The 144,179-nt window shown below is 29.1% G+C and overlaps 1 protein-coding gene across 1 annotated transcript; it reads right to left on the bottom strand.

The window, feature by feature from the left end:
• Positions 1–66,338: 66,338 nt before the first annotated feature.
• Positions 66,339–130,915, bottom strand: LOC121125558 (protein amalgam). Its single transcript, XM_040720755.2, has 7 exons — positions 130,763–130,915; positions 94,371–94,572; positions 80,859–81,023; positions 78,153–78,386; positions 77,235–77,510; positions 76,017–76,285; positions 66,339–67,985 (listed from the first exon to the last, which is right to left on the bottom strand). Exons 2-7 carry the CDS (start codon positions 94,432–94,434, stop codon positions 67,968–67,970), a joined length of 1,026 nt encoding a protein of 341 aa, XP_040576689.1. The 5' UTR covers positions 94,435–94,572; positions 130,763–130,915; the 3' UTR covers positions 66,339–67,967.
• Positions 130,916–144,179: the final 13,264 nt, after the last annotated feature.

Here is a 144,179-nt window from a genome sequence, read left to right as displayed (position 1 = left end):
ATTGACGGTCCTACGATGCTCAAGTGGAACAGTCACAACATGACCAGTTTTGCCGAAGAAACAGATGACCATTTACTTTGAAGTGCTTCTTCCACGAACAACTTTCGTTGGATTACGATTGTATTCATTAAACCAGTTTTTCACAGTGCTATAGGAAGGTGCTTCATCGCCATACAAATATTTAAGTTTATCAAGGCATTCTGAGTACGATTATGCTACAAAAATGTCAAACTTACAAAGGAAATGTCAAATTGTACCAGGCAACACTTAGTGTAGCGTGGGTCAGAAATATATATAGCAGCCTACGTAAGCAATTAGGCACAAAAGAAAATAAGCCTGAGCTGTCTTGCTTACTAACAACTCCAGAAAATGACACTTGTACGTGATCAACGAATTTCTATTCGTGTATTCCAATCACTTGTACGTCTCCAGGACCACTGTCCACACTGTCCACCAGTCTGAAAATCCGGAAATGAAGAATGGCTCTGTAAAAAGGCATAATTAGAATAAAGTCAATTTGTTTAAAGATTCGAGACTGACTCAATGACGTCACCCATTACCTATTCAAAGGAATAGAAAGTTAGTTAGTATCATTTTAGCTCTGGTTCTCGCTTTGTGGTTTACATGTGACGTTCTATTATGAATAGGAATAAAGAATGCCTTCCACTCTAAAATTGCTTTAGGGAAAGAAGAACTTGCTTTATTCTATGATTTTTCTGTTTTGGAATATACCCCCAAAGAGAAGAGCAGTTTTTAGTTATATATTTATGATTAATTCATTGTTATTATAATAATTAATAGTTTAAAAATAAATGAATAATTTAAGAAACAATTGTGAACTATTGTCAGAGGTTGAGCTTGGACTCCAGTTACACTTGACCGCTTATTTTGAAGACGATCTCAAAATCGAGACTTGACTTGAGCTCTCTAGTATTGCGAATCTACTTGGACTCATATTTTTTTGTTGATGGCTTTAGTAACACAATGCACTGTTACCCAAATATATCCCTTCATCTTTCGGTCTGACCATATTTCAATTTTGATAGAAATAGCTTAGAGTTGACTCAAATAAATCATTAACTCCAATCGTTTTTCTTCAGCCAATTAAACAAAATTTATGTTTATTCGCTTTTTTATAAATATCTTTCGCACTAACGTTTAGTAGCTCCTGACATCTGAAATTTATAGTAATATTTAATGTGTTCGATATTTAGTAGTGTTATTAACTAAAAGTCATATAGTTTTAGAAAACACATTTTTTAAATTCTATTTTTTAATATTTGGTTGGAAATTCATTTTATTTTTTCTAACCCTAATATTTTTTATTGTTTATTCTGGCTTTCTCATCATAATATAATTATATATTTAATATTTTTTAATAAATGTTTTAAATTAAAAAAACAAATTTATAAAACAAGGTTGTTTCAAAAAGTTATTCAAAAAATAAAAAAGTAAAGGTATTAAAAATAGTGCAGAAGTTCCCTTTATAAACTAAAAAAAAACATTTTAATTTATAACAGTTGAAAAGTTCATTGATTCTATATATCTCACGATTGTTTTGATCAGATCTGCAACACTCCTTTTAAATTTGCAAAATTATGTTTAATAGTCTCTGCTATTAAAGCCTCTTCATTAAACTGACTTTCTTCTCTCATTTTAAGAGTAATATACCAATCTGACGCCTTAAAACTTATGCCAAACTTATCGGTAATGATACTTTCGACCAAAGATAAAGAGTTCTCGTTCCCTCACAAAAATAAAAAAATGTAACAAATATTGCTTCTTTGCAGAAAAAAAACAACATACTAAGTCCATTTTATTCATTTTCCGGCGTATATCGCCAACTTGTACCTAAATCACTTCTGTGACCATTTCATAAAGTTGTTTGATTGTGTTATTCTTAGTTTGATTTATTCTTCTTCCCTATTTAGGTTCTTCTAGCGCTTTGCCACAAACAAGCATAGTGTTGATTTTGTTTTTTTGGTAATGTTGTTTTTGGGGTTTTTTTTTTCCTTTCACTGAACCCATTCCTAGAAAGACATGAATTGGCGGGCCTTGTTGTAGGAAGTTAGGAGCACGAGTCTTGTAAGGGACTTCTGTAATGTTTCCTGATAATCTTTTCCGTCGGTTAAAGTTAGGCCATGTTCTATATAGTTCTGATCGACAGTTCATTGGCATGGTTTGAAGGTGAGTTGTTGATCACGAAATACAGCAATGAAAATACCAAGGAAACCTAAAATACATAAAATAAATTATACATAATTCTTAAATTATTCAACAATCCTTCAACTAATCAAAATGTATATATAATCACCATTTAAAAAAACTTTAACAAAATATAAAAAGTTCAATATAAAGAAATTTCAACACTGTAGTTATTTTTAAATATTTAAGCAGGATCCCAATTTCATCAAAACTTTCCATCATTGGTATTGATGTCTTGACCATCTTCTCCATTACTTGAGGTATTTCATTTTTATTAATCCTTGTTGCGTACATGACCGACTGTTTTATTTCTACCAATGGTAATATTTTGAATTTTTTGAGTGATTTGATGACATAGCTTTGTTACATATTTGAAAAATGAATATTTTTTATATCAGTGTGAGTTAACTGGGTAAAAAAGAGACTCTAAAAACAAAAATGATATATTATCATGAATAACAGTGGAACCATTATTTTCATTACCTCGTTTAAGTTAAGTATCATTTTTTAAGAATTCCATCCAGTTGGTTCTCGCAAATATCAATTATAAGGCTATAATTACTTGTTAAAAAAAAATAATCTAAGGAATATGAATTTTGGGACCACTAGAAATTAATAATAATTTTATACTGTAAAACTTTAAATTTATAATTTTTAATGAACTTTTTTTTGAAGTATACATTTACTTATGCAAATAAGTGCCCATAAGTTTTTATTGTATGCCTTAGTCCTCACATTGAACTATTAGTTTTCTAAGAAATCAATAGGTAAATCAACAGGATCACTTAAAAGCAAAATAGTTAATTAAATTTGTTAAACCTGGATTCATAATGGCTAACTATATGCATAAATATGTTATTAACATTTTTAAGATCGATAAATAATTAAATATAATAGGATTTAATGCTTAAGGAGCATACTAAAAACTAACGGCGGCAAAACTAAGATTCAAAGGAGTGAGAAGCATTTTTATAAATATTCATGTATATAATATCCCAATTTTATTAAGGGAGTGGTTGGGGGTAAGTGATGAGTCACTAAGTTTTAATTCCTATCTAAAATCGCAAGATGAATTGTTTAGTGAGACGGGGTAGACAACAGTGTAAAGCATCATTTGGATGTAGAAATTATTTAATCAAAATTTTCATTCTCTATTTCAAAATGAAATTGAATAAATGTAAGAATGGCTTAATATTCATTTTTTTAGCCAACTCAATTTTCTTGCCATTAAAATACTGATTAAAAAAAAAAAAAAAAAAATGAGATACATGGAAGATGACAAAACTCAAACGTTGAATAGTGGTGTATTAACTCTTAAAAGTTATAATTGGCTAGTATCAACGGTATCAAGTCATACGGATAAGTTCAAAATATAAATTTTGGTAGTAAACAGGCAAGTTTATGGCGAGAACTATTAAATAGGAAAGGCCTCAATTGATGGAGAAAATGAACAAAAGGTCAATACCAAGGATGGAGAGTTTTAATAAGATTTGAATATTTAATCAATATATAGAAAGAAGTAGAAGGAAACGCATATGTTGAAAGAAAGGAAGGGTAAAAGAAAGGAAAAAAAAGATTAACCAATATACGGGGGGGGGGGTTGAAGAACCACTTTTAAGTTACAAAATTATTTAAATTCACTAAAACCCTATTAAAAAATGATTTAGTTTGCTACTAAATCCTTAATAACGCCTTATTAAGATAAAATAATAATGCATATAATCATATTTATGTTCATGAGAGCTTTTTGAATAAGGATTATTATGTATCTCAAGATGTACCCTCGAATTAACGAAGGATATTTACTCATAACTAAGCTTTATGGACATTTTTGTTGGTAAAGTACAAGACTTTTCAGTTTTATTGATATATATAGCTATTATATAATTTGAATAAAAGCTTTTAAGTAATTTATAATTTCAATAAATGGCCTTCAGTTTTTATATCTATTAGTTCCAAAATATTTAACTACGTTACACTCTGTCAATATTTTTCTTTTATATATACTATTTAAAAACAATGGCTGAAGTTCACAAAAACTAAGAGAAAATCTGTTTTTTTGCGTAAAGTTACATTGTCACTGCTTTTAAAACAGTATTATGTGGGTATATATAATTTGCAGTAGTAAAACTTTTATATATTACTGCATTTTTGAACATGTAGATATTTTACAAGTTTCATATTTATTTATTGAAAGATTTCTTTAATTAAAATAATTTAATTAATATGGAACTTTGTTTTTTTTTATTTATTTACTTAGATAGGAAAAAAAGTTTTTCCCTAATATTTTATTTTAACCTTTTTTTTCATTCAATATATGAAAAGATTTAGTAAAAAATATTGTTGAAGTAATTTAATCCTTTCTATTATAACATTGTCAAGAAGCAACCTTTCAGAAAATAGTATCTATTATCAAAAAATATCAAAAAAAGGATAAACTAAAAGAATTATTTGGTTAATATGTGTTTAAGGATAAATATTCATGCATTTTAGCATTGAAAATACCAGAGTTTACATGTTTTTTACAATTGTTTAAAATCCTTTCAGTTTTAATAGTCTTTATATAATTCTGTCTAGGAAATTGTAAATAAATCATTTATTAGTTGAATAATAATAAAAATTGAATTTATCAATAAAAATTTTGGTTGCACTCTTAATTAAAAAAGAAAATAAATTTCTCAAAAGAGAGAAGAACATTGTTTCTGTCCAAGCCGGTCACGCCAATATTAACATCATGAACATGCTGTCAGTCATCATCCCGACTGTACCTTGGGTCAGTATGTAGTTTCCTTAGAAACCTCAAACAGAAACTCAATTGTGAACATGCAGAGTGCTAATTTATTCACGACTCTAAGATGAATTATAAAGAATATCAGAGCTTTGTTTAAAAAAATATTTTAAGTGAATAAATCAAAAATAAGAGGGAATTCAGGAAAAGGTAAGTCTATTGCTATAGATATAATCCATTTAAGATAAAAGATTTAATAAAAAGGAATTCATTATTTTTAAATGAATTTGGTATTTACGAATATTTTCATTATTTTATTCCCATTTCAACTATTGACCTTCTAGAACGTGGTGCATCTATAAAATTAAAATTATAGAAATGGATTCAAAGAAACCAAAATATTGCAGAATGGGCTGTTACAGTGCGTATAAGGGTCATAATTACTAATATTTTCAGCCCTCTGGATTGCATTTTTGACTTTATTGAAGAAAAACTGTAAATTATGGCGTAATTAACTGTGCTGACGTCAATCTTTGATGCACCCACAAACACACTGAGTCAACCAAATACCAAATTGTCTATGCAAAAAAAATAAAATAATATTAAGGTGTAAAAGTAATGCAATATTTGGTAAAAAATACGTTAATACAATTTGAAACTTTCTTCTAGGATTTCCAAATTTTTAATTATGATTATAGATAATTGAAAATATTGTCTTTTGGTAACTGAACCTATAAGCTTCTTATAAAAATGTAGTTTTCATTATTTAATCTTAAAATAAAGAAGTAGGAAGGCTATCGGCGAAGAAACATTGATTTACTCAAGGTCCCTCTGACCATTTTGCAAATCCAGTTTGTAATCTCCAAGCATATATAAAAGATCTTGGATCAACTCTAGGAGGTGGAAGCAGATGAACTCACTCATAAGCGGTGATTTTGATTACAAATGGCTGAACTGTTAGATTGGGCGAAAACTGAACTGTAACTGTTACATAAAGTTTAAATTGGAAGTTGTTTAACCCTAGATTAACTTTTCTTTAGTGGACTGTTTAGTTTCTGTACCACAAGTTTTAACAGAATAACTTTAAATTTGTTTTGAATAGATTTAATTGTTTGGGAATTCTAGTATACTCTTAAAAAATCCTTCAGAATATGTTGTTACGCTATGCCGTTGTAAAAATGTACTTTTATATGATTATTTGTTAATTTTACATTTTTTAATTTTGGAGTATTTTTTTTAATTTATTTCCTTCTAAGTCGTTCATTTGGTTTTTCGTTTTTCAAGTTCTATACATGGCAATTAATGTAATGTCAGCTGTTATTCTATACCCCATACTCAACTTCATAAGAAAAAAATGTACAATTGGGATATTTAAACCTTGTTAAAATTTATTAATATTTTTATTAAATTATAATGTATTTACTATAATAATCACAAATGATATATTGTTTTCAATATCGATTTAATTACTTATGTTTTAATGACATTTTTATTGAGTTTTACGAGTTCAAAATGTACGAAATATTTAAACGCATAATATAATTAACTTTATTTTGAATCTATGTCGACTCGGAACAAAAGTTTAATTAATTAAATTCTTTAACTAATTTCTCAATTGTTTAATTTTTTTTTGAACTAGTCCAGGTTTGAACAAGTTATCTACCAAAAAAAATTACTAATAAAATGACTGCTTTTGATCAAGAGAATGTCCCAAAGTGGTGGCTTAAATAGCTTACACTCCCAGTATATACATTATCCATTCCAAGTTATATATATACTGTAATGCTTAACCTATTTTGTGGACAAATATTTTTTTGCAATATATATATATATATATGGGAGGAAAAAGCCTTCACAAATCATTCAAAAACTTATAAACGTATACCTTTGATTTATAGCTCTATTTTTCCTTTGTATATAAATCATATCCAACAATACATATACAATGTTGTTGTTTCTTTGTTCAAAACATAAGAATGTATTTATACCCATGAGAAGGAAATGGGAGAAAAATTAGAATGCAAAAATTATAGGATTACCATTTATTATTGAATATCTTCCATATTTGCCCTAATCTCTCTCCATACTTACAAATGAACAAAGTAAAAGGTTTACCATAAATAAAGAAGTTATTTGGATAATATTCTATAATAAAAATCATATATTGAATGCACAAATTTTTTTTTCCCGAGAAATTCAATTAAATTCTGATCACTTTGAATATTAAACTTCAATAAGATATAATTAACAATATAATTTCTACAAAATTAATACTATCAATAAATGTGTAACAGAGGTCTCTTAATAATTAATGTAGCCTCATGAGCAGCAATGATGGCTTCCAGGAGGCAAAACTGGGCAGTTGCAGATGTAGTACTTTGTTATGGCATATTAGTTTGGCTGACTGTGGCTTTAAGGGCCTCGGTGTTTGGATGACAAACACTGCATGAATCCTCCTGTACATGCACTTAAAAAGTGTAGTTGAGGGGGTTGGCATTGGGTTGTAAAGAGAGCTGAAAGTGTCAAAAAGAGTATAAAAGAAAGGGACTTACTCCTTCATAATTTTAGAAAGATGTTACCAAGTAAAAGGCCCCTCCAGTTTGACTTAGACTATAATGAATGGGTGACTTACTCATCTACCGTTGGAAGAAGAAGAACAAAATATTAACCTTACGTTTGTGAACATTCTTATTGCAACTTTGTTAGTGAATTGGACAAAAATTTCGTCCAAATATTTAGCGAATTTTATAATATGAAATATAAATTCAAATTTCTAATATTTTTCTAACTATTTCATTCATTTCTAAAAAATACTTACTTGAGTTCAAGACAAGGAGAAAAAATACATTATCCTTAAAATTAATCGTAATATTATTAGATTTGGCCATTAAAAAGACATAATTTGAAATTATTATAGTGTAAACATTATAATTTCATGTTTATTAAACATTTTTGGTATATTAATTACGTTATTTTAGGTAGAAAAAATGTACTTATTAACTTTGATGTGGTATAGAGGCATTTATAGCTGATAATACTTTAGTAGCAACCTGTAAACCCTAAATTGAAAATAAGAGGGAAAAGAAAAAAATAATTTTAAAATGAACAAATTCACAAAAACTTTATTAAAAATTGAAGGGTTTATGCATAATTAAAAGAAAATACGTTTGTTTAACACCAAAATTTAGTCTATGTTTGGAGTATACAAGAATTTCCAGCGATAAGATCTATTTTTAACAGATTTGACACAATTTTATAAAATTAGGCGTACTAAAATCCCAGTTCCCTAACCACAGGATAGTTATGTATACGCGTTAATTTTTTATTTAATTTAATGACGAATTTATAATTCTGTGCTGTCATTCCGATTTTGCTAATAAATATCACAATTCTACTATTGTTCTCTTAGTAGATGAAGATATATCCAAGTTTTTGGATATATGTTGCACTTTAAATGTTGAATCTGTTAGCTTCCGTGGGAGATGTGGCTACTTATGTGTGTATTAATGAAAATCCTAATAATCCTCCAACCTCAAAAAATATCCGTGTCAAAATAAAGAAGCTATTTAGTATAAAATGATTCTTATTTGGGAAGAGTGAAAATACAAAGTTGATATTTTTTGTGTTTCCCTAAATAAATTTATCATGATAATTACACGTAGAAACATAAAATCAAAGATCAGCAATTCTCTTATTCTTTTAGAAATTAAACAATCTATGAAAATAATATCAGCAATTTACATTTTTTTTGTTTAAAAAAATATAATATTTAAAGATATATGTATATTCAAATAAAGCTATGGAAATATTATACCTAATAAACTAAAATATATAGTCAATAAATAACTTTTACTAAATGTGCAATGCTTTCAAGTTCTATTATGATGACATAAGAGAGAATAATGGTTTTTTTTTTTTTGTGCATTTATCATATTTATTCTGATTAATCGAACATTATAAAATATTTTTTAAATAAAATAGATATTAATATGTTTATTATACAACTATCTATTTAGGATTTTTAAAAATAATTAATTTTGTAAATAGTAAACTCCTTACAAGAAGTATCAATTTTAATTATTTTTTCCTTCTGTTTGTCTGTTGTTCACTAGGATTACGGAAACAGATTGATTTTGATCCAAGTTGATACGATGATTATTAATAAATAAACAAAGTAATAAGATATTAAATTTACTTATGCTCTGTTTCTAAAAAAACCAAAACAGGAATACAATTTTTTGTTGATCTCTAATTGTTTATATATTATATATATTGGTTAGTTGATTATTTATTTAGAGAAATTTTGACTATCCTGTCAAAATAAAAATTTATAGCAACCCTACTAATATAATATTACAAATTAATATCATAAACGGTATCGAATAAACTACTATGAAGATTTTATTATTACAAAATATTAAAATCTTCTGTGTAATTAATATACAAAAAGCAGAGAATATCACTATCTTCCTAAGTTATTTAAAAAAATATATATATATTCGACTCCCTATCTTACAAGTTCCTAATAAATCAACTTAAATAATACAAAACTCCTAGGGATTTGATTAAATATATAGCAGGAACATGAATAAATTCCATGTCAAAATGTAACATTCATTGTGTACAAAGAGAATCTGATACCTCATGGGATTGTAAACAAGGATAATTGATTTCACAATCCTTGTTTATCTAGGCAATATATGCGTTTTGGATTGGAGCCAGGAAGATAAAAATGATAGAGGCAGTAAAATCGATGGGGGCAAGATTTTGAAGGCTCTATTTTACACTGACGACCTTTCCATTACCTGCTGAGGCAATGAACTCCGAATAAAAAAGACTATGGTGATAATTTCATTGGATTCCATGGTAAAAAAAAAACTTTCCACAGATGATGATAAAACCACTTACAACTCTTTTTAGGCTTTTTATTTAAAAAAAGACGAAAAATCAGCTGTAAATCTATTTTAAAAAAGATTTGAAATAAAAACTGATTTTTTTGGACACTTTTTAATTAAAAATACTTGAAAGGTTCATTGAATGGAATCAAAACGTACTTCCTAAAACTAGCCATCAGATGAGGTATACTCCATCCTCGGATGCTACTACATCAGCGGTTTACTGAATAATTGAGGAATTCTTGATACATTCAAGAGGTCCTATATTTCAAATACCAGAATGGAGGCCCCATGCGAAACTGGCGTTTGGGACAAACAAATATTAAAATCAGGTTTGTAAAAGCTTTAATCTGATTGGCTAAAAAGAATAAGAGTAAGAATCGATTTCAGGGGCAGGAGAACATGAGACAAATTCAATCTCATGAATGGAAACTTCTCGCAAAACGAACTATTAATATGTCTGATAACACTGAACATTTATTAAGCACAGATGACCAGCTCATGGACTTATACTATAAAACTACTACTTCCTTTACTAGGACCAGATGATACAATAAATTTTAACTCCATATTATTTTCCGGGGATATCCTTTTTAAAGAGCATCAACTAACAAAAATTGGACAAAATTTCATTTATCGGAAAATAATAAATTGTCAGTAAAAATCAAAATCATTGATTTAGTTTATGGAACGCCAACTTAAGTTTACCTGCGTTTAGAAGCGTTAAACTCCCAATTTGTACTTCGTCCCTATTTGGGAATAAATAAAAAGAAAGCCTAAGGAAAGACTCTGTTTTTTTCTGTAAAAATATTTATTTATACATAGGTTGATGTATCATTTAAAAATCATTAATCAATATCATTGAAAAAGACGACTCTCCACCAGATTATTTCATAATAAACATTCGTATTTTGCGTAACTAATATAACCAAACAATATTATCTTATGTTTTCTTATATCTTTTGACATAGATGACGTTCACTGTTGCAGAAATTAAATTTAAATCTACCACAACTTTACAATGCCAAAATTCCCATGTCGTTTAAATATTCTTTCTCTTTGGATATATGTATTTAAGGAATATAAAGTAAACTCATTTCATTTGACTAGTGCAGCAACAGAGATACTATTCTGAAATAATTCACCTATTCCCTTGAGGATTTTATTTTACTTTAAGACAGCAAAAAAAAAAACCTATCATGGTTTCAAATGAATTGTATATTTAACGATAGATATTTTTGCATGAACCTCAGATGATTGATTGATGTAAAACTAGACCCATTAGCATAATGGAAAAATATAACAGGATCATACATTTCAAACTACGCAGTGTAAAAAAATAAATATATATTACGTTAAGTAATAAGTTATAGGGGTTTTTCGTTATATGTCTTTTGTGATTTATATATTTCAATTAATACAAAGCATGAAAAAGCTTAAAGTATGGTTAAAAAACAATTTTGAACTATTTAAATCGAATAATCGTAACAATGTTTATTTTATTATGAGAAATGAAGAATAAGACATTGAGATCTTTTTAATTCACTTATTATAACATAAGGAAATTTGAAAAAAATATATTTCTAATTTCTAATATTGACGTGTTTTTACCTTTGAATCTTCATAACTATATATAGAGTTGTAAATGGGGCTAAGATCTAGACTCAAAGGGATAATTGACTTGTCCCAAAAATGAGCTTTTACTTAAGCCACTCTTGGCATTGAATACTGTTATGTATTTGAGCACTGTCTTGTTGAAACGTAACCTTTTTGGGTTAAATGAGTTGGTAAGAAGCCAAGAAAGACCTACATACCCTAAAACTTATGAAAAATCTGTCATCATGCATAGACCCTTCTGAATAAAATCCATAAAAAGTCTACTATTGAACCTGTTTGGAGGTATAAGGATTAACTTTTTGATAAAGAGGCCAATATATGGTAGTTTTATCGTTTTAATTTCTGATCTGGGTATAATTTGTTATCATCTAAAAAGTTAATAGAACTTTCTTCGTGAAAAATTCTATAGTAAATTTTAACTTTTTTTAACACACTTCATCCTTGCATTATCTGTGACATTCTAAACTTATCTAAGTGTAGGCAATACATCCTTAGATCTTTAATTTATCAGAGTACTTGCCAAATTGAAATCATTGCATTTTAACCACTGATCTATAAGGATAGTTATCTGACCTCCGGCTTCCACTTGTTGGCTTATCATCCAGCTCTTAGATCTCCTTGATGTCATATTTTACAGAACTGACACAAATTACAGGTGTCAGAATCTTAAATCTTTGGTAAAGCGATTTACTTCCACGATAAAGATTTTCTATTGTTTATCTGAGATGATTTATCTTAAATAAAAAAATTAACTTTAACCTCATTCGTTTTATAACAACTCAGATTGCGTTACAAAAAATCGCATCGGAGCTGGGACACATTTCTTACCAATTATTAAGTACCAAATTTGAGATATTTAAGACTTTTGGACGACCCTGTATATCTATCTTTTTTTTTATAACTCAAAATCTTTGGATTTTTAAACGTACTCGTATCATGGACAACGGGGAAATCAACTCATGAATCAAAAGGTTTTAATACAATCTTAATTATTTTCTTTAATGGGAAATTTTAATATAATTTACAATTTTTTATTATAGTAGGACTATTATGATGATTCAAGTTACATATTTCATTTTTTATTATTATTCTAAGAATAGTTTACCATTTAATCTCTTAATATATGTATATACATACAAACGGTATAAAGTCAAAAATAGGGAAATAAACCATTATTATTCTCAGTCCTTTTAGTTTGAATTATTATGCATATAATATTTTTCTTTATATTAATAAATGAAAAAAATGATGACAAAATTAAATTTATATTTATAAATTATTTGTTCTTAGAACAAGCACTTCTTCATTTTCTTCTTCCACTACTTGATATATTTCATATGAAATTGGAACACGACTTCAGGGAGTGCCTAAGACTAGAAAAATCATTGTGAGTTCGGTTAAACTAAAAGTTATCTTCATTTTTGAACATTCCATAAGTTTTAGAGCACGCACTTCCTCATTTTCTTCACGCAATACTTGATATATCCCCTAAATAAGTGCAAGATATATGTTTGTAAGATTATCGTTATGATTGATTTGTTAACTTTTTTTCCTCAGTTCTAACACAGCAAAATTCTACGATGTACTGTTTTAGCACCGATAACCAAAGAGATATTCAATTTTTCCTATTATATATATTTTTTTTAAATAGCCAAAACTGCCCAGATCTAAAAGTAGTACCCAAAATAACCAGATTACCCAGTACCAGCATAGCTCATTTTTTGAATTTTATTCAAGCTGGTTTTCGTTTAGTAACTACGATAAAATATACAAATAAATTATTAGAATTTTTGTGAAATCAAATACGAATAACTTCAAATATAAAAAAATAGTTTGGCATAACATTTCGTGTCAGAAGAAAGGGGAAATGAAATGATCGAGTCTTTCAATCTGACACTTGGTAAATAAAATCTCAATTGTAAAACTCTAACTTTATGTCTTCATACATCACTCGTATAAAGATAGTATATTTTGGTTCGTTCTTCTCACTCTATCAGTACTAAAGTATCAGTATACTGAAGGGTACTTGCTTCTACCTAAACCTGCTGTAAATAAATAATGAATATTCTTAAATCTGTCTCAAATCGTACAAAAACTTTATACCAGAAGACAAGCTCTTCTTAACAGACACAATTTGGGGTTATAAATAAAATATTATCCAATTGTCAAACACAAACAATTCCAAACGTGTGTATTTACTAATACACATAGGATCATTTTTTTTTTTTTTTTTATTTTGGGGGTAGGAGGGTGAATTTTGTGCAAATAAATTGAAGACAATAAGAACATTTATCTATGAGTGCAAAATCCAAAACTGATATCTATCAGTTTTGTTGTCAGTCATTTGAATACGGAAATATCTGGGGTTGTTAGTTATTTGGGACTATTATCATTCGAATCCATTTTGAACCCTTAAAACAGTTACACAACTTAAAGTAGGAAAAATAAAACCCTTCAAACAATTGCAAAACTTAAAGTAGGAAAAATAAAACCCTTCAAACAATTACAAAACTTAAAGTATGAAAAATAAAACTTAAGTAAAACTTTTTTTATGAATAATAATTGCTTATATTAATTCTGTATCTTTGGAGATGCCTATTTTTTAAATGGATATATTTTTAAAATATATATTGAACGGTATTCATCATCTCCTTTTCATCCTAAAAATGGAAATATATTGAGGTCAAAACAAGTTACATAATCAATTAAAACACATTTTAATATTCCCATAGTTATATTTTTCCCATTTTTAGTTTGGGGATTGTTTGAACGGTAAAAATGACTCTGATAGATTATAATCCCGAATTATTATACCCCAGATATTTCACAATTTAGATGACTGAGAGATTTAGGGGTCAAAGATAAATGCCTTTTTCTTTTTTGCTTGAATTCATTTGCACAATATGAGTAATTTATTAAATAAATTTCCTCATTTACATGGCTTAAAAACATGTGATATCCCTCTTGATACTTTGAGTCCGTAATATGAAAGTGCAATACCACTGGTAATGAAAATCTTGTTTGATTTTTAGTTTGTCTGTCTCTTTGTTTGGAGTTTACAAACTGAAGAATGAATTATCTTTTTCTCAGCTGTTGCCATTATTATTTCGTTCCGGAGGAGTAAACTTCATTTTTTACTACATTAAATAATATATAAAACCTGATTGAACATTTGTGTTTGATCTTAAAAGACAGAGAGTAACTTTGAGAACATGTTGCGGAGTTATAATTGTAATTCTTTGTTGAGCTCAGAGTAGAATTGAGGATCAATGTCGGAGTCATTCTTATTTACTTGTTTATTTCATTCTACCCTCACAGCTGCTGGTAGCGTATCTAATAAAACATCGTGAAATATAAGCTGCTCTTCTTCAAATTGTATATTGTTAATTTTTTTTTAAATGTGTCTTAAATGCTCCAGAGTTGCATCAATATAATGGTACATTTAATACATTAAATAGTTCTTTTTAGCTTTCTACAAAATTAAAAATGGGCATGCATTGATAAAAATATTTAGAAAACATTTTGATTAAAATTCTTTTGAAATTTTTTCTTATAATTATCATTGCTATTACAATCTTAATAGATTTTTCTCATTTTATTACTCCTCATAAATAACCTCCTAGATAATTTAAGGCAATAGCCATTAATTATTGTTCTTATATATTCGAAGGGAGTAATAAAATGAAGGGATCCATTCAAAAATAAATAAGGATAATTATATTCCTTTATTATTTTGCTTCTTTTTTTAAACCAAGTGGTACCAATATTCAGTTTGAGCATTGATGTTTGGAGGAGTTGTCTTCAAAAAGAAAGAAGTAGAAAATACATATAACAAAATTGACAATACAAAATGTCAATTTCAAAATCGTTGTTATGTTTGAAATAATCCTTAGTAAATAACTTTCCTTTTCATAAGGTAGTTAGTGAACTGGGTAATAAAAAAACTCCAAAATCCAACGAACTTCATTACCTGAGGAGGAGTTTTACTTTGATAATGAATATGTCATTTACATTTTGTATTATTTTTCTAACCATTTCATAAATTTATAACTCGTAAATATTAATTAAAGTACTACCAATATTTGTATGAATATATATGAAGGAGAAAACACAGATTTTTATGTAAAAAATTCCTTAACTACATGAGTATTGGGTGTCAATAAAATAAAATTTGTTATTATTTTTGTTAAACATTAAAAATTTTTATATCAAATAGACACAACTTTATGCAAAATTTATAAATCAAATTAATACTCTATCAGTTTTTGATGAGGTTGAAGGGATTATAAAAAATTAAAGATACAATATTATAATTTTGTAGCTACCGTTTGCACATCAGTTCTCAAATTGCGAAAATAAATCAAAATATCAAAAGGAAAAACCATTGAACGACTTTTTTGCAAAACAATTAATTAAATTAACTAGCCTACCATTTATAATTACTAAATACATGAACTGTCCATAAAAAATAATTACTAAGGCAAAAACATAACTAAATTTAACTGATTTAATTAAAAGTATTGGGAATAGCATTTAGACTCAAGGGGATAAGACACATTTATAAAATTCTTCTTTGGGTTTATAACACCTATGTTCAATAATGAAGGGTAAAATGGCATCCTTACATATTTGTAATTTAGCATCAAAAACTATTGTTAATTACCAACTTTACATCATTAAGTGATGAAACAAACTATTTGCCCAGCTAATAACATTAAAAAAAGTGATAAACAAAATTGAACCCCCTTTTCTCAAAATTCAGTTATGAGTATTGTTAATACTTGAATATTAAAACATGTTAAATAATTCTTTATAATGTTTCAAATAGGTATAGGAGTTCTTTTTCCTGTAGAAGATAGTAAATTGCTTGTAATTGATGCTTGTTGTAGCAAGCAGACCGTAGTTATCATTTAATACTCCTAAATAATGCTGATTATATAAAGAAAAAAAAAGGTAAATAAATTTAAAAGCCTACCATTCAAAATTTTTAAATAAAAGAGTTAATCAAAAACAATCATTATGAAGGTAAAAACATAATTGAATATAATTTATTTAATTTTAAAGAACGAAATGGAAAGGTTTGGCTGTGAAATTCGGATTCAAAGCGGGGAAAAAACAAGCAATTATTTAAATCGATGGCGTATAAAAATCTACATTCTATTTAGGATTGCTATTATTGCATTTATTGTTCAACATAGATCAAAGGTTTTTTTAAAATTATATATTAATCTATTTCTGTCTTGTAACGCAAATCGTAATTTATCTTCGTTAAATGATGCATTTAAAATACAATATATTAACCCTTTTACTAGTTAACTGATTCACTTAACACCTTGAGATTGATAAAAATACTTATTTTTTTCATTTAATCTAGGCTTATTTTATAGACAATACTTTTCTGTATGATCCTTAAACAATAAATATGGTAATATTCAACTATTAATTTATCTGCATAATCCATTGTATTTGATTTATTTGTATATTTAGTTATTTCAAATAAAGTCTGAGTAAATTTATAAACTGTTTTGCTAGATTTCTTGAATTTTTCATTTTTTTGAATGCGAGAACTAAGGGTGAAAAAATATTTTTATCTATAATAGAAACACCCTCATCAAAATAAGTGTTTATATTAATAGTTTACCTATTTATATATTAAGAAACTAATGAAATATCATCTCTAAAAAATTGAATACATAGAGTATATGGTAAATTCAGAAATACATAGAAAGGGTATCAAAAATATACAACAAAATCAATATACTAAGGGCATTGATGTCTATGGGGTTGATTAACACCCCATGAAAATAGATCAGGGCTAAAATACCTTTTTATACAGTAACTCCCTATTTAAATACATTTTATGAATGCGTTATTGTCAAATAAATAGTTGATACTTTTTTTTCAATTTGTAGAAGAATGCATTGCTCTTTTTAAAACATATGTTTTATTTAACATCATCCATTAAAAGATAAAAAGAAATACATTACTCTACATGCAGACTCTTATAATTATATGTATTAAAAAGTTTTAATGGACGAAAAAAAAGTTTTTGTAAAAAGCCTTAGTTTTAAAGGGTAAAAACAAAAATTAATATTATATATATAAAAATAATATAAAATTTGTTTAAATAGTTATGTATATACATACCTAACACAACTACTAATTTGGCTATAGTTTCAAAACATAACCATAACCTTTATTGTCCAAAATTTCATTTTTTGTGGTCTAGCGAGTAGAGATTCAAAATTATCATTCACTTTATCTTTCAACCGATTTTATTAAAACATTTACATATATCAACATTTTAACGAAAATTTGACATTCAATAAATAAAATTGCCGTTAGCTCAAACCACACATTCACAATGTCTCGGAAACGTACCACTGCCTTTTTTACCGTCCCACTGAGTAAAGTACCAAATGCTCTACTTATCCCAGTTTCAGGAACTGCTATGGGACCATCAATAGAAACTTTTTCAATATTGTCCAGAAAAAAATAGTCTACTGTGTCTACTAAGAAGGCCAAGAACTCAGCAATACCTACATCCCATTCTGTGAATCAAGAAAATTGAGTGTTCTTCTTCTGGTGTGAAAGTGTGTCCCTTCTTGCTTCCAAAGTCAGTCTTCCATGATGCTCCTGTTTTTTGAAATACTTTTTGGTACAGAATGTTGATGTGGACCTTGGCATTAACGTTCAGCCCCTATTTGAAGATAAAGGGTGTCAAAACGTGACTCTGGATGCTGTCGACGCCAAGAACCATAACTTGCTATGGGTACTTGGTCTTCATAATCCAAATGACGTTATAAGGACTTATTGCCAACCATCTTGTAATCTTTGAGTAATGCTTCTGGTTTTAGCAGGAATTGTTATAAGCTAAGAAGAACTAGAAAAAATCTTTCACAGGATACTTTTGTTTTAGATTGATCAAATTCTAGATCCGGATGGCATTTATGTCCCTGTTTCAGGGATTAAAAGTTGTAGATTGTTGTGCTATCATAAGTGTGCATTGATGCCACGATGTAGAGTTGAACGTGATGCTACGTCGATGCTGTCAGCGATAGAGTATATTTTTGTTTATTTTGAAAGTCCTAAGCAGAACTTTCGACAATTTTCCTCTTTGCAAAAACCAACATCCAGTAAGTCTTTGTCACCGTCGTGATTGATACGATTTTTGAATGATTTTTTTTTCCATTTTTACTTATTAAAATATACAAAAGTCAACAACGGTTTTGATCTCGATGAAAATATAACAGGATGATTCTGTTGTAAGGAGACATAATGAGCAACTGAAGTTGTAGTGTGATATTTATACTGGAATTACTCTCCATTAGAGTGTGTTTGTATTACAACCGATTGGTAAAGGAATGGGATGAGGACATAATAAATGTGGTACATTGAAAATAACAAAACTTTATTTTGTATTCAAGAAGCCTTCGTTCATAAGCAATAACAATCTCAAAACAAGAAGGAGCAAATAGGTAGCTATTTATAATAAAGTCCTTTTTATAACTTATCGTGGCATAATCCATAACAAAGTTGATTTAATATAAATGCACTAATTAACTTATGTCAGAAAGAAGAAATAAATTGTATTTTAATAAAGTATTCATTGTTTCCTGTTTTTATTTTAATTAATTTTATTTTGTTGAAACAGCAATTAAATTAATTGTAATGATCCTTAAGAGTAATAATCAAGCACCTTAGTCTATTTCAACCAATAACCATTGCAGTTTGCTTAAAAATTTCTACTATATGGTGTTTTAAATGTTTTGATTATGGACTTCTCTTAAGGAGGGACATTTGTCAATATCCATTGACTTGATCAAATTTGGTAAACTATATTGATTTTGAGTTAATTTCTAAAACAACCTCTATAGGTGTTTTCGTAGGGTAAACTAATCTCCTTAATTGAGAAGTTTATTTTGTGAGATTTGTTGTTATGCGTATGCTTCCATTAGGTTTAGAACAACAAAAATTTGATTCTACAATTCATTTCCTCTTCATCGATCTTTTTTATTATATATTTATTGACCTTGTCTTTGAAAGTTTTTTTAACTTCACCTTTTTAGCAAAATAGGATTTTTTTATGCATGAACGGCAAATAGCTTGGAATTTTCCAAAAGTTTAATTTTCATAAAATGAAAACTCATTGTTTTTAGTTTTTCAGGACAGGTGAATACATCCAAAAATTCAAATATCAAGTTTTTTTAAATATCAATTTTGACTGTTTCTGATATTTTAAAATCCAAAGTTTTATAACATTAAACACTTGCATTCAGCAATGATTGACTAATTTATTTTTATTTTAATCGTCAAAGAAAATCTGGGCGTATAATTCCCAATCCCACCCATAAATACTGTGATAAAAGCATATTCTCCTGAATAGATGAAAAAAGATTTACTTCGCAATTTCAAATATATTAAAGATTTATATTGTTCATTTCTCCTTGCAAAGACTTTGGAAGATTTTTTAACACAGTTATTCATACCTTTTCGGATTGCCCTTCAGTACATATACTGAAAAGATCCATATTGTTTAACATAACAGGAATAAGTGATAAATGTGGGACTGTTAATCTTTTATTTGGACTTAATTCAAATATTTAGAGTGCTCCTACAAAAACTTGAATTAAAATATTAGCTCTCTCGAGTTGTAAAAGTAGGATAGCAGAGATGTTGACAGAAGGCGACCCTACCCAAAATGAAGAAATTAGAGCTATTCTTATTTCGACAGCTGCAAGATACTTTGTTTTTGCTATAAAAATTCTGGATTTTTTTAATTTAACGTGGAAGTACATCGGAGATTTGATACGCTACTACACATATGGTTAGAGCGATAATATGACGTTTCTTCGCCGTCTAATACATATCCACAGAAAGTTTAAAGATCCATGCTTAAATGTTGTATTTTTGTGACCATCCTACTTTTTTTAGTGGTATAATTTTAATAATTTTTATTGATTTGTTTTCTACCAGATCATTTTATTAATTCTATTGAAGATTTTTATGAAATGTGATAAACTACTACAGAGTATTTTATTATCTTTTAATTCAAAATCCTATAAGTTATTGTATTGACTTTTGTTAAGGGATTTAATTATAAACTAAAATGTTCATCTACATATTTAACTTCTCCAAACTAATAAGTCTTTTTATGATTTTTTTTTTTTTTGAGAAACATCATTTTTGAGCATGCTGTTATTAATGTAGCTATAAAATTTAATATTGAAAGTATTTTATAAAAATATATAAATTTTGGTATTTTCTTGAATGGGTTTTAACTAATATAACTTTTTAATTTTATATTCTTTAAATGTGCTTTTTCTATTTACGAAAAACTATAGATTGGGTCATTGTGATCCAAAATAAAAAAACCTATAAGATTTTCAAAAAATTGTTTTAATTTTCTTAATTTTATTGTACATTTCTAAATTACAGAAATAAACCAAAAAAAAAGTTTAATCTAGAAATATCTATTAAATAAATATAGTTTTTTTTTTTTTATTGAGAACTTTCAAACCTGCTGTCCCAGAGTTGTTTGAGAATTTCAAGAATCAAATAGGAATTTTGTTTCTAGAGGTGGTAAATTGAGCCATTCAGTGTTAACAAAAAAATTAACCTCTTCTGTTGTTTTTGTTTCCCAGCTACTCCGAAAAGCCGAAAAGAATGGAGAAAGAGATCGATAAAGTGGGTTTGACATCAGTCATAAGAAATCCATTCACCGATTCAAGAGATTGATGGCTATAAAAATTGTCTTGCTACATCAGCAGTCTTCACTAAAAAGTCAAAAAGATAAAACAGAGAAGTTTTACTTTTTCTGCAAAGATTTCACAGAATCCTCCTTCCCTCTTTTTTTTTAAATGTGAGAGAGTAGTACCTTTCAGGGAAATTGTGGAAAATATAATTATTGATACACGAACGACTTTGGCTGACCTAAAAATACATGCAGTAATCAGTAAATTTATGTGTTTATTATACCTTACCAACCCTTATTGTTAACTCATTTCTATTATACAAATTTTGATAAATTAAAATTAATTTTTTTACCATTTTGTTAATAAGTAATGTTGTAGACAATATCGCTTTCTAAGAAACCCATGAGGTGAAGAGGATTGATATAGAAACACTCCTCTGCGCGGGATAGTCCTGGAAGGCTATTGGGGAACATACTGGGGCCTTGAGGAAGACGATTAATAAAAATACCCATGCATGGAGACATTTTAAATGGTGTTCCTCGGCTCCCTTAGACTAGGACAATGTTTTTCATATCAATTGACAGCTAATTATGTATTCTACAACATTGGTATTAAAAATTTGCAAAAAATGACTCTCTAAATGAATAAAATTAACAGTTTCCTCAATATTTCAGCCCGAGTAAGGGCTCAATAATACAAGAAAATACACTATAAATTTTTGTATGAGCAAGGTAACGCGTTGTTTGGGTTCATTCCATATGGAATCACCTCACTAATACAAAAGCTCACACTGTATTTTCTTTTTAGCTGTCAATGTTTGTTTATTTGATTTTTCTATAATTAGTCACCTTAATATTAATTGATTCAATTTAAATTAGTTCTTATGAAATTGTGAACAATTTTAAACTATTATTGAATAAAAACTCTGTGGATGGAAGAATGGGCAAACTACCAACAGATTCTGAACTTTTTTTCTGTTTCTTTTTAGAGCAAAGATTTGAAGACACACTTTACATATTGATGTGTTCAATTTTAATATAATAATAATTAATTATTTTGTTCCAATAGTATTAACTAGATAATTTTGACAACGAGCTTTATTCATCTATTAGTAAATTTATTTTTATGAGATTATTTGGTAGGTATATACGAATATGAACTTCCTAGAAAGATTACTGAGTAAAAGCTTTCAAATAAAATAAAAAAATGTTGTTAATAATTAATGAAATGTTTTTTTTCTCTGGCGGTGACATATATATATCAATTTATAATTCATTTGAAAAGTATATAACTGCCTAAAAAGTTGAAAAATGCATTTTTATATTAGGAAAAAAAAAAATTCCTAATCTTTACAAAAATAAGAGTAGCTCTATTGTATACAATTATTCTCGAAAACTCTTACTGACAAGTGAAACAAAAAGACTAAATAATGATGTACAAACAAAATAAAAATATGCTAATAGGATTTTACGCGTATATTAAAGTGTCAAAGTACATTGTATAAGTTGCCCGTACGTTTTAGTTTCTATTTGTATCTCGAAATTGGAGACATTGACAGCAAATAGTTAATATTCAAGTATCTGAACCTGGCGATAGAACGGAAATAGCTTTGCAAAGCGAAGGATATATTTATAATTGTATACAAGTTCATAAAATTGGTCTTTCTTTTGCCTTTTAATTTTATACAAATGGATTCGAATATATTTGTCAATATTATAAAAATTTACTTCGTATAGACGTAAACCCAACATTAATGGCAAATAAATAATATGGATGCACATGATCAAAAATAAATCATGAAATTAAATTCATCGCACTGTTATTTACTATATTTACGGATATACTTGAGTTCACTCTCAAAATAAGAATAATCAAGCCATAATTTTATCTTCTTTTTCATCAAATTCTCCTTTGTTTTCAGCTGTAGCTTTTGGATATTACTGTTATCCCAAGACCAAATCTTTCATTTTACTTGCAGTTTCAGAAAACTTCATCTCATCCATACCTTTAGTAGTATACAAATGTAAAAACTTTTATCTGTTGAACATGGCAGTAAATTGGTTGCTAAAATAGTTTTTGAATTGTAGTTGAATTTTCATTGCACTTAGCTGCATTTTGAGGCGATGAGGTGGAATACCACAAACGGCTGTTTTAACATTATTGGGAATCACTTCAACAAGGTCAGATGAATTCTTATTTTGAATATTTAACATTTTTTCATCCACTTCATTCATTAATGTATCGATCATGCTTAGGATCGCATGCTGTCAGCTAAAGATATATTTTTGAAGTAAGACAAGTGGGATCTATATCCATTTTTATTGCTCGAATACGTTTGCATGTAGGATGAGAATATCCATATAGTATTTACTGCATTTTTATATTCATTGATGTATATTGTAATTTTCTGTTTTAGGAGTTAATGGATTTGATGCCATAGGACTTCATCCCCATGATACAAATGCCGTTTATAGAGGGGGACAATTAGAGATTGTCGGGTTGTAAAAAGTAGTGTATTTCATTGACACCAAAGTATAGAAAGGTGGTACATCAACCAATGCATCCTCCTTTCTTCTTTCGAAATCCTTCCATCTCCTGTGCATATCTGTAGCAAGATTCTCCAGGACTCTAGGATACAATGTTTCCATAAATATTTTACTTGTTTGATTAGCTTCTCCTTTGATGTGCAAGGAGGCAGGCTGTTATCCTTCATGATGCCCCACATATTTTTGACTCATGTCCGGACTGTTCTCAGGCCATTCGTCTTTCTGTCTAAAGCCAGGCAGATGCTCTGAACACCACCTGTGAGTAGATTTTAAAACATGAATTAGAGCATTGTCTTGCACGAAGATAGCCACTGAAGGCAATGCAACAATTTGTCAAGTGAGAGCTGGAACAAGTCATGATAGGTAAAACAAACTTATCAAGAATCTTTGTATGATAGTAGACACTATCAATCTTCTTGCAGGCCACTGTATCCTAAGTACCATCACATTTCTTTAAGTATTTTCTCACAGTCTCTTTAGACATCTTGTAACCCTTTGCAGTCAGCTTAGCTGACATTTTTCATGTGAATTGGTGTATTTTCCCAAGCCTTAATGAGATTATATACTTCTGCTATTGAGGAAATTGAAGGTTGAAAACCTGGATTTGCCTATTTGGCTTCATGTCTCTCTTCTCACACGTGAGCTGCTCACTGTCCCTGAAAAGACCTTAAATTGCCCCCAAGTTCAGTAGGAACAGCTTGCTGGGTCGAACGGCGAATTAGCTTGGCTAAAGCAGCCATCCTGGCCTCCGAAAGTGGAGACATGGCTATGGAAGGAGGTAAGTATGGGAGGAAATTATCACCTTTTTCAGCAGCAAGTAACAGCAATTGACACATTGTTTTTAAAAATTGACGTGAATTTAATGTAAATAGTACTGCAACAACAATTTCTTGCAATCATTTTGGATTAACAAGAACAGATCAAGCAGTAAATGAAAAAGAGTAGAAAATTGTAACCCTACATTGTTTAATTGCCACCCTCTATTGTAATTAATCTGTAATGATAAATAAAAGAAAAAGTCATAGTTATTAACTTACTGTGATTTGATCTCCTCTGGCCTCATTCCTCAGGCCATGGATCAAGGCTAAGCCCTCCTTTCTCCCTCCCCGGAATATTTAATTAGATACAAACTCAAAACCTCCTCTTTATCAGGATCTTCCAAAGTATCAAATTATCTTAATAATTTTAAAAATTCAAAATACTTCTCCTCCAACTCCAATAATATATACTTCCATTTGCAAAATTATTTTCGTATTATATAAAGTTTTGGATAATTGAATATCCAATACCCAGATTTGTTGTATAAAAGAGATAGAAACAAAGAGAGATAAGAATAAAAGAGATAGAAACAAAGTGAGAGAATAAGAAAATATATATTATGCAATTTGTTATTACATTAAACCTAATGTATTAATATGTTTAAATAAATTATTTCAAGATCTATGGACACAAAAAACTTGTTGCATACCCATAGTGAGAGAGAGGAATTCCAAAAGGCAGAGCAAATACTTTTTCTTTCTCTTTGTTTCTATCTCTTCCAGCTCTAGCTTTCCAATATAAATGCACTTTTAATATGATATGTATTCAAAAGTTAGCTTTATCCAAAAATATTTTTGTGGCCTGATCTCTGGTTGACAATGATATAAAGTGTTTTCGATGAGGCTCTTTTAAAAAAATTTAAGTCCATACTTTCAGCTATTTAATGAGATACTTTAAACTTTTTGAATCTATTTGTCTTGAAGCTATGAGCCTCGTAATAAAAAGCACCTATTTTTCACTTTAAAGCATGATAACTTGTATTACAAGTATGATGCAGACATTTTAAAAATGATTTAAGAATTTCTTAACATTCGGCTTCAAAATATATTTACATAATGTATCCCTATCTTCAACAGCTTTGAACTTTAAAAAGAGCCAAAAATAACGAAAAATGTATGGTTTTTTTCTGAAGGCCACAAGAGTCTAAGAGAAAAAATATGATCATATTTTGAATTCTGGTATCAAACTCCATTAGATTGAACATATATATACTGTTTTGTACCATTTTTGCTGTTGGAAAGATTTATTTTCAAAATGATTCGAGTGAATGAATTTTCTTCATGCAGCCTTGATGATCAATGGTCTAATAATGTTTTAAGTACTTCCTTCATTGGTTTTGACAGATATCATGCACCAGTTATTTTGATTTAGAAAGTGTGTTGTATTGATCTAAATAAAAAATATTACTCATCTTAAAGACCATAGAAATACATAATTTTGAAATTTTTTTATTGATCGGTAAAACATTGATTAGTTTTCAAAGTAGTAGACACTGAAATATCTCTCCCTCTCTTTAGCCTATTTTTTTTTAAATCTGGACGTCATAGATTTGAGAATCGACAACGTAGTAATTTCTCGTTATTTATGTGATTTATAAGGAGTAGGGTGTTCTGTTTATCTCATAGCAGGCTGCATCAACTCTAATGAAACGTCATGCCAGATCATCGAATATTCATCGTCCATTGAAAATCTTAAATTGCAATCAAAGTAATCAGTCATGAAATTGTGGATCTTCATGCAAAGGTTATCTCAGAATTTTTTTTTTTTTTCAAGGCCCTTTATTTCACAAAAATATAAATCAAACATACATAAACATCATGAAAAAATATATCAAGTGGGAATGAGGAAATGAAAATTATACATATATGTAAATATTCTACTTAGAAATTCTTCACCTCAATATCTCATTTGTATTCCTTTGAAACATAAAACACCTAAAATCAATTTTTATAAAATATGCAAACATTGAGAGAGTTAAAACAAACACCTAATAGTTAAAAGTTCTTTCAAAAATACACATATAACCAAGTAAAATACACAACTCAGCAGCAACTAAAAAACTTCATTTAAAGATTGTTAATAATGATAATAAAAATAAAAGATACAAAAAGACGTTTCTCATCTCATTCTTTACACCTATCTACATCAGTCTATAATAAATAATTTACTGCACGTATTTCAGGGCTGGAATTCCTTTGACGAGGAATCCCGAACAAAATATTGGTTGTTGTGTTATTTGAAGGCAAAAACACAAAGCCCAACAACTCAGCATTATGCTTTAATAAATATAACACTCTCCCCTACTGCTTCAGACTCCACAAAAGCATGTAAGACTAAATTGTATATCTTCTCACAATACTTACAAGGTGTAAAAAATAAAATATAGCCTGTTGAAACTTGGAACAGGGCCGTAAAATTATTTTTTTTGTCTGACAATTTCAGTCGACTACATGATTATTTTGTTACATATTAATAAAAGATCTATTACATTTCCCATATTTTTTTATGTTAATGCAGCGTCATAAACAACTTTATGTTTATAAGTCATTTTTAAAGGCTATAGTATTGAAAATAAATGCAGTTTGGTATACTCAAGTAGATTTTTTCATATATTAGACTAGCTATTATATTAGTTTTCATACCCGTAGGATTTTTTTTACTAATAGCTTCTCATTCAAGTTCTGAGGGTTTTCTTTCACTTTAAAGAAATCTTTTTTCTTAATATCTTGCCTTTTCACGTCTACTGTTTGTAGAGCTCGAGTCAAACGTTGGAAATGTCGCCATGTTATTCTATGAGAAGCCCCCAAGAAGGAACAATGTACACTAGTTAGGATTGGATCAACCTGTTCCAATCATAATGTATTTTGATAGTCAGCTATTGTGTATCATTCATTGCCACTTCTTTTCTGGCTTGTAGAACAGATCCATAATAACCTTCTTTTATTTTTGTAAATGGTGCTTGAAGGAATAATCATAAAGCAATGATTAAGTACAACTTAATTTTTTCTATCCCTTTCAGATCCAACTTCTATTCGCAGGTCGTCTTTACTACTGAGTTTGAAAGAAGGCTTCATATTAACCCATTAATTTACCACTAAATATAAGTATATTTTTTTATTATACATACAACATTTATTAATTAATTTGCTTTTATCGTTCATTCAGTGAAGTTTTATTTAATATGGTTATATATAAAATAGAGTTTGTGTGTCTTTTATAAGTGCTGTTAGTTATGGTGGAAATTTTGTATGGGTGCCTCTTTTTAACCTAGTCAAGCTAAGATCGCAGTGTGATTTTCAGGGTTGTGGGGTCATGAAGGGAGGGGGGGGGGGGTTTATTCTTTACTCAAAACACAAGAACTGCTCAAAAAGACCAGATACGTGGCTGAATTATAACTCAAACTTTGGAAATACAACTTATTATTGACAAAACATTGATAGGAATTACAAAACTTGAATATACATATTTTTAGTTTTACTTATTGAGATAAAAAAAAGGCATTCAATATTAAATTTTTGATACTTTTGATTTGAGACAAGTATAAATATCTTGCATTATAAATGTTATGATATTAAATTTGAGTGGAATTTCCCTACTTTAAAAAAATACTTCTACCTCTTTAAATTGGTTCTTAAACAATATCTTGAAGAAAACTTGACAATTTAAAATATACAATTATAAATAAATAATAAAAACTGTATTTAATTTGGTATCTTCTTTGATATTTCAGAAAAAGACTTATTAGATCTGATTTATGTTTATCAAACTTGGCATTTTAATTATTAATTAATTAATTTTTCTTACAGAGCCACTATTTGCATTAATATTTGTAAATAATTAAGAACAAATGTTTTTGGTATTGTTTTTATTAAATTAATATATGAAAAACCATTATTCATTTGTATGTATAAACCTTCTTACACAGCAAAATAATAATAAAAAAACGGAGGAATTAAAAATGAATGTGTAATTTTTTGTAGAGCATTTACTAAGAAAACAAAATTATTTCTATAGAATACATTAATTAAATTATGTTTTGATGCATTCAATGCCTTTTAATTACTTTACATCATCTTTAAATACTGTAAACCATTAGTTGTCAAATTATAAATGTATTTATTTATAATTATATATGAATAAACAGTTGTTTACAAATATTTATATTTATCGTTGGACTTTTAACTTATGCTTAACATAAATGTAAATCTTGGGAAAGGGGGTATTTATTCCAAAAAAATTGTTTGCGTAAAAATGAAAAATTATAATATTTTGACCCTGATACATCACTGTTTAACAGTTGAACAGAGGCATTGAAATATAAAAAGCGTAATAATTTGAAGAAAGAAAATAGTTTTCTTACCATTTCAATAGTCAGTATAAGCCCAAATAAAACCATTCATAATCAATAACTATTTTAGTTTAATGGGCACTTCGACTTCTAAGAGTGAATGACAAATTAAATTTATATACTCTCTTCAAGAATTTAAAAAAACTATTCAAATACACGCAAATCATTTCTGAAGGAAACTTAGGTACGTTCTTGGATTTACATTGCGATAATTTTATCACTGCAAGCCGAATCTTTCTAATGAGATAAATAAGAAGGCTAAAACGAGCATGGATCCACATTCTTCCTTCGACTTCGCTCTAGATTAGGGATTGGCAACCTATGACACGCGTGTCACAGCTAGCACGTGGAGGCTTAGTCATTGGCATGCGCTAATTAGAACATATTCCCTTAGTTTCTGTGTGTTTTTTATTATTATTGTTGATAGTAGCACACTCATTGATTAGAAATTTGAAGTTGGCACTCCATGTCTCAATAGTTGCCTACCCCTGATCTAAAGACTCTCAAGGTGCAACTGATTAGGAAATAAATTGAGGAAAAGCAGAGCTTCAACTCAGGTCTTCCAATAACAGGCGGTTACTTGGTCCCAGCACACTTCTCTAAAACCCCAAGTTCTAGCATACTGACATTCCGATTTACGGTACATCGGTATACCAGATTGATCCAGTAAAAGCCCATGTCCGACGGAATGCTGTATTGAAGTTTAAGCTCGGCAATGACATACATTGTTCACAAGCTTAAGGTCCTCTTAGTCTTCAAATATCTCCTGAAGCTGTGTCGGTCTAATTCTGACATGGAGTAATTAGGATGGAAAACAGTTTTGAGAAACCTTTTCACCAAGTCCAAAGAGAAATGGATGAGACATAGTCTTGCGATCTTCACCAACAAATAAAAAGAAAATGAGGCTAATAAGTTATATTCATTCTGCAGAGAGAACATCGAATCCTTTTTCCATTTGTTTTATTAATGTGGCAATGTTGAACCTAAAAAAAAATTGATGTTGAAAATAGAAAGTATATATTCAACCTCAGATATAAAAAAGTTCTGGCCTTAATGACTTTATAAATAGATAACGTAAAATTTTAGAGTCGTTTTAAATCGTATATTCTTATTTTGTGGATTAATTATGATTAGTATATTTAAGTGTTACTGTGTTAATTTTTTTTTTTTTCTAAAAATGATTTTTATTTAAAATATTGAAAGGTTAGTCTCTCAATTTAAAGTCTAATCATTTAAATTCATATTCTCTATTCATTTTACAAAATGGCAGAAAGTTGATTTTGAAGTCAAGGCGTCACCGGGACCGTTCAAGTTGCCATTCGAATACGTAATTTGATTCCTAAATAGATAAAAAGCCAAACAGGAGATCAAGTGGCTGAGTTAGGGTGATATGAATTGTTCTGATGACAAGAATAAATCGTTCAATCAGTTTTATCATGCTTATTCTCAGATTGATGACATTTTCTCCAAAATTTGCATCATTAATATTGATTCTCCTTTTTGTTTATTTAATGCTTCAAATTTTACCTATGGAGAAAAGTCTTTAGGTAAGGCTCATGTGATGATGAAGGATGAGGACAATGGCTGAGTCATTGCTGGAGCCATTGATCAAATCTTTGCCTTCATCAAATAGGCACAAAATATAAAGTTTTGTCTTCAGGTCTTTTATTTCAAGATTTATAACGGGAATATTATAGATCTTCTTGCCTATTATGGATAGAGCCAAACACATATCCAACTTAAAGAAGACACCAAAGAAAACGTTTTGGTTGACATAACCACAGATTAGATGGTTAAAGCTCCGGTAGAAGTGATCCAATATTTTCTCTTCGGAAACAACAATGACACATAGGAACATCTAACATAAATGAGAGGAGTTATTGTTATCAAGCCATATTTGGGCTCAAAATAAAGTCTTATCATGATGGAAATGAAGAGCCCAATGGAGTACTCCGTGGTTCACAATGACTTGACTTAATTGGTTCTAATAGAGTTTGTCAAACTGGCTCAACTGGAGAAAGCATAGGGGAAGTAGGTAAAAAAACACTACTAAAAAGTAAAAATCCGTGATTTATGAATATTTCTCCTTTGCACAATATTATTTTATAAAGTTTTTCCTTCGTTATTTTTTGCATTAAATCAGTATTGTTAATTGTAAACATTTCAATTCATTTCAAGGAACATTTTACATCTAAACATAAAAGGCTGTAACAAATTTAAGGGAGGTAAGATCTTCAGGAGTCAAGTTAGTAGGATACATCTCATCATCAATAGGTTTAACCTTTTAAATGGATGATGAAGATTCCTTTTAATGAAAAAAAAAGAAGATATAAAACATATTTTCTTAGAAATATTTCTCTTTTTTTTCCAGAAATTGTTTTTAAAACCTTTTTTTCGTCTTAAGAAAGTATATTCAGAGAAAAAACAGTAATTATACAAATTACTATTTCAAGATTAGTAACAGCTTCCTATAAAAATGACGAATGAACTTCGATGAAGTACAGCTAGTTTGTTCGGGCTGGATATTCCCAAACCAGCTAAAAAGTTTAAATGCAATGGGAATCTTTTTTTTATTCAATTCACATACAATTATTTTTATCCCTTCAAAATAGTTTGTGGAGTACTTGACAGCCTTGAAAAATGAGACCTAATATAAAAATAACAGCACGTATTAAAATGATAATGGCAATATAACCTTTTAGTATCAAAAAAGGTTATAGTTACGATTAGTTTATTAAAAAGATTGTGGCGTTGTTGTATGTCTATGATATACGTGGATATGAGATATATGAGGATATGGTGTTTATACATATACTTTTTACGAGGAGAATACAGAATGAATCTCATATTAATATATTATTATCCACAAAATACACACGGAACATTTATACATAGGTCATTAAACTTATAGCTATGAAGATATATAACATCCCCTCTTTCCCTCAGGACAACGATTACAAAATATAAATCTAAGGTATATGGAATGAAATTTGCTTGTTCCTTTCTGTGGAATCCAAACGGTTGAATCTCCTACTACGATGCGAAAGACGACCATTTTTCATACGTATGAGATATCACCTTTGAGATTACTGTGTTTCAATTGTATCTAGATGGGTCCATCTTTTGGTTATATGATCTTGTATCCGAACCGATTCACTGATCTTCAATACGGATAACTTCTTCCCATCTCCTTTTTTAAATTGGGGTTGAAACCTTACAAAGTTCTTGGCTTCTTTTTTGATGGAATTCAGGTAGCATAGGTATAATAGATCTAGTACTACGACCAAAGACGATTTTAGTTGGACTCAATCCATCTTCTATTCTCGGAGTATTTCTCATTTCTAAAATTCCAAGATTGATTTTTGACGGATCTATCTAATTTCCATTCATAGTTTTCTTTACTAAATATTGTAACTTCTTCACACAAACTTCAGCCAATCCATTAGATTGAGGGTTATGTGGAGAAGAACATCGCCATTCAACTCCCCTTAAGGATAGAAATTCTTGAAATTCCCTGGACGAGAAGTTTGTTCCACCATCTGATTCTAAAACTTCAGGTATACCATAATCAATGAAGAATCTCCCATAACTTTATTAATCATTCTTGATGTGCATCCAGTATGCTCAAAATAATGCAAAGCAGGATATCCAGAAAGTCTATCAACATAAACCAAGAAATTCTTTTCACTTACAGAAAATATATCCACAGCTACTGCTTGAAATGGTCTCGTTATTTTTGGTCCTTTAATTTGAGTCTCCATTAATAAACTAGGTAATAACTTCTGGCATTTCTCACACTTTCTCACCATATCTTCGATGTCCCTATCTATTCCCGGCCAATACATTATCTCTCTGGCACACTGCTTAGTCTTCACAATACCTTGATGAGATACATGCAGATTTTCTGATATTTCTTTCCGAGCTACTCTTGGTAAAACAATATTTTTATTATGGACGATGATCAAACCTTCATAAATCGATAGACTATCTCTCAAATTCCAGTATAGTTTTAATTCTTTTAGGGAGATTTTTGATATTATTTCCAAAACTGTCTTTAATAAAATGTATCAATTTTAGATAATTAACATCTTCTTGTGCTTGGTTTATCAATTTTCTTAATCTTCGATCCTTGATCTCATTCATCTGAACTTTTTTTACCAAAAACAGCTCTTATTATTATTCATCGTGCAATCTCATTCGTATGCACATCCTCCATTATGTCGTCCTTCCTCGGACTCCAGTATGGATTTCTTGACAAATTAGCTGTTAATATTTTTCTTCTTGGTTTCCAAGCAACAGTGAAGTTATAACACATTTGCGTCCTTTCTTTGATTTCTTTTTGTCTTGGATTCTCAATTTCGTCCAAAGTTTTCTTGTTGAAGATATTTACAATTGCCTAATGAACTGTTTCAATATGAAAATGGGTTAATCCTTGAAAATAAACCTTTAATTTTTTTGTTGCCCAATATATGGCCATTATCTCAAGCGTTGGCATTCCATAATTCTCTTCTGCTGCACTCAACCATCTAGAATTTGCTTCAATAAGATGCCATTTTCCTTCATTGTCTTCTGTCTTAAGACCTAAGACCTTTTTTCTTAGAAGCATCAGTCTCTAAAACAGTTTTTCTATTCGGCATGAAGTGACTATTTTGAGGTAGTTTAACCAAAGACTTCTTGACATCTTCAAATATGTCATCTTGTTTTGTTCTTTAGTCCATATGTACTCATTCTTGTTGGATAATAAAGGTCTCAATGTGACAGATAAGTTGGCTATTTCCTTTGAAAATCCGCTCATTTGGTTGACCATTCCCATGAAAGATCTCAACTCAGTTCTGTTTTGAGGAGCTTGTATTTTTGAAAGGGCTTCTGTTTTTCTGGGATCGATATTAATTCCATTTTCTCTTACGATGTAACAAATATACTCAACCTTTGGCTTAGCAAATTGAAAATTTTCTTTAATGAGTGATATTCCAAACTTCCTACTTCGATCAAGAAATTCTTTGACTCTTTTAACATGATGTTCAAATGTCTCAATATATTTTAAAATATCATCAACCAACTTCTTTGTATTTTGCAATTCCCCATAAGCTTGGTCCTTTATAAGATTGAATACGTCACTGGTTGCATTTAATCTCATTAGCCATCTTTTAAACTTGAATCTTCCCCACGGAGTTATGAACGTTGTTAGGTCTTGGCTCTCATGAGGTAAAGGGATCTGCCCATATCTTTTAACTGCATCAAACGTGGAAAAGTACTTATTTCCAGGTGTAATGTTATAAATGATCTCCTTAAGATTAGTCATAGGATGTATAGGTATTTTCAAAAACTTATTTAATTTTGTTAGATCCACTGTTAGTCTAACCTTACCATTTTTCTTTTCCACCACAACCATAGGGTGACACCATTCCGTAGGTTTATTTCCCAGCAGCTCAATTATTCCTTTTGTCAAAAATTCTTCCAATTCCTTCTTCGTATCTTCTCTATAAGCAAAGGGAATCGCCTTTGCTGTCCAAGTTTCTGCTCTTTCCATTAAAGATATTTTTATCAGTGCGCATTTCATCTTTCTTAATGGTTACAATTAATACATGATGATACTCCTCCACAAGCTTGTCTCTCATGGCTTTAATTTCTTCATCGGAAATATATTTCATTTCCTTGATTCCACGAGCACTAGGTTCTCTGGCTCTTTTCCATCTACCTCGCTCAATTTGACTTGGATCATCTTTGGGTAAAATTCTTGTTTTCTTTACACAATACCCACGACATTAGAAATTTAACATTTTCCTTTACAATTATAATCTCTTCTTTAATTTCCTCATTTCCAAAACCTACATTTAAAATTATGGATCCTAGTTGATTAAAAGTAGCTTCGGTAGCTCCATTCAAACGAGAATTTGAAGGTCTATTTAAATGTCTAAGTGGTATTCCAATTTCTTGTAAAAAAATTTCATCCTCAATAGATACCTCACTACCAGAATCCGGAATCGATTTACTATAATTACATAAGTATGTTCCATCTAGAGAGTTTAATCGAACTTGTATTGTAGGTGAGGGACTAATTGTGGTCACGTTTCTTATCATGACTCTTCTGTTTCTTGCCATTCCATTTTTACAGGCCTTTGAATCTTTAAAATGACCAATTCTTTTATAATTTCTAAATCCCTGTTTCCAAGCAGGACATTCATTTAAAATATGGTCTCTTGAGTAGAATATACAATCCATTATTTTTCTTTCAGGAGGATTTTTCCTAAAACTATTTTTCTTTCGACTAAGGCTTTGATCCCTGAATTTTCCTCTTGTTATTTTGTTGACGTTTACAGAATTTAACTTTCCGTCATCCCTCTTCGACATTTCCTCAGCTCTACATCTATCAATAACTTTTTGAAGTGTGCATTCTTTTTCTTCTATGGCCATATGTTTTATCCTCGTTTCTTCATCCCAAAGTCCCATAATTAATTTAACTTTGATATTTTCTTCAAAACAGTTTTTATTAGCTCATCGTTCATTTAATTCGGCACGATTTGCAGTTCGAGTTACCTCTACATAGAAGTCCTCGAATGATTGACCTTCTTTTTGAATTAAGGAATGGAATTTAACTTTATCAAGAATGATGTTATATTAAGAGCAAAAATATTTCCTCAATTCTTCTAAAATTTCAAGAATGGATAACACTGTGTTTTCTTTACTTGAGATTCTTAATTTCTCCCTCATTTCTATATCCATGAATGATCTTAAATTCGCTAGCTGTTTTGCGTGAGAGTAGCTATCAACTCCTGCTAGTTGCCTGTAGTCTTCAAAACTGGATTTCCATGCAATAAACTCATTCAAATCCATGCTTCCTCTCAACAGTTCTGGTTCCTTTAATGCCATTTTTCCGTATACTTTACACGCTCCATCCTTTGAAGGCAGATTCTGAAGCTCCTTGCCTGCAAGTTCCTCCATTTTTTTCGTGAGTTCCTTCATAATTTCTTCGTCCATGCGATCTCTCTCTTCCATGAACATAAAATTATCCTCTTGTTGCTCTTTTGTTTCAGACTTGAACTCCATTTATTCTAAAATATCCTCTAAGACGTGTAATCTTCCACGGGTCCTTTGATGAGCAATTTTACTAATTCCATTCTGTTTGAACGCTTCAGTTCATTAATGCTCCTTGTGGCATGCCCTTTGTATGCCTTAACTTTTGAATTTATAAAGTCAAACTTCTTACTTTTAAGTTCTTCCATTATGTTTTTTAAGATTGGTTCTGGTTTATCGACTGTGCCATATGATATACGTGGATATGAGATATATGAGGATATAGAGTTTAAATATATACTTTATTCTAGACGAAAGGAACACAGAATGAATCTCATATTAATATATTATTATATACAAAATACACACGGAGCATTTATACATAGGTCACTAAACTTATAGCTATTAAGATATATAACAATGTCCAGTAATAAATCTTTGATTATGTTGTTATTCCATATTGGTTTAAAAACTATTAATGGAGTGAGTTTTCAGGTGTTGAAAACAGACAAACATAGATTTTATAATATCAGGTGTTAAAAAAGGAAATATAAAATATTAATGCATTTTTTAGGGTAATTTGTTTTTCATTTATGCTTACACTAAGGTGGGACTCGATTATTTCAATGATTTAATCCACATTTTTGACAATTATCCTTCATGAATGTTGTCCCAATTCTAACGCCATCTAGTGTAAACCAATTTTACATATATAAACGTCAGATATACAATAGTAAACCTTATGTAGGAAAAAATAATGGATTCCTTTATATTACACCTATTTTATATATATTTACGATTGTAAATCGAAAGTATATTCCGAATATAAACAAACCTTTTAACAATTTTAATAATACTTTGGCTTAGTGTTTGTCATAGTATTTATTTGATTATCTGCTAGAATTTTCTATATGACTCCTATGTCGATCTTCAATTATATTGCCACTATAACAGGGGCTCACTTTTTATAACTCCCATCAAATCCTCAGTACTACTCTTTGTCATTTAAGAGAACACGAAGCAAATCAAAATTTAGAAGGAAAGTGGCGCAGACTTTTGTCTTTATGACTTTTTTTTAAAATTATAAATTAAATTTCTTTCTCTGCGAATCGCCTGAGCGCAAGCGCACATTGAATTCAAGAGAATAACTCCTCTTCAGCACGTTGTCCTTGAGCTACGGGCGATTCCCTAAACTTCAAACTCCATGATTTTATGTTAAGGGCTGGAGGAGGGCCACAAAGAGGGCATATGTTTATATTAAATGTATGGGGCTGCAATGGACTTCTTTATGTTGAAGGCAGTCCGGAAGAAGATACCAATAGTATCTGGAGTCTTCTTGGAACTTACTCAAGCAAGGAGGAGATTCCAAACAGGTTGCCCTTTTTATTGTGTTTCCCACATTATTACAATTAGAGACATTGGATGGAAGCAAACTCTTTTATTTTTATTATAGCTGTTGTTTAGTTGTGTAATGAAACCTGATACTACAAATAACACGTACAAAATTATTATAAAATGCTGTTGCAATTTTGGGTTACCACTCGGTATAATATTTTTACTTTATCTTATTTGTGAGTTCATTATTTATCTTATATTTTTTTGATCCAATTATTGAATTAGTTTCTGAGTTATTAATGAATTTTGGAATTCGTCCCTTTATAGAATATTTTGGATACATCTTTATTATTTAACTTCTTCAACGCTGAATATGAACTACATCAGATGTAGTCAGATGTCTTACTCTATAAAAGTAAGTCTTAATTGAGAATGATAAGAATTATTTAAGAAATAATCTATATTCTACAAAGTCCAAAATTAACAAATTCTTTCCACCAAGTATTGTCTTGTTGTTCCCTGAATCTTAGAGTAGGTTTCATATGTAACCACTACGAGGAGCAAATTAAGAGATGTCTTAACACCCAAAGTAAGTACAACTCACAGTCCCAATCAGAAATTATGGAACTTGAAAAAACTACATAATGCGTGTCCTTTGCAATCCTAAACAAAGGTAACTCTTTTCAACTAACAAAGACTGTGACCCCCCACTTTAGACTTATGTACACTCTCTTGGCGAGTTAATAAATAAAATATGTATGTACGCATATATATATTAATAGTGATGTTAATCGCTAGCATTTTGGGCATGTTAAAATAAGAAACCTAAAATTAATATGGTAACTCTGACAATTTGAAAAATAGAGGAGATCAACTTATCTGCTTTGAGTTATGACGTTTCATTAGATCTGCTATAATAATAACTTGTATGTCCATCCTCCACTTCACTCCTTGTGGACAATATAGGAACTACATATTTTATAGAAAAGAAAAGTAAATTAATTAGTTAAGTTTAATCATTCAAATGCATTTCTTCGGGCATAACGAACCCATTGGGCTGTATGTTTGACACCATTGGTATAAATATTTACAAGCAGAAGGACTTAATAAATGTTTCAATGGCCAGATGCTCATTTTCCTACAGTTTTATACATACTCTTTATCTTTCTTGAGTACAAATAAATGTCCAAACGGGTTTCGAATATATCAATGATATATTCGAATGGTGTAGAAAATTAAGCTTACTCTTTACTACTAAAAATATGATTTTAATAGATGTGAAAAAATATTTCTTGTCAGGTTGTCAACTCCATAAGAAAGTCTACCTACAAAATTCGACTTATGAGCATCACTTTAAATGATTTTATCCAACATTTCTGTATTACCCTTCCTCTCCATCTAAAAATAAATGTTATCTTATAAATACTGCCAAGGTATAAATTATACAGTTTATTGTATTTTCTTATAAGTTGATTTCAATCACCTATTATATTTCTTCAAAATATCGACCCTAGGTTGAGAAGTAACTTGGACTAAGCAGTTAATGTGTTCAGTTTTTTAGCTTGACCGGTTAGTTTTATTTTAACTGTAAATCATCTTTTGTAAATTACGAATATTAAATTTTTTTTTTAAAATCAACTGCTGAAGATAAACTTTTAAAATATGATACAAATCTATATTATTTGGATTATACAAACTTTTAAGGTACATAAATTCTTGACATTAAGTTATGTTTACGCATCTTACATTTTTCCCACCATAACTCCTAGTCTATAAATTAAAATATTTCAAAAGGAAGCTAATACTAGAATTTACACTGAGCTTACTATAAACCTACCATAAATTCTAAAAAAATATTCTTTTTTCTTATTTGTGTAGTATTTTCTTTCTAATATAGAAGCTTTCTTTTGCTGTATCAAGCCTTTCATTGCCTTTAATTGTAGAAAATATTACAAACTTATCCTAGTAATGTCAAAAATAATTCGGAATCCCAAGCCAAAAGAATATAGCTGGTGGTGCTCCAAAACATGGAATCAAGATATTGCTTTAGAATAAGTTCAAAACATTTATTTTTACGATAACAAAACAATTTTTTTCTTCTAACTTTGCAAATTTGGTTTTTGTCTAGAATCAATATATATAAATTATTAGCATATATTATTTAGATATGAGTTTTAATCTCTACTTTTTTATTTTTGCAATTTTTACATTTCCCTCTTGTTGATATATATGTTTTTAGGTGGAGCGGAATAGATTGAGGAATAATTTGTTCGCGTGATGTATGACTGTTTTGCAAACTACGCATTCGATTACTGTATTTACCTATTATAAATTTTGGTAAAATAATATTGCAATCCAACAATTCCAGTCCTTTTTTATTATTTTTTTTGTTAACAATATGCGAATGAACAATACAAATATCAAAAAGATAAAAAAAAAACTCAAATGATAATGACCCCCCTCCCCCAATGATTTTTGATCCAATCGATAAGTTGAAGTCTTTTGATCAAGAATATCAACACTTTTCATAGTAAAATTTTATTTCTTTATAATGGATGAACAAGGGGCTACTATTTTAGATTTGTTTCCTTTTACACTTCTTAGAACCGATGAAACATGATTGTACTGTTCCAAACTCGTGCCAAATTAAAGTAACTCTACGACTCTTAAACCACTTGACTGCTAGTATATAATTTGTATAATTTAGCTTGATTTATCTCTATGCATAGTTCCAATACAATATAGTCAATTTTCGTGAAGTTTATTAATGAAGAACTGAAGAAATGATCGAAATATAGTGTATAGTTGAAATTATTTAACTTCCCTGACCATATTCATTATTTCCTTTAACTCATAAATATATCCGATTTTGGTACAGCACTAATACCATCATTGCATCCCAATTTATAGCTTTAATCTTCATATATAGCTTACAGGACATTTTTCCATTGAATATAGTCAACTGACTGTTCTGGAGCATCGGGCATGGCAAATTGAAATACTTCATTTATATGGACAATAATTGCTCTTATTTTGTTTTCTTTGTGAAATTTATTTGCTTCTAAGTTATTGACAAAGAGAAGGTTTTGAAGAAGGTACTTAAATCGAGTTCTGGTTATTACATTTTTGATACCCTCAGATAATGTAAAATTATGAACGCTCCAATAAGATTTCACAATTAGGAAGCTTAATGACGAACATCATGATATTAATTAACAGAAAGTAGTTGGTTTCTTTTACACTTGTTACAAACTCTCAACCATTCTTCAGGACAATAGGGGCACCAAAGCCCCTTAGTTGTTAAAAAATAATAAATAAAAACGTTTGAATTTAAAATTTTCACAGTTGATTAAAAATCCATAATCCAATATAAAATATAACTTCTAAATTTGTATTAAATGTTTAATCGTAAATAATTTTACTTGATCGTTCAAACTGTCAAAAATTACCATTATTAAAATCAGTTGAAATAAGATATTTATTTTGAAAAGATCAATATGACAAAAAATCAAATGAAAAACAAATATAGATGGTCATTTTAAAGTAAAAAATAACATTTTTGAATTATTTAAAGAAAAGTTATAGCCAATTAAGTTGGTTGAAATTCCATGTCCTATTGTGGCATTAGGGTATGGCCACCTTCAGCATCAACCATAGCCTTTACACATTGCTGGAAAGCGATGGAAATGTTGATGGCAAACTCAGCAGAAAAGTTGTCCCACACATGCATCTTTATTTCAAGCTCCATAGACACGAAATGACTCGTTGCACATTGGCTGTGATTGAAGGATTCCAAGAGACGGACTTCCGCCAGGGACTTTGGAGCAGACCCGCACCAAATAAAATCCTAGAAGCCAGGGACTGTAGACAAGGAATTCCATACAGCACATGCACACTTCTTCATTGATGAATACCGATCTTAAATGTGGATCCTTTTCTTTAAAGTGATTTCATTTTACACTTTAAATCTTCTTCTTTTTTTTTTCTCGCTCTCTTTCTTTAAGCTACGGCGTGCAAATAAATAAACTTTTCTTATAAGATCAATTCAAATATGAGTTTTTAATACTTGAAATATAGTCGTAGCCTTATCTCAAATTGACAACAATATAGAACATAATTGGGGAGGACCCTTTCTTTAAATTAAAGTTCATATTTTTAGCTATCCAATGAAATACTTTTTAACTTTTTGAATATATTCGTATTTGAAAATATATGTCCTTTTTCTGAAGGCCACGAGGCTAGTAGAGAAAAAATAAGGCCTTATTGTGAATCAATGTATAAAACTCTTTTAAACTGTGTAAATAGTGTTTTAATACTTTTTTTGGTTTTGGACAGTGATATTAATTAGAAAAATTACATTATTTATATTTTTCCTATTACAAATGTATTTCTAACTTTTTTATATAAAAATGTATAAAAAGTTAATTTTTATCTTTTTTAATGAAATAGAAAATGGATAGTGCATGTTTTTTCTTTTTAGTACAGTCTATAATTATAGAAGTATAAATAAAATGATCATAATTTTTTGTTTTTTTATATCAATAAACTACAAAAACAAATAATCGAACAATTAATATTTAGAAAAAGTATAGTTATTTCATTGTTTTATGGATAATTTATATAAGATGGTTCGAATGATTTATTAAAGTATATCAAAATGGACTTAATCTCAGTTATCATAAAAATCAAACCATGTGAAAATGGATTGAAAAGTAGAAAATATGACTTGCCGTATGCTAAAAAAATATATATATACGTGATCATAATGATAATTTGATAAGTGTGTTAGACGATAGCTGCTAAGCTAGAATGACGTTTTATTAGATTAAGTACGAGCAGATATGATGTCACGTAAATAAACACAAATTCTTTATTGGTACCTTGACAGTACCTGTATAAATAAAGCCAATGTCGATCATCAATTTTATTCTTTATCTACTTTGGACTTATTGTAATACTTATTATAATTCATTAAAGTTACTCTTCATGGAAGCTTTAAGCCAAGTAGTGAAACGAAGACCCCGTGATCAGTAGCTGAAAATTGTATTGGGGCACAGAAATATTTTTTTCACTAGAGGTACCGTTTAGTCATTAGTTGGAGATATAATTTGGAGTTACGATTACTATCCAATATACTTTACTTTTTAAAAGATGCTCATTTGAAGTATGGATGACGAACTTAGCTTAACTAGAGAAGATTTTTATAATATGTAGTTTTGTTGACCCAATAATTTGTTTATTCTAGTTCAAAGATTATAATGTTTATTTTACGTTATTTTTTCATATATAATTAATGTAAAAATATATATTTTATATTCAACTGTGGAGTCGAACCTTTCACCTCTGGCAATTATTGATCATTGCATCTTAAATTATATATTTATTATTATAATAACAATCAATAAATCATAAATGTATAAATGAAAACTCCAGCCTCTTCTCTTTGGTGGGAAATTAAAAAAAAAAAAATCATAGAATAAAATTATTCCTTCTTTCCCATAGCAATTTTAGAGTGTGAGGTAGGCATGCTTCATCAATCACTCTTTTTATTACATCCAAACATACATCAGTAGTAAGAAAAATTATAGAAGTACGTCACAGGAAGAGCAATATCTTGCGAAAAAGTCTTAAAATGCTGCACCATTGTATCTCCTCAGGCTAACAGTTTTGGCTCGCTACTTAGTTTAAGGGTTTAAACTTCATCTACTATCCATTAGTCATTACTTGTGAACTTACATATTTTCTCTTCAGGAATTAAAGAATAATAATAACACCTTTGGAAGAAAAGAACAAAAAACTACTGTATCACGTTTAATGCTATAAGTATATAGGACATTTGAAAAATTCTCGCGGAAAAGTTATTTTTGTAACTCCATGTTTGAATCCCGATGCCTCACTTTGTCACATTAACAGCATTTCAAGTAATTAGTAATCCTTTTCTCTTCATCGTAAAGTGTTTTCGTCTGATTTTGATCAAGTTATAATAACTTGATACATCGTTAAAAAAATTTTAAACTTCAAAAACTCTTATGTAAAATAAAAAATAATTAAACATGTAGAAATTTGATTTAACAAAGTTATTGCGTGTTAGTATAATAATAAATAGTATGAAATCAATTTGACGAATAAAGTGCAACAGAAGTTAAAGTAGTGTTCAAATATTTTCACAAAGGAACGCCGTAAACTACTACATCTTAGTTTGTGTTGATAAATTCATAGTGATACAATCCCTTATTATGCAATCCAATTTCATATTTTCATCAACTGCTGGAACCATCAGTATGAACGAACGCTTTCTGAGATCATCACTCCAAAAGCGCTAAACACTAAACCTGCTGCAGCCGTACGAAGGATGATCAACCTATAGCAACTATAGAAAAAATGGAGAGAGGACTCATTTTCGATTTTACAGAAGGGACAAATTTCTTTAGGGGGCTCCAGGCCTATTATCTTTAAAAAAGGAGCCTATAGAAAGTATAAAGCAAAACCACTTTTGTTTTGAGTTTGTGCGGGGTTTTGGAGAATGCATCCCGAATTATTTAATATAGGTGGTCGAGGATGATACCTAACTAATCAAAACATCTTTTTTATTAAATATCTCTGGTTATAATCAAGGACTCTTCCAGAAGCGGCTTTCCTAACCATGCTTGCTCTCAAATCGGACAGAAAAATACTACACAGAGTTTAGGGAATTAATTTGATGTAGTCCCGAAAATATAAATTAACCTTTTACTTCAGAATTAGACGTCCAGAGTCAGACTAGTTCTTCCATCCTCTTCTGATGTCTCAATTTTAGAATATTACAAAAATTTACGAGATATTCACTCAACAATATTGAAAAAAAACGGAAAAGAATACATAATATCTAAAAAAAAAATATTCACATAATATTTAAAAAGATGATATAAATACACAGAAAACGTACAAAAAATCACTAGATTTTAATATTTCTTAAGGGTAACGTTGTTTTTTTGAAATACCAATGTTTTAAAATTTTCAAGCACAATTTCGGATTCAAAGAGTATGAGACTCACAATGTCAGAAATAAAGTCCTATAACTGTTTACTAGAGGGTATTTTGTAAAATGTACCAAATTCTAAATTATTATGGATCACGAGCTGTGTTTAGGTGTTGGTAATTAACTCCTAATTTTTTCCCTGTGCCATCAAAAACTGTTACCCTCCATTTAGTCAAAGTTCCAGAAACCTGACGTACTTCAAAATGAGGTCAAATTTAAACTTAAACAATTAAGTCATGAGAAAAGAAAAAAAAATTTTCCAATTTTTTGGATATTTTTTAACTAGTCAGTTTTATTAGTTCAAACTCAGGAAGTAACTATTTACGGTATAAATATATATACATTAATAATTATGGATTTTCTATTTATTCAGAAATTTATATTATTAAATTTTTCAAGAGCAAGATTCAAATGGGCAATAACATAAATAGTTACTTATCTTTGATTGTTCAGAAAATTAATTCATGAAATCATACTTTTGAAAGTTATCATTCAATTTTGATCGTGTAATAATTAAATTTTTGTTTCTTTTCTCTGGATCATATGTTTTCTGATATTCTTTTGCTTTTGATGTTGTTTATTTGTTTACTTCACATAAATAAACATACTTATAAAAATATTTTAATACTATAAAATGAAAAAATCCTAAAATTTAAAATTTTTCATTTAAAACGGACACTATGACATTTGTGGCTATCAAAGGATGTGTACCAGACATAGATTACTATTCATATACATAGAGATTTGAGCAGAGATCTAGAGTACTATGTCAAGATTATAAAAGGGAAATCAATCAGTACCTTTAAAAAACATCCTGGTACAGTACAAGATGGATTATCACTGCTTCTATTCTTTTAAGATTATACATTCAAAAAATTCATCAACGGAGTTTAAAAGAGTTGCTATAATAATTTAAAATATCTATTGTCCTACTTTCATTCAATTAAAATATTCCCTCACATCACAAAACGGATCGAAACAAATTTTTAGTAAATCAACTAAACCAGTATTTCAACTCTAAAGAAATAAATCAAAAAAATAATTCTCATAGATTTAATTGAGATATATACAAATCCTGAAAATTACCATACTTAATCTTCTTTAGTTTTTAATACAACAAATAATGAATTATTAGATTGTGCACATGGTGAAAACTTAGTTCTTCCAGATTTTCCGTGTCATTCTCAAAAGGTTGAAAGATATGAAGCGTCAACAACAAAGGAATTCTAGAAAATATATGATCAAGAAAAAAAGACAAAACAATTTAACTGTAACAAACCACTCAAGATAAAAAATTGAATAATAACTTTCAAAAGTATGATTTCAGGAATTAATTTTCCGAGCATTAAAAGATAAATAACTATTTATGCTGATGCCCATTTGTATTTGTTCTTGAAAAAAATTAATTATATAAATTCTGAATAAATGGAAAGTCCATAATTATTTATCAATATTTGTATGCCATTAATAGTTAATCTTGAGTTTTAACTTACAAAACCGACAAAATAATGAAGTTAAAAAAATTAGTAACATTTTCAAAAAATATACAAAATATTTTTTGTTTTCTATTGTTTTATCTACCGTTCTGAGTTGTGAAAAGTAACCCTTCATCATAATAATAAAATCTTCTTAATGCTGTACTTATTCATGAATATGATTCTTACGACGAGTTTATTGATAGAACTGGATGTTTTTGTTTATAGTTTTTAAAAGAAAGGTTGCACAGTAGACGTGTATCCAGAAGTTTAGAAATCCATGATTTATACAAATTATTTCATTTTTTAATAGCTATTTTCATATTAAAATAGATGGAACAGTAAAAAAATGACAAAAAAATATTGTGATGTAATTATTATAAACATTCACATAATTTAACACTTTTTATTTTTAGGGTTTATTATATACACAATTAAATAATTGCGTTATAAAAAGATTTTCATTAATGTCTAAATTTATTTATTTGCAATTGGAACAAAACTTTCATGTTTCATAATAAATATAAATTAGTATTTTGAACATTAAAATGTAAAAAAATTAACCCAAGATAACTTTTTTGATTTTTTTAAAAATGTACATATTTACAGAGTAGGGAGCCAGAACTTGCTGTTAAATGACTAAATTAGAAAATGTGATTATTATGAAATTAATATTTGAAAAATTAAAACCTATTAGTGATAAATATAAGTAAAATAGTTATCTATATTTTAATTTACTATGGCATCCTTCACGAGCAATAATCGGTTCAACTCCTGGCGAAAAAAATTGGCAGCTTTGAAAAATGAAAGCCTTTTCTATGGCGTACCAAACTGTCATTATGGCAACTTGGAGCAAATCAAATTTGGACTAAAGATGCAGCAGATATTCTTCTCCAAGATGTCCACAATTGTAATGTCCAAGGATTTGCAGTCAGGGCTGATGCGGGTCATATTGAGGAAGACCAGAATTCTAGTTATTCTTTACTGTATGGAGCTTTAATGAATTTATTAATGTTGTGAGCAGTTAATGTGCTTGTTGTCTCTACAACCTCATCGGTACTGACAACTGAGCACAGTAGATTGTAATTTTGCACATACCGGTAGTTGCATAAATACCTGGACTATTTGTGGCAAATAATTAAATGTGTAATAAAATTCGTTGGACGTATTGTTTTTTGAGAGTTATATAATAGATAATTTATTCTGTTATTAAATTTAATATAATTACTGAATATAACCTCCATCTGCTGCTATGACCCCCTCCAAGCAGGTAGCACAGGCCTCTTCTCAATATGCCACCACACACTGTAGTCAAGGAGATTCAAATAATTGAGTTGGCCATTTTTTTTGTTCCAAAATGACAAGTTGGCAGCGAGCCAATCCTGAGTCATTCAAGAGGTATGGGCAGCCTTCTTCAGATCTTCTCCTTCCTTGACAAGCTTCTGGACCTTGAACACAGTATTCTGAATAGTCCAGTGTCCTTGATTATCTCCTTGACAGACCTACCGGTGCGGAGGAGAGTGGCAACCATATGACGTTTGGCCCCGTCATTCATCGTAAACGACTTTGTTTGATGCGAGTAAGAAAAACAAAAACAAAGCCAAAAGATTTACTGAGTTACTTGTTCTGAAATTTTTATTTACGGTCACGGAACCTCGAGATATAAGCGTCCAGGTATTTATGCAACTACCGGTATTTTGTTGTTCCTCAGACTTTTAAACATTATGAGACATAATATTCAATATATTTTTTTTGTGTTCCGCTGTCGTTTGGCTGCGCAATGAATTTCTCTTATTATAGTAACAAACTAATAAATCAGACCTTAACCCAAAACCATCCCCACCTAAAATTAATTAAACTATATTTCTTCTATACATAAGGAGTATTATACTTAACAGAAATAATCTGACTAAAACTACAAAACGATTAAAATATTTCTCTTCTCCCATATACCTCAAAAGAGTAAATGTAAACAGCTCCCTTAATTATCATTTCAATGCCTCAAAATACAAAAAGTAAAAATCTCAGAGTAAAAAAATAATTGTTTTAAAAATAATGGAGATAAAATTGTTATTAAATGCTAATACAAAGTTTGTGTCTCTGCTATAATTATGTGTATTATAAGCATTATGTTATGTTGCTTCTTTCAAAATTAAATAAAAAGAAAATTTAAAAAAAATTATCACATTTAATAAAATTAACTCGTGTATTAATTATTTGCTGTAATTTATGATGTCTTGGTTATGATATGAAAAAATTACAAACATTCCATGAAAAAATAGCTCATCATCTAATTTGTATTTCAACTACAAGTTGAATTACAAATTAAGAGTATTAACAAAGTTTCTAATTAATTTATGAAAAACAGCTACATTTTTATTCAAATCAGCTTTGTACATGAGTGTCTAATAATAGAAATACTATTGCAAAAATAAATTGACATACAGTGAAGGCAATTTCAGTTGAATGAATAACCCCCTTCACGTCTTATCTTAATATATATGTCTCATATCCGTTACATACCACTTATTTCTTTCATTATTATCATGAAAAGTCAATGAATACCCAGTAGGCAAAAAGAGATATATATCTGAAAATATATCTTTTAAAAAAATTAAACGAATCCTAGGGCATCACTATATTATATAAATATATGTTTTCATAGTATAATCATTTTTCTTCTTACTTCTCAATCATCTAACACTATGATGTGAGACTATAGGCTGTTACAATAATGTTACGAAGGGAAAATAGGGTCTGTTATACGTCTGGCAGGAATTTTAGGCAGATGTGCGGCGTTAGTATTGCGGCAAAACTTGATTAGATTTCAAACAATGATTATGACAAAAATGTAATCTAAGTTACAAGTCCAAGTTCATGTTACAAGAAAAATGCTGCATCAGAGTAATTTGAATTTTTTCGACACAAGTTTGACTTTCTCTTATTGTTTAAAATTTCAGATACAGTCAGCTTATAATTAGATAGAGCCCTTGCGACTATTTTTGTACATCAAATTAGTCCGAATTCTAGTTAATTCAATAATTCTTGTGTTTGTAATAATGCAGTCAATTTTCATTTATTTCCTGTAACAGATATCAGATGGATTTTTAATTATTTTTCTATCAGTTTTTATGAAAAATCCCAACTCACAAATCGTTAAAAAATTTGAGATGGTAGAAAATATTGTTGCATCAAGAAGTACAACTTTCCAAGTAATGTAAATTCTTATTCATTATTTTATAAATTTACACTTCACATTAAACATGTTTTTGTTTTTTTAGAAGAGAAGAACGCCTACAAGTTTTTGTGTGTTTATTTCTCTAATATATAGGTAGCAAAACGTGGACATTTAAATAGATTATTTTTTATTTTATACATACATTTTTAAACGAGGAGCACACAAAATCGAACTCTCTGTTTCTCATAGGTTCATCAGAAGGGCTTTAAACAACTTGGAAGTAGTTTCTTTCACAAGGATCCCATGCACCTTCTGACAAAGGGCAAGGTATCTCCAGAGATGCGAGAAAATCCTCATATAGATCAAGGCAAATGGGTCAATTTTGAAAAAAATCTTGCACTAGACGATTTTCACTATTGAGCGATTCCAAAACTGCCAGAACGACCTCTGGCTAGGCGAAACAAAAGAAGTGGTCAGAGGGGTTTACCGCACCATATATCCTGCCCAAACAATGGTCCTCACTCTGGTGGAAAGGAAATTCATTTCCTTTTCAAGGCTGGTCAGAAAATCGGCCAGGAGGGCTATAACAAAGGTGACACAATCTTGCAATGGCTGAAGACTAAATACCCAGAGGGAAACTGTGTGTGGACTCAGGACAGTGCCCTCTCTCACACGTCTCCCAAGTGTCAAAAGGTATGTGCTGATAACATGGCTCGATTCTGGTCCGATTCTGATCCCCTTCCTCACCAGATTTGAACCAACTGGACTTTTCCAAATAAGGTACTTTAGAAAGAGAAACCAGCAGGACCTCACTCCCAATTTTGGACTCATTGAAGTCCTTTATATTGGTTCCATGGAAAACTTGTTGGAGGAGTTTGTTTTAAAACTCCTGTATAGCCTTCAAGCAACGTGTGAAGACTGTGATTATTATTGAAGGTGGCCATATTAAGTGAAAAAAGTTTTGCTGAATCTTTGTCAACTTGTTTTGCTTAGTTTTTTTTTTTGTCATTAATTAAAAATATAAAACTATTGATGTATTTCTCAATCCATTTCTCGAGTCCATGTATTGCTTTCCTACCCTGAAAATAATGATTAGAATTCTGACATATAAATCTTATAATATACTAACAGAAAATGCCCGCGTTGCAGGGCAAAATAAAAGGGAATATGTAGAAAAAATGAAGCAAGAAGAAAAGAGACAGAGAGAGGTTGTAAAAAGAGACTGAAGGAGAAGAAAGAGGGAAAGACAGAGAGGAGAGAGAGACAGAGAGGAAGGGAGAGGCAGAGAAAAGAAGATATATATAGAAAGAGAGAAAGAAAATCCGCTTCAAAAACAGCATTTTAATGACCTTGGAGGCCCCCCAAAAATTAATAAGAACATCCTTATTTATTTAACACGTCTACATTGTTAATTTTCAGTCTGATTTGCTCAACCATTATGGATTCTATGAGTGATAATATTAAATATAATCTGATAAATATATATCAGAATAATCAACTATAATAAATTTAGATTAAACGATCTAACATCATGAAAAATCTAGTTACTTTCTTATCAATAGCTAAATTGAGTCTAACTCATTAAATTTCTAACTCGAATTGGATATTTTTGCACATGTTATAAAAGTTTCAGGCTAAGGGGACCTTAACAAAATCTTACAAGTCTCATTCAAATGTTGTTGTTGGAAAAACTTTTGATTTAAATAACATTAAGTAGATTCAAATAATTGCAGACTTATCATAAAACCATATCTATTACCAAAGATCTATGAGAAGTGTCAGATCAATAATAAGACAAATTTTTCAATCATTCATTTTTTTTTAATCCTTACAGTCTTTTTCACTATTTAGCATTCTTAAGAACTGATACATCGGTCCTTCAGTCCTACCATTCTTGCTATTTTTTACTCAAACCTAGAATTGAACAACATAAAACTAAGAAAATAATAAACGATAGGTAGAACGTATAATAATGTTCTAACCATACATCCTCTACTTAAAACTTCAGCAATCTTGTTTCTTGAATGATGTAATGTTAAACAATTGGAAGACATAGTTAGCAGATAAATTATTTCAGCTTTCGTATTTAGCATAAAAGATCTATAATGACCGGTCCTATGACAAAAACAATTTATTAGAACTGGAGTGATAGAAATGCAGTCCTTTATTATTTTTAGATCGATCCAACACTATTTATGAGTAATTGTGCTATAAGGATAAACATTGAAACTAGCCATGTCTCCCCTACTTTATATATCAATAAAATACTTCAATTTATGTAAGTACATTAAAACATTTTAGTATATAACTTTTAAAGTAGTAAATTAGAGTGAACTATTTTTTAATTCCTATAGAATAAAATGCATAAAATTATGCGTGTAATTCATAAAAAGTTTTATCTACTAGAGTTGTGAAAAATAAGTGATGTGTTATCCAATACTTAAAAACAATTGTAGGGATATTAATATTTTATTGAAAAATAAATATGTATGCCTAAATATTGAAACTCAGTGAAAGATCTTTTTTTTACACGTACCTCAAGCTAGTCAGTTTTCTCATTGCTATCTATGTCTCAAATTATTATATATATTTTATAAATTAATCACAGCTATAATTAATAGATTCTGCTACATTCGTATCTAGACATATGTATCCGCGATATTTGTGTTCAGACATTTGTTTCAAGATAATTTTTCCATGACATATGTATCCCCAACATTTGTATCCATGATATTTGTACCTAATCCCATATATCTTAGCTCAGTTAGCTCAAAGTTTACTATATGTATAAGTATAAAAATTAAATATGAACACATTCAGACCTTATAAACTACGTAATTTAAGTTAACACTAATGATTTCACACCCCATATTTATTTTTAAATTAATTTTGTATTTTACATATAATCAGCCAAAAGTGATATATATTATTTCTTTGACCGTAATGTCATTGATACAAATGACGGCCGTGTTCGTCCTTTTACGTTTCCAGAGATTACATATATTTGGTTGAATGGATGTGGGCACGTCTTGAATGTTACATCAACCATTCATAAACTCGACGATTTTAGCAGTTCTTCATCACGTAAATATGATGTATTTCCCTTTTCAAATATCTAGCAACAACGTCCATATTTTATTATAAAAATATGTAGTTTGACAAAATATAATTATTAAAAAATGTGGATACGAAAGTCATACTTATTTACTGTGGGTACAAATGTAATGGATACAAATGTTTTGGAAACAAATGTCTTACTTATTTAATGTGGATAAACATGCTGTGGATACAAATGTCCGGGTATAAATGGCGTGGAAATATATTTCTGGATACAAATGTGGCAGATTCTATTTAATATGATTATTCCATTAACTTTCACATTTATATTAAATTTATAATCAATCTTCAAGGTGATTTCATAATTTTTTATATCCATAAAATATTTTTTGACTTTATACATGAGATTACAGGGTCTAACAAATAAATTTGACAAAGTTTGACATCATCAAAATCAAGTTAAGAGAGTAACTTGCTCAAGGTATCCTACATTTGTTTTACAAGAATAAATATAATATTTTATTAGATTCAAACGTCGTCAACCCCACCACCCGATCGATCATGTACCTGAAGGTGACATCATTGGTTATAGTGCAAAGTTGTACAATTTTTTTGCCTCACAAATGATGCTGGTATTTAAGGCCATAACAGATGGATGGGGCTGGACATAGTAATTTCCCTTTAAATTAACATAGATGTAAAAGTCCGAAAAATTTATTTCAGAAGAGCTGGGAACTAGATTTCGACGTACAAAAAAGGTGAAACATTGGCATACATCCAATTTTGGGAAAATTTGCCCTTGGACCGATACAAAAGCATGTTTAAATAAATACAGACACCAAAGAGTGACAATGTAGATGTGTAGGAAGCCATAGTCCTTAAGGGCACGAATAAATCCTCATTGGCTTCCGCTTGAAGAAGAAGGGTGGCATGAAGGCGCCTTTGTTCCAGACGATCACCATAATGGCGTACGGGTGCTTAATTCGGGACGAACTCAGTCTTTTCCTCTTAACCTGTCGTTCTGACAAAAAAATTTGTCAGATATTTCATTGTGCAATAACAAAAACAATCAATATTTTTTTGCTTTTTTTTACTGAACCCACAGTTTTTTTATTGGGTTCTAGAAAAGAGTTGAGACGTCGTTTCACCGTAAAAGTTCAATATTAGAACGTGCTATTATTTTTATACATAACTGAAAGAAAATATTTATACATAAATAACTGTCGGTGAACACGACTGAGTGTGCAAAACCTTAAAATTAAAACATATTTGTAAAATTGTAAAAAAATTATAATAATCTATTTATAAAAATATATTTGCAAATACAAAAAATGTAGAAAAATCAAATAAATTGGAAATTATTGCAGAAATTTATTTGCTATACATGTTCAACTGTCATGTGGTGAAACTGCACAAAAGTTTTTGGGCACTTAGATCAACTTCTTTCTGGTGCTATAAGACAAAGCATTCAAACATAGGAAAACCATGTATTTTTGAGATTTCCTTGGGACAGCCCCTTCAGACATAGGTTGCATCGTCCAAGCTTGTCACTGTGAAGTGACAAATGCCCAAAGTCATCATACCACAAATCTAGTTGGGTTGTGAGGGCCTTAGGGCATATCATTTCTTCTCAGGAACGTTCAATGGGAAGAAAGTTGATGTCGACCAACTTTATATGCTGGCGTATTGGCTTGCTTCAATCTGAGGGCAACTGGCAGTAGGCAACTTTTGCGAGACATAGGTTTTTCATCCATTATGGCACAGTTCCACATTTTTAGTGCCCTATACATTTGAGTTGTAAATGGATTTGACCTATACTTTAAATAATCAAATTGTGGAGTATGTTTTCCAAAACTTATTAGACCCCTATAAATCTTTTTTATATTGTATTCAAGACACAAAATTTTGCTCAGTAAAGTTTAACACGCTATAATATGCTGAAAAAACATTGTTAATCTTTAAAAATTTCACTAAAAAAGTGCTCACAAAAAATATATTTTTTAGCATTACTATTGTTAAATCTATTTAAGGGTTTCACTAACATAAAAACAAAAACAATTTTAAGATAGTTTGATACTGGATTTTGTCAATTTTTATAATAACACACACATTAACAAACTGAAACGACTGTTACATTGTAACCGCGAGTCTTAAATGACAGAAACTTTGCTGAGTAATTCTCAACAAACGCAAGATGGATGAGAATAGTTTTTATTTACAAAAAGTACCATCTTTAAGCTTAGGTCTGATACATTTCTGAACACCGTCGTATTCTTTTCTTAAGAATAACACCAAAATTATAACATCTTAAGAAAAGAAAAAGAAAAATAATCAGATTGCCAACAACAAAACTCGATGCTAAAAATATACTTGGGATTTACAACCCTATGTATCTCTTCTCTATATACAACTATCTAAAAGATTGTTACATATACTAATTCCAAAGAAGAAAAAAAACCTTTCTAGATTTTATCGATATTTTTAGAAAGAAGCTTTCAAAATACGATTTTTGATTAAACAAGATATTGAATTTTACAAGACTTCAAATGTTTTAAAGGTAGAGAATGTATTTTTTAACATATTTTTTTTTCTTACCTTCTGGCGCATCTTATTTTAACCCTTGTAAGTATTTTTTTAAACTTTGGCAACTCTCATTTTTACAATTTAGTAGCTGACTCAATAAGGCTCAAGAAAAAACGTATACATTTTTTAAAAAAAAAGTCTATTGAATTCTTTCTTCTCTAACAAGATGAAAAATTGTCAATTGCAGATTATTCCAAATGTGAATTACATTTCATGAACAAAATGCAATGTTTCACCAGATTTGAATAACTATATAAATATGGAGTTAAGATTTAAATTATATTACAATAAAAAAGTTTTATTCTAGAAAAAAAAACACAAATCCCACTCTGTTTCTTTAGCAAGGACATACCTATACACTGGACTTACACTGATGTCATTCCTTAATTCTACTCTGAGTCCAACAAGGACTTACACATATACAAACAATAGTTTTTTTTCTACGTCTCTCATGTTCACATAATAGTTTCTAATTATTGTATATATTTTTTGCCTTGAATAATTACAAAAATGATGAGCAAGGTCTTGAAAATTAAAAAAGTCAAGTTCAAAAATTACTAACTAAAAAAAAGCAACCCTTCTTTTTAGAACATGCTTTATACATCTTTATATATATATAGTCATAGATTATTTATTTCTATGGGGAATCTACGAATTTACATTTTTTGTAAAATTGAATCTCTGTCCACACTTTCTCTGGAGTCTTTTAGCTTAGACAAAGAGAATATGACGAACGTGAAGTGAATACTCATGGAAATGTGACCTCACACTACCATACAAGAAAGTACAAATATAATTTTGATGTAGATAATAAGACTCTTTGATAGAAAATCATTTTTGATAACAAGAGACTCGACATACTTTTGCTAAAACCAAGAATTTATTGTTTTGTATTTAATTTTTTTCGTAGTCACACAAAATATACAAAAATATTTGTTATTTCTATCACAGATTATATAATTTAACAACACTTTCTGACCTCTTTTGTAGGCTCCATGATAAAGGCTTAGAGATAAAGTATCTGAATCATACCTTTTTTTTCATGTCAGGCAACTTGACGTAGGAAAGATAAATTTAATTTTTCTTCATCCTTGAGTTAAGTTTCCGCTAAATTATATAGTCATTTTTTTATATTTGTTAGATTTATACTTATTACGTCACAAACTTATTATCTTTATAAATATGTTTTTATCATATTTTCATTAAAACAGTGTCTCCGATAGACTTTTGGTATTTATATAGAAAAAACACATAAATTACCCTGTAGGATTCTATTCACATTGAATAATGGCTAGCAATTTTGATAAATGGTGTTGCTACATATTGCACCCTGTCCATCAACATTCTGGTGTCATCTTAGTTGTAATGATCTTGGGCTGATGATGCCATCCAATTCGTTTCTACAAAATTAAATATCCAAAACTTTTCTTTAAAGAAGTCCGTTCTGGATCGATCAAATAGACAAAAATGGTTGTTCAAAGGTCTTACGTATATGCTTTTGCATAAATCGATTTAGACTAATATTTCTGCAGTTTCAAGGTGTAGACTGAAATTAAATCGTTTTTCAAGCATGGACCATTTTTTGAGACCCTAATTGTAAACTGTTTACATACTCATTCTAGTTATACGAGCTACATATTAATAAAGTTGTAAAAGAGTAATCTTAGCATGTCCAATTGACAATCAAAGAAGTTTTTTATTTTATTTTGATAGGCTGTTATTATTAATTTTTATAGGAGATAACATTGAAACATTAAGTAATAATTTTGCTTGTGAGGGGCAAAGCGTAACATTCATGATTTGAAATGGAATTATAGGTGAAAGTCCATGTTGCACTCAGAGAACAGTCTAGGATAACATAAAAGTACATACTTTACATGTCCTTTCCAGATGAGGAGTAGGATTTTTTTTAAATTTCATTCGGCTCATAGCAGCTATAAAATGTCAGGATTTAAAAGTTACTCTCCTTTAAAACATTAATCAAATCGCCAAGGCATATGTCTTTGAAATTTTACAAAAATATATATCAAGCTATAAAAACGGATTTTTATAGCTTGAGGTGTGAAGCACACTATTTTAAAACTAAAGAACAAACATGCAAAGATTGTTTAAATGTAGAGGTTGAATATCTGAAAAACTGAACAGCTACACTAAAGTAGGATTAAGAATCAATGATCAAGAAATAACCCAGCCAAACAATAGTGGGCAACGTACTCTCGGGGAATTATATTCTACTGAAAATCAGAGTGAGTGAATTATATTCAAAGTATTTTCAGAAGAGGAAAACATAAATTTGTATCTTAATTGAATTATTGTGCTCCCCGATCAGAAAAAAATTAATTGTAGTATAACAAAATCAGTGTAAATTTAACTGAACACTAAGGGAAGAAGAAATAAAAAGAGTAAAAATATTAATAAGGCTAGTATAGTGTTTCTCTGAGCACTCATTAAAAACATACAGTTTACATTTTCCCATTAATTTATTATTGTGTTTAGTATCTTAAAATTATGTTTAGACATAAAGTATTCGTTCATCTAGTGAATTCTATATAGATTTATCGTTCAAAATTAATTTGTTCTCAATTAAAAAAAAAAAATTATAATAATCAATCACTATCAATGCTTACTTTATTTAGGTAAACGTCTATTGAGTTTTCTGACTATATTTCTCTCACCGTTGAGTTTTTCTACAGTAGGCTTTCATATGGTCAATATAATTCCATCATTATTTATTGTTTGTTCAATTGCACAATTAAGCTTATTGTTGTTGAAGGGAATTGTTAAATTTTAAAATTTTACAGGAAATACAGTCAGTCTATGTCATGCGTTGGAGAAATGTGGAAAAGGGCTTTTGTCGTCAAAAATAATTGTTAGAAAGAATATCTTACAAAATTGAACTTGTTGAAATTTAGTGTTTGAGTTTATATTTGTGGGATAAATTAATTTATTGTTTTAATTTCTAATTTAAGAAAAACAGGTTTATATTTATTTTAATTACTTGAAATTTCCAAAAAATATTTTCACACTAGAACAACATGGGTAACATTTTTGATACCCATTTGAGGTTCAATGAAATATTATAGTTAACTTCTTGATTAAATGTCCTTAGAAGTTCTTGAATTTTTATAAATCATTCTTATAACCACAAAAAACAAAAATTCAGAATTAAAATTAGTAATCGTTTGGTTTATACAGTGATCAGTACCTAGACATTCGTGGGTAACATATTTGATATCAAATTATTTCAAGTAATCGTTTTGCCTTACAATTTTATATAAACACGCATATACAAGTTAAGATATGAATAAACATCTCTAAAAATGAAAAGTTTGTACAAATAATATATTATATATTTAAAGTGCATATAGATCAAACAACCATTGTCAATATTATTGAAGTTAATGACGACTCTTTTGGAGGATTACAGCTGGTCAAAATGGTAATAGTAACTGAGATGGAAGAAGGAAAGACTTTCATTTGCAAGGAGAGGATCAAACTTCTTAAAAATGCCGTAATTGAGTCGTGTACGAAGTCTAGCAAAAAGATGAAGCTGTGATAAAGGTTAGTTGTGATCATGTCGAATTTATTGTGTTTAAATTACTGTCAAATCCTATTTAAGAGTAACTACTATTTTTCAAAATGAGAGATGAATTATATTTAGATATTTTATACTTTATATTTCTGTTTATAAAAAAGCTATCTACTTTACGATATTTATGTAAGTATGTAATTTTGAGACAACCTTTGTTATATTATTATTTTTTTTTCAGATTTGTAGCTAAATTTTTCTGTAAAAGTATTTTTTGGGGGCACTCATTTGTGCTTCCATAATGATTCAAAAGAAACGTACATAAATTTTTTTTAGCTCAAGTTTACTATTTTACCCCATAAAAAAAATTATTTACCTCATTTTTGATTATCATGAATTCCTATGAAGTTGACATCAAAAAGGGGAGAAAATGTCTTAATGTTGGGTTTTAAATATATTTTCTTCATTGCATTAATTTATGCAGTAAATAATAGGAATCTGAAAATACGTGTACTAAATGTTTATTTTTATTATACAGAGTTGGGCAGTAAAAAGTGCAGTCTCGAGCCTTCTGGGCTTCATAACATCTTTTATAAGGTAGCAAGGGATCTTAGTGTATGAAGGCAATCAGAAGTAGCTATTCAAAGTCCTCGTGATGGTCTTAACAGCCACAGACAAGTCGATGGTGAGTGGATTCATCGATTTGTTGAGTCCAATTTGATCTTCTTTTCCTATATGGAGAAAAACACCAAACCCTTTTCTAAATTGAGCCATCCAATGACTGCTTCTTGGAGATTCTCCATCCTTCTTCATCTTGGTCACTTGGAAAACAGGGCTCCTAGAGAAGTTCAACATGTTTATAATCTTTGCTAACTCATTTTCAACATCAATGAAATTTAAGATGCGTTACTTTTTGGCTTTTTGTCCTCCCCAAATGTTTAAAATGTTTTTAAAGTATGTTTATGCACAAAGGAAGGCTGAACCAGATTGTCAAAAAATGACCACTAATCTTGCTGTATTAATTAGGAAATTAACTTAAATTGACAGTTCACGTTTTGCTCTCAACTAAGGTTCCAAGTTTCTTATATTCAAATTTGATTAAATGAATCAGTCTTTTATTTTTCAAATTTTATTGTTTTTTGTTTGTTATTATTGGGATTTTCATTTTATATGCAAAAACTACATTAGAAATAAATGAAAGAAGAATGGTCACGTGCAAAGATTACAAAACTAAACATTTCAGTTTATAATTATCCCTTTTCAAAAAACCTATTTAAACACTCTACACATATTACTGATCAAAAACAACTAAATGAAACTCCTCAACATACATAACTTAGAAAACAAATACAAGCATATAACTGAAACCTAAACAAGAGCAAATAAGAGTAATATAAGAAGTAATCCACCATTAAAAGTACAAACAGTCTACATAGTAAGAATATTGCTTATTTAAAGCTTTGTCAGATCTTAAAATCTCCTTTAAAGAGTATAAATATTTTGCAAACATAAGGAGTAGGAATGAATAACATTGCCTCTATATTTCCATTCAGATGCAGAGATGTTCACAACCATCAAAGAGAAGGCAGCATACCTTAGAATAACTGAGATGATAACATCTTTTATCTCATCAGTACCTAAGGGTGAATAATTTGTAATTTTACAGGCAATAAAAGCTTTGGAATTCAATAATACTAATTCCAACACCTTTCTCTTTCTCGTGGAACCCTTTGTTTTGCGTCTATGGATGAGTTAAAAGTTTTTCCACAGTCTTAACATGGAGCCATATAAAAAATAAGGCGCGGCGAGATTTAAAACTTCGTAGTAATTTTTTTGTCGTCATAAATATATAGTTGGGATATCTTTATGTTTTTATCCCAAGATTTTGGGAGATCTAAAGTTTTTGTGATAATTTTCACATATCACAGCAAAATTAATATCTAAATCTCTCGAAAATAACATTTTCAAATACCATGGTGTTGGAAAAATGTGGTTCATACCACTTTTAATAAGTGGAAAATAAAATTTATCTTTCACAAATACCAAATCAGGGTGTTTTTGTTTTTTAATGCTTAATGAAACTAGAGCAAGGTCAATACTTGATGTTTGATTTCCTTTTCTACAAGAAAATATGTCACTATTTTCGTCTATTAAATAAAAATTATATTTTCTAGGTAGACATTTTTGCGTATGCACCACGTAAATATTAATATGTTTATCAAACATCTTATATTTTTTTATCCCATTATATATATATAATCTTTTCTTGTTTTGTTTATTCATATACTAATACATCCTCTTTATAACAAGAAATATTCCATAATCTCACTTGGTTAAAAATATAGCCCATTATTTCAATAATTACTTGGTAATAATGTCCTGTAATACCGGGTGGCTCATTGAAACTGAGCACTGACTAATTATTCATGGAGGCTGCTTGATTGAATAAATATATTTCAATATATATGAAGGCATTAACAAATCAAATTTGAGCTTACAAGTTGAGAAAAAACTCTTGAAAATAATCAAAAAAATTCCATTCGTGTAGCCCAATCAATTAGTAGTCTCAAATGGTGTTCTTATACTTTGAAGTTAAATCCTCGGCTTGTAGCCTCTGAACCCGAAGGAAATTTTGTCGTCATTGAATTGCACTGGGTTATTCGCTGAGTTGCCATGGTCAACTAAAGACAACAATTCTATGGTTGTGGATTTGAATATAACAATTAATCCATAAAGAGACTCGGTGAACTATGAAATCGGAAAAATAAGACGGAAGCGAAGATTTTGATGACGAAATACTTCCTTGAGCATCTTGGTATCAAAACTAGCCCACATAACCAAAAATAACTATTTCTAGTATAACGAAGTTAGATATCCAAAATAAAAAATGGCTTTATTACATTTTAGCTTTAAAAATAGTAATGGGATATTGTCAAATGACCTAGTGTGAAATATCAGAAGAGATCACTGGGTTCTACTCAAGTCTATATAAACGTCACAAATGTTAAAGTGAACAAAAATGTTCACTTTTGTCACTGAAAAGGTAACGAACCAAATTGACATTTCGAACAGTAATGAACAATCTTCTTCTGTTTAAGAAATTGGCTCTTATACGAAAAAATCCCAGGGAATATTGGACTTGCAGTTTGAATTTTATAAAAAATTTGCCCTGCTTTTAAAATTCGTGTACGAATAAATCTTTAAAACATGGAATTACTAGATTTTATTTATACGGTTATTTTTACTAGTTAAATTCCAAAAGAAGGTTACCTGTTCTACAAAAAAAAATTAAATACCTCAATCGATGTGTAATCGAGGAGACGTGCTTTCCCCATCCTTATTTATCACGAAATAAATGCGTTGTGTGATTGGATATAGTAAGATAAAACTGTTAGAAGAACTACAATCGATGAGGATAAGGTTCTGAAGGCTTAATAATAAACTGATGAGATTTCCATTAATTGCTCAGGAACTAAACAAGATATCCCAAGGTCTATTAATAGAATATACTATGTCTAAATGAATTTGAGGCCGAATCTGCACTCCGAATACACATAACTTCATTGGAATTCATATGACAAAAAAAAAGTATTTTTGAGAGATGATGATAAATCTTCATATAACTCTTCTATGCATTTATATCTCTAAAAATGACGAAAAATCCACTATAAATATAATATTAAAAAAATACTATTTTTTTTTAACTTAGACTACTTTGACACTTTTCAATTCAATACGTATACCTGAAAGGATGATTGTGTGGAACCAAAAATGTACTACCTCAAACTAGTATGGGGTTATAAAATCCAAATTGTAAAAAGCAAGCATGTGCCAATGTCACAGTATACTACTTCAAAAAAAAAAATGAATAAGCATGGTTATTATAGAATAATTTCCCCTATATAGCTACCTTACAGACAAAAAACTAAATTTTTGATGTAAGGATATGCAAAAAGCTTCCTTATAGGAAGTCCACAGGTAAGTGACAGGACCCCCCGCCCCCTCCAAGAAAACCGTAAGGAAGTATTTTCGTATAAACTAGTTGGTAAGTTTGACTTTAAGAACAGATAATCCAAGATATCTTTCATCAAGTCTTTAATCCATTTGAAATTTGGAAATAGAGAAACGTTTTGTTGAAACGGATGAATACTATTTCTGTTCATTATCTTCAGTTTAATATTGAAACTCAAGCTGTTCAATAATTCTTCATTACTCATACTACAGAAGGATTCACTTCAGCCATTAAATAAAAGACTCTTAGAGAGACGTGACCTTGGAAGCAATCTTCACAAACGTTCTCAGAGATCTTGATTTTGATTCCTAGAATGGATCAGTTGAATGTATTTTGCGATTTGTGGCTCCAGAGTATTATCCTAAGCCTAAAATCTCCATAAGGAATTTCTGCTCTATCTAAAAAATAAAAGTGTTATTTTCATAAAAATAAAAACGCTTGGGTTGTTTTTCAAGAGCTGCTACTACAGTGATAATTTCTCTGTTTTCTTGGTTAAAAGACTTTTTAAACATAATTTTATATACTAAAAAAAGGATGGCTTACATTGTTAGTGGATTTCAGGATGGGCAGGATGGTCCAGATAAATTGGGGAAATAATGAACGAACTAGATGTGGTAGAACCATAAATTGTATCAATTGAAATTTACATTTCATTACATTCAAATTATTCATAAGGAGATCGGCCTCTCTGGATAACCTCACCCATACGGCGCCAGAACCTATGGCAGGCGGGTGACCTTTTGTAGTTCCAGCTTTTTATTGTCCTAGTTCCAGTTTCACACTTTTAATTCACATTCCCTGGATGGGCGGAGTAGACAAGGAAAAAATTAAACCTTTGGACAAGACAGTGAGATGTACTAACTTTTTATCCCTGAATTTTGCCCTGCAAACAACCTGGACCTGAATCCCCGCGAATTTTATCTTTTTTGAGAGGGTCTAACATGATGCATGTGCCATTAATCATTCATCTGTGGAGGCCCTGAATAATTGTATTACCCATACAACGGCAAAGCTGCATCTACACGGATCACCCGTAAATGTAGCTTTCATATAAAAGTAAAATGTATGGTTTTACTCCTTCTTGTTTGTTCATTATAAACCTTTCAGATTTTCTTAATTAATTTGGACCACCCTACATAATTCTTGAGTCCAGCTTTTGTTGTGTTTGCAGACTTTTGGGGTTTACTTGGCAGAAACATTTTATGCTGTCACAATATTAAAAGATGCACTCTCAAGCCTAAAAGGTTTTTATTTATAAAAACATGCATTATCAGATGAAAAATTGTATAAGCAATGATCGTATCTCAGAAGTAAATAAAAATTATTGAAAGTAAGGAGCCAAAGCTGTATTTAACATTTCATCACAAAATATATAAGCAAATGTATTTATCGGTGTAATTTCCATATGCCAGAGATTAATATTGTTTTGTTAGGACCGGGAAGAGATTACATCCTTTCTGAGGAGTTCTCAACTTAGTATTATGTTGAGGAACAGGCAAAAATATTGATGGCACTTCTTGCTACAATATTTTTATGGAGATAATGTGCGAACAGGTAGATGATAACCTCCACAAGATTAAACAACTTGAAGCTGTAAGTCGATGACTGATACTCAAAACTTAAAAAAGGGATTTGATGCTTCACTTGTAAATTTTTATGTAAAGACGACAAAGATACAAGAGTTAAAAATGAGATGGAGGGAAAAAATGAAATAAAAGTTCAGAAACAGTGCGACTGAAAAAGAAGCCTTATCAAATGAAGAAGACCAATGCTTTTCGAAAAGTTGAAAAAGGAAGGCAGTCCTTTCACGAATGTTGGTAAAATAGATGTTTACATGTAATAGTATACAAACATTCAAGAATGAAGCAAAATATATTGAAAATGGAGGTATATATAAGAGAATATTTGAAATTCTTCCTCAAAACTCTTCAGAATACATGTGCCTTTGCCCAATAAGAAAGGAGAGGCAAAACTACTAAAAATACGTTAATAAATCATTTCACTTATATAATTATTGGGTGACACCATTGAACAGTTTATAAATTCTATGAAGAAAATACCTCATATTGTGAGCATCTTATCTGTCATTATTTTTAATAACATTTCATGTATATATCCATTTTATATCTAACATTTATTTCATGTTAGAAATTATTAACTATTTTTAAAGGTAACATAAAAAGTTATACAATGAATATATATTAAATTACATATTTTTAGATTATTAATTTAATGTTTCAGATACTTTCTGCGGTGTTCAATGAAATCGAGTATTTAAATAGTATAATGTGCAAAATATGCAAAAATGTACTTTCTTAATTAATTTCCTATTTTTTTCGTGAACGATCAAGATAAAAAATTGACAAATCTAAATATTATGTACATACAATGAGTGTTGTTGATATTAAAAAAAATTAATAATCTTTCCTACTTAACGTACTTTTTTTCGAATCGGGAAATCTCTTTTGATGAGCTTGGACAACTTGAAATAAATATTGCTTCTGCTCTTCATTCGTAGTAATTAAATTGCTGAATTCTTATATGAGCATAACTCCTCTTTCAGCCAAATCATTACACCTATTCAGTTGTTAATGATTCAACACGCAGCCTTATAATCTTCTCTTGAATTCAAAGTTTCAGGGTCAGTTTGAAGGAAATTATTTGTTATATCCAAACATGTAAAAAAGTTGATGGTCTTTTTTTTAAATAAAATTGGATAAGCATAATTGCCCAATCCTTTTCATGTTTATTATTTGTCGCTTTGGTGTATTTGATGGATTAATGGGCCTTTGCGAATTGTTTATTGTTTTGACCATATTTCTTTTTTCTTGAGATGACACTTTTGGGTCAAAAAATGTCATGCCATTATGATCGTTTCAATACCACTGATGCCTTGAAATTTTTTTGTTGCAGCTTCGGAAATTTCTGGATTAGTATTTTCAAAAAAAAATTGTGAACCAAGCTCTGATATATATTTTTCAATAAAAATAGAAATATTGCGAATTCTTCTAATTTGCTTAGCAGTGAGCTTGAATTGATCTTGAAGCAAATATATCTTGAGAGCGTACAATGCCATGCTCATCCAACCAGCATGATGCATAGCTCCTGGTGCAATAAAGTGTATACCTCGAGGAGAACTACCTCCAAGAATAATGATAGTAAGTTCTAACAACTCTTTAAAGTCATTTCTTATTTGAAAACTATGGAGTTGTCACTTAGCAAAGTCAATTATACTATTATTAATATCTGAAATGACTTTCAAATCATTGGTCATGACCGTCTTAAAGTTTGTATTGTCGTTTTTTTCCCACTCCTTCTCAAAACTTTTAAAAACTTGAACATCGGGCCCAGATGTCCTCATCAAATACAAATGGAGAAAGCACTTGCTAAAACCAATTCAAGTACATAATGTCGACAGGGTAAGTATATAAGATTTCTTTTCAATTTTGATTCAAGTAGTGCACATACACCATTGATTTTCCAAGTGTTGCATGCTGTGGTATTAAAACATAGAGCTCTCACCAAATGTTTGACATTCCCATCCTTCAGCAACTGATAAATAGCTTTTGCCTGGGCCTCGCCAGTTCCAGAGGCCAACTTAAGAACACCCAGAAGTTGACTAGTACCAAATCCAGATAAAATTACAGGTACACGATCGATCATTTTTCTCTTTGTTAGTTCCTTCAATAATTTGCCATCCCAATGCAAAGTCAAAGAAGATTTAGGACAAAAATTGTTTTTTCAAGTTCCTGTATATTTTATCTCTCTCTTGTGTCATTGCCCTCCGTATCGATGACCTCCTGATGTTGAAATCCTGCATACTTTTGCCATTACTTTTAACTGTTGATGCAAGTAAAAAGGTTGCATTTTGATCAAATAGCTTTGCTCTCCCTATCGATCCAGCCAATTTAGGACTTACAATACTTTTGACATTTTTATGTGATCTGTGATGGACTTCCTAATCCTTATCACTATCTACCAATGTACTTTCTTCGTCAATATCATGGTAAGCAATTATCTCTTTTTTTGAGTGGATGTTATCGTTTTTTTACCCTTTTGGATTCTATATCTCACCTCTTTGCTGTTTTCATTACTTTTTTAGAATGGGCTTTATTTTCTACGCCTATATATCCGCGTCGTCCTTTCTCTCTCTGCGCCAAAAGAAATTATTTATCTTCTCGATTCTTGGTTAGAATGATTGCATTTTTATGAGATGTATATAGAATAATATAAATTCTATGTATTATATTTTAAAGTAATAAATAATTAAAAAGACACAACGTTGTATTTACAACATAACTTTTATTCCAAAAAAATATATTTAGATAATACTATGAAAATGTAAACATTAGACTACACACAAATGATGAACCTTACAAAAAAACTTAATTTAACATATATTTGTTATTCGGTATTATACATTAGAATGATCACGATTTTTGAAATGAAATTGGGGGAATTTTAAGCATTAAAGTATAAATGGGGCATGTATCAGGACTTTAAAAAAATTAACTTTCCTTTAAGTCTTTCCTACACTTTTCTCAGTCATTAAAGGACCCTTGTTTTGAATTGCAACACTTTTTGAAATGACACGTCTTTGTACTATTTGATATATTTTGATGTTAAACACAATAACTAATGATAAACAATTGTCTACGGATACGGGTAAATAAAAAACTGGCAAATATAACCGAGAAATAAGAACGTTATCACCACAAAAATATCGATTAACCCAAAGCTATCATTCTGGAGTTATCCGTGAATGGAAAAGCACAATCTAAGTGCAGAGCTGTAAACGTTCGACTGTGTATCGAGTGACACTGAGAGGAAATCAAAAAGCTTCCCCAAGGGGTTTTCTACTGGCAGACGAGGCAAAGAGACCGTCAATGGCCAAGCTCCTAAAACTGGCACTAGCTAGACCATCATACACCACTTCTTGAAGCAAAACTTAAGCTTTACAGCCATCAAAATAATTTCTCGTCAGGATTTCAAACCATTGGATCTAGTATGACATGTGACCTGGTGCAAAATTCACCTCAACAGGCCTAACTTTTGACCTCCCCTCAGCCCCGACCGTTCCCCCCACTGGACTTTGGGATTTTTGTGCGTCTTAAAGGGAAGCTATGGGGACTTATTTATAGAAAAAAGTACGAATTGAGCGTCTAGGTTAATAAAAAAACGCATATGCAAAGTTTTGCACTAGGCTGGAACTGGTCATTAACGCAAAGGGGCTATTTGGAACGATAATTTAAATAAGCTGTCCCTTGATGTATCTATGAATTAAATTTTCCTAACTTTATGCCATTTTTTTAAACATAACATTGCATTTTAGACGGAGTAGCCTGTTTAACTGGTCTTTATGAAAGTTATTAAAAACAGTATTACAAATTTTTCAACCTGTAGTTAATGTTTAAAGTTGTTAGCTAATTTTATGTTATATATGTGAGCATAAAATAATGAATAATCTTTCCATTTTCATGTCAATATAGTTTAATTTTGTTCAAGGAAAATTTAAAATCCAAATATTCTCATAATATTTATTTTGTGTTACTATATTCTGAAATAACGGCCGCGTCAATTTTAAAATGACTTATTAGATGAAGGCAACATTATATTTGTAGTCTTTAGACATGCCACATATTTACATGATATGGGCACCTTCATATTATTTCAGTTCAAAAATAGAAATCATTCAATTATAAATATATATGTATTTAATCCAAATTAACAAAATAAATATAGAATTTTATCAATGAGAAATAATAGACAATAAATGTTTAGTTTATATTTGTTACCCGCTCCTTGATTATATATGTATGTTGAGACACAGCTGTAATTTAAAAAAAATTGAATAGTTGGATATCAAACTTTTAAAACCAATAATTAAATTCTATATCCAGAAGAGTTTTCTTATTAGAAAGAGAGATGAACCTGGAAAAAAATTAAAATAAATTATTCAACAAGAAAAACAACAAAAAATATACTTGGTACTTTGAAAACCAAATTAGGATAGAAATACATATTTGAAATAAAATGTTTGTATTTTTTAAAAATTTACATAGTTTCAAAGTTCCAAATTTAAGACATTATAAAATATTATTTATGGCTTTTTATAATTTAACCAACATTTTGTTTTATGTGTCGATAAAGAATCAATTTTAGAAACAGTAAATAACTGAGTAAAAGATAAGGAAAAAAACAATTTCAAAGTATTTAATTTTTTTATAAAAGAATGAAGTGCCAAAAATTTACTGATTTTATCCAATGACCTATAATTTGAAATTAACTTTTTCAGATATTTTATGCTAGAAGTTTGCCAAATATATGATAAGTTTTTAACACTGGAAGGAAGAAAAAGAATGATATCTTAGACTCTAGTTATTTTCTTAAGAATTTAACTGGCCTAGGTTTGTTAATCAAAAAATATTTTTTGAAAACGAAGCTTTTTAAGTAGTTTAAGTGATTTTACGATAAGGATTCTGTATGGAATAAAATCCTGGAATAAATGTTCTTTGAAATAATTCACACTCAACTCAAGGGAGACAGAGGTAACAGACCATGCAGACTTATGCAGATAACTAGGAATATAAAAAAGGAGAAAAAAGTGAAGGAATCAATAAATAGTTAGCTGAAAAAGTTTTAGAATGAATGGAGCGAAAGGATCGAGTTTTAGTAAATACCCGATTTGTATACGGATACGTCAATCAAAAGAAAAATATGATTCATGGGACAGGTTTTTTATTAAAAATAATAAGTTTACGGCAAATGAGATTTTGGAAAGAGAGATAATTTAATAGAAGTTTGTTGTTATGAGTAGATAAATTCGTCCTTGGGATAGTTTTTTAATTGTTTGAAAATGATAAAGTGAATAAATCAAAAATTAATCAATTTTGAGATAAGATAAAGAAGATGATAGATAGGGTTGGCTTTAAAATCTCAGTCGGCATATAATCAGAGGGATTAGTAGTATGATAGACTATTTCTTATATTGGATGAAGTACAGAGAGGTTATCTACTTACTGATACTTTATATAGTAGAACATTAGAAAAGAAAACATGGTTCTTTCGTAAACAGTCACTGGAAACATCACAATTTTTTTTGTTCGAGCGTATAGCTAGTAAAATGGTCCAAGTATTATACTTTTTTTTCAAGTTTTAATTGAGTCTTGAGCATAAAGATTTTTCAATTTTTTATAGCAGCCATATCAAGAGGAAATAAATTACATTACTACCCAAGCAAATTTATGATATATAAAATCATATGCAAAAGAAACACAGGACTTTTTTTTCCATGGAAATTATGATATCGAAAATGAATAACTTGATATTTGAATACTCCAAACTCATATAAATATTTCGAGTGTCCGTGATTCGAATTCATACTATAAATGGTCAGCTTTTGTAAATTGACATCACTTATACAACCCAATTGGTGACATTTTCAGCTAAAACATTAATACTGAGTTGGGTTTTTTCGTCTTGTAAAAGTGATAAATTTCACTAAGGCTACCATTGAATTTTTTTTTTTCATGTATACTTAATATGTAAAAAGTATTTCGTATATTTTTATTTGCGCCAGCTAAATGCACAGCTAGTAAACATCCATATAAATACTTTATAAACACAGGAAATGCAACGCCTCGTGTGATGTTTGATGTGTTTTCTCACCCCCACGCATTCGTAAAGACACGAGTACAACAATGTAAAATTATAGTAACAATAAAAAATACACACAAAAGAGATATATAAAATCAAATATCTACCCTGCTTATTTCCTAGATGAACTGGTTATAGAGCCATTTACTTGTTTAACTTTCCAATTTATGACTATATTAATATCGATCTCTTCTCATCCGAGGAAGCGAAAACAAAATTTTTCATGATGCTCATAATATTTAATAGGCATTACATTAAATTACTCATAAAAAACTATAAAAATGTTATATCTACATGTTTACCATTAAAACAGATAAATTTGTCAAAATTTATGTTATAGCAAAACAATAAAAAAACAATTTTTTACGACTAAGTTGTATATTTATGACTTAATATTTCACCAATTACACTAATTTTTACCAAATAAAAATGTGTAAGATAATAATTAATGATATTTTGACACCACCTATAGATTAGATGACAAAAATGGATATGAGCTCTTTGAATAAGTCCTACTATGTCTATAGAAGCACTATTAAGAATATTATTGAGACTAAAGAGATTTTTTTTATTGAGTGGAGCCAAGACAAAACAAAAATCTTTTAAAAATTGATTTTAGTTCATTTTAGAAATAACGTTAATTTCTGACGTTTCATTACCAACCCATTTATATGCATATTTAATGCGTTGTAAAATGTGTCACCAATTTCTCACTTCTTTGTTTTGCTATAATTAATGAAACTAAAGTTTGATCCAATAGTTTTGAGTGGGCATAACACCTATGTATGAAAAAAATGACTTTGATATAATAAATGGACATCAATACTTTTCATAAGAAACTTTTTGATTAATTATTTATATTGTGCAAAAACTTCTTGAAAGAATGAGTTGAAATGGCTCAATTTTGCAAAGAAATTTGCAATTTCAGACAGTTTTTATATTTTTTTACACAAAATAGGCTTTATTTATATTGAATGGTCAATTTTAAAACTTCATATATATTTTTGAATCTTAAGACTTATCAAAATGAACACTGCATGATCGAACGTGTTGGCTTTAAATGTTAATATTAATTTCCTTGAGTTGCAATATATACGGTAGTACATAAATTGATCAATAAGATAATAAGTTTTTTTGAAATTCTTATTAATACTTTATGATGTCATTCATTACTTATTTTATTAACTAGGTTATATTTTTATCTAAGCTTGTGTTTAAATAACAGGTTTAAGTAAACCATAGTACGTCACTAACATGGAAATAATAATTGTACAAACTTAATGTCACAAAACAAGGACCTGTAATATGTATATTATAGTTTATTATCGTAAAGCAAAATCTAGATAAGATTTTGCTTAAAAATCAAAACAAATCAATTGCCTTAAATCTTTTTACAATAAAAATAATATTTAATTTTGTTCATATAAGCCAAATTAAATTCATGAATCAAATATTAAGTTCAAAGGAAATGAAAAATTAAGATGATTTTCTTTTTATTTTAAGAAGTATTTTCTTTGATTTGGATGACCCCAAAATGTTTTACATTGATTTCTACATACATTTTACATGTCCCAAAAATGCCCCGTACCAACAGTTTGATGTAAATAGTGCTCCAAAGTGACATATACTTAATACAAATTTGGTTTGGACAATTATCAATGTGTTAAATTATAATGTTTAACTTTAAACGAGAAATAACTCCTGTTCATGTAAGTTTGTAAAAACTAACCAGAAACCAATACGACAATATAAAAATGCTCAATATCAATACAAACTTAGTATGTATAAATGCCCGTACTTGTCCGTTTGGAGAGGGTTTACACTGTATTAACTTGTCCAAAAAAACTATTTGCCTGACTCGGAGGGACGGACAAGTGTTAATATAAATCTTTGTCCCATATAAACCCATATTTAAAATGAGTTGGCATTAATTTTGTTTTAATTTTTTTTATAAGGCATCATATTTTTTACGTTATTCCATTAATTAAATCATGTATGTATTTATATAATACAGTTAGTTTTTTGTTTTTTTTGTGGTTGCCTAAAACGTTTAGCGTAGAAGGCTAACACTTTGCAAAGATTACTTCTTTTGTAATTGGTAAGGGGAATACAGAAGGGTCAATTTTTTTTTTTCGGGGTGGGGGTAACTTCTATAACAAAAAATAAAATAAAATATGGAGCTCAAAAAGATTAGATAGAAGTGTTTGAGTTATAAATCAAAAAGTAACTGGCGTCTCAGAAATCAACTATACTGATAAAAACGTTTTCTCAAATTATACTAAATCAAAAAAGTATTGGAAATACAAGGATTTGATGGAACTTAAAGTTTCATTTTTTTAGGTGTCAAAAAATGGATCTTTAATGAAGTTATTTTTGAATGCTTTTATATAACAAGATTAAAGTTTGTAAAAAACTTTCTCCAGGTTCTTTTGCATAAAAATTAAAAAAATTAATGTTTTTAACTTAAATTTCTGTCATTTTTTTGATTTATTTTTTTATATTTAAAAACAATTATCTCTTTATATATGTACATTATTTAAGTAAATTATGGCTGTAATTTTGTCTCCTATTTTGAGTAATAGAAAGTCTACAGTTTTGTGCTTCAAAGAGACTCTATACAATACATGACTGGTGCTAAAATCTGTAGCGAGGAAAAAAAACCGTGAATGAGATATTAGTGGAATCCAAGGAACTAATTGATCAAGACACAAGATACAATTTTGTCCTTGATCAGGCGGAGTTGGTTGTATCACTAACGTATAAGAAACTTGACATTTGTGTTTCCAGCTTATTACGGATGTTTCTCCTTCTATTTTATAATACCAAATGGGTGGTTGTCGGGGGTGGTTATTTACTAATTTGTTGATCACTAATTTAAATACTGTCACGACACCTTGTGGATAATTTATATTTTTTTTGTTTTTTCATACCATATTGTAATAGGTATTTTATAGGGATTATAGTTAATATTACTTTGATTTAATTCAAATATCAATGTTTATCGTTTTCATCAAGGAGTGTTCAATCCAGGTAATCAGTTTTTATCTATTATTAAATCCATCTTTTAAAAGTTCATTACGATTTATTTAAAATTTGGTTGTTCAATGAAATAAAAATATCAATTATAAGACAATAAGCCGTATGTTATTCGAGCAATTAACAATTACAAGGATCTTGAAAATATATGGATAATCTCATAATATATAGAATGCTGTATGTTGGTCTGTTATGGATACCAGGGAAAAGACTTTGTGTCGATCTGTAAACTGAGTAATGACGCAGGAGGAAAAGTGTATCCCTTTTCATTGGAGCATATAATGTCTAACAGCTCTCTCTTGTATCTATCATAAATAGTTTTGCCAGTTTAGCCTATGCCTGTTCAATATATCTGATTTTTAACATGTCTGTTATGATCTTGAGAATTTTAATGCAGTTTGTTGTGTTTTGTTTAGTAGTACATAGATATTATGTTGAAACTCAAAGGATTAGATTAATAAAATTGATGACTGTGTCGGCAAAATACGATCTGTTAGGCATGTAAAATTTAACAACATACCCTGTCACTTCTATATATTTCTTTCTCTATGAATTCTCAACAAGAGTAGAGCGAAAAACTTGATCTAAATGAAAAAATAGATCGAGCCTATTTAAAGCCCATTTTATGAAAAAAAACGACTTGATTTTTAGCTGTTTATTGTTGAAACTAGTTAATTTTTAGCTGTTTATTGTTGAAACTAGTTAATTTTTAGCTGTTTATTGTTGAAACTAGTTAATTTTTAGCTGTTTATTGTTGAAACTAGTTAATTTTTAGCTGTTTTTAGAGATATATATAGTTGATATTTCTTCAACACATATGGTAATACTGATCATAAACCATGGCAATATAGTTACTCTCATGAATACATTCAACAGGAATTGTAACATGCAAAATCAAGTCTCCAACAATGTATAAGGGAGGTCGCTTCAGTTCCCAAAATTATTCTATTATTATAAAAAAAATGTTACGTGGGAATTCCATTAAGACCTTAGTTTGTTCTTTAGCAAAAAATAATAAATAAAGTATTTTCATTTTCGTCATAAATTGTTTCAAAACTGAGGACGAGAGTCTTTATTTTTAAAGTGTGAACCTGCTTTTTTTTACCGTATATTTTGGGTTATAAATCGTTTTTATTTTCAGTATGTAATAAAATAAATTGTATTACATTCAGGGCAAGTCGAATAATGCATTGGAAGGTAAGCTGTCAAGTCGTTTGCTAGGAAATAGACATGAATGACTGAATTCGATATTAATTCAAACATAAACTTACACTTTTAACTCCCAAACAATTTTTGAGTATTTCCCTCCTTTATTCAGGAGTATACAACCGCCTAGTTTCCATTTATATTTAGAATATTATCTCCTCAGGAATAAAAAACTAATAAATGGAGGATTAGGCTATAAAAATAAAATAATAATCAGGTTGCCTATCAAACTTGATTGCTAAAAAGCTTTTAGTATTTACAACTAAAGATAGCAAATAAAATCCCCCGCTTTGACTTAATTAATGTGAATATCAGCGACTCCGACACCACCCTATAATTTAATATATGTATTATATTGTATAAACTATATCCATCATATTGAGTCATTTGAGTCTAGAGACTTTCAATTTATAGATATAGGTAGTTAATATTTGATGTGTTAAATATTATTTTGAGGTATAAATAAAATATTTGGAGTATAAGATATTTAACAAGATGACCAACAAATAAAATACAACACTATATATCCACTTATTACAACATGCAAAAGAATTTGAAGCCGCAGCCTCAAACCCACATATTTTAATGCTATTTAACTCTTATGACACCAAAATGACCATTAAAATGTTTAATCTCTACAATTCGGCCTTAAAAGTTTTTTTTAATCAGGTTTTTAGGGTATAACTATAACTCAGTGCCATATTTCACATAGAAGAATAATTTTGATGCAAATAAAATTAAATAAGAAATTGATACACCCATTTTTACCATCTGTAACGGGAACTATTTATTAGCTTATTTTGATTATAATTAATAAAAAATGTATGTAACCAACAAAAAATGGAGTAAAAAGATGACTGAGAAACTAATATATTTTTTAAATATTATCTGGCTGCTCTATATCATAGGTGAAGTTATAGAATAGAGTTCATTTTTCAATCTTACACAAAAATGGCTGTAAAAAGGTGAATATAGATTAATTTTTGGTCAATGTAGTTTTTAATAAATATTTAAAATAAGCTGGATAGGTTGCGTTGAATCTAAATAACAAACATATTCCTGTAAAAAAATGAAATCTTTTCTGAGCTTGTAACTAACTTTTTAATTTTAAAGTGGTTAAATACTAATCAATTATTTTATATAAAAGGCACATGTAAACTTTTTTAATCTTGTTACATATAAATTATATTAAAACCCAAATTTGCAAAACATAAATCAATAACCACCTTCTTTAAAGCTTTTTTTTTTAAATTTTTGGCCGGTTATTTTCATTTTTTATGAATTGTAATCAAGATAAAAAAATAAATAATTCATTTTTCAAACACTGAAATTTTTTTTTCATTTTTGAATTTCCTCAAACTAATTCTTTCATGTGAAAATATGGCAGTGAAATATAGTTATACCATAAGAATTTGATTAAAAAAAGCAGTAAAGACCAAGCCTGTTCTGTTTGAAAGTTTAATGGTCATTTTCGTGTTTTACAGCTAAAATAACCATATTAAATGTGGGTTTCAGCCTACGGGCGCTCCAACACCTTTATTTTGTAGCTTATTGTTACACATTTATAGGTTTCTGAACATATTTATGTATTCGTAAACGAAGATCAACAATAAACACCTTCTTTCACTGCAGTGTTACTTATTACTCTCATGATATTGACTATTCACAAGACTGGGAAAATAACTACCCCGGTTAGTGTGTATACTGTACCCAGCATCATAATGTAGACTTTAGAAATGTTTGGGAATTGTGATTGTATAGACTGTATAACACGTTTGAAATTTAAGAAGTAAATATTTAAATGGGTTAAGATTAAAGTTGTATAAGTAAATAGAGCTTATAACAATTTTGAAAAAAAAAAAAAAAAAATTACGAAACATTACACAGAGTAAGCCTTATATAATAAAAAAGTTTTTTTTTATGAATTGTAATTATTTTTGTAGCTAAAGTCGGAGAAGGCACCTATTATCCGACTCCTGACTTCGACTCCGCCCAAAAAGACACTGATTCCACATCCTAATTCACAGCCTTAAGTATTTTTTTTAAATAATGAAAATATATTACCACAGATACGGTAGCTGAATCGGAGCCCATGTGATTGCTTGCCATACAAGTATAGTTCCCCTCTTTGTCCTTTGAAAAATCATTGAAGATTAAAAAGTACTCTCTCGTACTCTTTTGTGATGTGTTTATAGTCTCTGAATTAATAGGTTTATTGTTTTTCAACCAACTCACAGTTGGGGTTGGATAGGCGTGTACTATGCATGATAGCTCTAACTTTATGGACTCATCCGTGCGTATATAAGATTCTTCTACTGTTACTTCCGGCTGATCTAAAATAAAAATATATAAATTAGCCATATTATTTAATTCCAATAGAAAAAATAAAGTCTGCAATCGTGATATTCGAAAATAAACGTTATATGTAGATAACATGTTACCTATGTAAGCTTAACAAAACATTTGTACAAATAATTGTTGTATTAAATACTTAAAAATAAGATATTGAATGTCACTTTGGCTAAGATTTATCCTGGTGTCTTCCGCTCAAAGTCTTGATTATGCAAAAAGACATTATTCTTTATAAATTTACAGAAATGAAAAAATATATTAAAAAACTGAGCTTACTTAAAGATAGTCTAAGGCAACAAGCCGATTAAGATAATATTAAAAAAAAAACAACACATTATTCTTCAATTATTTTCAGTCATTCACACACCCTCGATCTATAAACGACGAGTGATAATCCTTTTATATGGATCAATAAGAATAAATTGAAATGTTTCTTTACTAAATTCCTTTCATAATCATGAAACAAGTCAAAAGATGACCATAGCACAATCAAATTTATTTAACAAATCATAATTTCAGGTTGTATTTTTTTCTCCATTAATATGTTTGTCACTGCTTTTCTGAGAGTTCCTTTAAGCTAACACTTCCTTTTTTATCATAAAGAAAAAATAGTTATTTGAAAACTCCTCAGATAATCCATATAAGCAAATTTCGTAATCAATGGAAATCTAAAGGGCCGTCATTTAAAAAAAAAAAAAATTATGCAAAATTTTAACTTTAACATTTTTTTTTGCATCATCCCCATAAAAATGACCTCGCATATTTAATACATTGTACTTAAGAAACTTTTTATAATTTTTCAAAAGTGGGAGGTTCATAGATCCTCTGTATTTACGCCTATGATACGTATATTTTAAAACCCAGATAATCTGTGGCGGCGAATGCAAGACTTTTGTTTTACTATTATAACTTTAGAATAATTTATATTACGTATGATTAAGACTTCAACGGAGTCTCTTCCCAGGGATCCTGAGCCGTTGGATCCTTCACAAAAATATTTCCCAGTATGCTTCCGCGATACATTTTTGAAAATAAGCTGTTGACCCTCTATTTCGTCTCTTCCGTCAGGCATCTTCATGGATTCCCTAAACCATCTATAAGTGGGTGGCGGATCTCCCATTCCAGAGCAAATTAAAGGAACTTCATCACCAGATTTTGCATGAATAATGCTGTCATCTGGCTTCAAAATGCTCACTTGAGGAACAACTTTAAATAGAATGTAATTAATTTTGCGAAAAAATGATGTATAATTAAGCTTTGTGAAAAGGTCAAAATCCAAGTGAGTTTAAAAAAAGCTTCAGTGAATGAAATAAAAAAAACATGTTAACTTTGAGAGAAGACATAAATTACTTTAATCTGTATGCTTGCTAATAAGTTTTAATTTATAAGAACAATTTTTTTATATCATTATCAGTACTGAAACCTTAAATTGACATTGTTAAGTTGATAAGCATCAATTAAAATAATATTTGAATAGAGAACAGTTTTGACCTCATGCTGTTTTAGAAGATAAGCTAAATGCAGCTGCGAGAGCAAAAAATGATCAAGGATGTTTTGTTTTTTTTGCGTTCAAGAAGGATTGATACAAATAACTCCAAAATAAACCAATCATCATTGTCACACTCTGTCTTTCATTAACACAGATTCCTTAGATGTCTTTCGTAAAGAGCTAAAAAATAAGAAAGAAAATGCTGTGGAAAAAATACTTTACTGAGATTACAAACTACATAAACCCAAGCATTTGTAATTTGTATATTTTAAACAACTTTAAAAATAAGAATACACTGTTTTAAAACTTTACACTCGCTACAATTTTGACCCTATTTAAATCAAAATATTACAACATACCAATCATGGAAACTTGATGTCTTAATCTTGCAGGCGGCAAGGAACTTGTTTCACAAATATATTCTCCAGCATCTTCAGGTTTTGCAAGTGTAATGATCAGACTAGAGCCTGAATCCCCATTGTCTTCCAAAGAAATTCTTGAATCCTCCCTCTTGAAAATGAATTTTCCACTGGCAAAGTATTTTGGATTTTCTCCATGAGATCCTGCCTTCATCCAACTTATAACTAAAGGACCTATGAGTAATTATATTTGATTATTAGTCACGAGTCATTTTCTGCATTGTTTATTTTTCACTCATGAAATTAAATAAGCAACATATTTATGGTATGATTAATTTGATGTTATTTTTTTATTGCTAAAATTAAGAAAGAATTGAGAGCCATCTATTATGATTAAAAAGTACTTTGTTAATTTTTGTACACACTAGTACATATCATGTTATATAAATAAATTTTACCATTATAATTGTAAAAAACTTTCTCCTATTTGAAGAAGTAAAATGTGAGAAAAAAAGTGATAAGGGGTGTTAAACAATAGAATACTAATGAATACATCAAAATACTTGAATATATATAGATACAGTAATTAAAAGTAGTTGCACAAGAGAAAGAAGCTTTAAAGCAAATAGGCGAAACTATGCTTTGCATTTTATAAAAGCTAATATTTGGGATTAGGTTTATTTATTCGGTTAATTATAGTGAAGCCTTTAAGACCGTCAGGACAACGAACTTTTAACAACATAACTGATTTAAAAAAGAAGAAACAAAAGTTGAGTGACAACCTCAAGGACAAAACTTTTTATGTTTTATGAATGATATGTAGTTGAACTGAGCCAAACATGGACTGAACTGGACGGGACTTCCTTTTTCAGTCCTTAATAAGGATTGACAAATAATTATTTTTGAGTAAGAAAAATGGGTAACTAAAATATATACAGATACTGAAATACTATTCGACTATATAACTTATATGTAATAAAATGAAGAATATAAAGTTATGGAGTTCACTCGATAATACTTTTCTAAGAGAGTCCATGAAATATTGGGAGAAAAAAACTTCAAATTTTTCCTTTGAACAAGTACAAACTGTTTTTTCTGACATGCCCCTCTTAATCTAAAAATGAATATTTCCCTATTACTGTCAAGACGTAAATTGTATATCTTAATTGTTAAAACTAGTTTCAACTTATAAATTGTTCCAAAATAATAAAGCTGATTAAGAATTTACCTACAATAAGTGATATCTTCTTCAGTTTCTCTTGTCTGACCGATTAAAACAGTTTTAAGTATATAAATGTGTAATATGAATGAAATATTTTGCTTATAGCGAAATAAGATTATTATAAAAATTTTACTATAAAAAATGATCCAAATCAAGTATCATATTAATTGTTGTTTATTTCTTAAGTATTATTCCAATTACTGAATTTTTTTATGGTACTTTTAAATTGGAGTACTTTTTTTTCCGAACGTTTCAGTAAAATAAATTAATCCTCCAAATTGAATCAAAGTCAGTCCCATTGAAAGATTCGGTGTAGATAAGACCCTCAAACATATCAATCTAATTTAAAATTAATTTTTTAATTCTAGATCAGCAGTCCATATCTGTGGATCATGACCCCAACTTGTGTTGTTAAATGCCCTCAAAAAAGTTATTGTATGATACCAAATATCCTTTGCTGTTTATTTGCTAGCTGATAATAACATTTTCGTTATAAAAGTCGACCAAAGTAAAATTAACTTTTAAAATTGCCCAACATGAAATCCACACTGTGTCTTTCCCAAGAAAATTATGTCAGCTGTATCGATGAAGCCCAACAAAAAGAAATATCCTTTTGACGCTTAACATCTTTACCTTTGGGGCACGGATGCTCAGAGTTATTAGAACAACGGCGATGGTTTAAAAAAACAACAACAATATAGTTTTGGCGACAAATATCAATACAAAAACATGGCAGACATTAAAACTCATATTTAGTGGCTGTCAGAATCGTCAAAGCCAAAAATCCTTACACCAATTCTGAAGAGTTGCTGCTCCCAACAACCAAAAGCAAGGCTCAAACTATGCTTATAGTTGAATATTAGGGCTTGGATGGTACGCTAAACTTACGGTTAGGCACGAACCACAGAACAGTACGTGGTTTGGTACGGTATAGTAGCAAAATATAAATACTATATAGAATTAATATAGTTTTTTTTAAATCTTTTTTCTATGTATTTTAACTCAGATTCAAAAGTATCATGTCAATATATATCTATATCGCAAAATATTTGTTCAATTTAAAGAAATAATAGTAACCAACTCAATTGCTCAGGTTAATTTATATTATTTTATTACATATAATACATTATATAAGCCCTAAAAAATAAAATAACCAAACTTTTATAATATCAAAATAGGTAAAATGTGATTATATATGTATTGCACCGAGGGTAAAAATGTACCAAACTGTAAGGGTCTAAACAAACCCGACGCTAACAAATTGTATTGAATGAGCTTAAACATAACTAAATTTGCTTATGTGGTGGAGGGGGGCCACCTAAATTTGGTGAATATTTTTAGAGGTGTCACTGTTTTAAAAAGATTAGCTGCTGTTCTATATATTAATGATGGATTACTCTTGATTTCATTACTACATTAGTAATACAAAAAGTTGTTTTTTTACATAAAATCAAAAATGATTAATAAATATCTAATTGTCTTACCTAATTGGTCTACTTTACAAGGAAGATTGATGGTACCACCAACATTGACTTTTATATTTAAAGGACTTGATAAAAACTGCGGGTTTTTATGAAGTTGGTCGTAGTTTGATTCGGTGTCGTCATCAAGATATTCTTCTTGATCCTCATCCGTGTAGTAGTCATATTCTGTAATTTAAAATAAAGTAAGTTTATTTTTTATGCATATATTTCTACAGAAAATTATTTAATAATTCTAGAGATTTGAATGTTTACTAAAAATTTTATTATATAAAGGAATCCGGTCCAACAATTTTTTTATAATTTACTTTAACCCTATGTTACTTTTCTAGAGCATTTATTCACCCTTTAGAATGGCATTTGCTAGTAATGTGTTTGTGTCAATATCATATATTTGCTCCAACTTCTATATAATTTAATTTTTTGTCATATTTTGTACGTCCCTAATTTTTAGACTTCAAAAGAATTTAATGTATTTACAAATTTTGATAACAATTACACTACAATGTACACTAGTAAAATAAATTTATACAAATATACTTTGGGTGATGTGTTCCAAATTGACTTTACCTCTAAGGAAGATTTTATTTGTAGCGTAAAATTTATGTTTAATGTGTTATAGAACGAGCAAGATATATACTATAAGCAAAGTGTTACCTGGCGTTGCTCGGGCCAAGGAGAAAGCGGGAAACCACATTAATAATGGTAAATATTATTTCCTCCTTCTGTTTAGAACTTTTTGATCTAGGTGAGGATTATAACATATGTATTATAATGAATTTAAAAAATAATTTTGTTATGAACATCAAATATGATACAAACATATATGCAAAATTGTCGAGATGGGAAGTCAACGATTAGTTTTTATCAAAATATGCTTAATCAAAATTCCCAGAGAAAATAGGGAAAAACTTTTTTTTAACTTTGCAAAAAAAAAAAAAAGTAATAAAAAGCATTTCTTTGGATGGTAAAAAGCTAAACATATTTATAAAGATTTTTTTCGTACTTCCCAAATCTAAAAAATTGACGTTAAAGAAAATAAGTGAAAAACAGGCAATAAATTAAAAAATTATAAAGGAAATGATAGATCTTTTATTTTAACATCAATTTATATATTTGAAAACGAATGGATTTTTAATATTCCATGGAAAATCCATTTTTGAACCTGAAAAAAACTAAAGTGATTTCTTTTTTTTCACTTAAACTTTTTTTTTGTGAATTAATATACAAAACATATTTGTATTGTTGTTTTTTAAGACGTGATTCAATTTTTAGGAAAAAGCTCAACCCCATCTTCTTGTGCTTCAAAAACAGTTTTTGTGTTTTAGGAGTGGAATAAGCTACCCCACCCGGGGGTTAAAAAAAACTGTTACCTCTGTCTTACCTTGACTAGGTTCAATCGAAGCACCCTTGCAAAATTTAATTCTCCTAGGTCCAAGGGTATGGGAACCCATAAAAGACACAGATACATTTTCTATTACATATATTGAAAACTATCATCGAACGTAACACTTACGGGTTGCAGGTTCTGCCATTTATGCAATATGCTCTTTTATAAATTGTGGGGGAATATAATGTTTTATTTAAAAATTTTAAATAAACTCTACTAAATTTTTGAATTTGAAAAAAAAACTCAAACTATTTTAATTACACTAGTCCAATCCACAAAACTCTTATGTTTTTTTCTATAATTAAGCTTTCCCAAATATAGTTCATTTTAATATCCCAAAAGTGGATTGGGGTTTATGGAACACATTGATAGCAACGTTTGGACCCCAATAGCGGGAGATTGGAGAGCAATGATCAACAACATCGTCTCATGCAAGTATAAATGAGTGTATTATGTTTTTTTCTAAAAAATTAAAGAAGCAAAAAAGTTAGGAGCAAATAAGAACAAAAAAAAATATTCTGCTAAATTTGACAACAAAAGATACTAGATATTACAAAATAGAAATATAAAAACAACAGAAAATAAAATGAATCTATTTATACATCAATATTTAGTGTTTTAATTATCCTAGTTTTAGTTTGGTTTGAGTTTAATATTTTGAGTGAATTTGAATAATTTTCATAAAAGTGTCAACTTTTATGAAAAGTGATATTTTTTCAAGTTCGATTAAAAACTTTAAAAATATTTATATTGTAAACTGAAAGCAATTATCTAGAACATTATTTTTTCCTTAACTATATTTTAGAATGTTATTTGTTGATATTAGCTCTTAGTTGAGAAAATATGAGTTTTTTTAAAATTATAGGTTATCTCAAATTGTGAAAAATAGACAAAAGAAAAACTAAGATTGAGTTGCTTTGTTGATAATATGTCCAATTATCAAATTTAATCATAATAACATAACGACTGACTCAAAAACTCGATGAAATTATTCAAAGACTTTTATTTTGGAAGGCAAGGGGACTGGTCTAAAGTAATTCAAGACAGCTTATATTTGTTGGGTTAAATTAACAAATGAAACTTTTGGAAGTCGCCTGCAAGATGTTATTTCACTCCATTTAATATATTATCATCAGCAATAAAATTGTATTGAAATACAATAAAAATAATAAAACTGTACATGACCAATGCCAATACTAGAGTATATAAAGCTTAAAAAAAGCTTGGAGTATTTCCCAACTACTTTAATCTATACTAAGCAAAATTTAATTAAGCTGCTATATCATATGATTATTTGATGAAGTTTTAAGTTTTTCGTATTATATACATACATCTTTTCGTATGAATATTTTAGAAGAAAAACTAATACTTTTTGACTCGTGGAAATGATTGACTACTATACAAAATAAATTATTTAATTCTTCATTATATATGCCAGTCATGTTTAATTTGTTATACCAACTACTTCATTTAACATTCACGTAACATAATTTTTTTTACCTACACATAAATATTCATGTTTATATAGAAGTTCAATTTTGATACTTTTTAATATAATTAAAAAATACATATAATTGGATTTGAATAGTAAATCTGTTAAACAGGTTAGGAACGCTAAATTTGATTTAGTATTACTTTAACACAAAAACACAAAACCAATTTATTATTGAATGTATATATACGATATTTAGCTATATATCTATTCAGAATGTCCTCCTTCACAATCTTGACAAAGTAGCGATCAGACTGTCAGCTCTTGACGATAATGGCGTTGTCCATAGTGTACAGGACTTGCATAATGACAGCGCAGATCGAATCCACATTTCGATGAAAAGTGCAATGTTTAGGAGATTTAGCTTAAGGGCTTGAGGAGAATCACATGGACGCAGGCCAGACGTCAGCCATATTTTTACTGAAGAAGTAGGGTTCTTCTAGGTTGTATTGGGGTTGATGGACTTCTTAACGCTGTAGGCGGTCCGAATAGAGATGCCATAGGCCTTCTTGACCCTTAGAATGGCTTTGCTCTTTTTGTTATTGTTCATAAATTTTTACACTTAGAGAAATGAGATAAATTAAAACTTTTTTTTTCTTTACAGCTGTCGCTTGGTAATCAAACCTCGTATTTAAAAATAACATTGGTATTTATTGAGAATATTAGATGCTTTTAAAGATATGAATCCTTCTCCTTTTTCAACGATTGGTCAATGGTGGTAACAACCCCACCAATAATTATTTATGCTAAAATCAATAAGATATATAATAAAGAAATGTATAGGGTGGCTATTTTGACTTCTCTCAAAGATTTTCGGGAAGTTATTTCCATCTACTTTAGATTTCTTGGTATTGCCATTCTTCTTTTAAAAATTATTTTTTACATATAAATCTATCAACTCCCATTAGCGTTGCAATCCTACTTGGAGTGTGACTGCTCGAATTAAAATAGTGATCTTAAGTCTTGTGCGGAATCTCAGGTCATTCTTACCGTAATTTAAGAAAAATGCTTCTGACGACTTATATTCATTTCATAAATACTATTTTAGTTCAAAATTTAGGATGGTATAAGTGTGTAATACTTTTTTTATTTAAATCCTTATATCGACAATAATTGACAAATAAAGATGGAAAATATTATTAAAAACTATGGAATTTAAAAGGCTTGAATATCGGACCAAAAATCATAAATATGGTTTGTTAATTTTCTTAGTGAGGACAACAAAGGGCATTACAGAAGCACTGACTTTTTGCCTCTTGATCGCTCCTTATGATGAAATGACTAATAATTTGTATAGTTTGTTTATGTAAAAAAAACGGATGAAAGAGTATATCAAAAATTATTCACTTTACCTTTTCCTAGTAATGAGAATATAAACATTAATTAATAATCCACGTTTGTTTTACCCTACCCTGTATATACACTGATTTTATTTAAAACATATCACACGATTTGTCTTTAAATGACTAAAAGACGTTATTTTAAGTTGAGAATAATCACAGTGAAGACATGAAGCCACAATTTATAAAATTTAATTTAAAAGGGCTGACTTACTAAGCCATGATTTAGACTCCTGCTGATGACGTATGTATTTTTCAGAACAAAAAGGAATAGTTTAAAAAAATACTTATATATTACAAGTTACCACATACCCCTTTTGTTAAATTTACGATTTTCAGATTTAAATTATTTTATTTCTTGGAGAAACGATTCGAGTTTGTTACTTTAAACTCTTTTTCATTTACTCAAAGTTCATGTTGTTATTCCTTTGGAAACTACTCTATTAATAAATATTGAAATACTTTATAAATTAATTTTGATCTGCAGACAATGACTTTCCCTTTGGAAACAAAAATAAAAGATCCATTGAGATTAAAACAAAAAGTTAATGCAATGATACTATCTTTTAAAAAGTTGTTGACACTCTATAATGACTGACGTGCCTTCAAAGTTAACTTCTTGCAACAATATACTTTCAACAAACAATTTATTTTGCTTTGAAAAAAAAAAAAGTAAATATTTGGTTCTTCAACAAAAAAATAATCTTAAAGTAAAGGAGATCATCTTAATTCATTTCTTTTCTTTATTTATACATACAAAATCATATTTTTTTATACATATTTGAGTCAATTATAAGCTTTGAGTTAAAGTACATAAGAAACTTTAACATTAATTGTAAACCATTTTTTGATGTATGATACTTATGTTAGCTCAAATACGACCTGTCAAAAAGAAATTTATAAATTTTTAATTTCTCTATTCTGACGATCAATATACGGCATTTTCAAGGGACAAATAAAAATAAGTTGTTGAAGAATACAAATTTATTCCAAAATCATCTTAAAAAAAATGAAATAAAATGTGTTCATGAGCCATTATACAATATAAGGAGAAGAAAATAAAAATTAACATTCTTGATCATATGTAAATATTATTCGTTAACTCTTTATTAGGCATTCAGAAAATTCCATTGAATGATGAAAAAATAACACAAGGATGTTGTTTCATATTTTAATGTAAGTAAATTTGATTTTTTTTTGCAATTATGTTACTTTGGTTAAAAAAAATTGCAAAATTAAAAATGTGTTTTTCTAGCCTGTTATGATTCTATCAATAATCTACAGCTAAAAACATTTGAAGAATATTAATACCAAGGGTTTAGTGACTTTGAAAAATATTTTTTGACTAGCTAAATTTGTATCACTTGGTTGAGGAAGTCGTTATGTTAACTTCACAAAAATATTTTTTGAGGGTAATTAAGTTACTCAAATAGTCACTCGACCAATAAAGTGTTAATTATGAGCTCGATATTAAAACTAAATTATAAGTGTAAATATATATACTAGGAAATTTGGTATAATTTTTGAAATAATTCAGTTAATAATGCTGTTTAATGTCCCATTCAAACCTAACCTGAAAAGTCATCTGTACCTGAAAGAGAAAAACCTGAAAAGAAATCAGGAAATCTCGAACGAGCGGATGGCAGAACCTTTTCATAGTCCTCAACTTAACTCTCATGCGGCTAGACTGTTAAACAAGTTAATGCTAGCATCTCAATCGCTTTGTTTGCAGCTGCCTACCCGGGGTTATCCACACGGTATGAGCCGCGCAACACATGCGCATTTGGGACTTGGCTTTTTACCCTGCGTTTCTTACAATACCGGTGCCCCCTAACATAACATTTCATTTGATTGAGGTCCCTTGAGAGTAAAGCTGGTGAATAGACATCACTTAAGAAAGCCGTCTCAATTGGAAAAGTGAGATAAACTTCAGGTATTTTATCTGCTAGTTGCCGTACTGAAATTTTAAAGCCACCCTTTGCAGTACAGAACGCCTGCCGCTTAGTGGTTCATCTGACCCTCGGAACGAGTTTCTCAGATAAAAATTTCAATTTTGGGGGGCCTATCCCTGTTTAAAGAAAACTTCACTTTGTTCAACTTCATTAGGATCAGGCCCCTCACGGTTAAGATGAATGGCATATCTATGTTTGAGTCTCCTTCGGACACACAGTCGTCAGAGTACAAACCACGCACTTGGCTTCACATCCGTTCCATGCTAAGATAGTTCACATAACTCGTCAAAAGCATTGCTCGTGAATTTGACAGCAGCTGAACTACCATTCACGAATTGGTGAAGCAACATTAAAACCCTAAATTCAACAATATGACTCCTTGTCAGTGTTTGAAACCGTTGGATCGAGTAAAACGTGTTAACTGCTTTAAAATCCTCCTCAACAAGTTTGAAACCCAAACTTTTGACCTCCCCAAAGCCTGGTAGATCTCCCTTTGGACCTTCGGTATTTTTAGATTCCTAAAGGGGAAGCTTTCAGGAGTTGTATATACAAAAATGTACCAACGGAAGACCGCCATAATCACTCCCTTAGTCACCCCAGAGCTGAGCTTTGTAAATAAATGGTTTGCAAAGTTTTACAACATGATAGAATTGATTAATAAGGCAAAAGGCCCTGATATTGATTTAGAATATAAATAAAGTGTCCTTGGATTTTATTTATCGATTAATTTTCAAATTTGATGATATTTTTTGAAATATTACGATTTTTGAATTTTTTTGAAATTGCTACATTTTAGAGGGAGGACCTTCTATTACAAATGTAGTAATTTATTGAGTTTTTAAATTGCATCAACAAACCAATAAAAACTCAGGAATTAAAATTAAAAAGAAAAAATGTCATACTAGTTTTTTATTCTTCTCTAATCCAAAGTACAAATACAAACTTGCCAAGAAATTTTTTTGAATCTCGTTTCTAGAATAAAGACACAACTAAACTTGCGATTATTTTTACGATCTGATTTCCAAATATTATGAAAAATGAATTGGTGTTGCTTTATCCATCTTTTTTATGTTATAAACAAAATCAGTTAATAGGGAAAAATTCTAAAGTATTCTTTTGAAAAAAAAAAAAATCTTAAATATAATTTTTTACTTATTTTACCAGTTCTAAAACTTTTTTACTTTTTACCAGTTCTAAAACTTTTTTTACTGAGAACATTTTTTTCAAATATAAATAAACCATTTAGAGTTTAAAACAATTGTGAATGAATATCTTAAAGAATTATAAAGTTTTCTAATGTTAATCTATGTATATGATGTTAGCAGAATTATTAATTTCAATACAATTTTTATTTATTTAAATTTAATTGACTTCTTCATATGAGAACTTTTCTATTTTAAAAAAAATAACCCTTAGTTAGTCAAACAAATAAGAGGGAAAAATAATATGGATGTTACATATTGAACACTCCTTGATCTTAGACATAAAAATAACTTAAATATAACACCCAAACCTAACTAGAAATAAATTTCAATAACTAATTATAATATTTAAACAAATCAAAGTTCACTATAAGTAAGTTTACAGCTTACTCGTATTAATGTTAATTTGTGAATATATTCAATTATAATTCTCATCAGTGATATTTGAACAAATATATAGCATTAACCTTAATTAAAAGCCCTTCAGCATTCTATGTTTTAATTAGTATTTACTAATTAATTAGTGAAGCAGGGTAGGTAATGAGTATTTTTGACAAATTGTGAACCGGGAACCTATTACCAGTCATTCAAGATGTCAAAATAATCATTATTAATCATAGTATTTTAAATTCAACGAAAAAATAAATAACAAGAAGTACATACAGTTAAACTTAGTGTAACGGTTATCTGATTAAAAGATATCACTTCATTAAGCGGCCATAGCTAGTTCCAACAAGTGGATTTTTAGAACGTTCAATAACTGTAAAAATCAGTTTCTTTAATCAACAGCCTCTAGTCACAAAAAAAATATATATAGCTATCATATTGGTTCATAAATAAACATCTTTGAAGAATCATTTTTTAAGACTTACAGAGACTTTAGTCTAAAAATGGGACATATTTACATTTTCTCGGATCTTTTAAAACTTTCGACGTTATTTAAACTGTATTTATATTGCAAGACCTCAATCGAAAATAAACAAAAATTAGGCCATAATCAGTTGGTAGGCCTATCAAATATAAAAATTATTATTGAATAACAGTTGATAACTGGTCAAAGTTTAATAAGAATAGAATAAAGGTACCGAAACCAACGATGCAACTATTAATCTAGATGTCGCTAGAAACACTTATGAAGTTAACTAAAGATGCAACGTTTAATTAATTTTTTTTAAACAAGGATTCAATTATACTTGGAGCTTTTAAGACCACTAAATGTTTGAGTGTCCGAAACCAGTTTGGTTATGTATCTTTTCAGATGATACAAGTTTACCTGCAAAGTACCAGAGTACTTAGATCCAATTCTACGACCTGTCTTATATCCACTGTTGAGTAAAAAAAAAAATAAGTGACTGGTTATAAAATTATAGATCCAATTTTGACGAGTTAATAAAATAAATACATATTAATTCATTAAAAAAATTGTTTCCCTGCCATTTCTGTCTTTTCCTCCCTTTTTATATGGAAATAAATGTTATCTCAATAATAAAGCCATGACGAAAAATTAAATTCAGTATTCTATTTTTAATCCACTATTTTTATTTTTTGAGATGTTCCAAAATACCAAACCCAGTTTAAGTGATCCCAGTCACTCAATTATCTCTTTTTCAGTTTCACTTGCCTGATCCTTTAATGCAAGTTTTACAGTATACATTTAATATACACTAGGAATTAATATAATTGAAATTGATTTCAAATGCGATCATGTACAAACTATAATAAAAATACTATCATATATATTTATTTTTAATCAAGGATTAATCCAGTTCATTAACTACAATCTTATAGCCATTCATCTCGTTTTTTTTCAATAATTTGTATTAATGGATATATATATAGGTGTAATTAGAGATATTTTAATAGTTTATGTAAAAGTTGGGATTTTTTACAAGCTGAAATACTCTCAAGCAGATTGTATAAAAGCAAGTCATCACACTAGTCGTTTGTGTACCAGACTAATGTCGAACTTATTTTCTTTACAAATCGAAAATTCTCACTAAGTACGAAACTACTAATATATACTACGATAAAATACTTAAATTTGACCAACTTTAACCTAGAAAACTCTTTATTTTCAAATAAAAATGACCTGTAGCAAGAGTTTCACATTTCTCAAAAAACAAATTTTTAGCCAACCTTTTTTATTTATTTTATGAAGAAATAACAAATCATAAACTCGGCCTAAACAAATGTAGTAATTATTATGTACTTTGTTTTTATATTAATCCATAATAGTGCGTATGGTGTTTTTAAGGGCTTGCAATAAGACCTTTTTTCGATTTCATAACTCGATAATTCCCTGAAAAGTAATGCTTTGAGAGAAATAAACTAAATTTTGGGTGAATTATACAGGGTTGATCAACAGAAAAGGGACTCTTGGGCCTCTCTCAGAAGTTGGCGTGTGCTCTTTGTGTATAATCCCAAATAGACCTTGACGGCCACCCTGATGGTCCAAGCAGCCACGAAGAAGTCCTTTGCAAGGTGATTCATCGATTTGTTGGGGGGGTCCGTATCTTTTTTTAAATTGTTCCGCTCCCTTCTTACTTTCCTGGAGAGGTTTTCTCCACCATTCACCATCTTTGCCATTTATTCCATCTAAACTTTACTATCTAGGAGATCTGAGGTGCATGCCTTTTGGCTTCTTGCTCACTCATTATTACGAGATAACGAATTGCCTATTATAGTTTTTTTATGTACAAAGTATGGCTTAACCTGAATGTTCAAAAATAAAAAAATAAACCTACCTTCAATAATTAAAAAATTAATATTTACTGAATATCCAAAAATAAAATAAAACTTTGCTACAATAAAGAAAAAATTAATATTTATTGAATAACTAAATGTTTTGCTAGCTAACCTTAAACAAAATTTAATTAAATTTATACTTTGAAATAATTAAACACAAAATTTGATCGAGATAATTGACATTTTAAAATTTTTTGTAAAATAACGAAATGTCTGGGAATCACAGAATTCCAAAAGTAAAAACCTACTGTAGGTTGTCAAGTAATTGCTTAAGTTAGCTAATTTCAATTTTGTATTATTTCTGATAGACAGTACAGAAAAAAATCTTAAGCAGTCAACGAGACTCTCTATATTTACGTCTTAATGTTTTTATTAATTTATAGACTCAATTCGTTACTTTTCCTTTATTTCTAAAAGGGAAATGTGTATTTCTTTACATTTCGTAGCAAATTGAATATTAATGTTTAATGAACGTACGTAAATATTTATGTTGAAAACACATAAAAAAATTTATAATAAATCAATCTTGAAACGCAATCTTGGTCAAAGAAAGGAAGTCAAAAAAGGTATTCTAAAGAACACCATTGAAGGCAAATGGATATTTAATTTCTTAAACCAAAAATATCACCTTCAGATCTAATCTTTCTAGTTTTAATTGCAAAAAGTGAAAATGTATTAAACCCAGATCACAGGTTGAAGGATTTATTGTTAAATAGTACGAAGTAAATTAAAATACAATGAAATAGATAATTAATTATTTTTTTAGCACATCAAATTATATGCGTAATTACTTTTTTCCTTCTTCAGCTTCAACAGGATTTACAAATTACTTCCACATATGAAGTTGTTTAATGTTGTTTTGATGATTTTACAAAAAAAAATCGTGTTTTTTTAATACATAATTTGTATATTTTTATATTATACGCGTCAAAACCTTAAATTTGACACCAAATAAGACAAGTTTGACTATAAATTGAGAAAGTTGAGATTTTCTATGTATTAAATGGCTCAATTAAATATGCAATATGTCCTTCTACCACTTCTGATCTAGCTCATTTTTGGCATAAACAATTGAAGGGCCAAGAATCACATTTGACAGAATGGTTAACAAAATCCCAAGTAAATTTTATAAATCAATATTCATTTGATTTACTTAATATAGTACTCCTTTTAATTATCACAATATTTTTGTCTATTTGTTTGTTTTCTGTTAGTCTACAATTTTTGATAAAACATTGTAATATTTCGGACTTGGACTCTTGACTACTTACAAATTGACTTAAACTCCAATCCATATATTGAAAACTAGCGATTTGACTTGATTACAAAATCAAAGAGTACTTGAGACTAGACTTGGAATCGAATCCTAAGACTCATTTACATTTTTCACTAGACAAAAATTATATTTATATCTTCAAAACTTTAAATGGACTCGACGAAAATATTCAAACACTCAGATGTCTAAGTGAAGGCTTGAGCCTTGACTTAGACATGCGTTATATAGACTTTGCCACACCTTTGATTGAGATTCATGTACAAATATATAATATTAATACTGTTAAACATATCAAAATTTATGTACCAGTTCCAGTCCCAAAATAAATATTGTTATTTCGATTATTATTTGGATAAAGATCTTTAGTAAATTTTTTGCTAAAGACTGTTCACATGAACTGACTGAGGCATTTGCACCAAGACTAAAAAATAAGTGGTAAAAATAATATTACGTAATCAATATCTGTCTTTAGATAATTGCTTATGCGATGACAGTTAAGCGACTCTTTTTCCAAAGATTTTATAAATTGTCAGGCTGACGACATTAATTTTTTTAACATACCTGCTTTTATTTATATTTAAATCCCTAAATCTAATTAATAAGAGTATCAACAATATCTAGGTCGTATACTTATACTTTTTTTGAATACATGCTCGCTGCAATTTAACATATTTTCCTATTTTTAATATCTATGAATTGAAAACAAACTATGGATTCAAGCTGTTCTTGACAAAAATATTCAAGATTTACACATTTAGATCAAAGGCACGATACTTGACAATCTGCAAAATCTGCTATATAATAGGTAGAAACTTGAAAATTATACACTTGTAAAGAAAATAGCCTGTCAGTCTTTCATTATAGTTTTAACAAATATCTTATTGATCTTTTTCTGATACACAGCTTATGAAAAATTGATTTATTGTTATCTTCCAAAAATAGTTGCAAGTATTGCACTGAAGTTTGGGTCCATGGCAGTCAACTACTCGGCAATGGAGGCTTTCTTGGCTTCAACGTTCGAAGAAGGGATGCTACAGGCCCTCCTCTCGATTTGTGGCCAGAAAGAAAAGTTGAAGGGAATTGGAATCGAAACTTTGTGGTGCACACATCCTCTTGTCTAAGAAAGGAATGTTGTTTACTGAGAAGGTCTGAGTAAATTTTGCAAAGTTAGGGGGCCATCTTGGGCAAAGATGATATTGGCGTCTGGAAAATTTTCCTTCACACCGAGGAACAGGTTGACCTTGAAAACGTTAAATTAGGTTGGTAACACGAGCCTGTAAGCCTCCATTACTGATGCTAGGTGTTTGGTGTTGGTGACCGTTCGTTCGAAAGTCCTCATTGATTTATTCACAGCTTAAATAACATTCATTACAGGGACTGTAGATAGGATCAATGTCACAAGTCTTCGTGTCTGAAAAGAGGATGGATCTGCGTGGCGCGGTATTTAAGTTGTTGAGGAGTCCCAAGTAACGTTTAAGATGGGTCACCTTCATGATGGCTATGATGAGGGGCTTTTCCAATGTGACCAAGGACTTTCACCCCAACTTTTTGATATTTTAATGATTCTTGGGATTGGCGTACAAAGACTTGGTTGGGTCCTTTTTGATGGCCTCCTTGAGGGCTTCCACATTAATTATAGGATTTTTTTCCGGAACCCTCCTTGGGGCTGTCGTTATGTTGTGGTCTAGTCTCATTGTAACATTTTAATTGGTCTTACCATCAGCTTGGCTACCTTAGTTGGAGTGTGAACCACAATAAGAAGAGTTGATGTAATATACCTTGAATCTCGGTACAATGGCATTCCTCGTCCGATTTAAATAATTAAAAAACAGCAGGTACTTGAGATTCATAACTATCTAAACAATTATATATGTTAGAGTGCATATTTCCTCACACAGAAATTCTCAAATCAATATAATACAAGAAAGTAAGTATCACGTTTCCAGCTGGTATTAAGGTATACATATATATATACACTCTTAAAAACTTTATAACAAACAAAAAAGCCACAATGTATAAAACTTGAAAATACTTTTTGAATACAAAAGAGAAAAATTAAATCAATTGTGTAGATCTTATATATTCAATAATCCTATAAGTTCTGAGAAATTTTCTTACCTTGACATATTGCTGATGTAGTTAATAAAATAGATATACTGAAGCGTAAGAAAAAGTTTCGCATTTTAAACTTTTTTTCTGGGCTAGAATATTGTAATTGAATATATTTCAACAGTTCAAAAAGAATAATATTTTATCTCTTGCTTTGTTGTATGAAAGTGAAGGCTTTGGATATCCCTTTTGATGAAGGTTTTACATAACTCTGTAAAGAAGAATGAAATATTATCAATGAAAAGTAGTGAAAGGTAATCATAAAACAAATAAGCACGATTTGTTTTTGTAATTTAATTATGTACAAATGAATATACATAGATTGGAATGGTGTGCCGCTGATGTTATTTAGGATAAAGATATGAATTTATTTTGGAAATACTGAGCAATACTAATTGAACAAAGATATAATGTGACAAAATTTTAATAATTTGAAGTCACATTCTTTAATTTTTATACAGTTATAACCAGTAACTTGATCTAGATAAATGATATTCAATTCCAAGTGAATCTGATGGTGTAAAAAAAGTTAAATAATCTACGTAATTATTTTAGCTGACGTTAAAATTATAATGCATCTTAATACATACAGGTTATATACAGGCACACCCTTTCAATCCAAGTGTAAAGAAAGTTAACCCGTGTTAGTATTAATATGTTTACCAAGTACGTAATTGAAATCTTGACATTTGGAATTTTATCAAGTTAAATTTTGGGACAATACGCCAGCTACATTAACTAAACTTTGTACAGATGTTAGTACATGTCTTGCCATATGTAATTTATTTTGTTCCCTCCATTGACTAACATCAGGACTTTGATGAACGTTACATTAACCAATGTAATAAGAGCGCATGGACTTCAAATATGAATCTAGAGAAGGCTTCGATAGTCAGTGTTCTTATTCATCAGACCCTGGCCTCAAAATGCAGCCTGATGAAAAAGTACAAACAGCTGGTATCTGGCGGGTATGATGGCAACATTTTTTTACATGAGAATAGAAGGTGGGGATCTTAAAAGGAATATGCAACTTTTTTTTTATGATGTTCGTCTCTATGGAAATACTGTGTATACAGCCTGTCAGCTTGCCTATAGCCTTGTCTGTTTTTGAAATGAGTAAAATAGCACAAAACAAACAAAATAAAGAATTGATTTACATGAAATTTCAGCTTTGGTCTCTGTGTGAGGTCATTTTTTGATGTACTGTGTTATTTATTTATTTTGAAAGGGATGTCAACACACACAGTTTGTCGGCTGATGGGAGGAATGATCAATTATTCTCATATATTTTTTCTTATCCCTCTTTTTTATAAGTGTCTGGATTTCCACTACACATCCGGTACGCTCAAGCTTGTTAAAGACTAACTTTCAGATGGTTTTTAGCATAATACAAAAAAGCTAATTACTAAATTAGATTTATTTTGCGAATTGATTTTATATAACCTTGTTATGCATATAATATAGAATATGAGATTACATAATGTTACCTGTACTTCTATAGATACCATGATACTTAAAAAAGAAAAAAGAAGCTGAATAGAAACAACTTTTTTTCCTTCAAAAATAATTTTAATAGTAATTTAAGAGCAACAACAATTTTAATATTGATAAGTTTTTAAGTCAAATCTTACTTAATTGATAGAGCACAATGAAAAACTTATAATATAACTCCCAAATTTTGATATATTGCTGTAAAGAAATAATACATGGTCGGAAAAGTCTCGGCCTTTTACAAAAAAACTAGTTGTTTTACTACAAAGTTGGGTTTAAAAAAAAAATTATAATTTTCAATTTTATGAAGTCGTGTCCCCATAACACTTTTAAAGTGACTGATTAAATTTAATAGTATTTTTTCCCATTAAGAAGCAGTTTAACATTAAAATACAAAATGGTTTTTTGATCAATTGTTTTCAAAATAAGAAAAGTGGTGTCACACATAGCACAATAATTATCAAAAAAGAAACAGATTGTCATGAAATTTATACAGCTGTCTTTTGAAGATTAGAAGTAACTAAAAATGCTGTCATTTACGTATGTAGCTCAGACTTTGCACTTCATAAGTTAGGTGGAACAGTTGAATTTCATCACGTTTTGTTAAATTAGCCATAAATATGATAGTTTAGAAATATCAATTAAAAAAAAATGATAACTTTTTAGTGGAAGGGAAACCAATTAAGAAATCACTTTCCCTAAACATTTTCCCCTGTAACTTGTATTAAGTTCACTTTACACTCTAGTTATAGCTAAGGTTTAAACTGAAGTATAAATGGGATAACCTTTTCAGTAAAAATTATATATAATAATAAGGTTAAGGCATTGCAAAAAAAAATAACTTATTTGTTTATCATCTTCATTTTATTACTAGAAAGAAGGTGATGTAGAACTTTATTTAATTATTTTTAAATGTTCCTTTAATTAGCTGGATGGAGTTGCTTTGATTGAGTTTGAGTTAACATGGTAATATATATTATAATTACTTCATCTGACCTAGAAGTTGTCTTTGATGTCAATATAAATAGTATATACTTCTCAAAGAACAATCAGGCGCAAACTTATGTAGTTTGACGCTCAAGATAATAATAATTTCTGCTGAAGTCGTTGTCCATTGTGAGACATCCTTCCATTAAGAAATTATAATTATAAGTAATATATACTACTCCAGTTTCTTAAAGAATTAAATTATATAATAACCTTTTATACCCTATACAGAGTTATTTGTTGATTTTGAGTGATAGTTGTTAATATACACTTTTAAATATATTTTTTTGGAGATATTTTGGTGTTTTTACACCGTAATTTTATTGAAAATATCCTCATCTACAATCTTATTTCAATTTAATTGCATATCGTTACGTATTTTGTATATTTAAATGCAAAAATGACAGCTTAACAACAAAATAGTAAATATAGAAACTTTAGGTTCGTTTAGCTAACTCTAAATATTTAATAATCATTCTCAAATTTTGAAGTATCTTTTTCTTATTGTATGGAACATTTTGATAACTATTAATAAAGCAGTATTAATAAGAAAATATAAGTCTTTTTAAGAACCTTTTAAATATTTTTATATTTTATTTCCAAGTGTAGGCTTACGGGTTTTTTATTATGAAAATAATGGCAAAATATATGTTTTTTAAGAATATAAAATGATCAAGATTAAAAATTATAATTTGATCATGGTCTATGATTTAAATATTATGATATTAGAAGAGGGCTTAGGTTTTGGAATTTACTACCAAAAGAGTAATTTTTTCTTCTTCATTTATTCTTGAGGTGAGGAAAAATAATTCTAAAGTAACCAAAAAAGGAGAAAAATAAGCCAGAGGGTTTGTTGCAGATTTATAAATCTAAGTCCTAGTTTGACTCGAAGTAGAATTGATGACCAACATCGCAATTTTTTTTTAATAATAAATAAACAACATTAAAGCTGGATTTTTTAAAAATAGACATTTACATAATTATGAATAATTTTAAACATATACTAATACGCTAATCGTTGGTGTTTTTTTAATTAGAAACTTTTAAAAATCTTCCGATTTAATTGCTTGATGGGATTTTTGGTACCCATACCTTCTAATTTATAAATATACCAAAAAACATTATATTCATCGTCCTTATAAAATTATTAAAAGTAGATATATTTTATTTTGAAGAGGCTATATCGGAATTAAGTTAAGTTACATAAATTAACTAACGATTTTAATCTATAGTTATTATTTTTAGATATTTAACTTCATCCTAGAAATATGAAAAGCATGCATTAAAAAATTAAAATATCAGGTATCATCTACATCTTCTGCTAAGATATAAAGTACTTGAATAAAAAATAAAATAGGAATTATCTTTAAGTAAGTTCCTTCATTTTATTAGATTTTTTGGTGATTAAATACATTTGTTATTAATTGTAATCAAAATAAAGCAATAAAAATATTTTTCAAATGCTTAAATGTTTCTATCAATTTTTGGGTAATTTGATTTTTATCCATATAGTTTATTCATGTACAAATATTGCACTAAACCAAAGATATGCCCTATAAACGTGAATTTCAGAAAAAGGCTTTACAGGCCAAATGTTTTGCGGTTAAAATTTTTAATTGTCATATTTGTATTTTACAGCTTAAATAACAAAAGTATATGTGGATATTAGCCTGTGGCCGCTCCATGACTTCATTTTTTTTCATAGTGTTATTATTCTGTTTGTATATTTGTTCTAAAAAAAATATTATAAAAAATATCTCATTTTCTTGATTTTTTTCTTGACTGTTTATATTACCTTACAAAATTTAGCAATTACTACCGTACAAATATACGTACTTAAGTATAAAAATTAAAAAGAGAAATTATCTTTCATAGTTTCATTATATATTTGTTATGTTAACGCAGACTACTTATTTCCTTTCACAAATATTTCTATTAAAGTATTTATTTATTTTTCTAGAAAAAACAAACTTTTGAAGTGTATTAAGTGGTTTCTTTTGGACAAACAAGTTTTGACTTTAAACTCTTAACTTGACCTTTTTTAAGACACTATTAAAAAAATGTAATTAAAAAATTGTCATTTTTTTTATCTATACTTTATTTAATAATTGATCTAATTTTTTTTAATGCCAAAATAATTGTATACATTATTTACAAGGAATTAAGTTTTTTCTTAAAATATAAAACTTATATTTTTTATACTATTTTTTAGTTTAATTACTCCATCGTTATAATATTTGGTATGCGGAGTGTCAGCATAAAACTAATTTTGACTAAACATCAATAAAGAGATAATTTTTTTATTTCTTATTTTACTTTATACATCTGTACAGTCCAATATTTCATAGACATTAGACATGAATTTCTTGACTTAGGTTTCAAATTTGTAGGACAATTTGAGATAACCAAGAATTTCAAAGTTTAGTAGAAGTCCTGCCGGATGTCTGAAGTTACGTAAATAAGTATGAAATAAGTTTCATTGAATTATTCGTTAGAATAATTCAATGAAACAAGAATTTTTACATTTTAAAGAACGTTCTGAAAGTTGGATAATATGAGATTTTTGTTGAGAAAATGCTTGTCCAAGAATATTTGCAAGAATTGTTTTATAATTTTGACTGAGTGTTATTTTTTACTTATAAATCCTAAATTTGCCAAATAGTTTTTTTTCTTTTAATAGACAAAAAAATTTATTTTGAAAATTTCGACATTTAAACATTTTTAAACAGAACGATACGCATATATAACTTCACAATTTGGGTGATACAACCCATTCAGCTTCTTCCTTGTAGATAAATCTGTTGTTTTATTAAATTGTCATAAATATAACATAATAGCATTATCTATATAACTTGCAGCCTAATTCTGAACTTAAATAATGTTGTTTTTTGATTATTACGGCTCAAGTATGTACATTAGAAACAGCTTAACGTTCTTTACACGCAAGCGTTTTTGATAAGAGACTGTGTTGTTATTTGTAGTAGTTGGAAGCTGATTTTTAATGCCAATTAATCGTTATGGACAAACTTTGAAATTTGTAAATAGCCTTTTTATTTGACCGTATAATGTTGTAGAGATTAAATATGCCTTATCGTTGGTCAAGGTGTCGATTTCGACACCTACGTTGATGGTAGTAAAGTCTCTTAATTTTTTCTTTTGTTGTGGGTATTAACAGTTTTAGAACTATTATTGGTTACTATTAGTTAATATACACGATTGTGAAATCTCATTTAACTGGGTTGCTGGATAACTAAGGCTTCGTTATCCACTTACTTCCTGTTACCATTATTTATTGATCAACGTTGCTTTTCTGTTGCGTTGCTCTGTACTGAAAGGAGTATACAGTATTAAAAGTAAAAATCCATTTGACAGGAACAAATTTCCTTGTATTAAAAAGATAAAGAAAGATTTATTTATTTGCAATTTAACTCTTGATAACAACTGAATAATACAATCTTAAAGGATTTTATATATTCTTTCCAAAGATGTATATTGACCTGAATAGTATATTTATTGCTTACTGACATATTCTTAAAACCTTTGTTGGAACAATAAATCTTACAAATCCAATTTCAGACACAATTGCTATAGAAACTTTTGTGTATGTTAAAACTAAAGATTAATGTGTTTTTTTTTTTGTAATGTTATAAATTAATTTGAAAATATACAACAATAAGTTGATATAATATATTTATAGGACAAAATTACTCAAAGATAAAATCTCTGCATGTTCCAGCTAGATGTTTGCACCTTTAATAATTAAAAAAAACCACAGTACAGTTACAGAAGGTTAAATATATTTGGTGCTTTTAGTTACGCAGCCAAGTCCTGATATACACTCATTTTACCCGAGGTGGATTCTGACTCTCAAATTAGTCAAATGCAAAGATATAATTCAACAAAGTGTTTATACGGTAATGTAGTGATAAGTAAAGTTTCCTTTCGGCAAACTTGTATTCGGCAAAGTGTTCTAAACCAATTTTTTTTATGTACCAGAATAATAATCAATAAAGTTATTTTATTCCTCAAGCCATAGAGTACAAGATTGTTTTAATGAGGCATAGGTTTTGTTTACTTATATTAGTTCGTTTACAAAATGTTTAAAATTCTACGGTCTTGTTGCAAAATAATAAAACTCCCTGAATAAATATATAGTTTGATATATTTATACCTTGTAAATTCAAATTCAAAATTGTATTTGGGGCAAAGAAAAATAAAGGAAAAATAACATTGAAATTATTTGTAATGCACCCCAAAATGACATACTGTCACACCATATTGCAGATAATTTTTTTTTTCATCATGGCCCACTCAATTTTCTTTAAAATTTCATTAAAGAGAAAATTTAAAAATTTCTTGTTTTTTATATAATTAAAGTATTCCATGCCATTTAAAATCTGGAAAACTTAAGGATAATCTTAAATATCCTTAAGTGATTCAATCAAACAAACCACATCCAGACTCAAACATAGCGTCCAACCTGGCCCTGAGCTTAGTATATGCCTTGATGAGGGACTCCTTGTTCATGTTGATCACTGCCTTGAGAATGGAAATCCACATAAAGACAATAGTGTTTTCAAATTTGGTTTTTGCAACCCTTTCTATTTACTCAATTGACCCAGTAATTCACCTGTGATTTCCCCTGTTTAAAGACGGATCCAAGTTAAAACCTTTCTTGTCCTATTCCAGATATACGTTCACAAATTTTATGGTTCATACAATCATATAGTGCATTTTTGAGTTGAGGTAAAGTATATAAGAAACTTATTTTTACTTAAATATATATAAACTTTAAAGTAAAGTTCCACACCAAAAATAAAAATAAAACTTTTAATGTGTAAATTGTTTTTTCTTCCCCTCAAAATGTAGACATATGCATAAAAGGAGTCTAGTGCCATATTTTTCTCCCTTATTATTGAATAAAGAATCAGAATATTTATGATGAAAATATATTATTTTTGCAAATATATTTTCTCTTTTTCATTCCTATGCAAAAAAAACTAATAATTCGATAAGGAAAAAAGTCAGTCTTATATGAAGTCATGAATACTTTTTGCCTTAATGTACTTATTAATATAAATATTTTTTGTAAAACATATGAAAGTTAACGATATTAACATCAATAATAAGGTAAACGCCACCAATTGAGAAATTTGTTAAATACCATTTTAGTTGGGTTCTAAAAAATAAATTAAAAATTGTTATCAGTTCATTACAAATTTTACTTGATTACTTGAATAAATTTGGATTGATTCCTATTTTTCGGAGGAATTTGCTTTTACCCTCTGTTATTCAAGTGGGGAATTTACACACCCCTGTAAAAAAGATTTTTATTCGTTTGAATTTATATTCTATCGCTTATACTTTTCAGTATGTCAAAGAAACATCAAATTTGGTTATATGCAAGTCTCTGTTTATCTTTATAATGCCTTATTTTTTATGTATTTGTAGATTTAGACATTTTATATCAAGGTTTAGTGAATTTAATTATTTTTTTATTTAAAACTAGTTCCGCTCGTTTCCTTTTAGTCATTTAATTTATTTTTCTTGATATCTTATATTTATTCAATTATTTTTATTTTTTGAAGAGACGTTTTCAAGTACAAAATGGATGGAATAGTATACATTAATCAAAATTTAAATTGAAAAAATTATTAAAATTATCAACTGGCTTTATTATGTAATTAAATACAACAATTAAACCATTTGACTTTTGAAGTCAATATACAAAGTTTCAGGTTAAGTAAATGACCTTTTTAACCTTAAAATAGTTTTTAGTCTTCTAATTCAATGAGATCATTGGAATTTTTAGATTTCAAGCTTTCAAAAAGGTGTGACATGTGACTGATGTTATAAAAATGTCGAAGCAACAACACCAAATATAACAAATTGATGATTTAATGTGGACATGGACAAGAAGATTTTTAACGTGGATCCTTCTAACAAAGGAACCACAGATAGATTAGTGGGTCAATTGAGTAATTGGAAGGAGTCGGCCAAAACAAATTGTCAGGGTTTTGGGTGTAATCTAATCAATTGGTAAAGTCAGGCAAACCTATTTTTTTTCTTGTCTATGGGCCAATAATTGACTCAAACACCTACATACATATGCAACAGGACGTTAGTTAATCCAAAATTTACACTTACAATCTAAAGAGATCATATTTTTGCCTACAAGATGGTACTCCTTGTCAAAAAAAAAAAAAAAAAAAAAAAAAAAAAAGTACAGCTCTAAATTTTTTTTTTTTTAGCCAAAGGACATATGCCCCCTTCCTCATTAACATTTCTAAATGGACTTTTATATTTGGGGGATCCTCGAGAAGAAGGCTTTTTACGTCTCCCTTTAAAATGTCAATCAACTAAATGACTTAATAATCCGTGAATGGGTTGTAATTGACCTGCAAAAATCCGTCGACGTGTCATAGTTTTTTCACCGTCTCGAAAAATACATTGGAGCTAAGGGCTCAAATTGTTAGCCTTAGTTTAATTATCTACGTACCCAATACTGTATAAATTTAACAAGTACTTTCTTCATGAGTTAGTTCTACGGACTAATTCATTAATTCATAAAAATATTAAAGGTACAAGTATATATTCTTGTTTAGGAACAACAGTAATTCAAAATCTGTTTTAGAAATGCAAGGTACATATCATTTAAATTTCAATTGTCAAATAAACCTAAAGTTAATTTTTAGGTAAGATTAAGGGTGTTTACGGGATGTTCTATAGGTTGGAATCAATCTCTGATGATTCAGTGAAATTTTTTATACTAATTGTTACTGTTTACTATTTCAATATTTATGCCTTAATATGATAATGTTAAAACAAAATGTAAGTACCTTGGAAAATAGATATTAAACTCTTGTAATTCATAAATTAATATTAGTATTTGCTCATAAAATATATATTGGCTCTTGACAAGGTAGATATACATAATATAATTAGTTAACGTAATCCAGGACGAACTAGAGAAAGAGGAAGAACTTCGATTAATAAGACGATGATAGTCAAAGGTGAAAATCCATTGTTAAAAAAAAAAGACTATCAACATGGTAACCCTAACAAATTAAAAAATATTATTGAGAAGAGAAATAATAATGCTCATGACGTTTCATTAGATCAGCTGCAATTAGCTGTGACAAGAGAGGAAGGAAAAAATGAAATAATCAAGGACATTGGTTGGAATTACTCTGATGTCAATCCCCCATTTAAATCTGAGTCCAACAAGGGCTTACAATTATAACTCCTTCTTTTATGAGCACACACGAACGTTCAAATTAGTTTTAAATATAATTGAATTTATTTAAGAAAGGATGTTCACTACTTGGGAATTAAATAATAATAACAGCTACTATGAAAAGAAAATTCATTCTTTAGTTTACCAATTTCAAATTAACGGGCAAGCTAATAAACACACCAGCTTTACATCATTGATGATTGTTTGTTTATTAGGAACACATGTATACTTTATTCTGGATAAATATATACTACTTTAAATACATAAAGGATGACAGACTATTTATAATATAAATAATATGAACTATAACAAGAGGTTTAGAAGAAAGGAAAGAAGACCCTTCGTACATACACTACAATATACGTGGAAACTGTGTTCTAAGTTAAAATACTACCTGAAGGAATTTGGTTATATATTTTTATAACTTATAACGTGTTTTATTTTACATTTGTAGCTTAAATGTTTGTATAATGAAGAAAAATTCGTGTGCATTAGTTTTTAAATAAATAATTATTTTCGTAGTTGTTGGAATTTGATTTAATTATTTATTTTGTCGAATATCAAAATTATATTATTATTTCAACAGATTTTTTTTTGTAACAATATATAAAAATATATTCTTTTCGTATAATTACAAAAAAACCGACAGATTATTAATGTGAAGAATATAAGTTTCATACACAAGACAGAAGTGGCACAACTTTTTTATGATATAAAATCATGTGTCAAGTTGAAATGTCCCTTATTATTCCATCTTCTATATTATAGATCTTCTTTCAATTGAGCACTTTAAAAAAATATTTAATGCCGCTATTGAGCGTCTTATTTTAAATTTTTGAAGAGTTAAATTTCATTTCTTGATTTGTGACATTCAAAAAATCCGCTTTTTCTAATTGTTTCCGCGTTTAATCGCTCTGTCTACCGGATGATCCATTAAAATCGGAACACTTTTAATTTTCAACATAATTATCGATAACATATAATTTATAGAGAAACAATCAATTTTGAAATAAATTAATTCTATAAATAGATGGCTATCTGAGCTTTCTTAATCATTAATGTACCTGCCCTTAGCACCAATAATGCTTCCAGCTGCAGGTTTTTCTCCGGTATGGTGTCCCATTGCTATTTTTGATGGCTTCGGTGTTTGGATGACAAATATTGCAAGCATTTCTCTCAAGATGCACCCAAAAGATGTTGTCGAAAGTGTGGACTTCAGGATTGTAAAAGGAGGGGGGGGGCAAAAGTGTCCAAAAAGACTTGAAAAGAACTTAAAAGATTCATTCAAAAAAGTCTTAAAAGGTAGGAGACACGTTTCCTCCATTGCTGGTGTCAAAAGTGGCCTCTCTTTTCTCACAAAGCTCTTTCCACCCACTTTTTTGATAGCTCTCTAGACAGTATGATGTGAAATCCAGAGATCTTTTACATAGGGCTACATAGATTTGAGGGGATTGGCATGGGCTGTTTTCTTTAACTTGTATTGGTCCAGTTTGGCTTTTTTCAAATAAACTTCTTCCTCTCCAAAGTTATGGACTTGTTGACAGAGTATACGGTGGTCACAGAGACGCCCAACTGCCTGGAGGCAAGAATGGAAATTTGTCGATCACGTTCCAGTGTCATTTTATCGTACTCGTTCATAAAAATTGCACTAATTTTGAATCGAAATAAATGCTAGTACTATTTCTGCTAAACTTATATAATTATAATGGCTAAAAAACTCACTCACTACCTAGGGATAGGGTCCACCCAATAGGAAAAAGTTTATGGCTTCAACGACATGGCTATTCCGTTAAGAATTGGATCCAAATCCATTGCAAAATTGCAAAACATGATTGCAAGGTCCAATTATGAAAGCATTAAACTTCACAAAAATATAGCCTACGCTCCTTTTAGTGAATTTCGCTTTTTATCATGCGTGTTGTGATTGTATTTTTAATTAGATATTTTAGATAATTTGTCAGATGCTATTTTTGATTTTTATTATTATGTGTTATTGTTGTTTTTTCTCTACTCCCTTTTTTCGTTTTCTTTTTAAGATTGTTTTGTTTCAAAAAAATAAAAAATGTTTCTATAGTAAAAAAAACTTATACACGATATATGTGTGATCTGTAAAAACTTATTTAGATTTACATATTTTGTATGTAAGTAACTTTTTCGAAAATATATCTTTCTATTCGAAATACAAAAAAAGAAAAAAAATCATTTTGTCGTGGATGGAAAGATTGAAACAAAATTTATCAACAAAATGTATATTTATTGATAAATTAATCCTTAACTTACGCATATCATATATTGAAGTAATTTTGTAAAGTTCAGGAATTGCAGTCCCTAAAAAATTATTTAAATAAAATACTTCAGAAATTGACAAATAACAAATATATTTGAAATATTTTGTATATATATTATGAAAAAAAAAACTATTTTTGCTAAGCTTAAAATTTCAACTTTTGCAAAAGACTGTAACTATGAAATGTGTGTGCTTCTAGACTACAGACGATTTGTCAACAAATATAAGTTGAAGTCCTTTTTAGACTCGGAGTAGATTTGAGGTTTGAAACCAGGTCAATAATTTATGTGCATTTACTAGATAAAGAGTAAGATTTATATAATTTTTTTCATTTCTCTCTCTTTTATAGGTCCTAAGCTACTCAACTCTTCAGCATTATTTTAATTGTCGGAGTGACCACGTGATTTTTCTTGGTTAATTATTCCATAGGGGCAAGTCATACTTTTTACAGCTCTATTAATGATACAATGCGAGCTACAGTATAAATCACGTAATATTTATTGACTTAAATCATTATTATTTCAACACGATATCCTAACAAAAATAATATTGAGAAATACTAACTTATTTTTTAAATTAAGACTACTTTTGTATGATAAATCATTTTAAAAGTGATAACAATCTTTGTCACTCAATTGATCATATTTTTAAATCTTAATATAGATATAAATGTTTATTTTCACATAATAGATAAACAAAAGAAATGTTTTACCGCTCATAAATTTGTTCAATTATTTTTATTTTTGTAGAGTTTTGTCAGTTTGTCTTTGACCTACAACTTCTAAAAAGGCTGAATAAAATATTTCATTTTTATTATGTGATTCCTATTGGATACTTTTTTAACAACCTTTTTATCATTTTTTTGAAAAAAAATTGAATATACCCACTGGCCAATATATTTTATAAAAAAATGTTGGCATTATTTGTTGAGGCTCTGAGCAATATTTGATGGTGATGCACTCAAATTGTAATTACTAGTTCTAAAGGAGTTTTTATGTAGATTTTTAGCCTGGAATTCAAGGAAACATAGCATTTTAGTGTCATCATTTAAAAAAATTCAAATGTTATGTTACACAACAAAGGCTACTATTTTATTCGTTTCAAGAGCCAGGGTGTTTAAAAAAGCAACAGTTTATATAGAACAAATGGTAACAGAGAAGACAAGAATTAATATAAAATTATCTAATAGCTGAAATAGAGACACCTCAAAGGCCCCCTTACCAATAGTCATATGAAGAGTTATAAAAAGTGTTTAAAAATTAGGCTTTAAAATACAGCTGATAATTTCATTAATGTAACATATGTAATGAAATGTCCAGAGCGTCACACATATTAGGGATATTTTTTTAAAAATTTACTTCATTTTTAGCTAATAAAAACCTACAAAAGGTAGCTGTCATAGTTTCTTGACAATTTGACCTTCAGTTTCTTTGTTATAGTGCTATATATGAAGCTACTATTGTTATTTCCACAACAATGAATCAAAAACAATTCCATGTTTTATATTTACACAGCTCTTGATGGGAGAAAATACTGTTCAAGCTAGGCAACTGTTGTAGCAGTGTTAGTGAGACTCTTCTCCATAAAGTAAATAAAATAAAAAATAATAATTTAATAAAAGCTAATTTTGAACGAAAAAACTATATTTTCTTTATTAAAACCTCGGACTTTTAAGCCCAACTGTTCAAAAAAAGAAAAAAATTGTAAATAAAAAGGAAAAAAAACGTTAAAAAGTGTGTACTAGATGTACTTCAAAAAATGGCTAATATCATTTTCTACAATTTAATTTTATATACTACTTTAATTGGATACATTTATCAAATGATACTTTTGTTGATAATTATGTGTTTAAATTTAAGTTTCATTTACTGAAAAATTTTAATATATTAATCCTTCTATTCATGGATTTTAAATTAATAATTATGGAAAAAAAATAATTTTTAAATCAAATTCTTTATATCTAACAGTTGATTGTTTGTATTAAGAATGATCCAACCAAAATTTCATTACTATGCTTACTATCAAGGGATTGTTAATTGAGAATGTTTTGACTAATATAGTTGCAATACAAATAGAGGGAGTGTTTTAATTTGTGAAAATGAGCAAATTCAATAAAAGCCTAACTTTTTGTAGGCCCATATATCTTGGGAGTATTTTATAAAATAATTTTAACATAGGCCCTAAGGCCACACTTCTAAGGGAATTGTTTTTTAACAATGAATTTATGTTTTTTAAACATATTTTCAAATGAATAAGGAAAAAATTAACGTATGTTGAGTACAAGTTCCTTAACGAACTGGGATTTTTTATACACCAATTCTTTGAAAAATTGCTATAAATCTATTAAAAATATATATTTATTGCAAGAAGTTTTTATTATGCTCCTGAACATCTTTCAGAACAAATGCATCTTCTTGTTTTTGCGAAAATGAATTTTCTTGGAATTTTGTACGAATTTACAATTTTTAATCAAGGTTTGTTGATTTTTTTCAATTTGATTACTTTTTAATCGTTCTTTTGCTTTGTCTATTCCCCATTTTTACAATTTGTTACAAACGTTATATCACCTATTATTCCATATATTATACTCAATCTCATCAAATTTTTCATTGAAAATGAAATTATATTAATTCAATTAAAATAATCACAAATTAAATCTTGTTTATATCCTAATGCTATTTACATTAATTTGTGTATAAGTCGATGTCAACTCGGTATCACAAAATAATATTAGCTTAATTTTTGGGGTAACTTTCAACCCAGCTTCATCAACTACGTCCAAAAAAGGATGTTTACTAACGAAGGGTTGGATCCCAACAGCTTTATAATTATAAAAATGAGAAATGTATTGTTTAAAGGTCATATTAAGGGTCAATAATCACAAAAAAGGTAAATTCTTAAAAAAATTGTGTTTTAGTGTATGAACGATAGTGTCTTATTTTGACAATTATCTTCTAATTTGATTTCCTCTTGTGTTTATTTTTGAAAAGTTTGTGTTTTCTAAAATATTTTTTGTTACCTTTGCAGCCATTTATAACTGACAGTTTACAAATTATTTTATCTAATTGTAAAAGTAATTAGATGTTTCATTTTTCAAGTTAAAATTCCGAATTTTCAAAGTTTAAAAAAAGTTCTTAGACTTAATAAATGAAAAATAATATCATTTTAACTTTTCATTTTGAAAAAAAAAAACAAAAACAACTTATGGTACTCAAACGATAAAAACACCGGTCTGCTCTCTTAATAGAATAACAAAAGTATCAAATGTCAGTTCAAAAGCTTATATCAAGAGGCTGAAGGAATAGTTATCTATAAATGTTTGATTTTCAACGAAAATGTACATATATTTCAACAACCTAATCAAAATGATTATGAAATAGGACAAAAAAATCTATAAAAAGGATTAAATATTTCTTGAGATTATTAAACTTGCAAGCACATAACTTTTTGAATAAGAACTAAAGTTTTAGTGGGATATTTCTACGATAATTATTATTATTCAATCATAAGTGATAAATACTTTTAATTAAAAGTTACATCCAGAACAATTTGTATGGCTTTTAATTGAATACAGTCCACGTCATAATATGTACTGACAAAAAACAGAACATGATATTATTCAAATTTGCTCTCGAATATATTATTCAAATAATATGAAATACAAACATGGTAATAAACATAAATATACATTATTTTACAAGGAACCCTTCAATGTTCCATTTACAAAATATGGAAAAAGTATTCATAAAGCAAATATGAAATATTTTGGTTTACTACCGAAAGAGCATGAAAATGCTCAGAGTTGTTTTTTAAACTATAAGACAAAGACCCAATTGAACTAATTCGACTTAAAGTTAAAACAGTTTATATAAATGGATGTCTTTAGTTAGAATAAATTTAAATTAAGATGGTGAAACTGAGCCAAAGTTTTCTAACGCCGTTAAATACCAACTTTATTTTGTAGTCAATTTGAAAAAAAATGACCTCCTTTTGTCAATGAATAATAATCCTTACTTTAAATTTAGCTTATATTTAAAACTTATTATTTTTTTATAGAAAAATCATACAATATACAGGGTGCGTGGACAAAATCTGACGCATATTAAAGATGACATTACTCCATCAGCTGATGTCTGATCCGTCTGTTTTTGGTGTTTGTCCCGGGTTATAGGTTTAAGTTATTATTCACCACTTGTAGCGATACCATCATTTTAAGTGCCCAAGAGAAGTCATTATGTTCAATGAGAGAGTTCTTCGGTGCACTGCTATTCAGATTATGCTTAGTGATCACATGAAATTAACATCTCTGGCCTTCTGTCAATGCCAGTTAGAACGGTCAGAAGTCTCAGGAAGCAGATCGAGGAGTCATTGGATCCGATGGACGTTGTTGACAGGAAGAAGAAGGAGTAAAAGAGCAGCAGGATTGTCCGGGACGTTACTTTCATCAACAAGTTCAGGGACATCATTGACGAAGCCCCCCAGCGTTCCATTAAAGCCATGGCGAGCTACGTGGTCGTGGTCGAGTGGACCGTGAGGGCTTGTGTGAAGGAGGACTTAAGGTGCAAGTCCTACAGGTGTAAGACATCCCAACTTCTGACTGAAAAGACTCAAAAGTTGCAGCTGCTCAAAAGTTTGGACTCGGCTCCGGCCCACAAGGCTAAGCGGACTCAAGAATGGTTGAAAAGCAATGCTTTTGCGTTTGTAACCTTCTCCTTTGGCCTCCCTCATCATCGGGTTTGAACTCGCTGGACTACTTTGTCTGGTCCTACGTGGAAAACATGACCAACTGCTCCTCCTATAACACCAGTCAGTCTCTCATCACCTGCATCAAGGAGAAATTAAGTGAGAAAAAAACAGTGCAGATCCAAATTGCCTGTTCTAGGTTTCGTAGCCGCATTGAGCAGGGTTTGCCCGCAGACGGTGGCTACATTGAATAGATAGCTGCTCCATATCCTAATAAAGATATTCGTTTTTATTTTATCAATAAATATTATAAAATAAGCTTGAAATGGTTGGTTTTTTTGAAGCGGCAGATTTTTGTCCATCCACCTTGTACATATAATCAATGATAAAAATCCAGTGTAGAATGTTTTTTTTTTAAATATAAATAACCTGAAAATAAACATGGTAACCATGATAATTTGAAGAATGTTTTGGAGGAGAAAAGGAATAATGGTCATGACGTTTCCTTTGACCAGGTATAATCAGCTGTGACAAACAAGGAAGGAGATAATGCTATACACAACGACATTTGCTAGAATTACTCCAATGTCGATCCCCAATTTTACTTTGAGTCCAATAAGGACTTTGCAATAAATCCTTGGGATTTATGGGCACACACACATGTTCAAACATGAATATAAGTAAATCTATTTCAGAAGGGATGTTCATTACATAAGAATTAAATAATAATGAAGACTGCTACGGAAAAGAAAATGACTTCTTTTTAAACCCAATTAGAAATTAACGTGCCAGCTAAAAAACACACGGGATTTATATAATTTCATAAAATATCTACTAATAAAAAGTTATTTAAAATTGCAAACACAGATTTTAGAAGATTCTTTATAACATTATTTTTAGTACTTTTATTTTGCATTAAGATATATAATCTGTCTTGTTATCTACTCTTGAGCAACGTACCAAAAACCATCAATATGATATTTTTTTAAATATGATACGCTAAGTTTTAGATACACACGTTTGCAGTTATATTGTTAGTTTTTATATTCATTGTCATATAGTTCAAAGATGTTTATTGCACAATCAAAAATGTTATGTTGAAGGACAGACCGACTATTTTGATGAATTATTATATAGTATGTGACAATACTGTTAATTCTGATATTATATTAACAAGAAACTTATTATATTTTAACAAAAACATTATGCAATTTATTTTTTTTTCTTAATATTTCCGGTTTTTGATTTTTTTTCATCAAATAAGATCACTATTTATAAAAAAGTATTTTAAAAATTTGACTCTATAATAATTAATTGGTTTTTTTTATTGAATAAGAAAAACAATACCCAAATCCTTTTCAAAAACTCATATAAAATAAATATTTTTTCCATTTTTTGTATTAACATGTGAAATTGGATTTAATGTGTCATATAAAATTATTATGTAGTAAAATTTTCTTTTCTTTGCCTTATTAAACAATTATAAAGTTCATTTATTTAGAGATTTTAAATTCCAAAGTATAGTCTTTTTTGAAATTTTCATTGTTATTTTGAGAGTTCAGACCCTAAACATCAAGTTGAAATTAACTACAATTTAATTCCTTTATTTTTTCATTACGATGTTTCATTACGTAGCCAAACGACTTCATATGCAAAAATGAACATATTTTGTTTTTATTCTATTTCAAAATGTAAAAATCTCGAATCAAAAACAAAAAAGCTTGTACAATCTCATTTGCACAAGTTTTGCTCCAAAAGAGTCTTCAAAGACCCTTGGCATCTCCATCCAGACTCACTACAACATATAAAGTCCACTTCAGCCCTTTACAGTAGAGGGGTTTGTTTTACAACTAGTTTAGAATTTCACTTTTAGCTAGTGCAAAAAAGTTAAAATAAACTTTGCGATATTTGATTCAACTATATTATCATCTTTAGGTTGTACATCTCGTTCAAAGTTTGAAAGGAGTCAAAAATTATTAATTTAAAGATAAAGATTAAATTTTCATTATTATTTTACAATTATTATTAGACATTATACTAACCTATACAAAATAATAATGATTTTTTTTTTCGAAAGCTACCCTATTGACAAAAAAGAAAGAATAACATAAGAAAATTTTGATCTTTCTTTTCTAAAATGTTAAAAAATGATGCAGGCTCTTTTCAGATTATTAAATTCTTCCAAAGGCCAATTTAATTAAAAACAAAATTGTAAAACACTGGGTATAAGTAAAAAATAAATTATATAAAAATTATTTAATACAAATATTCAAAAATGTATTTTTAGTATCTTTATTTACTGAGTTAAGAGTTTTTGTCTCTTGTAATAATTTGATGGAAATATGCCACCAACAATTTTGGTAACATATAACATCTTCCCCACAATACTAATAATCGAAATTCAAAAAGTGGAAAAGCAAACAAGTTTACTATACAGCAGTATGTTTGATTTCTGACGTGCCTCCATATGGCCCTCATCTGGCTCTAACCTCAACACGTTAGACTTTGAGGCTTGTGGTGTACAGAAGGATAATGTCTGTTGCACGTCTCATCCAAATTTGCAGTCACTCTGTCGTACCATTATGACTGTGTGCTACATCCATCAACATGGTCTTCCTTGTCTAGAGCTTTCTTATTATGTTCCCTGGCGAGTTGAGGTGTTTATTGCTTGCTAAAGAGGACATATTGCATGAAAAAAATATTTAAATTTAGTTCTTTGGTTTTGAGTTGTATTTTCTTGTTTCGATACAAATCAAATTATTCGTAATTTGGTATGGCCTACTGCAAGTTTTGGGTTCCTACTCTAAAGTTTAGTTAAAAAAACTTATAGCATTTTTTTTTTAATCTCATTTTTACGAAATCAAAGTTAAAGCAGATGAACAAATAAGATTTAAAATAAGCCTATTTGTTTAATGTTTTACACAATAATAATAAATTAATGGTTAATCAATAATTTCTTATTGAGTGACTAGATTCATTGACTGTTAGAACGTATATCCATCTGACATTTTATCCATTTTCTCCTTAATGTGGTATTTCTATAAATAGATATATGCTCTATTGGATAGGTTTTATTCAATATTGTATTCTATCTACTTTGTTGTAAGTTATAAGTAATAATGCATGCAGTGCTTATACATAAAAGCCTTAAAGTATGTATTTATTTAAAATATAAGCATATAAATATACGTTGAATGAAATTCTTAAGTAGGGGGACCAGAGACGGCGGTAAAAAATCATTTACCTTAAACTTCAAAAAAGATTCAGCCAGAAAATTATTATGTACTGAGAGGGAACTTAAAACTTGTAGTAGAATGACTAAATAACAGTAAACGTGATATATATGGAATAACGAAAACATAGCTTAAAAATAAATTTATGATAAGATTTAATACTGTATTGCTCTTTATTTCCTAATGTATTTGCCCTCATTTACAAATAATAAACAGCTCGACACACCGAAGAACACATTGGCAGCTCTTGGCAATGAAATAAGTTTATCATGCTGTCATGATAGCCCCTTACAGTGAATCCAAACGAGACAATTATCTCTTACACGCCCAAACTGAAAAGCTCAAGGCATTGATGTCCGTATTGAGGCAGGCCAGAAGTTACGCCAATTGTTGTTTAAGAATTTTTGATTTTACTTGATTGCATGGGACTGTAATTGACTTCTTGTCATGATGGAGATGCCAAGGGTCTCTGTTGTCTCTTGGCACATACAATGGCACATAAATTGTCTTACACTTGATGTATTTTTGTTTGTTATTGTTGTTAAAGACATTGGAAAAAACCAAAATTTGTTTATTTATGTTTCAGGAGTAGTTTAGTTGCATATTTAAATAATCGTAAATATAGGCAAATTTTGATTCAAAACTCTATATTTTGTAAAAAAAAGTAAATGAACGATTTTTTAATATTCCAATTCATTTTATTGCCGGAATATTTAATCTTATATAACTATTAGTATTCATACAATTTTCTAATAAATACTCAATCGAATTTTGAGATGATGCTTTATAAAATCATCAAATCTATAAATTCCTTATATATTCAATTGTAAAAAAGTAATATTGAATTGTAAGTGAATATTATTTTTCAAATGAAATTTTTACTGCATTAAATAGAACTTAATCAATTATTATTATGAATTAAACAAATAAAACTTTTATTTACGGTCAAATAGTGTTTAATATTTGTCCACCGCCATTACATCAAAAAAATATAGCCATAAAATTAACATAATATTTTTAATGATAGTTGATTTTTTGAGATATTTTACAAAACTAATTTAACTTATAAAAGTATTTTTTATGAGATTTTTTGAATACTGCAGTCATATTTTGAATGTTGTTCCTATGTAACAAAAATAATTTAAGCAATCAATTATTTTACTATGAGTTGATTGAACTCTTTTAAAAAACATCAAACCTCATTAATTGAGGAGAAATTTAAGATATTTTTTATCACAGTACAAATGAGGGAATTCGTAAAAATACCAAGTAATTCTTTGAATTACATTGCAAGCCAGTAATGCATAATAATATTAATATGATTTAATTAATCCTTCAATGAATGGTGTCCCATATATTGGTCATTCCGAATTTTAGCAAGTATTTTTGTAAGTACTTGGTTTTTTCTTCACAAAATAATGACTACGTATCAGTAAAGCAAAATATAAAAGCCTCCTTATTTTGAATTCTACGAAATAAATCATTCATCAATTATGAATTTATTAGAATTTAAGAATAATTTTTTTTTTCACCTACAAATTAAAATTCATGCATTAAAAAAATAGTTATTGAGATATACTATTTTTGATAATTTAGTCTATTTTTCATTGTTTTTCAAGTAAAATTAATAATTTGAAAGATATGGAACGAAGTAGCTCAATGCGCAATGCACTCAGGAGAAATTATTTTCTTGAACTCATAGTTTGTAAGTTTGCACCGTGGTCGTTCCTACAAAAAGAAATATACTACACGTATATGAACTTCAAATAAAATTCCTAGGTCAGATAGAGTAAATGTAATAACATAATGTTTACTTTTACTAAATAAATGAAACTCCTTCTGACCAATTACAGGAACATTAACTAAAAATAGGTACATTCAAAACATAGAAACAACAAAAAAATTATTTTGATATAAATTTAATAAAATGGAAAAATTACTCATTGAGCGGAAACAAGGGATTAATTGACACTTTTTACATTCGAGTCAATTTAATCAAACATCACACTTTTCAGCAAAATTATATTTCTATAAATTTATTTTATATATTCACGCTACGACATGAGGTTTTTTATAGATAGCTATTTTATCAAATCGATAATGTGAATCAGTGATTCATACTATAAATTATAATTATTAAATAATAATATTCTCTAATAAGATTATATTATAGATAATTTATTATTCTGACCAAGAAAGATCAAGTTAGTTTTTCTACAAAACTTGTTCATTTTTGATAAGGCTGTCGTTTGAGTGAGTAAAAAAATTTTTTTCTCACTCTATATTTGTGTGACAAATTAATAAAATTCAAAATATGTTTCAAACTCACATATAACTGTTATTGAAAAGTAAGATTTTAAGGGTGAAACATTATATCAATCGACATTGATCTTCAAATATACCTGTACTTTAAAAAGTAGCAGAGCAAAATAGTGGATGCATTGTATTATCAAGGGAGGACCGGGCACAGTTGTAGAACTTTTCGAATTTTGCTTTATTACTGAGAGTTGGTTTGATATATAATTGTGTCGTTCAATATACCAGTAATATACTCATATGTATCATTGCACTTACTCATTAAAAAGAGTACTATAATAAATTGGTAATATAATACTCATACTCACATATGAAATGAATGATATTTAAATGACGAATTCGAAAGGTTTTAACAGAAATGACGTGAATTGGACAGCCCTCAATAATACTTACCTAGAAGCCTTTGTTGGGTAATTTATATTGTCAGTTGTTTATCGATATTAGAATTAGGCTAATCTTTTTTTTAAAGAATGTAAAGTAACAAGGTAATTTTTAGAACTAGAATGCGGTTAAAAATTAAAGATAAAGTAATAAAAAAATTAATAAATGTATCTAACTTTTAAATATAGATATTAAAAGAACAAAATAAAATATTGAAATTACTAAATGTCAAACGCATGCAAGCTGTTATAACTTTTACTCGAGGCATTATTTGGCGTATTTCAAATTGAATGAAAAGAAGAGTTTTTTTTTTTTTTTTTTTTAATATTAAATTTGTTTACACTAGGTAAGAAGCTTTTGAAACTCCTTCAAGAACAATAAACGATGACAATTATGTATATTTTGTAGATATGATTTCAACTTTTTTAGTAAGTTGAATAACATTTGCTTTGTTAATTAATCCATGATAATGAATAATTAAATCAATTATTTATTAATCTATGTTTTTATTTATAGACTTTCATTTAATTGTATCTTTTGTTTATTTTTGTAGTTACTTTTTACTTTTTTTTCAAGAAATGATATAGTTTTGTACATTTATCTATTTTCAAACATTATTGTAAGTTGATATCTCAAAAGAAACTTTAACAACATACCCAAGAAAATGTCAATATCGCTCACAAATACACTTAATAGACGTCATAGAATACTATACAATGACAGTGATATCATATTAGAGACTAAGCTTTTCATATATGTCAACTTAGGATATTATACCGACCAAAACATATAAAATTACTTGAGTTGCAATGATACAATTGTACACTTTGTTTGTACAAATAAATTGTTGAATAGGGGGGTCTTTGAAAATCAATGTTATACTATTAATTTCCTCACTTTTCCTTTTTAAACTCTTTATAATAAAACTTTCACCTTAAATCATATTTAACGGTGGCCCTCACTTCTAAATTTCTGTCCCTATGTTAAAAACTTACCCGAAAAATTCGATATCTCATTTTTATCTAAATAAATAAACAACTTTACTTAACATCATAAATAAACTTTTTGTGTATTAATAAACACTGTAAAGTTATTACATTTAAACATATTTCAGTCATTATATTTTTAAAAATCTGAACTGTTGTTGCAACGTTCATAAATTGATAAATATTAATCAATTATCATACACAAAAAAATAATGTTTTTTTACACTAATCTTAGTTTTGGAATCAATCTAATTTAAAGAAAGAACACGGTAGGCCTTGATGAGTCTGTAAAACGACTAGTACTGTTCACTCAGTGTGCATGTATACAACTAAAACAAAGATTTAGGTACATACTAAATAACAATTTGATATGCAGTAATATTCAGCCCCTATTTGAAAATGCCTGCTGTGTCTATTTGATGTTATGATAACCTTTATGTAATTGGTTCTAATATGATTGTTTGATAACTCCCAGAGCTTTACATTAACACAAATCCAACTCTACAGACATAAAAATTGTTTTGTTGGACTGGTCAATACATTGTATTTTCTATCCCCACCGATATGTGGTCCATATTTATAAAAACTAAAATAACTGTGAAACAGTTTTATTGTGGTGTAATCCTTGCATTCTCCTTTATTTTTATAAATTTACATTGAAATCCATTATTTTCGGTTTATAACATTCGCACATTTGCAGAGAGTAACAGAAGTCTATACTGTAACCAAGGGCGTCTTTGTGATTAAATACATTAATATAAATAGATTTTTTTTGTTTGTTAGAATTTACAAAAAAAAAATTCAAAAATTTGATTTTTTTCTCCTGAGCATAATTTGACTGAAAGACTTCTTTTATAGAAAATAATTCTTACAAAAAGTTATAGTTTGAGAATGCTTTTGGATGTATAACAAGTTACACTAAAAATCAATATAATGCTCTCCTTCCCCAGACATACTTAGTCTACTCTCTATTTTTCATGAGCACACTCACACATATAATTAAAGTATAGTCTAAACTAATCTTATAGAGTAATTTTATTTTAATAAGTTCATTATGTATATTGACTAATTCTGACTCTAATAGATAGATCTTTCTTATAAATATCTTATCTTGTACATTTATTTTCTAATCAAAACTCTTTTTCCATATTCAAACTTTTATTTTTCATATTAATTTCTCTCTTGATCATTTCATTTAGTATTATAAATGAAAGTTACAAAACTTTTATTATATCAATCAAATAATTTACTCTTTAGACTTACAAAAAAAGTATATATGCTGATTAATAAAAAAAACAACACATGAATTTGTAATTTATATACTTTTATGAGTAAATTGAATATTGAATCAATGTTGTGACGACTTTTGTTAAGAATCGACTCGAGTGAATTAATTAAAACAAAAGGAAAAAAAAAAGAAAAAGACAAAATTAAGTATCCGTACTTAATATTTTGGTGATTTTATCCCCTTTTTGAGCATTTATGAGCTTCTATTTATTTAGTAAATGTGAAATGATGTCATTCGTTTCTTAACCTTTTTTTATCTAGCTCGATTATATATCTTTTAATATTAGAAGAATTATATTATAAGTTTGTGAACTGAAGAAACAAGAATTTTTCTATGTTTTCATAATATTTGACCCATTTAAAAAAATGCAACTACCTAATTTTTTTTTGTTCTTGGAAAAATCAATAAATCAAATCTTATTGATTAGATAATTTATGCTTATGTTCTATTAAAATAGAACACACCTACAATTGTTTTTACACAGTTTGTAGAAGCCCATTAGAAAGTTAATGTCCAGCCTTGTAGAATAAAGTGAACTGGAATAAATACGGTGATTTTCCTTTTGAAATTAACTTCCATACAAAAACTTTACAGGAATAATTATTTAATACAAAACTCATAAAAAACTTATTTATCATCATTTTAATGTTGTGTATAACTTGTGGATTCAAAAATTAACGATTGAAGATTTTGCAAATGTTTTATTTATTTAAGTGTTTAAAGAAAATATATGTTTCCCTTAATTTGATTTAATTCATATTTTTTTGCATTTCGCCGGATCAAATTACCACTATTTTTTGCTCTTTGGCATCAATATCCGTTGAATTATTCGTGTTCAAATCATTTTGCAAATTTTAAATTATGAAAATTAATCTAAAATTTTATTTTTGTTAAACAATAGATAAAGATAATTATTTTTCAAAAAGGTTACTAATAAAAAGAATGGAACCAAGTTGGAGTCAAGTTAATTTTATAAAATAAAATAGCAAATGACTTGTATTTTCACGAAAACTTTAAGATCTCTTCCTTAAACTTAACCAAGCCATTGTCAGTACTACTACTGCTAGAATAATTTTATACTTACACTTATTTACCAAAATTTAAAATCTATTATTGAAGGGGTAGAGTAATAGAAGTTCCCATATTTAAAAAGAACAAGAGTTTGCCTGGCGTTGCACAAAACATAAAATTAATAATAAACTCTTTTGCTTCATAATAAACAAAACATTATGACTGTAAAATCTTAAGAATTGTTCTCTTTGGTTGTTGTTATGTATCTTTTTTACAGACATTGATTATAAGGTTTAGGGAAGAAAAAATATTCCCATTGAGCTGTCGTTTGCTCAATCTTAATATTTTCTGATTCTCTTTTTTCTCAGTATGACCTTATATTCAAATTTATAAGAAAGTCTTCAGAGATACATAGAAAGAATAATACAAAGAATTTAACAGTCTCTATTTTTTGTAACATAAAAAAAAGTTGTATGTTAGTCAAATTTTCGTTGTTAGATAACTGCTATTTTAAGGCCGAGATGGCCTTGAATTAATATATACGTTCCCATATTTAATTACCATTTTTCAGCAAAATATTTCTTCAGGGAATTGTAATTTAGACAAACGTCCGTTGTTCGGCAAAGAAATAACGCAATTAACCTAGAACTTAATTGGGCACAGAGCTGTAACTTTTATCTGTCCAAATCAAATCTGAGTCTGTATGGTTCAGAGCTCCAGTAAAGTCAGAGTTCATGAATAAATAACTCAAGTATCAACACCAGTACTAAAGCCTTTGTGGGATTCATTACAGGATTGTTTTGATTCTATTCCTCTCTCCAACAACCTTCTTGCTTATTAATAGAATGAATAAATTTATTAAGTCGTATAATAAAAAGTTTTATACCGTGCTACATAGCATTACAAACCAAAACTCTTTCAGGTATATGCAAAAAAAAACCATTTATGCTGATTTGATGCGTAAACACTTCCTTCGTTTAGGTTGTAAACTGTCGGAAGATGTATTCAAAAACAAAACAAAAAATAGGAAAAACGAATATACTATTACTAAATTACTTTACATTTGAATTATATTGTAAAGTGTAAACCTACATATGAATATGCAAATATCTAACAAAGATTCTTATTTAACTTTTACCCAACAGGAAATTGAAAATGAACTTACATTATAAAAGAAAATATAAATCAAAAATAGGGAAAACGAATTTATGTAAAATCATTTTATATATATATGGATTGTTACCTTCCATATAAAATAAGAGAAAAAGAAAAACCATACCTCTACTGTCGATGAATATCGATAGAAAATATTCTAGTTTTTTAAAATTTGTATTTGAATTTCTTAACACAATATATGAGAAAATATTATATATATTTAGATATTTGTTAGACTGTTTTACAAAAATTGAGTCTGAGAATGATCTATTACTTTTTCTAAACCAAACTAATTAAGTCGGTAAAGAAGTTTGATCTGGACATATAAAATTAAACAAATATGTTACAATCCCTCACGTCCTTACCTTTAATGTGACTTGCGTCATTTTCTCAAAAAACAAAATAGATCCCGAATCGGTAAATAGTTTGCCCATTCATTTTCCTAACAATTTGATTCATAATATTTAATTTTTTTGAATTGTGAATATCTTAACAATAATTAATCATATTTCTGCCAATCAACGCTCAAAACATTGATAAGAGGGGAAAAAAAGAAAGTAGAAACATTCGATAGTTGACATCAAAATACATCGTAAATATAGTATCACAAATAAAATCGATCTTAATCAAGGTTATACAATTATTGGTCTAGTGGTTCAAGCAGTTGCTATTCTTGGAACACTAGATCCGGATCCGACAAAGACGAAGCAACACCGCAATATATAACTTATGGATCTCTATGTTCTTGAGCTTATTTTAGTTTGTTATATTTTTTTAACCTTTTAATATTCCATCAACATAACTTCATTACTTTTAATAATTCGTAACTTTTATTGTATGATGCAACCTCTCCTCCAAAAAGAAAGAAAAAATCGAGGTCAGTTAATAAGTTTGGCAGTGCCTTATAATATGATAAATATAATATTTCTTATTATGCCAAAGCCTCCTACGATAATACATTTTTAGCTGAGAACCCCTTTATACGAAACATATGCTCTATGTATATGTAGACTAAAAGCAATCCTCAATTATCCATCTTCCAGCCTCCACCCCTTAGCCCCTCACAGTCCCACTTTAAAAGCAAATGTCTTAAGCTACCTTCATTTCGGGCGCCCCTATTGAAACTTAGGGAGCTTTGCACTCTGTGTATACAGTAGCTTCAGCTCTGTTTGTATATATTATCATTCCTTGGGCCCGAATTTTCTAGCAACACTCCTTGTTTGAAGTGTCTGTTACCAACATGAGCCATTAAAAAAAAGAGTCGGTACCAATAAAGCTGAATTGAAACCAAGACCGACACTTTTGATATAAAAGAACTGAGGCCGGGACCAATAGAATTGCTGAACCTGAACCAGACACAACCTTGATCATGTTTCGTCGTTTTTACAATTCTTTTGAAGACGTAAATTGGGGTTTTCAGTTTGTAAAAATTTGTAGAATGGTATTTTTTCACGTTCTAACTATTTAAATTTCATCTAACTTGAATAGGAACAAAATTGATCCATAGAGTGGGACTAAATATTCAATACACAGTTTGAAATGGTATACATTTCAGTCTGGGAAAACTGTCTTGGTATAAAAAACAAGTCCAAATAAATCTTGAAAAAATATTTTAAGACCGGATCAGAAAAAAAAAAGATCTTGTCTGAATCGGTAACTCAGCAAAAATTTGCTCAATATGAATCTATAAATTACAACAAATATCTTTATTGGTTTTATTTAAAAAATTGCGCGAGACTGACTTTATAGATGAATTGCGAAGGACATCAAGTGAGTTTCCGATTTATGAACATCCGTACAATGATGTTATAAGTAGTTATACTCATATAACTTCACTTTGGAGAAAAGTATTCCTACAACTAAAATCCCCATAAAGTTCAGTTATCCACCTTACATTAAAAAAATAATTGTTAAAATGGCGTAAGAGTTATACCGAGTGGTCCTTTTAAATTGAAAACTTTGAATTTTTATCCTTCAACAAGATATTATTTATTAATTAATAATATAATTTCTAAAAATTAATACTATAAATAAATGTATTTCTGAGCTCCTTTAATTTATTAATGTAACGATTACTTTGAAATTTCGGCAAAAGGCCTGATAGCCGATGCAGAAGTAGTGCTCTGTCGTGGCGTATCAGTACTGGCTGACAGTGGGGTTGAGACCTCGGTATTTGGATGATGGACACTGCAGGACATTCCATTTGCATGCACACATAAGGTGTAGTCGAAGTAGTTGCTATCAAGGTTGTATGGGGACCAAAGTTGTCAAAAAGAGTGCAAAAGAATATTACAACGGAAAGGATGTGTTTGTTTTATTTCTGGTGTCAAATGTGGGTTTGCCACCCAAACAAAGTTCTTTCTCTGGACAGTTTGGTGTGAGACCTCAAGATCTCTTGGACTTAAGGGGATTGATTAGCCCAGGCTGTTTTTGCTAACTTTTTTTGATGAATAAAAACGTCAGCTACTATAATAGTTTTTTTGGCTGGATTTTTACAAAAAATCATTCATAAAAAAACTCACCCAAAAATACAAAATCAAGGGAATTTAAAATGTTTTCATATCACCCTGGAGTATTTTTCTAAATATACTATTTGCGTTTTGCACGAAATAACCCTTGTAATCCCTTAGGTTTTATTTTTTGTAACTTAATCTTATGGGTGTTTAGTCGTAGAAATACAGTTTTTTCCTTTTTTGAAGCTATTAATAGCATCTTGTACTTTATTTTAATGTTGGAGACAGTGTTTACATAGTCTTCCATGTTCTTATTCACAAATGTGATCCCTGTGCAAATCCATGAAAAATATTTTTATGAAACTTCTGCAGAACTTTTTATTGAATTTGGAATTTGGTTGTAACTGGTCTAAATAATTTGGAATTAACACATTATTTTTATACTTTTTTGGGTTTTTTTTTACGTATAATTTAACCACCAAAACAATATACAACTAGAAAAAACATTCAGTATAACTCCAACATCTGGCAAACATCTAATTAGCATCTTTTTTCCTAAAAGTTAACATTCATTTGTGAAATGTATCTGATTTTGTTCAAAAGTCATGACATATTTTGCGTTGTTAACATTTATTGAGACCTTAACATTTCACCTTAACCTCAATTAACCACAATGTTATAACTTCCTACTTTTAACGTATATAAACTTCTTAAAAAATTATCAAAATCGATTTGTGACTTTTCTGTAATCTTTTGACCTTAGACTTCTCAAAAATTAATAGTCTATTACTGGCTTATTATATTGGCCTTCCCAATTTTTCCTTGTTTTATCTAAATTGATTATTAATTCTTTCTCTAGTACTCCATTTAAACAAAATATCGGATTGGGAGACTTTGAATTGTTTAAATTTCGTTCAATATTACACTTAGTATAATTAAAAATTCAATAAAAATTTTCAAAATCAAACTGTAATTTATTCCATAATCCTGCAATACAAAATAACTAAAAGAATATTAGCCTGGGTATACATTTCAAGTTTACTTGATCATGTTTTTCTCTTTCAGGTAGTAAAAATGTAAAATAAGGTGAATTACTTTCATTGACCCCTCCATCTCAACGCACTATAATTCACATCTGAACCGGACGAGTGTAATCCACTCGTAAAAACGTTCGCAGTGTAAACTTACACCTTTACAATTCCAAAAAAATATACTTAGCCAAATAAAAGGGCTGGAAAATACGAAAATAACTGTTCCCAACCTAAAAATTAATAAATAATGAAAAATTTACTGCGTGAAATATATAGAGATTGAAATCAAGGAAAACCTATTGTGCAAGAAAATCAATGAATTATTAAACATTTTGCCTAAACAAAATGCCTATTTTATCAACATACATTATTGAAGATAAATAGGTTTGTTGGCTAAGGACTCATTTATAACTGAACACTACACTTTCCAACTTAGGGGACGCCAGTGTCTGATATATTAAATCTAACTCATTGCGCTTATTTTTAAGCCAATTTTATTAAAGAAAGCTACAAAGATGTCAAACTAATTTTTCAAACTTTGTAATGATTCATCAAAAATGTTTTGTTTTTTTCGAATATTTTAAAAGATTAGAAATATTACCACTTATCCCCATATACAAAAATAACATGAAACCAATATAATAATTAAAAAAATTGAAACCTATATATATAGAAAAATTAACTTGAAGTCTATATTATAAAAAAATAAAATATAGGCTTGTATATTTATAAAGACAAATAAGATAAAAATATTGTTTATTTTCTTTAGTATACTTCATAAGTTTTGACTGTTTTAACTCTTTGGGACAATGGTTTTCCTTTGGGTTTGAAGATTTTTTTTTGTGTCAATGTATCAAGTAGAATATCATTATATTCTCTTTTTTTAAATAATTAAAATTTTTGTGTTTTTTGTTACAAATTGATTATGTTTTTAGGAAAAGTTACTGCCAGATGTTGTCGATGTTTATAAAGAAGGGGATGATTTTCTCCAAAGAACATCTCTAAAATTAGATTTGTAATTTTTCAAGAAAAGAAAAAAAGATTTTTTTGTTTTGAATACTGTTTTGATGTGACAATACATGTGCAACACTAAAATGTCATTAGTAAACTATCATATTTTCATTTTTTAAATGATCCATTAATTTATATTTGCATTCGCACCCATTTAATTTTTATGCTAAAAAATTGTCCAGCTGCAGAAACCAAGAATTTCAAAACTAATCTTATCAATATGATATCCAATAATATTATTAGATCGATTGATACACTTATAGTATTTATGAATACTTAAAAGATTTTTTTTATATAAATAGTATTTTATGCACTTATTAGTTTATTTTTAAATATCATTTCTACATTTGTAATATTTTTGAGGATAAATTTTTTCTGCCATGAATTTAAAAAATATATTATATTAATTTTTTTTTGACATTTAATATGTAACACAATTACAAAAACTTGAAATTTAAATAGTATCTCAATTATAGATAGAAAAACTTCCTAAACATCATTTTCTGTTTATGTTATGAAAACAGTTACGAAAAATATAATCTGTTTCGGTATAAAAACAAAAGTTAACAAAAAATGACATATGACAATAACAATTGAAATAATGTTTGCAAGAAGATGAGCTTCCCTTTTATTGCGTTCTAATAGATTAGCTGCAAGTACCTTTGAGGTAAAGTATATTTACACAAATTTCTAGTCGAATCTAGAAAAAGACGTAGGCAGGAATTTACTGATATTAATTCTGAATTCTACTCTGAGTCCAACGAGGTATTATTCTTAAAACTTAAAAACCCAACATTAATATAACTCTCTGTCTTTTAAATGCACAGACTTTAGTGATTACTTTATAATTATATGTCTTCATTTCAAGAATTAAATAATAATGATAACACATAAGGAAAATAAAAAAAATACACTCTTAAGATTGTCAACAATATAAAAATGTAGGACGCGTAAAGATAATATCTTTTATTAAACTCAAGTTATAGAGCAAAGTATGCTGTGAGTTTACACAATATTGTTTTTCGTTTATAAGGTTAGGCCTAAAAAGATAGAAAAATTTTAAAAGCCGTTGTCAATTTCACATATTTTTATTTTCTGTTGCTTTTAATAGCAAACTTTGGTTACTAATGCTTGTATTTAACAATGTTCGACACTTTTTTTCCATATGCCCCTCTCAATTCTGAATGATGAATCAATACAGCAACGGACAGGAGCACAACTGACCGTGATGAAGTTCGAGGACAAGTTGTTCAACTCCTCCGTGATCACAGCCATGAGAGTATCCACATTTGGGTGAGAAGTTTTGTTCGTCTTTCCCTTAAAAATTTAGTCCCAATAAGACCCTTCAAATAATATCAATAAATTCCTTATGTGTTCTTTTAATCCTTTAAAACATAAGAAGTATAACTGACACGGACACATAGACATGAACATTGTAGTCTGAGCTATTGAACTCTATATACGAGGTGCGTTTAAAAAACAAGTTGACTTTTCAAATTTCACAAACTTCGAACATTTGGTATGCTTGATTTTTTTTTATATTAGTACATATTTCACGGCCATATATTTAATGTTTCAGCTATATAATCTATTAAGTTAGTTTTTGAGAGGCATAATAGTTACAAGTATTTTGCTTGTTCTGCGATTTTTTGCAACTGAAAAACATGTATCAAAGAAAGCAATTGAAATGTTGACAATGGAATGCAGCGATACTGTTCTGAGTAAAAAAATGTTTACAATTTTTGAAAACCGTTAAATAACTATCAGAGAAGTTGCTGAGGATATTAATATATCGGATGAAATTTTTTTTAACGTTTTGGGCATGAAACAAGTGTTGGAGAAGTGATCTAAAACAACACCACAATCATGCCTCAGCCATTATTATTCTTTTCGTTTTCTTGTTCCAAAAACTGAAGAGACCTATGAAAGGTTGGAGATTTGCAACGCTTGAGGAGATAAAAACTGCATCACTGGAAAAGCTCAAGGCTATACAGAAAATTGCTTCGAGAATTGGAGAAATCGTTGACATAATTATATTATACTTGAGTGTATTATATTTTGAAGGTGACATCATAAATATTTCTAAATCAATAGATATTTTTTTTCCAAAAATAAAAAGTCATCTTACTTCTTGAATACACCTAGTATTTATGACAATATTATATAATACATTGATTTCAAGATTCTGCTGTGCCACTTTGATATTCACAAACATAACTTTGGAGTAAACTGAAGATTTTCTTATTTCGGAAGATTTTTATCCACATCGTTTACATTAATAATGGACAAAAAATTAGTTCTTGTACACACAAAAGAGGTAAATAATTGATTTTTTAAATATCAGAGAGCTTATGATAGCAATCAATATCATTCACATTTTTAAGTTGGAAATATGGGATTTAAATAAAGATCAGTTTTGTTTGATTCTGTGATTTTTTTCCTCCTATAAACGACTTATCGATCGTAAAATGTAAAAAAAAAACGAAAAAAAATATTTGATATGTTCTATAGTAATTGTTTTGTTTTCCTTACAAGATTAAGTACTAAAATTGATTGAATAAATTATTCCAATCCAGTATACTTCATTTCTTGATTTGCAAGGTTCTAAGACACTTTGACGAAATCCAATTTTCCCAAAATGAAACTAGGGCTAAAACAAATTATAAATATTTTTGAAGATGATTCATGTTCCAATGCAATGCCATTATTTTTCGCATTTGTGTTACTCCAATTTCAATATAAAAATATTGAATTATTTGCTTCGAATTGCAATGATTAAGTGTTTATTCTTTAATTATTGATTTATTTCATCATGGAAATTTTTCAACAATAGGCTTAAAACGCAATTAAAAAACTATTATAATATAAATAATGAAAATTGCCCCATAAAAACCGTGTTACCTAGACAACACAAAAATATATAGTGTATTTCTTTATCAACTTACAAATTTTTGGGTTTCTTTTGTGACTATTTTCCATAATGCTTTTTGTAGGGACTTGCGTTCTTTGTGTAGCATACGTTTATCATACAATTCCAAGCACATATTGAGAGATATACCTGGTCTGGTGGTTTACTAAAATCTGAACGTTTACTAATTCAAGAATTAATTAAATTTGACTAATTAAAATCAATTCATATTTTGAAAGATTCAAGCATATACAATTATTTACAAAACAAAGCTCTATGGCTTACATACAAGTAGAGAAAATGAAACTTGAACGTTATCTATGAACTTTCATTCCTACACTCCAAGCAGTTGGGCGTCTTCAGGACCATTATCTACGCTGTAATCATGTCCAAAACGTTGGAGAGACAGGAGAGCTCTGTCGAAAAGACCGAAACTGGATCTAGAGAAGTTAGAGAAAACATCCCAGGACATCAAGTCGATGAGGTCCGAGGATAACTATCCAATATATTTTTGTACGCGGTTGTGACAATTTTAGTGAACAACGATCTAGATATTAGGTCTCAAAGATGACAAAGCTCAACATAAGAATGCTTGTTGAGTTGAGAAAGGCGCTGATAGAAAAGAATTAGCTCCAGAAGCATTGCTACGACTGTGTCTATAATAAGAATATTTACCCTCCTAGTGCACCTGACCGGAATCTGATGGATAACTTTGTCTAGATCTAACATGATTCAAAAGTCAACAGAGGTCCTCACCAAAAAGCTTCTGATGAACGTCATTATTGTGATTTACAAGAATTTAAATGAGACAATAGTTTCCAGGGCTCGCTTGCGTTTCAAAACCCGAATGGAGGTCGTTATTGAAGCCAATGGAGAGTATATGAAATATATTCTTAATGATTGTCTCTGCCAATCATATTTTTATGTTTGAATACATCTTAAGCCTTTAATGTATAAGTTTTTAATTTGTAGGTAAAAAAAGTTTAATTTTTAAATTCAAATAACTTTGTAACTGATCCACTATGTTAATAACCGAAAATAAACAGGATCTTTCATTATTTTATGTAAGGTGAATTAAAACGGTCTGGGCATTGTTCCCTAGATGTATTTTGTAAGTTATATTTCACAACTAATACATTTCATAAAAAATGAAAGTATGGTTAAAGGTGAAGCAGTCATTAATTTGTGCTGTTTATGAACCCAACAGAGTTTCGAATGTAACAGAAATGCTCTAATGATTCCGTTCTGGTAGTATGACATTAAAAATAACAATAAATTAGTAGAAATCATCGAATTGGACCGGCATGTGAGCACTTATTCATTTTTCCATGTAACTGAAGATTAGCCAGAACACCCTGCGGAATCATCTCAATTGGATAATCCAAATTATATTAAATTTATTGTCAAAATTATGCAAAATACCAAGTCAAAATTTTGTACTTCACTTATTACTAATTAGTGGTTATAATTTTGTGAAAATAAACCAAGTACTTACTACATAATAAGCCAAAATTCAGTAGGTCCCATTTGTGGGACCTACTGAATTGAAGTGGTAAACATTTTTATATTAATGTTGATATATCAAAAACTCTGGACATCATTGTCATACCCTGTATTGTCGAAGAATACTAAATATAAAACAAATAGTTTTATGTTGCTTTTGTGATAATTGGGCACATATATCCCCCAAAAATGTCCACCAACAAAGTTTTTTGATATTATGAACAACTTCTACATTTTCTGAGAATGACACGATGCATAAATGGTAATTGTCTAAGATTTTTAAATGCAAAATATGGAAGAAAAAAACAGAAGATTTAAAGCAAATGAGATATGCAAAAAAAATTGAGGAATGCACCCCACCGTTATAACTATCGGATTATAATATGTATATTTTAATTAAACAATTTTGGGTATTAAAAAAAAAAGCTCTATGTACGTACCTTAACAGTTTTTTATATACGTAAAATAGCCTCACTCATCCACACTTGTTAACACTAATAAATAATAATAATAAAAAGAGTTAAACGCTTCTGGACACCATGTGAGTGCTGTTGGTTCTACATCACATTTATGATTGAAATTACTACAAACAAGAAAACAGCGAAAAAGGATACGAGGAGCAGAAAGGGGGTGGGGGGAGAAGGAAGGAGAGTGAGTAAGCAAAGGAAACAGTCAAGAGGGGGAAAACATTAAGAGAAAAGACGACATAACTATAAGAAATGTACTGAGGGAGGGGAGGATTATGAACAAGATATGTAAAATAGGTCGGTTTGCTCGTCAACTTTGATCGAATTTCGACTATGGCTTGTGGGGAAAAGTTGTGATATGGTATGAACATTACTGTGATTGGATAATTTGAAATAAAAAGATATTTTACCTAATACAATTTGCTGACAAATTATATTTTTTATATATTGATAAATAAATGCAAAAGAAGACTAGCTTTGACACATTGGTTCGAGTTGGAAAAGGAAGTTGGGAAGAAATTAAAAAAAATAGTCCAGGAGAGCTCCAAAGAAGGCCTTTAAGACTACATCAGAAGTCCCAAAAGATATAGATCTCCCTTTATCGAGAGTGAAGCTGTCTCCGAAGCTCTATTTAGTCAGGAGATTAAACAATAAATTGCATCAGTAGCATCCAACTCCAAAGCTGAAAATATCACCGAAAAAATGACTCATTGCAACAGATAGATCAACAATCAGCAAGCCCAATTAAGGGCGAACGAGATGCTTTAGATATTACAATGGCTGCACTGAAACAATATTCCTAAAAAAATTGTAGTAGGCATGGTCTTCTTATAATTAAATTATGTTTTATTTCGTTCTTTAGAGATAAAATGATATATGAAATCTTACAAAAAAAAAAAAAAAAAAAATAATGCGAATCATATTTTATTTACAGTAATAATATGATAAATAGATTTGAAGAAGACGAGCATGATTCAACCGGCACAGTAAAACGAAGATGTTAAGAAGATCAGTAATATTTAATCGATTTTGCCTCCAATGCAGACCTCCTTTGAAATAATAGTAATACAAGATCCTTGAATTCCGAAGTTTATACTTAATATAAAAACATTAAAATTTAAAACGAGGAGTATTTACAATAATATATACGATTATAATATGAAAAAAGTGAATAAAAAATCAAAAACAAAACTGTTTTAAAATAAATTTAATGAACGTACAATTCAATAGTTATTGATCCCAGTGTTTGTTTTTGACAGAATTTGATTGATCCATCACTTTTTTGAACCAAAAGCATATTTATTATATGATAATTAGTTTAAATGCTATATAAATATTATAAAGGTAATAAACACAACACAGAATGATGAACGTTTGTGCGTATATCGAATCTTTATTTAAAATCGTTAAAGGCCTTAAACTTTTCCATAGAGTTGGCTCCAATCATACGCACAACAAATTAACCAAATTGGATAATTACTTGAAGTGTCGTATATATTTTTAAATTTGTAATTACATTTATTAAATAAATTGACGTTATTAAACACTGACTTTGGAAAATCACACTTAGTAATTCATCTTTATGACATGTATAACATTTCAACAGCACTTATTTCATTTCAAGTATCACTTTTCTTTTAAATGTGCGTTCGGCAAATTGTTCTTTGGCAAAAATGGTTTCGTCCAATTGTTTTAAAACCAAATGTTACCCATGTAATATTTCATTGCCGCATAAGGTCATCTTAAGGTAGTATATCTTGATCAAATAATGAAAAAAGGCAAATACTGTTACCTTAGTGAAGTAAGATACTAGAAAGACATTTTAGGGAAATTTGCATTAAATAGTTTTCATAGATTTTGTTGAAACCTATAATAAATTTATATAACGTTTATTTATAAAATGCTTTTATGAAACAAAAAATGTAATGACAAATTTAAATATCTTTGTTTAACTTATTTTTTTTACATTTTGGGAAAAAAAATATCGAAATTATTTTATGATATTGGATCAAGCGAGAAAAAAAAAGACTGTAGTCCTATCTGTCCAACCCTAATAAAATTTGTTGGTATTATGACCTATCCTTATCGGTCTTTTATAGAATTAAAAAAAGCTAAATTAGCGTAAACATGTCGTTTCAGCTGTTAACATCTTTCAAGAGACAAAATAGCTGAAGGTTAAAATAGAAGGAGTGTAGGTAGAACTTATTATTATACGTTAAAGTTATCATTTATTATTATCTTCGTATTTTCTATTTCTCAATCCTGGCCATGGGTGATAAAGACAGCTAGAATTGTAGGACCGAAAGATCGACTTATCGGCCCTTAGAATCGTTGAACGCTAAAATACATAAGACAAAAAAAAAAAAAGAGGAGAATGAAAGAGGATAGGGGAGGAAGACTGATAAGGTGATCAGTTCTAGGACTGGTCCATTACCACCTATAGCTTCATATTAAGGTCACATATCTCGATCAAATAAGGAAAAAAAAAAAGCTTTTTCCTTATTGAATATATATACTATGAAGATTTTTTTAGTTATTTTGTATTTAAAATTTTGGTAAGTATATTTTTAATGTTAAAAAGTATACACAAAATTGTATTATTTAAAATTGTCCTATGGAACAGAAAAAAAGAGAAAAAAATTTGGAAAATTTGATGATCTACGTATATTGTGCATCCTTTTTTTTTTTTTAATTTTTAGTGAGGAAAGGTCAAAGTTTTCTAATGTTAGTCTCTCTTTTTGGTCCACAGATTATCTGTTGATAAAAATTTTAGTTAAAAAATGTTATTTGCTAAAAATAATGGCTATCATTATGAATAATTGTAAAATAATGATTAAAGCTGTATTTAAATCTTAATTGAGTAAATAGAGAGCTTATGTCTTCTTTCAAACTTTGAACTAGATTTGCTACTTAAAGATAACATCGAAGGAAAAAATTTTTTTTGCATAGGTTTTTTTTTTACCGCATAAAAACTTTTCCAAACTATCCATTATCGAAATTCGAAATAAGTTGAAAAACAAACCACCCTAATAAATAACATTAATGTTGTACATAGCATGTTATTCCCCCTTTACTTTGAGTACCTCTGCAATAAACAACAACATAACAATTAACAATATCCAGAAGTGTATAAAATATGAACAGCCAATAAGTGAAAAGAAAAGAAACCAAAAAATTATACAAAATTGTTTGACGGTTTAAAAAGTATGAAATTGAAGGATCCATTAATTTTTCTGTTTGCAACTTAAATATAATTAAGCCTTTAACCAACGGATTCTCCAACCCATAACTTTGATTATAAAATGACAATGTAGGGTGCAAAAAGGATGTGTATTATATAAATGGTGTAAATATAATTTTATTTCCCATTTACTTAGAGTACTTCTGCAATAAACGGTAATGAACAATTTCGAGAGTTGTACAAAATATGACTGTTTGTTAAATTAAAGAAACCAAACATTTATGTGGGCATCCTCCTAAGTTAAACTAAACTGAAATTTGAAGATTGCACTCTTTTTCTAATTGCTACCTGAACATAATTTGGCATTTACCCATTTTTTACTCATTCCCCTAACCTCAATCAAAAAGTGGATAAGTATGGTACGTTTGTGGACCATGACAATGACAAAAATTTCCATCATTAATATTGATAGGACTTAAAAGATGAACATAAAATAGTAGATAGTATTTTTCATCATTTTCTTAACAATTGATTTATTCGTTCCAGTCCAGTCTGGGACGGGTAATATAAGTCTTCCCGACCGGTCCTCGGTACCATCAGTCCTTTTGACTGTCATTACTAAAACTGATTTAAAAAAAAAAAAAAAGAAAGTTGATTGCTATCGTCAAGAAACGAACTTTATCCCTATTTAGGACTGATACACAGGACTGGACAGGACCGGACCAACACTGAACTGGACAGAACTGCAGTCATCAGTCCTAATCAAGGGTTACAGGAAAATTCACATCGCTCTTTCTAATAAGATGGTATGTAAATTGTTTGGCTGGTACAGTACAGGGTTGTACCACAGTTCGGTTCGTTAAGTTTTTATTCGGGGGGATACGTTTATATAATTATTATATTATCACAAATTTAATATTTTGATATTATAAAATTTTAGTCATTTTTTTTTATCATTATTTATTTGGTTTATATATGATCCATAACATAGGAGTACATAAATATATAAACCGGAGCAATTATGTTGGTTATTTTTTTTACAAAAATTGAACATATGTTTTGCGTCTGAATTACCTATTACTAATCTTTCAATATTAATGTGATACCTGTTATTCTGACTCAAATGAAATAAGCCATTATTCATAAAAGTTGAAATAGAGTTAATGACTTACAATACGATAAAATTCATCTATGTTGACGAAAACCCAGTAGGATGGTGGAACTATATTAGTTAAATTTCCAAATGTTTCCATGTTAGATTTACGATACTTCACAAGTACATGGACATATGTATCAATGGAAACAACTTTTTGATAGCTTGCGGTATTGTGACTGCTTATCGGTCTTGCTTATTACCGGAAAATGTAGACAAGCTCATATGTTTCCAAAAAATGTATAAATTTATGAATAATATATCCTATTTATATAATATATCAACCTTTGTTTTTTAGAGAAGTGAACTCTTCTTAGGAATAATTTAATTGATCAGAAAAAGAATAATTTAAGAATAAAATATCGAAGGAACTTAAAAAATAACAATACTTCTATTAAAAATAAACTTTACTTTAATACCGTACCAAACCACGTACTGTGAAGGGTGTAACTCGGTTCAAACCAAAGCTGGTTTTTTGTACCATTCCAGCTCTCGTAAACAGTTGGAAAAGTGTCATGTTGTTTTAATGTTTAAAAATGGAATAATGTCTCAATACCATTTCTATAAGTGGATAAATATGTAAAGTGGAATGTAAGAATGCATTGGTTCAAATTTTTGACACCCTGTATGGTTTTGTCCGCCCTGAACCCAAATAATAAGGAAGTGTCCAAATTATTTGGCAAAGTTGTACAATATAATATAAACATCATCATAGATATCTATCAGTGTGGTGATTAAAATTCAATCTTCTATCAGTTTAATTAATATAGAAAAATAATAATAATGACAAAATATTTAGATGATTTAAAGATATTTAAGCCTGTAAAGGAAGGCAAAATAAAGATGAAAGCTCAAATTTGATCTTTATTGAGTAAATTAGTAATACAATAAGAAAAATGACAGAAGAAGAAAAACTATATACTTAGAATGAGAAACAAATTGGGATTATTAGAGCTGTGTTAGTGTCACGGAATGAAAGTCTAATTAGACGATACCCCTTTTTTTTATATAAATCACACTGAGAGGATAAAAGAGAAAATAAACAAGGAGACAAAATAATAGGTCAAGTTCAGAACATTATAACATTTACCTTTATTTTGAAAATAAAGTTAGTATTGTTATGATTATCCGATTTAGATCAAATATACGCTGTTTTGTTGGATAACTTTTGTCCATTTTAAGGGCAATTTTATAATTCTGTCATTGAAGAATTCTTCATCTCTATAGGTAAAAAGCTTAACCAGCTCATTTTCAATAGCCTCTCTTGAGACTATTTTTTTTTCATATCAAGGAAATTTTATAAATGCTTGAAAAGGTGATAATGGCTTGCTGTCAGGTATGGACTATACGGCAGGTGCAATATAACCTCCTATCAAAGCTCCTAGAAGTTCTTGCGCGTTGTTATGGGATTATGTGGCATGTCTTGGTCTTATTAAAATACAACATCCATTATATTGGCTAATTCTGGCTAGCTCTAGTGAATTGCCTGCGTGTCAATTGTTGACCTTATAAGTCCAAATTAAGTGTATACCGCAGGGGAGTAGCTTCAAAGTTGATTATTCCTTTCCAATCCCAATAAAAACAAATAATTATATTTTTGGCGATAATCCAGACTTGCTGATCGTTTTAGCCGCTTCAACTTGACTTGACCACGACTTTTTTCGTCTGTTGTTCTCTTATGTGACGCCAGTCAACCAACACTTCAAAAATGGATTGATTTTGTGACGTTTCTCAAACATCAATTGGATTGAAAAGGTTACTTATTGACAATTTATTTATCCCCGGTTCATTGATCGTCTTCTCGAGAAAATTGTTCCAAACAGTTTCTGGCTAACCTTCTATTCGAGGGCGATCGAATAAGTGCTCGCATACTGGTCCAACTCGACCATTTTCATTATTTTATTGACATTTTCGATGATTGGCCTGCATAAATCATCGTCAACGAAGTCCATAAAAACAGTGGTTTTGCTCTTAAATCATATTTTGGGTCTATAATCATGATTGGCCTTTAAATGAACTTACTTAAAGCGTACACTTAACCTATAAGAATCAAAGACATCTATCGAAAAACGCTCAAAACTGATAAATCAAAGATGTAATTTATATACAATTAAAAATAAGAATTATTAATTAACATAAGTAAAACTTTTAAGTTAGATAAAGATGTTTAATTATTACTTTAAACATGACAATTTTTTTTCTTTTTGAATGCATGAACTAAATGCACTTTATGAGGTGAGTTTTGTGTCTTGCCGCGTGCAGTCATTTAAGCTTCATAGCTGTGTTTAATATTTTTATTTAAGTGGTTTTAAGTCATTTTTACATGAATTGCCTTTGTGATAATGAGTTTCTAAGGACTCACTTTGTCTTTTTGTCGGGATCGTGAGGACATTGTTTAGTTATCATTTTCGTCTAAATAGACAGTTTTGATATATTACATCTCATTATTCGTCCTTTAAAACGTCAGAGAAGAAGTTCATTTGATATTGATGTTCTTTTTATTAAATGTCAACAAGTATGTCTGAGCGCACGCCTGATAGACCTCCTGACCCGTTTGAAGGGAACGAAGAAGGAACGGAACGCCTCTTATACTTTACTCGACAGCAGTTAAAAAAGGAAGAGACTGGAAGATGAATGAAAGGAAAACTCTTGACTGGCACAAGAGGTTTAAATGGGATCATGATTGAAGATACTGAAGATAAGTAGTTTATCTAGCATCTTAGAATCATTGCGGAGGCTGGAAACTTTGTCTGGTTAACTGGTGTAACCTCATTGACCGCGTAGACAAGGTACAGGTCGTGTCTAGAGTTTCATAGTTAGTTCACAGTCTAGTTTTTTCATGTCTTGTAGATGTGCTGGAGGTAAAAAAATCAGTTATACTTAGTCCTTTGGCCTCTATCTCGACAATGAAGAAAATATATTAGTCAACTGTAGCTAATTTGAATGCTAATATTCACCAAATTTTTTTGAAGACTTGTTTTCAAATAAAATTTTCCCTGACACTATCAAGTGGAAGTGGGGATTTGTGTATATAGTACGACTTTATGGTTGGAACGTGGAACAGAACAGAAATATTAGATGAACAAAAACGCGGAACAAAATAAAATTTGAACAGAACCTGAAAAAATATACAAGCTCGGAAGCCTATAAATTATAAAACCAACCCTATAAAAAACCCAAAATCGAAATATTTAGTTTTTTCATAAAAAAATGTAATAAAAAATTAGTACTTTGATTAGATAAAATGAAATGACAGTTTAGTTCAGTGATAGAACTTTCCTAATAAAGTTCAAATAAAATTGATTTGCAATGCTTAAAAAAGATTAAAGCATAATGACCATTGAAAAGTCAAAATTATGTTTATTAATAAGCACAATTAACAGGGTGAATTGTTATAAAATTAAATGTTTTGATTAATTTTAATATCTCCATTTTGAATTGGTTAATTACATACAACAAAATTAAAAAAATTGTTTTTTATGCTCTAAAATATTTTGAACTCACTATAAAATAAAACTTATTCTGGTAAACACTTGAACGATTATCAAAATTACAACATTAAATTTGTCTATCATTTCACATTTTACCCGATTTTAAATTACAATTAAAATTCTAAAAATACTAATATGATTCTCAGACATCCAAAAACAGTAAGTCTTTATTCTAAATTAATCTTAATAACATGAGCTTAGTATTTTTAAAAAGATGTAAACGGTTATTATTTTAGTTTTAACCTGAAATCTTAATTTTTGATGAAATATATATGTATATAAAATTATAAATGAATGATAAATATAGGAAAAAAAGATGTACCAATAATTTTGGATGAGGTTGCGTGTATTAAATACAATAACAGTAAAAATGTTTTATTTTATCTATCTTCTACGTTTATAGGTGTAGATATATAGAAAATATAATTTGTTAGGAGGAATTTCATTACGCGAACACAAATAAACATTATATTTTTTTAGTAACTGTTAAATATGTTAGTCCTCAAATTAACAGAAAGAATAATCCCAGAAAACAATAACAAACTATTTTTTAACAAAATAATAAATTGAATGCACTCAACCTCAATTAAAAACTGGTAAATTTAGAAATAAATACTAAGAAAGGAATTTTAATTTCTTTAAACAATTGCATTTAATCTAATTCTATGTTTTAGGAAAGTAATCAAAAGTATTGGTGATAAAATGAAGACTCTTAGGCGTAAGGATAATTTTTATAAGCTTCCAGGTGTATAATATACTTATTTACCTAGATAGGTATAAAAACACAATATCATTATTGTTTTATCCTTTATTTAAAATAATCATTAGTGCATGAAAAACAAAAAAGGAACTCTGGTTATTTTTTGGGTCGTTATAAGGTAATTCCTTGTTGGACTTGAAGAAAGGATCAGAAACGTATTGCAAATATATCCAAATTGAATAAAATATGAGATACCTCGAACGATGGGTAGATGCAGATCCCATTAATTGCAATGCAGGCGTAGAGGAATTTTTTTAAGCCATTAGACTAAAAACATTAATTATATTCAGTATTATACTGAGGTAAACGAGAGATTCTATATTTTTTTTATTAGAGGGATACGATATCATATAATGATTTGGCAATTATCTACAAAAAAAAAAAACACATGAAACTATTGTTTTCTTTTTCAAATCTCAAAATATTTATTTATCCAAACATTTTGCTCAGCATTGGCTATTTCTCATGAACTCATATTCATAGTTCAAGTAATTTTATTACGAAAGAGTAAATGTTTATGGATGAATGTCATTATCCTTTCATTCTTGAAGATAAAGGGAGCGGGGATCAAATTGTTGCCAAAATATTTTTCTCCAAAAAACAATACAAAATATACATTTTAACTTTTTTATTGAAAATCAAAACTATGACGAGCATATAGGTATAGAATAGCCATTCATTCGATATAATCACCTTTGGCATCAATAACAGCCTCAATACGGCCTCTGAACAGGCCGCAGGCTCTTCTGACCATCTCATAGTCCATGTTGCCGAATGCCTCCTTGATGGAGTTCATCGGGCTGGCCTTGGTGCTATGGGGACGTCTGTTGGTATGTTTCTCGACATAGCCCCAGACAAAATAGTCCAAAGGATTAAGGTGGGGAGAGTTAGGAGGCCACAAATCCTTGGTTACGACGTCATAGCAGTTCCCGGTTAACCACTGCATGGAGATTTTAGACACATGGCAGGGTGCTGAGTCCAATTGCCACACCCAGGGCCTGTCTTCGGCCTTCATGGACCTGGTAGAGTAATCCTCAGCCATCTTCTTCACCTTGTCGACAAAGTCGTTGTCCCTGACCTTCCTGTCGGCACCCTCCTCCTTAGGTGCCCTCTTTATGGTAGCATCAACATCCAAGGTGTCCTATAGCTTCTTACGGATACGCTGAACAGTCCGTAAATTCACTCCTAAGGTTAAAGCAATCGTTGAATTGGAGATTTCACCTCCATTATTAACCAATGCCATGACTACGACGGACCTCGACGAAAGCTCATCGTTCCACTTATAGCTCTTCATCTCCTCATATGATGATGGCATGATGCTAACTGAACTACGGATCGTCTGCTGACGTGAATAGCTTTCCTATTTGGTAACCGGTTTTTATTTGATAATGTCGTCTTCAAGTTATCAAGGTTTAAATTAGGCGACAATTTGATCCCCGCTCCCTTTATATCGAATAGCTTGTAAGTAAAAAGTAATCACGAGTGTGTGAAAGACGAATACTGACATTTAATATTATTGAAATGAGAAAGTCCAACTTATTTTATATGAAGTTAGGTTTAGCAACCATTGTGTATCGTAAACTTTTGGCCAAGGAGTACTCTAAAGACTAAGATACTGCCTGGCCCATTGTGGCATATTAAAAATAAATTAAGGCTGTTAATGTTTACTCTTTTTCTTGAGGAGAGAACATCTAAGTAGTTATTCAATAGACGTGAGTGTGATATTGACAAATGGATAGTAAAACTAATGATTTGTTGGGGAATTATGTTTTGTATTATTAAAGAAAAGTTATTCTGTTTGTCGACGCATAAAAACTCCGCACAATGCGGCGTATTTTATAGAGTGTCTCTTTAATGATAAAAGAAACACTATGAGCAACATAAGTGCATGTCTGAATTAATACGAAAAAGTATCGATATGTCAATATTGACTTAATATATCATTCAATGACTATATTAATTGACTTTATCGAGTATGTAATTCAATTTAGGTTTTATTATTTTTATCTTTAACGAACATTTGGGTAATAAATAAAAGTTTACTTAATATGACTTATAAAAAAGAAATCGGACTAATGCTTAATTTTATATTTTAAGAAATAGGAATTTTTAATTTTCTGACGTTTCTGTAAATACAGGATTTAAAACCTTTGTTATTTCATGAGTGTTTATTTACCTTAGAAACTGAAATAACTTTGCAAAATATTATGTGTATCATATTTAAAAAAATGTTTTTTTATTTACAAGTAGAAGTGGCCGGCATTGCTCGAAGTAGTTAGGTGTTGACAAACACAAGAAAATACATACAAACACAGGTATGAACGGACTTCCAGCCCCATTTTGAGGCTGTCATTGCATGAAAGTTCACAACTATTTTTCTATGTGTTCAGGGCTGATCTTATCTGGTGGTACACTTAATTTAAAATGCAAAAAATCAAAAATTTATTCGTCAACTGTCTCCAAAGTCGGCGAAGATACGGTGTGTGACTACAGATTTCTTATGTAAAGTTTCGACTCAATCCAATATAAAAGAAACGAAAAAGAGTAAAATGCTGTACTAATTCATTAATATTTTGATGCTTCTCCCACGAGGCATGTCCCCGATGGCCATATCCAAGGAGATCGTGTGCAGCCGTATCACTGTTTATTATGGCAGGTACTTTTTCACCGCATCATGGTCTTGGGTTCTACGTTCAGCACAGGCGTAATCTGCCCTTTTATTTTTCTTTTAGATGAAGATTCTTACATCGAACATGTAGATAAAAAAGTGCTACCTTGGGCCAGAGAAAAATTTGAGGACAACTTTGTTTTCACTCAAGATGTAGCTCCGTGTCATCACACTGCTTCGACACATTTCTTCCTGAAAAACAACTTTCTGGAGATTAGGGGCCTCAAGATGTGGCTGTTCTCCTTTAATGAAATGAACCCCTTGGACTACTCTATCTTGACGCGTATGGAGAAGAAAGTATGTGCTACTTATAACAGGAGTCTCTAGTATTTAGAGGCTTCCATCCAGAAAAGTGAGTGTATCAACAATTTATGTATATTAGATAAATCTTTTTTTGATGTGTTCTATGTCGAAATTTTGAAATTTAAACAACGTATAGCAAGCAAAGTGGAGAAATATTCATACACAACACAGTAGAAAAATATTGTTTTAAATACAAATGTAAAAATTGTATTTGCACGGAATTACCAGTAAACCTTTTAGAAATAATTTTACTTAGCTTTTTCTACCAACAAATTTTTTTTATATATATTGAAAAGTGCATTTAGTGTTTTTTAGAAGACCATAGTTAAATTACTTTGTTTCTGAGTATTGGATGTAAACTAAATATTTTACAAAGAAAATAAAACGGTACTAAAAATTTAATCTTCACTGGAAATTATTTAGATTAGCATCTTTTGAATCATATTCTTGTTCTTTTTATTTTCAATTTATGTAAAAAATGTGTTTTTTAAACTTATAAATTCCTTACATATTTTGTTGGAATCAACAACATTGTTAATATATATATATATATGAGTAAAATGAGAAAATATAAATAAGAAGTGATTCCCCCTCGTTGTTTTTCCTCGTTTACATATTTTAAACAGGCTGCAGAATCGGAACATTAAATGCCTTATTCTGACTCCAAGTCCAGTATTTTGAATGTCACCCACTCAGAGTCCAACTTCAACTCACAATTTTTTTATAAGTATATTTTATAGCATAAATATAAGTACAATTTAGTCATTTGAGTCTAACGACTACAAATATAGATTTAAATTATAACTAAATATAGTTATTAGTAATATGAAGGAAATAATTTTGGCAAGTATAAAGAAAATATTTGTAATATAGGATATTGAGCAAGGTGAAAACAAATGAAATTTATCAAAATTTATCCATTGCTAATACATTCATAAGTTTATTAAGTATTTATGTATTCGCTCGTAACCGAGGAAAAACATCTCACTCCTGTATTACTCTTTACTCAGATGCCATTGACTATTCACGAGACTAATTAATGTACTTCCATGGCTATTGCATCTCTTCTCCCCAACGTAATAATAATGACTTTAGAGATGTTTCGTAATTGAAATTGTATAGACAATAGAGAACATTTGAGATGTAAATTTATAAAGAAGTCAACATTCAAGTTTTATTTATTAAAAACACTTGATAATTACTATTTAGTACCATTTACATAAATACTTTATGAACACTCAATGTAGTTCTTAGATTATAAATAAGTTTTATTCATATAAATTATAATAATTTTGTTAGCCAGAGTTTGTGAAAATTTTCCAACTCCGAATCCACTAAAAAAAAAGGACATAGTTCAAATCTTCAGCCCTATTAAAAAATACTAAATTTGGGATTTGAAGGAGTCCCGTCAATCGGTATCCACCGGGGGACTAAATTGGTTTCATTTTGTGCCCTTCAGATGAAATAATGAAGAACATCAATACGAAAGCAGGATGTTTGTTCGTAGACATTCACAAAGGTTACAATTGAATTCTCCACAACATACTACCTAATAATTATGTCTATTATACACGTGATACAGCGGGTCATTGTAACACTTTTGGCACCTATCAAATCCTAATTATTGTCAATCCTCATAAATTTTTTTTCCTCAAGAACGCTCTGCACATGTAACACCGGAATTCAATTTTGTTGAGGATTGCAACCAATGTTCCTTTGACCACAATATCCCCTCCTGACCTTAATTAATATTTTTTGTGGGAATTAATTACCTTTGATACATACAATGACAATACATCTTGAGTTCAATTCTAATTACGAACCACTTAAGTGC

Source organism: Lepeophtheirus salmonis, chromosome 10 (genome assembly GCF_016086655.4).
Source record: "Lepeophtheirus salmonis chromosome 10, UVic_Lsal_1.4, whole genome shotgun sequence".
Classification (NCBI taxonomy): Eukaryota; Metazoa; Arthropoda; class Copepoda; order Siphonostomatoida; family Caligidae; genus Lepeophtheirus; species Lepeophtheirus salmonis.
Note: the sequence above shows the minus strand (reverse complement) of the source record. Positions and strands in the feature narration are given on the sequence as shown.

Bases quoted from the DNA above. Each gene is read 5' to 3' on its own strand.
- LOC121125558 (XM_040720755.2), bottom strand. From the start codon at position 94,434: ATGCGAAACTTTTTCTTACGCTTCAGTATATCTATTTTATTAACTACA. The intron at 81,024-94,370 runs GTAAGAAAATTT...TTTAAATTACAG, and splicing joins TACATCAGCAATATGTCAAG to AATATGACTACTACACGGAT. The intron at 77,511-78,152 runs GTATGTTGTAAT...TTCTATTTAAAG, and splicing joins ACATCAAGTTTCCATGATTG to TTGTTCCTCAAGTGAGCATT.